At 43.9% G+C, this 111,960-nt stretch overlaps 8 protein-coding genes across 11 annotated transcripts; 3 read left to right on the top strand and 5 right to left on the bottom strand.

Moving 5' to 3' along the window:
• Positions 1–7,656: 7,656 nt before the first annotated feature.
• trim69 (tripartite motif containing 69) lies at positions 7,657–12,644 on the top strand. The gene is made up of 6 exons (XM_084486916.1): positions 7,657–8,663; positions 9,086–9,181; positions 9,546–9,779; positions 10,515–10,537; positions 10,652–10,767; positions 11,362–12,644. Exons 1-6 carry the CDS (start codon positions 7,917–7,919, stop codon positions 11,904–11,906), a joined length of 1,761 nt encoding a protein of 586 aa, XP_084343042.1. The 5' UTR covers positions 7,657–7,916; the 3' UTR covers positions 11,907–12,644.
• Positions 12,645–13,036: 392 nt separating this feature from the next.
• On the bottom strand, positions 13,037–26,303 carry LOC311367562 (bone morphogenetic protein 1-like; the record flags this gene model as incomplete). Its single annotated transcript, XM_084486389.1, has 20 exons — positions 13,037–13,298; positions 13,870–14,117; positions 14,710–14,923; positions 15,153–15,280; positions 15,491–15,616; positions 16,113–16,296; positions 16,793–16,953; positions 17,275–17,400; positions 17,621–17,816; positions 18,034–18,179; positions 18,818–18,934; positions 19,094–19,196; positions 19,284–19,399; positions 19,786–19,910; positions 20,313–20,418; positions 20,904–21,082; positions 22,014–22,131; positions 22,573–22,713; positions 23,349–23,456; positions 26,171–26,303. 20 exons carry the CDS (start codon positions 26,301–26,303, stop codon positions 13,164–13,166), a joined length of 2,910 nt encoding a protein of 969 aa, XP_084342515.1. The 3' UTR covers positions 13,037–13,163.
• Positions 26,304–28,649: 2,346 nt separating this feature from the next.
• Positions 28,650–43,366, top strand: antxr1b (ANTXR cell adhesion molecule 1b; the record flags this gene model as incomplete). The annotated part of the gene is made up of 19 exons (XM_084486282.1): positions 28,650–28,810; positions 30,953–31,024; positions 31,194–31,265; positions 31,370–31,451; positions 31,705–31,738; positions 32,264–32,343; positions 32,530–32,598; positions 32,693–32,773; positions 32,878–32,938; positions 33,433–33,531; positions 34,749–34,818; positions 35,848–35,926; positions 36,817–36,912; positions 37,229–37,270; positions 37,623–37,718; positions 38,486–38,653; positions 40,560–40,640; positions 41,893–42,350; positions 43,001–43,366. The coding sequence occupies 18 exons, from the start codon at positions 28,650–28,652 to the stop codon at positions 42,340–42,342; spliced, it is 1,893 nt and encodes a 630-aa protein (XP_084342408.1). The 3' UTR covers positions 42,343–42,350; positions 43,001–43,366.
• A 3,014-nt stretch (positions 43,367–46,380) lies between these two features.
• Positions 46,381–69,730, bottom strand: aak1b (AP2 associated kinase 1b). 3 transcript variants are annotated; one of them, XM_084486786.1, is made up of 19 exons: positions 68,782–69,730; positions 65,255–65,373; positions 63,380–63,488; positions 62,066–62,208; positions 61,537–61,658; positions 61,248–61,329; positions 60,917–61,049; positions 59,702–59,805; positions 59,216–59,304; positions 58,779–58,942; positions 58,338–58,447; positions 56,852–56,988; positions 56,479–56,696; positions 56,303–56,377; positions 54,519–54,617; positions 53,978–54,088; positions 53,637–53,843; positions 53,111–53,218; positions 46,381–47,063 (listed from the first exon to the last, which is right to left on the bottom strand). In XM_084486786.1, the coding sequence occupies exons 1-19, from the start codon at positions 68,942–68,944 to the stop codon at positions 46,471–46,473; spliced, it is 2,886 nt and encodes a 961-aa protein (XP_084342912.1). In that variant the 5' UTR covers positions 68,945–69,730; the 3' UTR covers positions 46,381–46,470. The 3 variants fall into 3 exon arrangements, with proteins under 3 accessions (XP_084342912.1, XP_084342913.1, XP_084342914.1); XM_084486787.1 differs by having other exon boundaries at positions 53,637–53,840; XM_084486788.1 differs by lacking the exon at positions 46,381–47,063 and adding an exon at positions 52,396–52,504.
• Positions 69,731–69,946: 216 nt separating this feature from the next.
• On the top strand, positions 69,947–77,944 carry anxa4 (annexin A4). The gene is made up of 13 exons (XM_084486979.1): positions 69,947–70,052; positions 71,255–71,305; positions 71,708–71,795; positions 73,043–73,137; positions 73,893–74,006; positions 74,418–74,508; positions 74,962–75,041; positions 75,476–75,532; positions 75,624–75,717; positions 76,007–76,102; positions 76,527–76,585; positions 77,343–77,465; positions 77,734–77,944. The coding sequence occupies exons 2-13, from the start codon at positions 71,297–71,299 to the stop codon at positions 77,791–77,793; spliced, it is 966 nt and encodes a 321-aa protein (XP_084343105.1). The 5' UTR covers positions 69,947–70,052; positions 71,255–71,296; the 3' UTR covers positions 77,794–77,944.
• Positions 77,945–80,980: 3,036 nt separating this feature from the next.
• Positions 80,981–83,397, bottom strand: brf2 (BRF2 general transcription factor IIIB subunit). Its single transcript, XM_084486510.1, is given in 5 exon segments — positions 80,981–81,226; positions 81,228–81,729; positions 82,280–82,601; positions 82,802–82,861; positions 83,148–83,397. Coding segments are annotated over 5 exon segments (1,143 nt in total). The 5' UTR covers positions 83,299–83,397; the 3' UTR covers positions 80,981–81,118.
• Positions 83,398–84,070: 673 nt separating this feature from the next.
• LOC311368084 (uncharacterized protein) lies at positions 84,071–96,460 on the bottom strand. Of its 2 annotated transcripts, XM_084486970.1 has the most exons (6): positions 95,978–96,460; positions 92,332–92,807; positions 89,829–92,004; positions 86,186–87,133; positions 85,328–85,448; positions 84,071–85,014 (listed from the first exon to the last, which is right to left on the bottom strand). In XM_084486970.1, the coding sequence occupies exons 1-6, from the start codon at positions 96,325–96,327 to the stop codon at positions 84,814–84,816; spliced, it is 4,272 nt and encodes a 1,423-aa protein (XP_084343096.1). In that variant the 5' UTR covers positions 96,328–96,460; the 3' UTR covers positions 84,071–84,813. The 2 variants fall into 2 exon arrangements, with proteins under 2 accessions (XP_084343096.1, XP_084343097.1); XM_084486971.1 differs by lacking the exon at positions 86,186–87,133.
• Positions 96,461–100,483: 4,023 nt separating this feature from the next.
• Positions 100,484–103,261, bottom strand: LOC311367839 (E3 ubiquitin-protein ligase NEURL3-like). Its single transcript, XM_084486675.1, has 4 exons — positions 103,130–103,261; positions 101,880–102,392; positions 101,443–101,604; positions 100,484–101,136 (listed from the first exon to the last, which is right to left on the bottom strand). The coding sequence occupies exons 1-4, from the start codon at positions 103,158–103,160 to the stop codon at positions 100,985–100,987; spliced, it is 858 nt and encodes a 285-aa protein (XP_084342801.1). The 5' UTR covers positions 103,161–103,261; the 3' UTR covers positions 100,484–100,984.
• Between the last annotated feature and the right edge of the window lie 8,699 nt (positions 103,262–111,960).

The following is a 111,960-nucleotide window of genomic DNA, read 5'->3' as shown; positions in this document are numbered from 1 at the left end:
AAACGTTGTGTATTTGAAGATTTGTCTATATATTTTCCATTCTGCTGTACCTTCTGAGCTACTGCTGCTGTCCATAATTTTCAGCACTCTTTTAGTTGTGAAAAGTAAACGATAAATGGTCAGAACGAGGGCTGCTTGAACTCACTAGTGCGCTAACCATGTGCGCAATAGGCCTTGTGGAGACCCAGATTCGAGAGGTGTCATTCCCTCTCTTCTTCAACACGTAGACCTGTCTCTCTTTACTGTCTCTCTTCACTGTCCATGATGGCACAGAAATACTTCTGTTTCACCACCAGGCCTGAAGTTTGCCTGAAGGCATTTTACAAGTCACCTAAAATCCCTCCCCTTGTGACATCACGAGTGGGAGTGTCCACATATTTAGTTCAAGGGCAAGGTTTACAGTGGCCTTGCTGCTGGGCTGTACAAACTGGTTAGAGACATACAGTATCTCTCTGCAAACCACAAGTGGGCGAGGCATCAGTGGTGGGCGGGACTAACCTGTTACTAACTGGTTAGGCTGGAGTTGATCTATGCACCGGGCTGGACACCAAGGCTTGTGATGTCATAAGGGGATGGATTTGAAAAATGTATAGAAATGAATAATTAATCTCACACCTGGTGGTGACATTGTAAACACGTGATTGGATAATACACTGGGCAGGATAATGTAATGTGGTCTGTGATGGCGGAGAAGAGAGAGTGCATGGAAGTGGATACTTACACTTCTGCTGATACATCAACTAAAACGTTTTCTTAATGCTTTTATAGGGAACGTTATAGGCCATTCAAGCATGATAGCTATTACATTGTTTCATCTACACCTACTGTCTGGGACTTGTGCAGGTTGTAGTTTAAACGACAACCTTTCTGGACAAATTATTACTATTCTGTCCTCTAGTTATAGCCCTCTTCCTTTCGAGAGGTAATACATTCCAAATGGGCATTTAAAAACCAAATTGGCCTTCAACCAAGTCTTTGAACTAAAATTTAATTATGATGTACATCCTATGATATATTTTTATTTTGTTTTTGTGAAGCCAGTTTACTCAAAGTAACCCAAGTTTCAAAGTAAATTCTACCGCACAAGAAGCTCAATCTAAGTGCATTAAAAGATAGTGACCACTAGGTGGCGATACGAACCAGTCACTCATCCAATTATATAATATATTCATAGGAACACTGCTTCCCCTTCACCTTTGTGAGTTTTATAGATTAACAAAATGTTTACAACAAATGTAACATTTGAAACTCTAAATATGAACAATTTGAATCATGACATATTGATGTAATAATATAATAATCCTACAACCACAGTGGTAAGACTTATATGGGAACATCACTTTCTTGGTTGAAGATATTACATAAAGATCATATAACATGTATACAAGTGTATTATACTGACTGAATGAGCATTAGAAACACATTAGAAATGGAATGTCTTTTTAATGGTGGTGTATATTATTCATTACGAACATTTGTCACAAGACAGATGACTGCTTGTTCAAAAATTAGCTGTGAGGGACCTGCCCTCCGCAGGAGCTGGATTGCATGCAGATTAAGTAACTGTGCAAGGATCCCTGGCTCCCTATAACCAATCCTCAAACATGTTGGAACGGAGCCACAAAACCCGCTGGACATCAAATAAAGGTCATTTTTATAATTAGGTTATTATTAATATTAACATAATCTCCCTCTTACAGCCATCGGGCAGTTTGAGCATGGTTTAGTCTGACCGTATTATGAAATGCTATATTGGACGTCACAGGAATATATATATATATATATATATATATATATACAGGACTTGTTTCTATGAATATCTTTACTGTACCGACAGCGTTATATTGTTTCTCTTTCTTCTGACAAATGTACTTATTGTAAATCGCTTTGGATTAAAGCATCTGCTAAATGCCCTAAATGTAAATGTAAATGTAAGGGGAAATTGGACGACGATAGACCTGACATTTTGACCCTAACATCACTTGGACGTCAGACATTTTGTGGGCAGGGTTGGGTTCTGCGTTGGGTTCTGCGTTGGGTTCTGTGTTGGGTTCTGTGTTGGGTTCTGCGTTGGGTTCTGCGTTGGGTTCTGCGTTGGGTTCAGTGTTGGGTTCTGTGTTGGGTTCTGCATTGGGTTCTGCGCTACTGTGTTGAGGGAGGGAGCTGTATGTCTCTAGCTGTGATGTCTTCCAGAACAGCCTCAATAATTTAGATCAAGCAGGAAAATGAGGCCACGATTTTAGAACGGTGCGCTTCTTTCGTTAATGATGTGGAAGATATGTCTGCAAGATGTATGATTATGTCTGCTTGTCCAGCTTGGTAGAAGCTCTAGGTGTTTTAAATGGGCTGCCAGAACTAGATTTAACTTGTTTTGTTTGTGTGTGTGTGTGTGTGTGTGTGTGTCTGTCCGTGTGAGCCTGTATGCAGGCAGGCTTGTGTGTGTGTGTGTGTGTGTGTGTGTGTGTGTGTGTGTGTGTGTGTGTGTGTGTATGTGTGCGTGCGTTTGCGGTAGCCTGCAGGTATGCAGGCTGCCGCATGTTTGTGTTTGTGTGCATGTATGAATGTGTGTGCATGTGTGTGTGTGTGTGTGTGTGTGAATGTGTGTTTGTGTGTGCATGAGGATAGAGCAAACTGTGTCCCACATGACCAATAAAATGGATTCTGTCGGCTGTAATAGGAAGTGGATCATGTCGATAGATGGACCAGACTGCTGAACTAATGTGGCATCCGATGAAGACAGAGGTTTCCCCTTTTAACCGTCCATCGGGAAAGAGAGACGACAGAGCTTAAAATAAACTTCCAGAGCCCGGACACAGGCATTAAAATTCATGCCTTTTGAAGTACTCTCTGCTCTCTGCACCTCTTCTCTTCTCTCCTCTCTCCTGTCATGTAATCTCCTCCTCTCTTCTCCTCTCTCCTATCTCCTCTCCACTCCTCTCTTCTCTGCTTTCCTCTCCTCTCCTCTCTTCTCTGCTTTCCTCTGCTCTCCTCTCCTCTCCTTTCTCCTACAGTATATCCTCTCCACTCCTCTCTTCTCTGCTTTGCTCTCCTCCTCTCCACTCCTTCTCTCCTCTCCTCTCCTCTTCTCTCCAGGCATGTTATGTCCTCCTCCCCTCTCCTCTCGCCTCTCCTCTCCTCTCTCCTATCTCCTCTCCACTCCTCTCTTTTTTGCTTTCCTCTCCTCCTCTCCTCTCCTTCTCCTTCCTCCGTCCCTCTACTTTTCTTTCCTCTCCTCTCTTGTTATCTCAGAACTGTTTAGGCTGTTTATACTTTGAATGCATTTCCACTATGTGTGTTTGTGTGTGTGTGTGTGTGTGTGTGTGTGTGTGTGTGTGTGTGTGTGTGTGTGTGTGCGTGCGTGCGTGCGTGCGTGCGTGCGTGCGTGCGTGCGTGTGTGTGTGTGTGTGCTGTGACGTCGTTGTGTGTGTTCTGTGTGTACTGATTGGTGGATGTATACCTGGGCCCTGAGCAGTGGTGCTGTCTATGATCCACTTGACGAGACAGCACTTCATAAAGGAGCTGCGTGTGATCCTGGGCCTCTGCCACTTGGGCCCCTCAGTCAGGCCGGAGGGCCCCGGAGACGACTCCGTCCCATTGGCCTCAGGCACCAGGCCGCCCCCCCCTCCCTTCCCATCCTCCTGAAGAGAGAACGAAACAACATGAAATTGTGTGAGTTAACAAGCTTGCAGGATACTCAACTGAACTTTATTGACAGCTCTGTGGTGGATACAGGACAGGAACCCCCACGCTCCAAGTGCTATATATCAGTAAAAACACAATAAATGTAAAATAAACATAAAATATACACAAAGCAAACCCTTAGTTATCTGATCATTTAATTTCCTTAATTTTATTAAGCCATTATGTGATTAACGTGGTTCTCTCTGCTAGCTCATGCTAGCTGGTTGTGCTATCCGCTAGCTCCGGCTAGCTGTCAACTCCATGCAATACTATGAAAACTTTTTCAAACTTGGGTCAGAAGGCAGTATTAAAATTTGTATTTATGGAAGCTGGTATTCAAAGAGTCTCTTTAAAGCTCCTACTGTGATGGAGTCTTGTTCTTGTTGAGAACCATGTTCATTGCAAAGTTATTTTGTTATGGCAACACTTACACGTGTTCCAGAATGTTCCACCATTATGTGTTTTGAGTCTGATACTAATACTACTTATATTACAATATATTACATAATAATATTAATATAATAATAATAATTAGAATATAATAATGTATTAACAATCTAACATAATAATACAATAATGTATCACTATGTAGCTACTGTACTCCAATCGTTTTTTTTTTTACAATTTCTTTCAATTTCATTTCAATGACAGCTGTGATGTGAGTGTGTGTTGTTAGTGTGTGTGTGTGTGTGTGTGTGTGTGTGTGTGTGTGTGTGTGTGTGTGTGTGTGTGTGTGTGTGTGTGTGTGTGTGTGTGTGTGTGTGTGTGCGTGTGTGTGCGTGTGCGTGCCACGGGTGATGGCTGGCAGGGTTTGTGTATGTGTTTATTGAATGTCTGTTTAACTGTGTTGGTAAAAGCAAATAAACTGTTTGTTGAGAGAGAGAGAGAGAGAGAGAGAGAGAGAGAGAGAGAGAGAGAGAGAGAGAGAGAGAGAGAGAGAGAGCAAGCGAGAGAGAGAGGGCAGCTTGGGAGTTCCCCCTCATATTGGAATATGAAATTGTGAGTAAGTCGTTCAATAATTCACCCTCCATAAAACACCATCAATAAAAGATCACAGCGGGTGGCCAAGGAGGGTGGTCAGGAGTAGAGGAGTACAACACACACACACACAAACACACCCACACTCATACATTGACACGTGTTTGTGTACCCAGACAAAAATAATAAGAAAATATATATTTTTTAAAACACTAACAAGACAACATCATCAACAAGGCAACATGTCGGGAGCAGAGCATCGATGCATGAGTTATGTCCTACATGTACATTCACCACCAGACCAGACCAGACTCTGTGTATCTCCCAGGGCAATGGGACTCTGGGACCTTGGGATCCTGGGTCCATCCCGGGACCCTGGGACCAACCCGGAACCCTGGGACAACCCGGGACCAACCTGGGACCCTGGGACCATCCCAGGACCAACCCGGGACCCTGGGACAACCTGGGACCGTTGGGAAATTCTGGTGGCGACTGCTGTCACAAGATCACTCACCAGAATATACTTGGTAGTTGTACATCATCAACTGTAGTGACGGCAGCAGTTGCCAGTCTCCTATCTGCCAATGTCTTCGATTTCCTCCAGCTCAGTTCTTAATTGCGCTGTTTTAACACCATAATAAGCTTGCTTATTGTCGTCATACCTCTCTTCAATAGAAAACATTTAGAATTAGATGTAGACTGTATAAGGCATCATTCTTCACACAAAAATAAACCAACGGTTGTAATTATTTCCCCATTGTGAGTTGGACGCATTAATACAATAATACCAATTCGAAAAAATGAGCATGGATCAAAAGTGATGCCGGTCATTATCGTTATCCCTTAATGGCTTGATCAGAGGCAGAACGCAGGCGCACCAGGAGACAAGCTGTTTGACAGAGGAATGATACAACGACAAGTAGCCTCGTTTCATGTTCAAAGACAGTTGCTTTACAGTTGTTTACGCTAAAATCAATTAACTCCATTCATCAACAAGATTTGTTTTTTGATGTTTAAATCCACGCTTGCCAACTCAGAAAACGGACACTGACTCTAATACAAAAAAAAAACTAAATATATGAAATACCTGGATTTTGTTTGATTTGTGTTGTCCCGAAATCTTTTCAGACATCTCCATGCTTTAACGATCCAGGCGAGCCGCCAGAGATGTGTGAGCAGCGAGAGGTAGGCGATAGGAAAGGATGCGAGAGAAAATGAGGGGATAGGAAAGAAGGGGATAGGAAAGGGGCGGATAGAAAGGAAAGAAGGTGGGGCCAGAAGCGAACGAGGAGCGGGAGATGGTGTGTGAGTTTATCCGAAGAAGGAGAAGAAGAAGAAGAAGAAGAAGAAGAAGAAGAAGAAGAAGGAGAAGAGGGAGAAGAGGGAGAAGAGGGAAATTGAGAGAGAGTTATAAAAATAGTTTATTTTTATCAAATGTATTCATTTTTTGCTTAGTGACACATTCAGTCGGGTGTAGACATTATTCTGGGCTTAGTCTTTCTCTTCAATATCACATCCATAGCCTGCTCCATCCATAGCCTGCTCCATCCATAGCCTGCTCCATCCATAGCCTACTACTCCATCCGCCTGCTCCATCCATAGCCTGCTCCATCCATAACCTGCTCCATCCATAGCCTGCTCCAACCATAGCCTGCTCCATCCATAGCCTGCTCCAACCATAGCCTACTCCATCCATAACCTGCTCCATCCATAGCCTGCTCCAACCATAGCCTGCTCCATCCATAGCCTACTCCACCGACATAGGGGATCTATAAGACTCCATCCAAAACTGATTAGCTAATGAAGATTTGTGTTCTTTCATCTGATCGAGCGCACTGTCGCTCACTGTGTTTCCTTTCTAAATGAAATTAGATTGCACTTTGCTATCTGAACTGTCCACCTGAAATGTAATATATATATAAAATGCAATATCTAAGTATATAAGTGCAGTCTAATGCAGACGATGAGAAGTACTGAAGGACAACACACATATCATGACAGCTTAAATCACATATCCTGACACATCAATTCATGACTAGTAAAATCACAAATCGTGACACATCCAGACAATACACAACGCAAATATTTTCTGTATTAGTGTGTAAACCCACAGGCCCAGTTTCCCGGACAGTGATGAGGTTATGCATGCAGTAGCTTGTGTTTAGCCTCTAGAGGGAGTCCTCTCCATCCAACCAATCTAAAAGTTTTGGGGGGTTTGGTTCCTCTATATAACAATGTGTATTTCCAAATTTTTTCTTTCCTGAATTTTCATCCAGGATTAAAAAAATACAATTTAGATCATTGTAGATTCCGTTTGGCGGCAGATAATGCCTTGAGAGCGGTTAAGAGCTCATATTGGATATTACTGGACAGAACTCAAATCCCACGAGAGGGGAGTAAACATACAAGTGTGGTGTTGAATAAAATGCTTTGCATGGAATTGGATACTTTGTTTAACATCAGCAGAATAAATGTGTGATAAAACAGTTCCAAAATATAGTCTTTTCTGGTGTTTATCCTCCAACAACAATAATTATTTTGCGGCTGCAGAGTAGTTAAAAGACGAAACAGGAAATGTGCAATTACCCATGCTACCACACACAACTTTCTCTCTCTTTCTCTCCCTCTCTCTCTGTCTTTTACTCTGTTCTTGTGACACACACACACACACACACACACGCACAGAAAAACACCCAAGTCCCATGTATCGGATTAACATATTTGCCAAGGAACGGCACAGTAGATGAACAATCCAAAAGAGAAGTCCAGTCCATCTTGCCCTTTTAACCCTGGCATTTCCAAACATACACGCCCACCAATGGGACCTCCAGGGTCCACGGTCACTTCCTGACGCCCCCAGACGATCACAGAGGGAAGGAGGACCTACAGGCTGAGCAGCCCTCCCCTTTCCTTTCCCAGTCAACAGGAAGACTGGAGCCTGCAAGGAGACAGGGAGAGGGAGAAGGAGAGAGAGAGAGAGAGAGAGAGAGAGAGAGAGAGAGAGAGAGATACAGAAAAACTCCCTTTTTGAGCTTTTCCATTCTGCTTCTGATTCTGATTCTGGGAAAAAGAGAAAGACACACGAGAGAGACGGAGAGAAATAATTCCCATTCTGCAGGGAGAGAGAGCAAGGGAGAGAAAGAGAGACAGAGACTGATAAGTCCCATTCTGCAGGGAGAGAGAGAGAGAGCGGAAAGAGGACACGGTGGCCTAGCAGCCCACAGAACAACAAGAGGAAACCGGACCAAGGTGGAGGGATGAGCAACACTCAGAAAGACGTGAAGAAAATCCAGCTGCATTACCTCCAGAACGTGGAGAAGATGAAGCAGGGCCTAAAACCCGAGAAGAAAAGCTGGAAGCCCAAAGACGCGGAGCTCTTGAGGAAGTCTGCCATGGAGAAACAGCGCAAGCCCACCAAGACGTCCCAGCAACTACCACCACCAGCACCCCCACAACAACAACAACAAGCATCCAAGACCTCCAGGCAGAGACTCAGCAGGGACCTCACCTGCTCCATATGTCTGGATCTGTTCAAGCAGCCCGTCTCCCTGCCCTGCGACCACACCTTCTGCAAGGGCTGCATCGCCGGCTACTGGGCCGGCCCCAGGTCCACCGGGCCGGGCGGGACGGGCTGCTGCCCCCAGTGCAGGAAGGTGAGCCCCGGCCTGAGCTACAGGCCCAACCGCATCGTGGCCAACATCGTGGAGAGCTACTGCCAGGGCCTGGAGGAGGAGAACGGGACGGGGTTACAGCTGCAGCAGGTGGAGGTGAAGGAAGAGGAGGAGGCGGTGGAGGAGGAGGAGGAGGAGGAGGAGCAGGAGGAGGAGAAGGATGTCATGGTGGCCCCTCCGCCGCCGCCGGTCCCACGCTGCCTCAGGCACCGCGAGGAGCTGAAGCTGTACTGCGAGGAGGACCAGGAGTTGGTGTGTCTGGTGTGTGGGATCTCCCAGGAGCACCGGAGCCACAACCTGCTGTGTGTCCAGGAGGCCGAGCAGCGGTACAAGGTGAGCGGTCCGCCCGCACCCCCCACGAGCCTAGAGGAGCGCGGTCCTAGTGACACACACTGCAGGGACATCATCATATTCACGTGGTGTCGATCAACACCTTTTAATGGGAAGCGTTTGACAACAATACCGTGAGTGTCAATCCCATGACTCAATGCATTGCTAACGCCTTGTGCTGTCACTTTAAACCGGTGTTAAGGTTTGTTCAGAAAGTGTACCAACCGTTCTGCTTGGTTCACACATTAAACCTGACTTAACTGGTTTATATTCATTCATAACTCATTAATAAGTAATGTGTGTGTGTGTGTGTGTGTGCGTGTGTGTACGTGCGGGTGGGTTGGTGGGTGTGGGTGTGTGTGCATGCGTGCGTGTGTGTGTGCTTGTGTGTGTGTTTGGTGTTATGTGGTATGTGTGTGTGTAAGGCTTCTCTGAACAGCTCCATAGACTCTCTGAAGATGGAGCTGAACACCGCCATGCGTTGTGACGAGGAGGCTGAGGAGGAGGTGCAGAAGCTCAAGGTGAGCAGGAACCTCTGGAGAACAAGGATCCTAAAACCATATTTATATCAATTGTATTCAAATGATTAAGATTTATCATTGAAACAATCTCTTTGAGTCAATGCTTAGCAGGGGACTGGGGGGGGGGTGGGAGTTCACATTTTCTGTAATCTTAGCTTTATTTATGTCAGTATGTTAATCCTATACTAATTTATCATTCATGTCTGCATGTCAATTCTATACTCATTGTACTAATCAGTCCGTTTAATAGATTTTGCCTCCACTTTTTGCAAATACATACACAAAACCGAGAACAAAAAACGATTTCCACTCCACTTTCCACGCCACTGGATTGCAAGTCTCTGACCTCTGACCTGTGACCCAGGAGCACACGGCCGACCTGAAGCAGCGCATCGAGGCCCAGTTCAGCGACCTGCACCAGTTCTTGTACCAGGAGGAGAAGCTGCTGCAGGTGAAGCTGAAGACGGAGGAGCGGCGCGAGCTGATCCGCCTGGACGAGCACAAGGCGCTGCTCTGCGTGGAGATCTCCCGCCTGCAGGGGGCGCTGCACGAGGTGGAGGACCAGCTGCAGGAGCAGGACCCCTTTGCTCTGCTGCGGGTAGGACAACACTGCCGTGTCTATTGTGACGGGTCTGTTGTGTTTAGTTAATTAGTTAGTTACAGCCTCAAAGGGCTTCAACTAACACATCCGTTGTCATTTAGTCTAAAGGGCGCGGTGGCTTGTGTTGCTATAGCTACACAACACTATAATCAGTGTCATCTGGAAGCTTGTTTAGATAAAATAACCATTTGGGTGAATCATCCTCAGTTGCATCTCTCTTGATAAGAAGGCACTTATGTGTGGTGAGGGGAAGCCGTAAATGCTTTTTTTAGCGACGCTGTAGACAACGGTGGCGTGACTTCCCAGGTCAGGGAACAAAAGAGGGAAGGGGAGTCCCAGGGCGGAGCAGTGTGGAGCAGACAGGATGTGGGCCGCAGCAATGACCTCACCTCATCCAGAGAGCGATAAGTAGCTGTTGGGAGTTAGCGGTCGTCGGTTAGAGAGGGGCTGGGTTGTGCTGAGGATTCCAGAGAGAGGCCCTGCTTGGCTGAGGACGGAGTCTGGGTTAGACGGGGCCCGGTGGGCTGAGCAGTCTGGGACTTTCCCCGTTCCATCCCCCTCCCGCTCTCAGGGGGATCCAAGAGGGTCGGGATAGAGTGAGCTGCCAGGCTCTGATGTCATGTGAAAACAACAGCTTTGCCTCCGTGTAAGACGTTGCACTGCTAATCAAACAATCTCTGTCTGTTTGTCTGTCTGTCTGTTCTTCCCGTGTGTCCATGTATCCTCCCACAGGGTATTAAGACCCTGCTCCAGAGGTGAGTGAGACGGCATCCTGTGGAGGGCCGGGGTAGGGATTTGGGGTGTTCATTTCTCCTCCAGCCGAGAATTTCCTTTCGTCTAAAGATCTGTGTGTTTGCTGTTCTTGGCAGGCCGTCTGTGAAGTTTGAGAGGCCCATGCTGACACCTCCCAGCCTGTGTGAGGGCCGCTTTGCCGGGCCCCTGCAGTATCGAGTGTGGAAGTCTCTCAAAGGAAGTCTGTACCCAGGTACCGCTGCACACTTGCGAAGACACTATCCCCCCATCTGAGACATTAGCCCCACATCTGAGACGCCAGCCCCCTGTCTGAGACACTAGCCCACCTGAGACACTAGCCCATATGAGACACTAGCCCATATGAGACACTAGCCGCCTGTCTCAGACACTAGCCCATCTGAGGGAGCACTCACACTAGGCCATCTGTACCGTGCCCGAGTACGTTTGCCCCCTCAAGTCTAGATCGTTCATCATCATCCGTACTCAAGTACAGTTCAATTCCGTGGCCTCCGTGGTACACTTCGGAGAAGTGTACTCAGGTGTGCTCAGGCCACAGTACAGATGCTAATGAGCCGACACACGCACGGATACGCAACCTATATGTCCAAGAGGCAACCGTACTCAGGCCCAGTTGAGATAGCCTAGTGTGAGCACAGGCCAGTGGCACAGTGGGGGGGAGGGCAATCGTACTTGAGTACGATACAGGGACACTTTGCCTAGTGTGAGTGCGCCCTTAGTCACCATCCCGTCTAACTTCATCTGTTTTAATAAAGATTTCTTCCTCCACTGTTCATCCTTGTGTGTTTCCGTCCGTCCATCCATCCAGTCCCCGCCGCCATCACCTTCAACGCCAGCACGGCCAACCCGTGGCTCAGCCTGACGTCCTCGCTGACATGCGTCCGCTACCAGACGTTCAACCGTGCCGTGCAAGACAACCCGCACCGCTTCAACGCCGCGCTCTCGCTGCTGGGCAGCCAGGGCTTCACGCACGGACGCCACTACTGGGAGGTGGAGGTGCACAGCAGCGCTGTGTGGACGGTGGGCGTGGCCCGGGAGTCCGTGGACCGCAAGGGCGTGATCAAGGCGCTGCCCGCCAACGGCTTCTGGACGCTGTCGCTGTCGTACGGCGTGCAGTACATGGCGGGCACGTCGCCGCCCAGCGTGCTGGCGCTGGAGGAGCCGCTGGCGCGCGTGGCCGTCTACCTGGACTACAAGCGCGGCCTGGTGTCCTTCTACAACGCCGAGAGCATGACGCACCTGTACACCTTCCGGGAGCGCTTCGCCGAGACGCTGTACCCCTACTTCAACCTGGGCTTCCTGGACAAGGTGCACGAGAACGAACCGCTTAAGGTGTTCGTGCCGAAGATCTGAGGTCGGTGATGGGGGAAGGGGGAAGGGGGGGGGGAAGAAGGTGCCTGATGTTGGGTGGTGGAAATGTGACCATCAGCATGTGTGCAGCATGTGTGTGTATTTGACAATGTACATCTACAGCAATGTGAATAAACGTTTAACAGAACGTTAAACATGTGTTGACGGTATCTACGGACCCAATACTAGTGAATAACTTAACGAGTACTATTCTTCTGATAAAGAGAAAGTCTATAGCAATATTTGTGATTTTTTACTTGATTTTACTTTTTATTTGATTTTAGGTAATGTTTCAAACATCACTGAAACACAGACGTGTTTACTGGGTCGCTCATAAACACAAGTTATATTACATATGAATGCCATTATAATAAAAAAGATTAACCACCAATTTACTAAAATAGATAGTCAGAGCTTGAGTGGCATGAGAGTGAGAGAATGAGCAATAAAATACATATTTGGAATAGTTGGTTAATCAGCTCCAAGCTGTTGGACCTTGAATGAAGACTTTCTCTGAGGCCGACTGAACATGAGGACATTCATTAACCTAGAGGTTCAAATGTGTTTCGAAGACATGGAGGTCTCATTGCACCACTTGTTTAAAGATGGACAAGGACTTGAACGACATTTATTCTCCAATTAGCAAGCTGTTTGGATGGATCAGCATAAAAAAATCCAATTGAACCCAAGGCTGCATGACGTCTTACCTTCCAAAAGCTAATAAATGTTGTTTTCAATGAATGCTAATCATGTATATTTCAGTTTCAGTAAAAAATGTCAAATAAAAACAAATAAAGTCAAAATATCTATTGCTATGTGCGGACCTCCAGTGTCAATGAAACAAGATAATAATCACTGGAAGAAGTTCAAATCAAATACAAATCGCATTGCAAGACAATGGACGCCTACAGAACAAAGGCTTTCCTCAGTCCGAAACAAACTACAAGCAATAAATACACTCTACAACATCACAACCATAAATACCACGCTGCCGCACATAAATACACTCTACAACATCCTGACCACACACACACACACACACACGCACACACACACACACACACACACACACACACACACACACACACAATGCTGCCACGCTGTAACCAATTCATAAGGAGTTGGAGTTCATTCTCAAATCCAGTCTCCCATGGCCAAACGATGGTGTAAAACTCTAGACACGCGTGGCGATGCTCTCACACATTCACTTGGCATCCCCGTTGGCTGGGAGGCGTGTCGCCGTCCCCTTTGGTTCTGCGGTCACTGGCTCTCGTGTAACATGTCCTGGAACTTGGTGCTGCTGTAGCGCAGGTGGAAGCCCTTCTTGTTGACGCTGTCGTCGGAGTGGAAGAGCAGGACGAGGGTGTCGCCCGCCGAGTACACGTCTTCTGGGGGCTGGGGGAAGGGGGAGGCAGGGAGTTCAAGTTCAAGACAACGCGGTTAGGCTGCACCTTTATGTATAGTCGTACATTAGAGCCCTAAGGACCACTGTTACGACACGGCTTCTTTAAAGAGCATTACAGTTCCTTGTTTAAGCTAGCCTGCAGTATTTCCATTGTCAGAGTTCACTTCTTTCTTTTGTTTTCTCTGCTTTGAACTCTGAGACCACTTTTCCCTGATGTCAGTGAGGCTTTTTGGATGACGTAGTTTGTATACTTTCTTTGATACAAACAGGGTGAAGGGGTTAATTTCTACTTCCCATCAGTATCTTGAGTAGATAGCAAGAGAGGGAAGACAGGGAAGGTTATTCCCCCATTGGAACAATGGTGTGTTTTCTATGGGTTGGGCCTACATGGGAGTGACTCATCGATTGTTAAAGAATTCATACAGCAGGCCGAGGCCAGTGTTGAGGGTCATTACAGTTTCATGAGAAAAATACATGTATAGGTCCGAAAACAACAACAACAACAACAACCACAACAACAACAACAACAACAACAAGAGCTTCTCAAGATGGCCGCCTCACCCTGTTGCCGCAGTAGCGGCCTAGCCTCGGGGAGTTGAGGTCGGCGCCGTCGTAGAGCTCCACGTAGTCGTAGCCGCAGTCCGCCTCCTCCTCCGTCTCGAAGAGGAGGAACTCCACCTCCACCCCGTAGCCCTTCTCCGCCCACACCACCCAGTGGCAGTCGGCGCCGGGCGGGTAGTTGTCGCCGAACTGTGCGTGCGAGTACAGGTCTCTGGCCTGGCCCTCGGCTCTGAGGGCGCCGCCGCACTCTGGGGACGGGAGACCACGCAATGAAAGACGGGTCGGGACTGCGGCGGTCGTAAAAAAAAGTAAAATAACACAAGGAATGCGGCCCCGGGCAGAAAAACACACATAATTTGTATTTTGCTCGTCTGTTGTGTCTACTGTTGGTTTGAAGTGTGGAGAAACACGCACAGAGTATAGCAATAGCTTTAGAGACGTATATTTTGCACGCGCACTGTAGCACGCAGTGTTGCACACAGCGTAGCATTAAGCGTGGAGACATGTATTTTGCATTGAGCACACCGTATATCATCGAGGAACACATCATTCCTGTCCATCTGTCTTTGCTTTCACAGGGGGTTTGACAGTGAGTTCAGATGAACTCTGTTTCCTTCCCTTGAGGCCTACATGTTGATTTCTCCTTCCCTTGATGCCTACTTGTTGATGGCTCCTCCCCTTGAAGCCTACCTGTTGATGTCTCCTTCCCTTGAGACCTACCTGTGGATGTATCCTTCCCTTGAGGCCTACCTGTGGACATCTCCTTCCCTTGAGGCCTACCTGTTGATGTCTCCTTCCCTTGAGGCCTACCTGTGGATGTCTCCTTCACTTGAGGCCTACCTGTGCTATGGGAGAGCTCAAAGCCCCGCTTCTGGACTGAGTTGTCAGAGTAGAAGCGCAGGAACATCTGGTTGCCGCTGGAGATGACAGGGGGGGGCTTCTTGGCACCGCAGAAACGTCCTAAACTGGGCGCGTGGGTGTCTTCTCCGTCGTGGATTTGGAGATGATCATAGACGCACTCCAGGTGAGCCTCCATGTCAAGCTCATTAAAAGCCTGAAAATGATGATAGAGGATTTTAAACTAAAGGTAACTTTAAGGAGCTAAAAAAGCTAGAGTAATGTGAGGTAACCTCCCTTTTTGAGGTTGGATAGAGAGAGGGATATGCTGAGCTTTCATTTTTTTCAAACTTTAGACTGCAGCTGGCCTGAAATCGCAAACGTTGCATATTGTACATTTCGTATTGATTTACATAAGAACCAGCGCCCTCTGGCGGCCAACATACGATTTTAATCCTGTGGCCCGGGAGGGTGGCCAGAGTCCAGGTGCAAGCCTTCTGGCTGGGGTAGGTGTCCGGCCAGTTGGGGCTGCTGAGGATGCCCGTCAAGGCGGTCACCATCTGGTCGCACCCCGCTGGAAACGATCAAGAATGAATTTGAATCACCATCAGACAGAGACAAAACAGATTGTGTGGAACTTCTGGTTCTTATTCAAAAATTCCCCAGACTGACTTTGTTCTCCTTGTCCCTTTAAGGATCCTGATATGACACATTATTCACATATCACATTATTAAATGTAGATTCTAAGGACAAAACTCATTCAATTTCACCGCAGAACGGTACCTGCCTTGCAGTCGTGTTTATTCCCGTGCAACACAAATCCCCGGCGGCAGCGGCAGGTGTAGCTCCCAAAGGTGTTGACGCACTCCTGCTGGCAGCCCCCGTTCTCATGGGAGCACTCGTCCTTATCTGGTGGGGGAAACAGAAGGCCTGTCTGTTCTGCCTGCGCGTTATACACCATTGTGCGTCATGTAAACATCATGGTCCTAAGTAAAACTTTACAGCATAAATTAGGATTTGACTCAAAGAACAGCACATTTGTCTGACATTTGTTTCTGAATTGAATTCTGAACTGAGACTGCCGATCAGGGACGTCCCTAGGAATTCTGGGCCTCCTGACAGAATGCAATTATGGACCCCCCCACACCCCAAAACAATATAAAAAATATCTATAAATTTCAAATATTATATATTTAGCATCCCATACTGTATGGGATGCTAAACATTTCACTATCTCCATATGTAACATTACACGTGACATTTACTTGCACATAGTTTTAATAATGCCAGTGTCCTCTGGGGGCCCCAGTCAGTGCTGGGCCGTTAGAATCATCCTAATTGACCCCCCCAAGACGTCCCTGCTGCCGATACACATATGGTTCTGTAAACGGTGCCGTCTGCTCACCAGAGAAGAAGCGGGCCTGGAAGCCCTTCTTGGCCACGGTGTTGTCCGACCTGAACTCCACCCTCAGGTTGTTGAGCGTGGAGGTGATTCTCTCCGGCGTGTCGGACCCACAGAACCTCCCGTGGAGCCTGGAGTCGGCCGGGCTCCGCCCACTGCTCACCTCCACGTAGTCGTACTTACAGACCTGCAGGGAGCCGACACACCGGGTCAGATCCCTGCTCACCTCGCCGGGTCAGATCCCGGCTCACCTCACCGGGTCAGAACCCGGCTCACCTCACCGGGTCAGAACTCTGCTCACGTCCACCGGCTCAGAACCCTGCTCACGTCCACCGGCTCAGAACCCGGCTCACCTCCAACCAGTAGTGCTTAGAGAGCTTCAGGGATCCCCCGCACCGGGGCAGCACCCTGGCTGACGTCCTCTATCTCAAGGATGCTTACAGATAAACTGCTGACGTTGGGGAACTTTATGTACTTTCTGGGAGTTAAATACCCTGAGAATATCCAGAATACCCCCCCACCCCCCCGCCCCCATCATCCAGCCATCACCCATCCATTATTCATCAATCGATCATCCATCCATCATTCTTCAGTCAATCACCCATCCATCCATCAATCGATCATGCATCCATCCTCCCCTATCCATCTTTCATCGTGTAGGTGGTTGAGGTGCTACCACCCACATGGTTGCCTTCGGTCTCGAATGCATCGAAGACGAGCGTGATGCAGTACTGGGCCGGGGCCACCAGCTGCCACACACAGTTCTTGTTGGGCGGGTACTCTCTGGGCCACCCAGGGGTGCTCAGGGAACCGTTCAGCTCTGTGATGAACCCACCGCAGGCCGCTGCTGGTAGGGAGAGAGAGCTCTGTTTAGCAGGACGGGGTCAGACTTAGAGGACAGAGTTCACATAAAACGTGAACATTAACTCAGAGTCAGATCAAAAGCTGCACCACACACGTCATTACAAAGTAGATTTTGGACCAATTTTAAGTAGGCCTAATATAACATAGCATTGTACCTGATAGGTCCTGAAGATAAATAAATTGTCCTCTTCCTCCCTCTACCGGTAAAAGATAAACATCCAAGATGACTGACTATGTACACAGTACACTACAGCAAGAGCACCGTGCAGAAAGGAGAGCGAGATCTGCTCCGTGAACTCACTCTCACAGCGGCGGCCGTCGGACAGCAGCTCGTATCCGGGGTCACACGCACACGTGTAGCTGCCCAGCGTGTTCACACAGCGCTGCTCACAGCCGCCCCTGTCCGGCGAGGAACACTCGTCTGTCTCTGGGGGCCGACAGAGAGCAGGCGAGTGAGCGATATTCAGTATCCAAGTCAAATCACTTTCATTAGGTTTTAATTTAATGAATACATGTGCTTTATTAATCTTAATGTACAAACAAATCTTTTATTGCTTTTTTTTTTTTTTTTTTACCTCGTGGGATAAAAAAAACAACTGCGTTGATTCATTCACGACAAAAAGTGCTGGTTACCGAAATATTCAAACCTTTGAAAAAGTTGGCTGAGAAGCCGGCCTTGTTGACGGAGCCGTCGGACACAAAGGTGATCCAGAGCTGGTTGGAGCTGCTCTGGAGGTCGGCCGGCTTGTCGCGGCCGCAGAAGCGGCCCAGCAGGGGGCTGCTGGCGGACCCTCCATCCCTCACATCCAGGTAGTCGTAGGAACAGCTGTCGTGGTTCTCAATCTGGCGGGGGGGGGCGGGGTGGTATATCATATCATATCATATCATATCTTATCATATCTTGTCTTAAATAGGCCTACAATGGGGGAGGGCAGGAGTGTCTAGTGGGGAAAGTAGCCATCCAATGTATAGCCCAGAAATAGATAACCATCAGAATATGAACTCTATCGTAACGTCAATTCATTCTCATCTTTCCACTTTTTTTTTTCTTTTTTTTTACCTCAAATGACCGGAAGGAGAGGCCCACACGGAAGTCTTGGGCTACGGTGATGATCCACACACATTCTTTGTTGGACAAATAGTCATCTGGATAGTTTGGTGACTGGATCTTTCCAGTGTCTTTCCTCACATCTCCTCCACATATGGCTGCATGAACGCACACCGAAAGAGAAGGAGAGGATTGGTGGGCCAATAGGTTGAGTTAAGTTGTGGTTGAGTTATGTTCTAATACCCCCTTTTTTCAGGTATCATCATAGGAGAAACACAGGTGTCACTCCTAACACTAATTTCAGGTCTGTCTACTTTTATGTACCAGGCATGGTCAGTAGACTAAATTAGTGGAGATAAGTCCACTCGCCATGCCTGGTTTACAAAATGAGCGGACCCATAATTAGTATTATGAGCGACACCTGTGTTGGTCCTATGATGACCCCTCTGTGGAGAGACCCTATTGAACACCCAACCATAGCAGTAGTCAATCTAGCCAGTGCCAGGTGGTTTTGTCCTGCAATACAACGATATGTTGTATGATATGTTTAAATTCAATCTAATCAGGGAGTCTTGGGTTTTCTTGGTGGAACCAGGTGTGTCAGCACCTCAAAGTTTAAGATAAAGGTAGATAAATAGAGTTAGAGGATAACGGTACAGATCAGTGGGGGTCCCAAGTGAATACATTCAGAACAAACACACTGTTGGACACAGCGTTGGATGAATCCCATGGCAATGACTCCGGACTCAGGGTGTGGAGGTCAGGGGATACGAGGGAGTGACCAGTGACCACATACCCTTGTAGTCTGCTGAGAAGCCTTTTCCCAGCCAGTCGCTGCTGCTCCTGAACGCGATCCACAGACGACTGTCTGTAGACACGATGGTTTCTGGAAGCGTGTCTCCACAGAAACGACCTTTCAAAAAAACACAGAGTAAATCCCCCAGGAACCTGTTGATTATTAGGTAACTTTCAAATGTATCTATTGACTAGTGATTATCTGGAGAAGATCCACTTCTGGTAATGTCTTGTGGTGAGAGAGGTCCTACTCCTAAGACGTCCCCCGTGTAGAGACCTTTGAGAGGGGCTTTCTTCCCGAAGCCGTCCCTGACCTCCACATGGTCGTACCGGCACAGGGGGCTCCTGAAGAGGTCCATGGCCGTGAAGTTCAGAACTATCTGCAAGGAACCGAGCGTCACGGGTCAGGGTAAGGTCAGGGGGTTTGCTGGGTAAGAGAGCAGGCATGTAGATCTACTGGTGTCTACCTTCTCCCCGGGCGTGACGGAGATCCTCCACGCACAGTTGGCGTAGGCCCCGTAGCCACTGGGGAACCCAGGAGAGGAGAGGTTCCCACAGCTGTCCTGCAGACTGTCTCCACAGGCTGTGAAGCGTGAGGCACACCAGGTTCAATTATTATTTTCAACTATATCATTGATTATTCTTATCATAGACTGTTATTACGAGGTGGTATCTTTATGAAGTACACGTTGTACCTGGTCATGTTATGAGGTGTAGCATTTCAATAGAGAAGCGTGTGTGTGTGTGTGTGTGTGTGTGTCTGCGCATGAACACTTTTGCATGCAACATAGTTGCTAGTATAGCATTTATATAGCAGCAGAATGCTATGTAAATTCAGTCAACCTACCGTCATAAAATCAGCGGGGAACAGTGAGTCGTTATTTGACAGTAGAAAGTCATTGTGATGAACAAACATGCTGTCAAAACAGTGGCTGGAGACCCCAGTTCACATGTGAAGACGTGACTTACAGGTGCATTTATAAAGCTTGCGAGCTTGAGCGATGTCCCCCTGGCTGAGTCGGATCCGCTGGCCAATGGGAGGCCTCACTCCGCTGACATCATCACGCGGAACAATGGTGTCCAAGAACACGCCCCTTTTGAAGACAATGACACATGGCAGGACCTCATGAGAACCACACAGCAGAACCTCTTAACCTCCTAGCATAATAGGACCCTAACCCTTTACAACCTATCTCCCATCCTTGGCCTCCCCCCACCTTACATCACTCCTCGCCACTAGGACGACGAAGGGTGAGGTAAGAGGCAAACCAATGAAAGAGAGAATAAAACGTTGTAAAAGTATGAAATAAAAAAGAAATAAATACAAGGGTTAGCAAAGCTAGGTTCCCCACCGTGTCTGGAGATGCACCATAAAAGCCCTGCATAGTGGAGGTCAATGGTGGCTCCCTGACAGCGATCAAACGTAGTTCTTGGACGTAGTTCTTAAAAGGGTTTTAAGTACTGTCTGCATGAGGCCCATAAGCAGGCGTTCCAACCTGGAGAACGTGTTCCTGGCGTAGTGCATGATGCTGTCAAAGTCGTACTCCTCCCCCAGTGAGTCCACCTCGGCCGGCTCCATCTTCAGGAAGTTGTACTCCTGTCCTATGGATGAAGGCGGAGTCAGAGACCCAATGATGCGTGAGACATGAGCCGATACAAAAGAAGGGAAAGTGATTAGCAATGGTGGAATCGGTTGCTAAACTGTTGGAGGAGAACCAAAAGGAGCGATGCTGAGCATAGGCCTATAAGGTTTTCTAGGTTGCTGTCTATTAGGTTGCTCTCTATTAGGAGAGATAAGCCATAGGAGAAGTAGTACATAGTGCCGGAACATAGCTCTGGCACAGCTTAACCTTGCAAACAGAAATATTTCACTACCTTTATTTGGCTATCGTGTCAATTAAGCCACCGTTTATCTGATTTAGCAAGGACTTTACAAAGTGAAACAAAGAATACAAGACATGCCAGACCAACACACACTTATCGACACATTCATAAGAACTACATACCAGATTATAACCTATAACACTATAGAAACGTATAAAAAGGCTTTGTTTCTGTAACAACACGTGCTATGAGACACGGCTTACCCGATTGGATGTTGTCTCTGACGATGCTGACGTGGTTGTCGCGGTCGGGCCGGGTGTGCTCGTGCCAGAAGCCGATCACGTGACCCAGCTCGTGGACCACGATGCCCAGCTTGTCGCAGTTCTTCCCTATGGAGACGCCCTGAGGGCCTCCTCCTCTCTTCCCCACGTAGGAGCAACACCTGGGGAGAGGAGAGGACCGTCATGACCAAAGCAACTATCCTAGCTGTTGTACAGACACAGATACAGACAGACACAGACAGAGACACAGATACAGACAGAGACACAGACACAGACACACACAGATACAGACACAGACTCAGATACAGACACAGACACATACAGACACAGAGACAGATACAGAGACAGATACAGATACAGACACAGATACAGACACAGACACACTGTCAACTAAGTTTGTTGATCCCAGAGTTTTGTTTACCCCAGAGGCAAAGGTTTAAAGTTCAGTATTAGCTGTTTTGATGCTTGCTTGGGCCTATCGGGATATTTTTGACTTTCTTTTTCTATTCAGAAAAAGAAAGGAATAGGTCCATTGCATTAAGTGTACAACATGATGACATTATGCCACCAGTGGGATTAGCTATTACAAGCTGTTTGAAAATCTGCCTTTTCTTGTGTTTTAGTGACATCCCAAGTGGGTAGTCTGGTAGACTGATCTATCCAGCATACATCTAGGTGGACACTCCCACTTGTGATGTCACTAAAACTCGAAAAATCTGTAGGACAAAAATCAGAGGAAAAGGCACTAAAACACCTGGAGGCAGAATATCACCCCTTTCAGGTGAACACACATCTATCAATGTATCTTTGGATGAAACCTGCACATTGTCACTTTGCTGTATGGTTGATTGAAATGTAATAATCCCAGGAGTGAAGTGTGGGAATACAGTGTGAGAGGACCAATAGCACATAAAAAATACATTCATGAACATTTAACATCTCTTCCGATCATGAATCATTTCAACCAGAAAGAAAGTATATCTCTCGCAATTTAAAGGATTTATTTTATGCATTCACCCTATCTGCAGTACAAAATGATATTCTCTGTGCATAGTGCACGTGTGACACCTGATGAGCGTGCACATGACTCACCCACAGGGTCTGTAGGTGAACACGATGTAGCTCTCCTCGCCAGACCTCTCGATGAACGTCACGCACGTGTGCTTCTCCCAGTGCCGCATGGCCTGCCGGAATATGGCTCGTTGGGTGCCTATAGGGTAGAGGCAGTCAGGCTATATGTGGTAGTAGTAAGGTGTAGGAGTAGGATGAGGAGTAGTAGTTGCTTGATGTTACTTTCCCCAAACACAGAATGAGCTACAGATTGTTGTTAAAAAAATTGTTTCTGGCAAAAAAAACACAGCTCCTCTTTAAATCCTCTTCCTCCCATCCTCCTCATCAAATCCTTCTCCTCCTCACATCCTCTTCCTCACATCTTCCTCCTCACATCCTCATTACTACCACTTTCTCACATCCTCTTCGGCACATCCCCCTCCTCACATCTTCCTCCTCACTACGTATTTCTCACATCCTCCTCCTCACAACCTCTTCTTCACATCCCACTCCTCACATTCTCCCCACTGCCTCTTCCTCCTATCCCTCTCCTCCCACTCCTCCCTCTCCTCCTCTTCACCTCCAGGTGACCAGCCCTCACCGCTGAAGTTCCCGCTTATGACGTAGGGGATGATGGCGTCGGGCCAGATCCTCTCGGGTCTGGAGGTGCTGGCTCTCCTCCGCCGGGCCGGCCCCTCCCCGCCTGCAGCTCTCCTACTCCGGGCAGGCACCGCTCGGCCCCCTGCGGATGTCAAACGACACACGGATCAAGTCAGTGCTCCCACACTCACAACCAGAAGAAGTACCTGCTTTCCTCAGCTATCTGCTGCGTTGGTAGTAGCCTCCACTAGTGAGGGTGAGTTGACTCAATTAGTGAGGGTGAGTCTACTCAACTGGTGAAGATGAGTCTACTACCCGTGCCCCGGTACATGAAAGTAGCAAGCACATAATTAGTGTTATGAGCAACCGCTGTGTTTATCCTACGATGACACCTCTGTGAAAATAGTCTATTGACAATCAACATATTGGCCCTGTTTCAATAGTATTATGGTATTATTATTTCTGACTCAAATATCAGACCTGATACTGATACAGAATATTGTGTAGCTGCAATATCAAAACAGATATGTCATAATCCATAACAACAAGTCTCACAACAAAGTCATGGTGAAGCACAAGTGATGTAATGATCATAAAGCCTTATGTTTAATGTTATTGACAATAAAATGATTTTATTATCATAAGGCCTTACATTGAATGTTATTGAGAGGTAAGCGATGTTAGAACAAAAGGCCTTTACATTTAATGTTATTGATAAGTAAGTGATGCAATGATCATGAAGCCTTTATATTCAATGTTATTGACAGGTAGGCCTACCTGTGTGTGTCGGGCTGCGAGTGAGGATCTGTGCAGGCTGCAGGACGTCAGACACCTGGAACATCAGCAGGTCATCCTCCTCAAGGGCCATGTCCCCCAGAAAGGCAACTATGGCGTCCAAAGAAAGGCACATGTACCGGAAGGACAAACACAAAAGTATGTTTATATTTATCTTTACTAAACTTGTTGTTGGGTTGTATTAGAATAACCAAAAGCATACTCTGGTAACAAAGTAGAAGTGTGAATGAGAACATGCTGCACACAGATCTAAACTAGGCATACAATACTAGTAAATTGAACTAAATACACACACACACACACACACACACACACACACACACACACACACACACACACAAACTGTCCCTGTCTAAACAGGGACAGTACGTTCAACAACTCAAACAAGCTACTTCTATACCGTACACATCATTATTCTAACATTACCTTTGTAATCACAACAAAAGTTTTTCCCCCACACATAACTTTGGGGTGTGTGTGCGTAGCCCTGGATTAGGGTGAATCTGGCGGTGTGTGACTGTGATCCAGTGTTTTTCCAGCACATACCATACAGTGTACAGAGTACAGTCTGCACTACTACACCGTACACAGCACATACCTCAGAGTATAGTATATACTACTTCCCACAGTGACTACCGTAGTCTATAGTACTACACCACACACAGCACACACCATAGAGTACAGTCTGTAGTACTACACCATACACAGCACACACCATGAAGTACACTCTACACTGTTACACCGAGCAGTAAGCCCCGAAACATGCACGGTTTGGTACAAAGGGATTTGGTAGCATTTGAAAGGGTTGTTGTTAGAGGGTATAGTGGAGACATTGTGTTGAGAAGCCTGATGCTTTTGGATATAAAGTGACAGCACACAAATAACCTTTGGCACGCCACCATCATTTTATCACTGTCTTGTATTCATATAAACTCCATATTAGAATGTAATTGTGAAACTGTACATATGCATTTGAACTGCGATACATAGTTGTTGTGTATCGCTGAGCGCTGACGTTCTGTCCGGTAACACCAAACGCGCTGGTCGAGACTTTGAAGTGTAACTCACTCATGCAGGGGTGACTGTAAGTGACCACCACCCCCCCCCCCCCCCCCCCCTCAGAGGTTCCGGAGGGATTTCACCTCCAGCGGAACGTTGGCCTCAGTGACCCCGCTCGTCACCATGGCAACCAGCCTCAGGAAAAGGAGCAGTGAGCTTTCCTTTTTTTTTCTCTCTCTCTCTTCTGAAAGTTTGGACGAGTCTCAAATGAAACCAATTAGCCGGGACTGCTGAGGCGCCACACAATAGACTGTTAGTGGGATGAGGCCGTTCATTAAGCAGGCAACAAACACACACTTTACTACTACTACTGCTACTGCTACTGCTACTGCTACTGCTACTACTACTACTACTACTACTACTGCTACTATTACTACTACTACTACTACTACTGCTACTATTACTGCTACTGCTACTGCTACTGCTACTGCTACTGCTACTACTACTACTACTACTACTACTGCTACTATTACTACTACTACTACTACTGCTACTATTACTACTACTACTACTACTACTGCTACTATTACTGCTACTGCTACTGCTACTGCTACTGCTACTGCTACTACTACTACTACTGCTACTGCTACTGCTACTGCTACTACTACTACTACTGCTACTGCTACTGCTACTGCTACTGCTACTACTGCTACTGCTACTGCTACTGCTACTGCTACTGCTACTGCTACTACTACTGCTACTACTACTACTGCTACCGCTACCGCTACTACTACTACTACTACTACTACTACTACTACTTCTACTACTACTGCAACTGCTACTACTACTATTACTTCTACTCCTACTCCTCCTACTCCTACTATTACTACTACTTCTACGACAACTACTATATAACTGTCTGATACACCGTAGGTATTGAAAATAGGCTGCATCTTTTGAAAATTTATTTGAACACTTCTTTGAAGTCGAGGCCACTGAATAAACGATTTATTCTCAATTTGGTTAAATTTGTGAAAAACGCATATTGCTTGATGTTCATTTAACATTGACCTAATTATTGTCACATGATGGCATTCATGTCGCATACGGTTAAGTTGTCCGTAGTTGACAGGGACCTCATTTATCAATAATAATTGTAATGTATGGATTGTAATTGAATGAATAAGAAACTGGTCTATCTAGAAATGTTGCAATCAGAATAATGGTGTTAAATTCAAAAAACCATTATAGCAGATTTGTATGTGAAGGCTATTCACACAGTAGGCCTATAGAGGATAAGTTATCAGTCATATGTTTCTATCTATATTCAATAACCATATTAATTAATGGGGTAATAAGTGAGGTAATTTGTGCATGTGACAGCATGCTTTCACTTGTGCATGAGACAATAGTTCCTGAATAATTATTTATTTGTAATAGGTAGTGAAGAGAAAGCAATTCAATCTTGTTTTGTATATAAATATACAAAATATAAATATGTATATATATGTATATTTGTATATAAATATGTATATAAATATACAAAACAATATGCATCCAACTTCCGTATTCCATTATTATATTATACAACTTAAAAAATACTGACTTTTTAAAGATATGCGAGTTTGGATTGATATAATAATAACTGATCAGTGGTCACATTTGTACAATTCGTCAGATAGGCTAGCAATGTAAACGTATGTAGAACACCATAGGAATAAAATGGTTAAATTAATACATACAAATAAATTTCTATATATATATATATATAAAATATGTATTAAAAAAAAACAGCAGTATGGTACCGGCTTCACAGGGGTCCTTGTAGTGGATCTCCTCCGGGGAACTGTCCTTCTGCTCCATCAGCTGTTGCTCAGCCACCGGAGAAACGACGAGTAGACCACAGAGCAGGAGCAACAAGTGTGGAACGACAGCCATAACCTTGGATCACCTCTGTGGCCCAATGAAACATGCAGACACTTGTGAACGAAAACGGAGATGTAATTGAAAATAGTCGAAAAGTCGGTTGAGAGCAACGCTTGGCTTTTATAAACACAGAGCTGATTCTCCACATGTCTGCATTCTGCAGCGGTGATTCGCTGACAATACTGTAGGACCGGGCGCACAGCCAGCGTGTGTGTGTGTGTGTGTGTGTGTGTGTGTGTGTTCACGCGTGAGTGTTTGTGTGTGTGTGTGTGTGTGTGTGAGTGTATGTGTGTGTGTTCATGCGTGAGTGTGTTTGAGTGTGTGTGTCGGTGTGCGTGCGTGCGTGCCTTGAACATAATGCAGCAAAAAAGGGATTGAGAACAGAGGTCCAAAGGCCTGCATGAGATACAATGCAGGTATTAAATACAGACAAACATTCAACGGTTGATTTGCGGCTCATCCATTTCTGCCTGATGAGTAGCCTAGGCCTGGCCTCAGAGGTTCAGACCTATTCAACTGTTCTAGTTTGTTTATGATTTGAATTTTTTGCCTGTAATGTGACAGCAACTCAGAGAGGCGGGGACATTCTTTAGTTTCAGTATCCCGCTGTCTTCCGCTCTTTTCATCCCTCACTTTCCTAACTGTCGGATCATACCTACAACATCTTTAAGATCAATCCCCAAAGCCTTTCTTTCACTAATCAGATTACCATGAAGTGAATCTGATTAGTGAACAACTACATTTTTTCTAAATGTAGTTGTAACAATACATTGTGGATGAAGTCCATTGCTACACACCAACTAGGTGGCTGCCACACTCCACCTGGGTGACTTTTACTGGACTCCTCCAGAGAAGAACGAAGGGGGGTTGTGTTAAAAGCCTGTTTATTGTACAGTTTGCAGATAATGACACATGACCTGGTGCTCCATGCTGCAACGTAGAAGATCTCCCTGAGTGTGATGGCTGGTTTAACCTGTTGCACATCGACTGCTCTATGTGCAACAGGTGTGCAGCCTCACCGAGCTCCAGAGTCCAATAAGTCCTTAAAACAGCCATCATCCACACACATACCCCACAGTAGTGTACTTAAAAATAAAGTGCACCTGAATTTGAAGTGTCTTTTGGTTAAGGACCTCTCCGGAAAAAGTGAGAAACCATGTGCCCAGATAACATGACCTCATAAAGATGTATACCCTGCTCAATAGTGCAAAGGTCCTGTGAGCCCTCAAGCCCTTAAACTATCCCCTGATGTTCTCTGACTTCCTCACAGATGTTAGAGAACATGAGTGAAGTCTGAAGACTGAAGTGATTTTTCTTTGAGGAGATCACATTGTCTTCTCATGACCAAGTCACTGACATGTACAGTAGTTACCCAGCATGCAACAGTCACACGTTATGGTTCGGCATGGTTGAATTTCGTCCTTCAAGTCCTCGTTGATTAGATGACCCCATTTCCTTGAATGTCCAAGTCACTCTCCACAAATTAAAAATATCCACCCATATAATAATAATAATAATAATACTACTCTGAAACAAACACATACAACAAATGGATGGATACTCCTCAACAATCCTGTGAGTCAAATGTAGACAGTAAAGTATTGCAATGCAGTTTAGAAGTGAAGAAAATAGTTTAATAACATATTTGTCATTCAAAAGTATTGTGACGTGATGACAGTTTTGTGTCCTTAAGTTTGGTATGGTATATGTATGTATTAGTGATATTTACATTATAGTTTTATAGCAATAAAAATAAAAGAAAGCTATAGGAACGCTATTGCAATGAGCAGATCTACCATTTTCTTTTATCCATAACATTCTTTTAAAGTAAAACGTTAGTCATCCTACTCCCTATTTCAAGTTCCATTGTGTACCACTGAGTGGCAATAGTGCATAGGATGTGATACAAATAAACACAAATACATTCGAATGGAAAACAAAAAAACCCAAAGAACCAAAGAAAATAACTCACAAGAATACCTTCATAGGTTTACAGAAAATAGGGTTAGGGTTTCAGCTTTAATGCAAACCACGGAAATTAAGAGTAGAGCTCAGACAGAAGCGTCGCTAAAAAGATTTGAGTAGATTTGAGTGTGGGGAGAGGAGAAACATAAACATTGCCGGTCTGAAGACCCTTCACTCCTCCTCCTCCTCCTCCTCCTCCTCCTCCTCCTTCTCCCCCGCTCACATCTGCTGCTGTGGAGATGGGGAACCGATGCAGAAGTCAGAAGTCATTTGTCGAGGGACGACTTTAAGGGGAACCAAGAAATAACTTTTTGACTTTTTTCATTGAGTTGCTGCTGTTCTCTCTCTGTATCTCCAGAGGAGGTGCAGTGTGGGAGGCGGTCTGAGGGGATAATGCCCTGGGGCTGGTGCAGGCAGGTACTGCTCGGTGTGGAACTGGGAATACTGGCGTCTTTCCTGGTGGCGGGCTGTGCAATACAGAGCATATATGCACAGGAGCGGGCGGTGGGATCCTCCTGCTACGGGGGATTTGACCTCTACTTTGTCCTGGACAAGTAAGCGCGATGCCGCCTTTCTTCTCCTTCTTGTCCCGCAGAGTGGTTGCTTTAGAGTCTAGAATGTGGTTTTGGTGTAAACATCACAGACACGTGGCTGCAAGCGGCTTCCAAGTTGAGGTTGGGAAAGCCAACAGTGTTTGTTTTGCACACATGTTGGTGAGTGTGTGTTGGTGCTCGGGGCCAAGAGAGAGTAGATATATACATAAAAAAAGTGTTTGTATATGTGTGTGTGTGTGTGTGTGTGTGTGTGTGGTGTGTATGTATATATATATATATATATATATATATATATATATATATATATATATATATATAAAAGTATATTCAATGTTAATTTGAATAACTATTTATTTGCATATTATAACTCAGATCACAAGAAGCAGCTTACAGAGGGTCATGGGGTGACTTGACGTCAGGATGCTTATAAATTATAGCTTGATGGATATTAGTGATAGCCTCATGCTTATAAATGTGGGTTCATGCAATAAATGATAGCTTCATGCAAATAAATTATAGTTTGATGCTTAAGAATGATATAGCTTCATGCTTATCAATTATATATTCATGCTTATGAATGATAGTTTGATGCTTATTAATAATAGCTTCATGCTTTGAAATTATAGCTGGCTAGGGTGAGGGTTGTTGGTAATCTAAAAGGGAATGTCCCTAAGTATGTTAATAGATGTGAATTATGATGCCACGTAGAGCCGGCTGTGGGCTCTGTGGAAGGTTGGAAACCATACTTGCTGGTCCGCTGCTGAACAAGAACTGAATTACAGTTTTGTTTTGTTCAATAATGAAGCTACTGCTTGAGCAATCGACGTATGTCATCAAAAGAGAAACACATGTTGTTTGTTTTTGACTTTCAGTCATGCAGTATCTCAATTCAGATCTCAATTTCACTACATTTTTAAAAACCTTCAATAAACCTGACTTTAACTCACAAAATGTTGATCATAATTGTGTAAATAAAATGGAAACAAGAGCTTAAGATAAAAGCTTTCTCTGGCTTTGACCGCAATTGATGCTGGGATTTTATTTCGTAAATGAAAAAAAAGATTATTTGGCACAGCTCGAGTACCAACTGACAGTCACAATCAGTGCCCTTTGTGATGTTGGAACTCGCCCCGAATATCATATAATTTTTGGCACATCTTGTGTAGCAAAAGTTTGGCACAGCTTGTGCATCAACAACGTCAGAATCAGGGCTATTTGTGACATCACCCCATCTTATTGTTGATGGATTCTCCAGGCAGAAACCTGCTGTCTGAATCACCTTTTTATTATCTGAGCTCAAAGCAAGAGGCGGCTGTAAACTTTGTTGACAGAAAACGTCTGGTCATGCTTTGTAAGATTCCATTCTATAATACACCAGGTCATTGTCTGAATAAAACAACAAACTAAATATAACCAGATCTCCCCCCCCCCCCCCCCCCCAAACCCAGCTTACTTGGTTATCGTGGCCTAACCTTCCCTGGCAGCTTGTTTTACTTGCTTTGCTGAAGTGCTCCTTGGGGCTTTGCTCTTTGTGGAATCCTAACTATTAGAGTTAACTATTACTCTAAATCTAAACTGTGACTCTCAATCTTAACCATTACTCTCAATCCTAACCATTACTCTCAATCTTAACCATTACTCTTAATCTTAGATATCACTCTTAATCCTATTAATTTTTCTTGAACGCAAAATAGAAGAGTCTCTGAAACCGTTTCTCCATTGGAGCCAGACGCTCCAGAGAGAGGAGCTCTTGGCTCTCTGCGTCTCTGGGAAGTCGTGTGGTAGTAGGAATGGAGACACAAGGAGAGAGCTGGAACAAAAAACCCAGAACAATGTGCAGATGTTTACCTGGAGAGACTGAGGATTTGTTCAGTCTACATATCTGGCTGCATGAACAGTGATTGCTCAAAGCAAAATCACAACAATACTTATTCATTCCTTCTGTGATGTCATCCTATATAGTTTGCTTTTTATGACATATCTTCTTTGTAACCATTTTGATTTTGTTGACGTTGAGAACAATGAATGCTGTATTAAATCTAGCATTGTTCTGTCAAAACTGAGTGGTGCACTAAACTTCATGAGCATTTTCTCCAAGGTTTAAAGAGGTCGTCAATGAATAAATGAGACTTGTCCTCCCAGGTCTGGCAGTGTGCAGCACCACTGGAATGAGATCTATTACTTTGTGGACCATTTGGCTCACAAGTTCATCAGGTCGGTTTGATTAACTACTACTACTAACTAAAGATAAAAAACAAATAAAGATGAAAAAAAAAAGATTGAATACCACTTGTACCTAATGGCCTATTAACATGAGGGTACCGTTCTCTACTGTGTATACCGTGATTTATAGATTCATATGTTTGATGTGTTTTCTCGTTAGTCCTCAGCTTCGAATGTCCTTCATCGTTTTCTCAAAAGAAGGAAGGACTGTGATGGAACTAACTGAAGACAGGCAAGAAAATAAATAAACACAAATTAAAATGAAACCGTTTTCTCTGTCCAACTGCTCTCTAAACGTGTTGCTGCTGCCTGTGGTCTTGTGTGCGTGAGCTGCAGGGAGCGGATAGGCCACGGCTTGGAGCAGCTGCGCATGGTCCAGCCAGGAGGAGACACCGCCATGCACAAAGGTTTTCAACGGGTAAACTTTTAGGCAGAATTTATATTTTGTATTTTTTTTTTCATGTCTTTTTTTTTTAATCCTTACTTCTAGTACTTCTCTGTCCTGTACGTGTGCTGGCGGTTACACCCATTTAATTCAACATCTGGGGTGAATGAAGTATATCTTGTTCTATGTAATAAGTCATTAGGATAATGGTGTGTCTCATGCCAATATCAGGGTGTATTTAACTTTGTAGGTGTTGAAGGAAACCTTTGTGTGTTTTTACCTTCAGGCCAGTGAACAAATCTACTATGCAACAGGGGATGGTGAGAATATTAAAGCTGCCAGTTTCTTAATGTCTGTGACACGCATGCATCAGCTGTTTCCAGTTTGATACACGCGAGTGGCTCTGTTTTTACGATCACTTTAATGCTGTTCATGGCATTCATCCACTCAGCCGACATGTCTCCACGTTTCCTCCTGGCCATTAACATGTGTTTCTTCCAGGATATAAACATGTTACTAACATGACTGCTGCACTTTCTCCAGATTACTTACATGTGACTAACATGTGCTGGGCATCCCCCTGGTTACTAGCATTAGCTCTTTCCAGGTGACTAACATGTGACTGCCATGTCTGCTGCGCTTCCCCCAGGTTACAAACATGTGACTTGCATTTCAGTTGCTCTTAGCTCTTTCCAGGTCACTAACATGTGACTACCATGTCTGCTTCACTTCCTCCAGGCTACTAACATGTGACTAACATGTGACCAACATGTCTGCCGCGCTTCCTCCGGGTCACTACCATGTCCTTAACATGAGACTAACATGTCTGCTGCGCTTCCCCCAAGTTTACCGGACCGCCAGCGTCATCATCGCGCTGACCGACGGCGAACTCCGAGAGGATCAGTTTGACCTGGCAGAGAGGGAGGTAGGAATGTTGTTTACTCACTTTGGAGATCACAAGAAGCAGCCATAATACATAATACAGTATTACAGTGTAGATAATATAACCATGCCAACGTAACAGCTTTTAACTTTTGATTCCAACGTGTGTTATAAAGTAACCATTTATCATCGTTGTGTGATCGCCTCTGACGTCCTTGTGTTCTGTCAGGCCAGCAGAGCACGCCAGCTGGGTGCAACGGTCTACTGTGTTGGCGTGAAGGACTTTAATGAAACACAGGTAAACCCGATCAACCCAATCACCTCACAACCCATCAAAGGGGACCAATCGCTCGCAGTCTGTTCACGTTCCTTTACAAACGTTCCCTCTCCAGCTGTGGACGATAGCCGACGGGAAGGATCACGTCTTCCCGGTCAACGACGGCTTCCAGGCACTCCCAGGGATCATCGACTCGGTACGACTCGGCTGAACTCTTCATGAACTGTACTGTACGGACGCATGTTCTGTTGTTTTAAGCATTAACGCTCGCACGGGCTCTTATTCCATTCTTTCCTCTAGATCCTGAAGAGATCCTGCATCGAGATCCTGGCCGTAGAGCCGTCCAGCGTCTGTCAAGGAGGTAGTGGGAGGTGTTCCCTCCAAATTCATTTTGAACTTGTGTGTGTGTGTGTGTGTGTGTATATATATATATATATATATATATATAAATATAATTTTTTTTTATTGTTATTATTTTTTTTTACAATATTTTATATTCATATATATTAATATATATATACTTGATCACTGGGCCACATTCTCTTTGTTTACATTGCATTTCTGGTACTTAGCCACTAATTTATAATTTATATTGTTTATACCGTCTGTTTGTTCTTTTTGTATCGTCTTGTCCTTACTTTAGCATTTAGTTTAGTATTTACCATAGCATCTATTTTTGTACTTTTTATTTTTACTGTATTTTCCTGTGTTTTTCCACTGCTGCTCTGCTGTTGCAACCAACAAATGTCTCCTACGGGGGATTAATAAAGTTAGATCTAATCTAATTTAACTGTGGTACAACGTTCACCACCACGCATGGCTTGACACCCCTCGTTTGTCTCACTGCACCAATAGAGTCCTTCCAGGTGGTCGTCAAGGGCAACGGTTTCCTGCACGCACGGGACGTACAGAAGGTCCTCTGCAGCTTCCGCATCAACGACACGCTGACACTGAGTGAGTGGAACCACAGGGAGTCAAGGGATCCGCTATTTAGAACCGGCCTTGCGAAACAGAATCATGGCTTCTGCTCTCGCTCATTGATTACAGTTCAGCCAATAGAGCATCTCCCAAAAGGAGTATAATATGTACGTTTGATGTTATTTGTGTTTAAAGAAGATCAAAATAAGTTTGAACAACGATGACCTGCCAAAATTCACAATAACCACCAGAACAAATCAGAATAAATACATTTAATATTCTTCTTACATCAACAAACCAGGATTTTAATTTCTCTTTGATCTAGTTTTAATCACATCCTGTTGTCCGTTCAAGGCTGCCCGGCCTTTTGTTTTTGGAACAACCAAATAAGTGGAACCACGGAGCGGTTCTGATGACTGAGCAGAAAAACAGCCTCACAACACAAGAAGACGGCCAGGAGCTTTGTTTGGAGTCTGCTTCGTATTTGCTCTGTTTTGAAGAACTCCAGTGGGCGTGGCCCGGCGGCACCACCATATTTGAACAGTTGGCAGTGAAGCGTAGACGTTCTGCTGAGAGGGCAGTTTAATAGCCAGGGAATAGAAGCCCCCTTTTGCAATTGTATCCTTCTTCTTATGCCAGTGGATGGAATAGGCATTAGTCTGGAGTGTTCCCACTGGAACTTTAGAAACGACACTCTGATATACTGACCGAGGCAACAGTCGAAGAATTGCCCGTGGGTTTGCGTCAACAAAACACTGGCTCACAAACACTGGCATGACAGCCAATGGAGTGAAGCCAACGGAGTCCATCGGCGGTTACGTAACATTTCACTCTGAAATCATTTGATTTGGTTTGTTTTGGTTGAGAAGAATGTTGAGGAGAGGAGGGAGGGCTGAGGTCCTCCGGAGGCTCGTAAGGTTATAAATCCAGCGTACGTCCATCTGTCCCCCCACCCCCCCCAGCCCCTTAAAGCATCGTCCCAGCTCCCCCCAGCTGCTACATCACTCAGAGCTCCTCACTCCTCACACAGCAGAATGTGATAGCATGCTGTGTATCCATCATACATCTTGATGGTTTGATGCTGCCACTAATGGGTATATTTCTAAAAGGCTTGAAGTGGCTAATCGACATCACACCTGGTGGTAAAATAGACGCCCTTCCAATGATATTTGATGATAATATTATGTGATATATATGAACATATACACGGGTAACAGAGTTGTTTCTTGTTGCCGTTTGCTTCCATTCCACAGTGAAGAGACCGTTGGTGGTCAAAGACACGTACCTCCTGTGTCCAGCTCCTGTTTTAGACCAAGAGGGGACGTAAGTCACTGAGTTAATTCTATTTACACATCAAGTCAATGTGATGGATTCAGCATTCAGCATTGCGTTAACACTCCAGATGTTGTGTTAACACTCCAGATGTAGTGTTTACACTCCAGATGTTGTGATTGCACTCCACATATGTTGTGTTTACACTCAAGATGGTGTGTTTAGAGTGTTGATGTTTTCTTTTGAACATTATTACATTTTTTCTTCTATTTATAATTGCTGTTTGGTATGTATGAATGCTGCGTCAGGAAAGCCACTCAATTTCACTGTACCGTGTTCTATTCTATTTGCACTCAATAGGTTGTGTTTATAATCCAGATGTTTGTGTCACTTCCCTGTGTTAAATTTAATGAGAACAGTTTCACTAAAGGTTGACAAGGAACTGAATGTTGGATATCAGGGCCTAAAATAAGGACCAGCTAAATTTTCACTCAATGCAACTGCATGTGCTATATATTTAAAGGTTGTATGACATGCCACCAGGTGTGAGTGTGATTAGCCGTTACAAGCCGTTTTGAAAATCACAATGACAATGACATCACAGGTGGGTGTGTCCACCTAGATGTGTGCTGGATAGATCAGTCTACCAGCCTACCCAGTGGACTGTAGCAAACGTTGCTCATCTATCCATCACACATCTAGTTGGACACGCCCACCTGTGATGTCATAACAGACAGATTTTCAAAACGGCTTGTAACGGCTAATCACACCACACCTGGTGGCATGTCATGGGACCTTTAATGATAGTGGTTCCACTAAAAGCTGACAAGGAACTGAATGTTGGATCTCGGGGCATAAATTAAGGACCAGGTACTTTTAGCCTTATAACAAATAATCACATGTAACGAAAACCATAACCTTCAGACAATCAAAGGGGTCATAGTAGCTAGAATGACAATAAATGAGGTCATAGTAGCTGGCAAATCCGAATCAGTGATTTTCATTATTCAGCATCAAGCCCCGGTGCCAATTCTTATAGCCAACGTAATACATCAATGTGTGACCTTTGACCTTTTGCAGAACTGCTACTCTACATGTTAGCATGAACAACGGCCTGAGCTTCATCTCCAGCGCTGTGACAACCACTGCAGTCAGCTGCGTAAGTAGGTTATCTTACACACTAGTTACACTGGCTTTGTAATAAAGAACTACAACAACAACAACACAATAGAAGTTAAACATACAAGCTGTGTAAGTAGTCATGTCAACTATCTATATAGCACATTTTGTACAAGGCGGACTCGATGTTCTTCACATAAAAACATGTCATACAATAAAATAAAACAGGACTTCAAAGAGTCCATAAAATACGTTTAACAACTGGATTTAAAAGAATCAATAAAATACACATGAAAACAGGATTTTAAAGAATACATGGAAGATATTTGAAAAAATAAAAAGGAAGAAGTAGAATTAGAAAGAAGAAGTAAAATTGCATTATAGTACTAAGAAGTAGGCCTACTATGTGAAACTACAACAACACACACTAGTGACACATACTAGCTGTGTAAGTAGACCTACTCCCTGGAGATACAACATACATAGAGTAACACATACTAGCTGTGTAAGCAGGCCTACTCTGTGAAAGTACAACATTGGATCAACTTCACAGCATGATTCCCAATGGGGCAGATTATGGTTTTAAAAACAAATCCAATCTGTCCTCAAGTGATTCTTTCCAACAGATGGAATTCATTCACATATTTTGGAGGCAGTCCAGAGAAAGGCTAAGGCTGAGTTTGATCTTAACGCTGAAATCAATTCTAAGTGTATCTTTGGGTATTCATATCCTAGGCCTGGTAAATCCATTATTTTGGTCATCATAATCAAACTTCTATATTGCCATGATACTCTCATGATAATGTTTAGGGTTGATCGTTGTTCTGCTAAAATTGAGATTCCATTAAAAATGTAAAAAGGAACCCGATTACAAAAAGCTTCTCAGGTCAGTGAAATGAGTTCAGAGTGTATCTTCTGCCTCCTGTCTAGTCTGATGGGACCTTCATAGCCATCGCTCTGCTGATCCTGATGCTGCTGCTCATCCTGGCTCTACTCTGGTGGTTCTGGCCTCTGTGCTGCATGGTGGTGGGTCGGCCATCTTGTGTTTTCGCCGCTGGCGAATCAGGGGACTAGAACACAAAAGCAGTCCTTTGAATTGCCAGCAAAAACATTATTTATTATTAGTTCATAAGATGTTAGATATTTATGATTGACTTGACCTGAGGTGAAGTGAAAATTCAAAGCATTCTTCAGAGCTTCCTCAATGATTTTGAGGTTACATAAACAATATACAGTATATATATATATTAGGGTAAGTTCATGAAACATGTAGCTCCAGGAAGAGGACCAGAAAGAGGACCTAACCCTAACCGTGTGTTGACTCTGATGTTGCTGTCCACAGGTCCTCCACGACCCGCCGCCTCCGGTGATGGAGTACAGCTCTGTGAGTCTCTCCTCTTAGAGGTTCCTCTCAGGAGGCTCGAGATGCTAGGGTGGACACGTTTTTAACAATATCATGGACATTTTCTGAATTTGTGATTGAATGCACACAATTTGTTTTGTAATAATTGTATCTTAATCGTTTTTCAGAAAGAAATTGTCCAAAAAGATGATCATGATATCATAATGAGAAAAATACTATAAAATAATTGCTTTAACTACATGTAACTATCATAGTTGAACATTTTCCATAACAAAAGTTATGGAATACTCTAATCTAAATCCATAGGAGTATGCCAGCTGTGTAGCCTTAGCAAGTGTTTCTTCAATACTATACGTTGTTTTCTCTCATTAAGGATGAAGAGGATGAAGGATACCCCAAGAAGCGATGGCCCACTGTGGACGCCTCATACTACGGGGGCCGAGGAGTGGGAGGCATCAAAAGAATGGAAGTAGGTCATACTTCCATGATATTAAATACTCGTTACATTTACATTACATTTGGTCCATTTTTGCTACAGCACTGTGGTTTAGATGAACTGCGAGGAGCAGAGATAGAGGTTGTCTTCATCAGAGACCTTTCCAACCTATTGCAGGATTTATCAGCAGATAAGGAGTGAGTCGTCCGTGGGAGTTAAGAGAGTGAAGTTAATCCAACATGGAGGGACATGCAGGAATTTAAGGAGGTCAGGCTCAAAGCTAGGAATAACTACCAGTGGAAAAAAGTTTCAGCAATAACTTAAGGAGAATTAAATCATCAGAAGCAAAGGATGAAATGTCCCCACTCTGAATGTCTAAGTGAAGATCCTGACCATGACAGTCACGGTAGATTAGGTTACCGAGAAGCCTCTTGTGTTCAGCTCCAACTGAAATCAACAGAGTTTTAAAAGATTTCCTATTCTTTTCCTTTTTTTTTAACCAGATGGCTTGGTGTGTTAGGAAGAGTTTGTGGTGATGTGGTGGACTTGGCTTTTCACTTAAACAGGCCTATTAAAAAGCCTGCAACTTGTCTCTGAACTAAGGCCTGTTAAATAAGAAATAATATTAGTTTTTCAGTTAACAGTCAATGTTGTGAAATAATACTCTCTTTAACATCGTTCATTCAAGTTTTTGACAAAAATAGTATGAATGAAACAAAAACCCAGTGTGCCTATGTGAACATGAATAACGTCAATGTCTGCCAGATGTTAAATAAACCAACTTCGGTTCCCATGTCCAGGTGTACTGGGGGGACAAGGGGTCCACAGAGGAGGGGGCTAAACTAGAGAAGGCCAAGAACGCCCGCGTGACGATGCCTGAACAAGACTTTGACTTTCCGCCGCCACGGACCTTCAACAACGGCGTGCGCCGACCCGTCCGTCCTCAGAAATGGTATTCACCCATCAAGGTAAACATGTTGTATTTATGTAACCTACGGCAGGATGATCTCACAGGACTGAGTCATCATTTTTGGTCAGGCTATTTTTGGTCAGTTAATGAGACGTAAAAGGGTCCTTATTGTATAACCAGGTGTGCGGTTGGTCATTGCAAGCAATTTAAAAACTATTTCCACTTGTGACAGCAGAAATGAGAGTTCCCCCCGAGAATGAACCAGGTTTCACAGTGCACCAAGTAGGTGACTGTGGACTGGTCTGTATAAACATATCACACGCCAACTTGTGATGTCACAAACATGTGAAACGGCTTAACGTTTAAGCGTCACTTTATTAGGCACACCCAAAATAGCCAGGCTGCAACTCAGCACATAAAACACAAACGGCCGAACTCTGATTTCATCTGTCGTTCGATCAAACAAGATCCAAGAGCCTGATGTTCGGTGCCAGACATGAGGCCTGCAGCCTCAGAAACTGCTGACCCGCGGAGCTTTTCACATACCACAGTCCTTCTCCTGGAGTTACCAGATAATAATCTGAGAATACCAAACAAAAGTCAAGGCAAAAGCAGTTCTGTGGATTTTCTGTCCGACAGGAAAGAACACAGCCACCTACGCGACCACTCTCTGCTTTGGTTGTCTGACCTTAGCGATAGAGGCGCACACCCCGTTGGACTCCTGTCAGCCAAGAACAGGAAAATTTGTCTAGCATAAGTCTTGATTAAACTACGCGATGAAGCTTCCTGCTTCCACATGCAGAGTCAGCTCTTAAACTGGATTTAAGAAAAACTGGATCTGTAGCAGACATGAGGTCTGATCATACCAGTGGAGCACATTGGAATGACATGACCTAATGTGCATGCAACGAGTGTGCACCAGGGTGTTGTAGCAGAATATGGTGGATTATTCCACCATATATAGATGACTTCATAGTACTCGTGCCCAGACATACATAGACATACTTGTACATAGACCTGCACAACTCCTGCAAAATATCTTAATCCAATAGAGGAACTTTCAAATTGGTTGGTCTGTTGTACACAGTGTATTTTATACAGTCTGTATATAAGTGTGGTGAAAACATTCATACCATACTTATATAAACCATAAATGCCAAACATAACATATAAACCACACAAACCATACTTATATAAACCAAACACAATAGGTCAACGTCTCACATGTTTTTTTTTTAGTGTCTCTGTTTCTCGTGTTCCTGTGTTCAAGGACACACTAAATAGAATCGGATCCATAACATGCTAGTCAGCTGTATTAGGTTCAAAACACAAGTCAGCTGTAGAGACGAATGAAAACCAGACGTGAATCAAATGGAGCTGACCTCTGATGCATTAAATCTCCGGAGCTGGCGTGATAACTAACCAAATATTTGCCTCTTGGAATACATGCTTCTCTCTTATGTAATCCGTTTCTATGGGACACGTCTCTCTCCTAGCAATACCGACCAGATACAGCCCCGCGGCATTGTGTGACACTAACAAGGAGTAACACAACATTCACAGTAACATTCAGTAACATTCACAAGGACTGAATGCTGTAGTGTTTGTTTTGTTTCAAACCCATTACATTAACATTTAGGGCATTTAGCAGACCTTTTTATCCAAAACGACTTACAATAAGTACATTTGTCAGAAGAAAGACAAACAATATATCGCTGTCTGTACAGTAAGGATGTTCATAGAACCAAGTGCAAAGGAGTTACAATTGTTAGGTTAACCCATTCCCCGTACACAAGAAAGATAGCTAGGATAAGATGCTTCACAATGACTAGTACTATTTTTAAGTGCAAGGACATACAACATACAATATGTGCGTAAGAGGGGGGGTGGGGTACCCATACATAGAATGGAAAGGTTTTTGGAAGCGGACGATAATTTGTGGCTGTTTTTTGTTCCCTGGCCAGGGTAAACTGGACGCTCTGGGCCTTCTGCTGAGGAAGAGCTATGCCCGGGTCTCTGTGATGCGACCGCACCCAGGGGACAAGGTGAGGAATGCACTCATTTAACAGCTAATGTGAAACCTCACCCGACAACAGCTGACCAACAGCTGACCACCTCCAACAGGGCTGACACACCGGCCTCATGTTGGTGTGTGTTGGTGTGTGTTTGTCATCCATACAGGGTGACAAGCATGTAAGAAATAACTGATAACCTTTCAAATTTTGGGGGGGGGGGGGGGGGGGGGGGCAGAATACCTTTAATTCACAACTTTGGAAGCAATAGCAATATCCGCCATGGGGAAGCTCCACAGTACCTTCATAGGAATAATAATCATCAGAAAAAGTTGACAAAGAGCTGCAATGCAAAAGCCATCAAAGAAACGAAGATTTGGGATCCCTGATAAGTATTATCTGGGCTTATTAGGACTATTGCAGGAAATTTACGATTATTGTGATAAAGATAAAACATCTTTGAAATGCAACACAGAAGCAAAATAATACTTCATCAAACTCTCACTGGCTGCAGAATTAGCTTCCTTGGAAAAATAAGGCGATAAATCTGTAAACTTAGCCTTGGACTCAACAAAAAATAGTAAACTTAATAAATGTACTAACTAAGCACAGAGCCCTGGTCCTCAACCAATCAGAGAAGGAGAAGAGTGAGGAGGAGAGAGGGAGTCAAAGAATGATGCAGCTTCTCATTATTTAGCATGGATTAATCCCATTCCAGGGTTTTAAAAAAGGGCTTTTTGTCTGTAAAAGCCATCAAGAGTAGCTGTCTACCCCCCAGCTCCATCCAGCTTCACCAGGGCCAGCTTGGCAGGCACCCTGCTTTCCTTCCCGACACCCACTAATAAGACTAGCCCCGGCATTTCCTCTTTCCATCTCTGGAGAACTCGGTGCTCCTACTGCCAAACAAAGACTGCGCCACACACTACCTTCATAGGGAGAATATTCAGCAGCCATGTTGAAGCTCCACACACTACCTCCATAGGAAGGATATTCAACCGCCATGTTGTAGCGCCACACAGAACCTTAATGGGATAATATTCAACACCCGTGTCAACTGGAGAAATAGTTGACACACAAAGAGCTGCATTGCAAAAGCCATCACAAAATGACGATTTTGAATCACTGATAAGGATTGTCTGGGCATATTAGAGGACTATTGCAGGAAATTTAGGATTATTGTGTATAAGTAAGACTTGCTGAACTTTAACTGACCTGACTGTCTCTGAACTTGGCAAGAGATGATCACATGACCCCTGACATTTCATTTCTTGGATCCAATCCACAGGGCAGGTGTATCAACTTCACCCGCGGGTCCAAACCCAACGTGGGCCCCCGCTACCCCATCTACAACCACCCGTCTACGCCCATCTACACCCTGCCCCACAGCTACGGTCACACCGCCGTCTCCAAGGGCAACGACGTCTTCTACTCCGACATGCCTCCGTCCCCCACCTCCATGCTGCCCCCGCTGCCCTCCACGCCCCCTCCTTCCTCCATCACCTCCCCCGCCTGCACTCTGGAGGACCCTCATTCTCCTCCGCCCAACAGAGCCCTGCCTTCACCTACGTTCTCCACAGCCATCACCCCGCCACCGTCCCCTCCCGCACAGCAGGAGCAGTTCTTGGGCCTGGCCACGCCCCCATCACCAACATCAGGCTTTCTGCCTCCTGCACCTCAAGGACCTCCCCCCTGCAGAGCCCCGCCCCCCTCCCGCCCTCCACCCAGACCGTCCTAGTGGTCCAGGTCAGTAGTGGACTTCATAGTGGTCCAGGTCAGTAGTGGACGTCCTAGTGGTCCAGGTCAGTAGTGAACCTCTTAGTGGTCCAGGTCAGTAGTGAACCTCTTAGTGGTCCAGGCCAGTAGTGAACCTCTTAGTGGTCCAGGTCAGTAGTGAACCTCTTAGTGGTCCAGGCCAGTAGTGAACCTCTTAGTGGTCCAGGCCAGTAGTGAACCTCTTAGTGGTCCAGGTCAGTAGTGAACCTCTTAGTGGTCCAGGCCAGTAGTGAACCTCTTAGTGGTCCAGGTCAGTAGTGAACCTCTTAGTGTTCCAGGTCAGTAGTTAATGTACTTGTGACCAAGGTCAGTAGTGAATGTACTAGTGATCGAGGTCAGTAGTGAATGTACTAGCGATCGAGGTCAGTAGTGAATGTACTAGCGATCGAGGTCAGTAGTGAACGTCCTCGTGGTCCAGGCCAGTAGTGAACTACTTCAATAGGAAAAGTTGTGCTAAAAGATTTGGATTATGAGACTTGAAATCTGGCTGATATTCTTTCTTTCCAGAAGCCTGGAAATAAAATACTTTTGGAAGGAAAAAATGGAAATAAAAATTGGGGGGAAAACATTGCAATGCCAGAGGCTAATAGTGTGGTATTTTCTTTCTTTCTTCTTTTCAGAATATGAAAGGCTTGAGACGCGTGTCTGTCTGGTCCTACAGATGAAGAGCAGCTTGCTTCGGGTCCTTAGAGTGAGCACAGTTTCTTTATGAACCCAAAGTAGTCAAGAGATTTTGAATCTAAGGACTTTATTTTAAGAATAGTTGCAAAATTTGTCCCTGGAGTTAAAACCAGGTTTGCAATTCACTTTTCTGCCAATTTTTCTTTTTTCTCTTATTAACTGTTTTTAATCTGTTAATAATCCATAAACTCAAATCGAAAGGCCTCAGCAACTGACTTTGAATGTTTAATGAAAGCCATTCCTGGTGTGCCCATATGTTTTTATAAGTATATTATTTTGTACATGCCTGGCCGGTCCAAATGTTTTTATATGACTTAGAAAATTTAGTATTTTTGGGCTGACACACACACACGCACACACATAGACAAAATACTGCAATCCAACTGCAGTGTGCCCAGTGAACGTAAGAATGAAATGAAAAAGTGAACACATGAATGAACTGTTAAAGTGAATGTATGAATGAACTGTAAAAGTGAACTTATGAATGAACTGTGAATGTATGAATGAAATGTAAAAGAATAAAACTCTCGTCTGCATATTTGTGTTAATGTTGAGCCTTTATCCTTGAGTTGTGTATTTTAAGTTGTGCATCATGTGCACGACTTAAGGGTACTACGGTACTACTTAAAGGTACTACGTGTAAGAATCAGAATTTGTTTTCATTACTGACTCCATTGGCCAGTAAGTGAACTGCAGCCTGCTGGAACTCACGCATTGAGTACAAACTTTGTGGGTTGAAACAATAAGAATCATAAACCGACATTGGTTATCAACATTAATGAAGGTACAAAAGAAAATGCTTGGAAAGAACAGACATTTTGGCCACCATCTATGCTTAGACATCACTTAGATCCTTTTCCTGGCGAAACCGCTAACCGTGGTTCAGTTATAACAGAAATCACCTAAAAGACTGCTCTATGCAACGCAGAGAGTGGGGGAAGGTCTTTACGTTTTCATATTGGCCATTTAAAGTGTTTTATGCATGTGAAAATCCTACACAAAGTCAATTTAAAATCTTTCTGCTCCTTCTTTGGCAATGGTTGAGTCATCATAAAATAATATTGCCTTGTTATAAATGATTGAATCCTAAGATTCACAGACACTTGATATTCCCCCCATTTTCTTTTCTTAGCTTCTGTTTTAGCTGTTGAAAGGAGACCCATCCAGACAGACAATCCTGTGGGAAGTGAGCTCATCCGTTGTGCACGTGAAGTGTGCACATGAAGCATGCACACTTCACGTGCACAGGACTAGAAGGCAGAATGCAGGGAGTAGGACCAGCCGTCACCTGGAAGCACAATATAACCTGACAGCCTAATGACATTACCCCAAATCCTTTGTTTTATACACGCTTTATACATTGCCAAGTAGCTTAGGACAAGAATATAGGGTCTTGTTTTGTTCCTTTATTGGAAACTAAACCAGCTGAAATGTCAACCCTTAAAAGGGGACTTTAAACTTAATCTAATAATAAATCTAAGCTATTGAAAGGTTAAAACAAGAAGAAAGACTTTTAAACTGCTTTTCAATTATATTTTATAAGCTGTGCAAACAATGGCATTCCTTACCTTCATAAAGAGTGACTCCTTTTAAACCACTCTAAACCACAACCCACAGTTCTTGGATGTGCTCATATCTATTACACATATGCAAAAATAGTGGTCAGGCAAACCCAAAGACACCTTAGTGTTCAAACCTTCATTCTTCAAGCCAGCTGGTGATAGTTCTGCAGGAGAGAGTTGTGTCCAAGTCATTTTCATTTCTTTAACCTTCTTCAATGCCTTAAAAGGCAGGCTTCTGCATGTCATCGCCAATTCTCCACTGAATGAGTCAAATGTAAAATCGTAAACTAATTTGGATATAAATTTGTTTAATGACATATGCATATACCAACAAAAAAATGTAAACGTGACACATTATAGAAAGTGTAAGAAATTCATATTTTGACCTTTGAATTAAAGCTAGGTTCCAAATTTCCCTTATCCAGTTTGTGGAATTCTGATTTCATCACATCTATATCTATATATATATGGTGTAAATGGTATAACAGAGTTCTGCAACTTCACATCTATATCTACATCGACATAGATATAGTTATATATCATTGATCGATAAATAGATTGATTAGGCCACATTATGAGGTACATGTTAAGGATTATAAAATGTAATAATTTTAAATGAGAATGGGTCACATTGTAGCTTAATAATATATGTATAATAACAATAATTACAAAGAGAGATAGAGAGATAGTACCATTAGTCTAGTCTTAAAATAGATAATTTCATAATAATTAATGAAGATATACTGTCAATTTACTTTTGGCTATATGTGGTAAGTGGCTCTTAGTAATTTAGAGAAACATGATTCTACGGACAGAATCAACTTAATAATATAATTAAAATTTTACATCACACAGAAACATGTCTTGCGTGTCTGCTTGTGTTTGTTCTAGATCAACCAGTAAGGGCCAGGGAGGAAGTGTACTGGCTAGGGTTCTTGAACAACACGGCTAACCTCTCACAGGTACCTGAAGACAGCATTAGTCAATAAACCAAAATCATCTCTTTTTTTTTGCTTCTTATTTTTGCAGGGATAAAAGTACTTCCTCAATGGTGCTAACACACAATTCAAATTGTATAAAAGTCCTTCCTGTATAATGCTAACACTCTTCATCTTGTATAAAAGTCCTTCCTGTATAACGCTTACTCTTCATCTTGTATAAAAGTCCTTCCTGTATAGTGCTAACACACTCTTCATCTTGTATAAAAGTCCTTCCTGTATAGTGCTAATACACTCATCTTGTATAAAAGTCCTTCCTGTATAACGCCAACACTCCTCATCTTGTATAAAAGTCCTTCCTGTATAGTGCTAACACACTCTTCATCTTGTATAAAAGTCATTCCTGTATAGTGCTAACACACTCTTCATCTTGTATAAAAGTCATTCCTGTATAGTGCTAACACACTCTTCATCTTGTATAAAAGTCATTCCTGTATAGTGCTAACACACTCTTCATCTTGTATAAAAGTCCTTCCTGTATAGTGCTAACACACTCTTCATCTTGTATAAAAGTCATTCCTGTATAGTGCTAACACACTCTTCATCTTGTATAAAAGTCCTTCCTGTATAGTGCTAACACACTCTTCATCTTGTATAAAAGTCCTTCCTGTATAGTGCTAACACACTCTTCATCTTCATCTGAGAGGTCAGGGTCCTGGGAGGATCTGGTCTGAGAGGAGGGGGCCAGAAGGATCTGGTCTGAGAGGGGGGGGGGGGGGGGGGTCCTGGTTAGAACTGGTCTAAGATGGGGGTCCAGGAGGAACAGGTCTGAGAGGGGGGGTCCAGAAGGAGCTGTTCTGAGACGGTGGTCCTGAGAGGATCTGGTCTGAGAGAGGAAGGGGGGGGGGGTCATGGGCCTATCAGCCAGGCGTACAGCGGCCCAACCGCCACTGAACCGACGGCAGCCTGCTGACCCACACTGGACACCACGCGGTGCGCCGCTATTGGCTGCTGGAACACGGGCGGGGCCATGTAGCGCAGGTAAAGGGGCGGAGCCTCGGTAAGACACCGGGGGGCACTGACGAGGGATTGGGTGTCGTCGGGGACACACCGCGGGGAGGTGGGCGGCACGGGGCCGGGGGTTTGGCGCTGCAGTTGTTTAACAGCGGGACCCCCCTCTGCATGGTCCCGCTTTGGACCCCAGGGGGCCAGTAGGAACCTGTCAGGAAGGGGGTCCGGGGACCCGCTGCTGAGTGGGATGCGTCGAACGTCAGAGATGTCGGGTTGGCGTGGACCGTTTGGTCGCCATGGTGATTGTCGGCAGGGAGATTGAAACAGAAGAGGAGTGGCGTTATCTGGTACGGGATGGGAGTGTTTCTCTTCTTCTCCACGTGATGTGGCGTGTGGCAGGCTGCGCTCAGGCTCAGAGGTCAGACCGCGCTCCACTACAGCCTGCATGGAGCCGCTGGGGGCTGGCAGAGGAGCCGGCACCCTCTGCTGGTCTGCAGGAGACAAGACACACGTTTTTCATTTCAGTTTTTTTTTATTATTTGTAGTCCGCATGGATTAACTTCGATTAGTTATGATTCAATTCCATTTATTGTGCATGCTACATGTCATTAAAACCTAATTGTAACCTTTCATCTGAGGATTTTGTATAACGTTTGGGAATTCAATTCATTCAGAATCATATGTAGTATTTAAATATTTAAAATAGGGATTTATATATAACTGAATAAATTAATATTATGTGAAAGCACAGTTATTCCCTTTTCATTTTGAAGAGATCAGACTAAAAAAATAATGCTGAATCAGGACTCAACACGGCCACGTTCACATGTGGATTTTATTTGCCATCCTTTTATTACTCTTTTAGTTAGTCTCACAAAAATAGAATTAGGAGCACACGGTTACAAACACTTAATTTACAACAACTCAGAAGAAGTCTTCATCAACAGCTTCCAGACAGAACAATTCGCAAACAAAATTACCTTATCTCACAATCTGATGAGGGGGGGCATGACCTAATGTGATGAGAGGGCATCATGACCTAATGTGATGAGAGGACATCATGACCTCATGTGATGAGGGCATCATGACCTCATGTGATGAGGGCATCATGACCTCATGTGATGAGAGGGCATCATGACCTCATGTGATGATGAGAGGGCATCATGACCTAATGTGATGAGAGGGCATCATGACCTAATGTGATGAGAGGGCATCATGACCTCATGTGATGATGAGAGGGCATCATGACCTAATGTGATGAGAGGGCATCATGACCTAATGTGATGATGAGAGGGCATCATGACCTAATGTGATGAGAGGGCATCATGACCTCATGTGATGTGATTTGGGGGGGGGGGGGGTCATACTAGTTAATCAATGACAAATCATTAATAATTAGGTCATAAGAATTATTACAGAAGCTTGGTTTCCTTTGGGAAAATGTTTACGGCAACTTTAACCTGAATTGTGTGAATTTAGAAAATTCAGATTCAGAATCAAATTCATTCATTTGTTTGATCTAATTGTTTGGAATTTGATTAATAAAAATAGTTCCACTAGAGGTAAAAATAAGTTAAGATGGACATTACATTTTTATTTTATAAACCTTTGAGTAAATAAACTTGTCTCTAGCCATTAATTTATATTTTCAGAACCATTTCATTCAATTGAGGACGGATATTAACAGGAAATGTTAGATGAACTTGATGAATACTAGATGAATAGTCTTGGTATTTTGAAGGTGGTCACTAGCCAAATGGAAGATGTGCTCTGCATTAATTTATTTCATCACTACAGAAAATATTGCTGAGGAACCACAAGCTTCTTATGACACACTGTCTGGCCAGAGTGCAACGCTGTCTTCGATCACAGCACAACGTCTAAATAACATTGCAGAGACATAAACAGGCCACTTGTTTAAAGCGGTATATTCATTCATTCAAGCAAAAAAAACGAATAACTGGTCTGATAGAAAGTAATCACATGAAAACCCAATCCAATTTTTTAAATGAACATTTAATATACCTCACAGAAAAAGAATGACGCATAAAGTAGGAAAACATCCATGAGGGTCTCTGGGTACAGGTTGTGACGGGAGGAGCAACATTTCAGTTTGAAGTTTGGTGGTAAAACACAAATATTGATCAATCACTCCATTCATCGATCTATCGTTTCATTCATGGCTTCACTTATTGCAGATGGAACCAATGCAAAAAAAAGAAAGAAAAATAAAAGAAAAACTATTCTATACTCTCATTGGATGTTAATTGGTTGCCATTGTAGGGCTGGGTCCTTTGAGCACGTGTTTAGCTTGATACTATACGTGACACATAGAGCTTCAATACATACTGCCAAAAAATTTGAGAGTAGAGTAAAGATTATTGTCTCTATGTGACATCACATATACAACAATACGTACTGCCAGAGACTTCATACAGTATAGTCTGTATGAGACATCATATATAGCGCCTTGATACATACTCTATACCGAGTACAGTCTGTATATGACATTGCATATAGAGCTTCAATACGTACCACCATGGACGTTATACAGAGTATAGTCTCTATATGACATCACATATAGAGCTTCAATACGTACTGCCATAGACGTCCTACAAAGTATAGTCTGCAACAGAACGTATAGACAGAGCCACTGGTGGTGCAACCCTCAGATTAAAGAGTTATTACTACCTGAGAAAGAATTTAGGGTGTGTGTCTCTGTGTGTGTTGTGGGGGGTTGGGGTGGGGGGGACGGGATGTGCTTTCAAGAAATTAATTATAATTACAGCTGCAGCCAAAATACACAGCAAGGTCTCAGAACATATGGAGTGGCTACCATACACGTTAAATATCTGTCAACAACTCAATCATACAAAAGCACGCACACGCACACGCACACACACACACACACACACACAATAACAATATTACACCAACACACGTTAACGGGACATCCCACACCAATACCAGGCTTTGTGAACTCTTGTGTGGACACTAAAAACACAAAATATTCAGCTAGTATTCGAAGGTCTCAGGGAATGGCTTTTCAAATGGAATAGATGGAATAGATGGAATAGACGGAAGATGGAAGTTCAAATTAAAAGAGCGAACAGGCAGGCCTTTTTCCATCGTTTTGATCAGAAATATAATCCCTCATCAGTTAACATGAACACAACATGAAGTGAGCTTTATATACAGAATGAAAGGACGGGTTATAGTGTCTGCTTTGCGTTGGTTGACACAACATGAAGTGAACTTGATAGACAGAATGGATTGAGGGGTAACTTTAGCTATAACAGGTTAAGCCATGTGTTGGTTAACCCATCATGAAGTGAGCTTGATATACAGAATGGAAGGATGTGTAACTTTAAGAATAACAGGGTCAGCTTTGTGTTGGTTAACCCAAAATAAATTGAACTTGATATACAGAATGGAAGGAAGTGTAACTTAAAGACTAGCAGGGTAAGCTTTGTCCGTTTGTGTGTGGATTTAGACCAGGGCTCAGGAAATTGTTTTCACTACACAGTTCCACAAAGAGGAATGACATATATATTTATATATAGTGATCTGTTTTTCAATATTATTGAATTATAATTATGTAAGAAATCATATTTTCTTTCATTATAGACTAATATTTATTTCATACATTCATTCTCTAACACTCTAATCGTATTGACATTTATTAACAGTAAACTATGAATATATATATATATATATTTTACCCCACAAGTAAAGTTTTATGACACCCAGTGTGGACGATGACTTGATATATAAACATAGGAATGGACCAATCACATGGCCCCGTACCGATTGCAAATACATATTTACATAATGCAGACGTAAACCAATGACAGGAATGTTGCACAACGATGAATGGTTTTGGAGTAGATAAAAACTAAGTCAGAAAAATACTTGTAACAATAAAAATAAACAACTACACTCTTCCATCAGTGTTGAGGATTAAGGACCAGATTCTCTCTTTACGCACAACAGAGACACTTTGAAATCCTTCTATTAGAATGTTACTTGTTAGTATTTTTTTTTTTCATCTGCGTTTCATGCATTTCCTACCAATACAGCACATTGCTATACAAACAATGAACAGTGTTTGTAATTTTTGTTCAAACTTACAGGTCACCGCGCAAAAATAAATCGTATGAGGCAACACGAACAAAGATCATATTGTAAACTGTAAGCTGCAGAATGAATTCTATTGATCTATGAGATACAGGATACAGATGTAAAGTTAGATATTCTATTGATCTATGAGATACAGGATAGAGATGTGAAGTTAAATATTCTATTGAAATCTTAAGCCTCAAGCGAATACAAAGGCATGTCCAGGGCAGTCTCACATCACCTAGCCCGGAGCCTCGTAACTGTGTCCAACTGTGTTGGTGTAAACGGATAGGAACATGATCTGTTTTGAAAAGCTACGGTCGCCATTTCGCAATGTTGAAATAGTAGACATGAAATGTCTTTCAATGACTTTCAAAATAAAAGCACTGTTCCCCTCAGAAGCGTTCGGCGGATATCAACAAACTACATTTTTTGATATAGACTTTTCCTCATCTAATTAAGATATTTACAATCTCAACTTTGGCCGCAAGTTTTGGATAATCCACATATGGTATGAGTCAGCCAATGGCGATGTGGTCCGACTTCAACTGCCTCTCAAGAGACATCAAGGCTGTGGTAAAATCAGCCCATGTAAACAAATAGTTAGCAAATGGTAGTTGTCCCTCTGGGAAATAATTAACTTTAGTTTTTTGTTGTTGCTGCGTTCAATGTTAAAGTAATGTAACGTACCTTTCCCTTCAGATGTGCAAATCACTCAAGGATAGACAAACCAAACAAGGACAATCATAAACATGATATCTAACTATACCTAATATCCTATAATAGATAGATACATTTATATAATAGGTAAATAGATTCATCGTCTATCGCTCCACGCGGAGGAACAATGCAATGCCACAGAAAAACAAAAAACAAGATTGCATCGTTTCGGTTCACTTAAAAGATTTCCGTTCATCTTCGCGTTCCGTTTATCGTCACGCTGTTTGGTGAAGTTAGTGCGCAGGCCACTCTTTTTTTCCTTGTTTTCTTTTTTTTTGCATTTCACAAGACGTTACTAACTAGAGACGGAAGCCAACAAGGAGCTCAAAATGGCCGCCGGGGGCGACCGGAGACGGACGATCTCGGATCACACACGACAGGGTGCAAGACGATGGTGCAATGGTGACCGATGTCATAGTAGTAGAAGAAGAAGAAGACGAAGAAGAAGAAGAAGAAGCAAGGAGGAGGAGGAGTTAGAAGCACTAAAGAAGAAAGATCACTTTGACTACGAGGGGTATCATTATTATTCATATTGTTATTATTATTAATGATGGGATAGACAGCCAGGGGGGTGGAGATGTTATTTCTGTAGTTGGTATTAGAGCTACGGAGCGGATGGAGGGAGGAGGAGGGGGGGTGGTGGGGGGAGAACTTGGTCCACAGGTAGTCTACAGCTGGGGGGGGATGGTCTACATGCATGTTGGGGGGGTGGTCTACAGGTTGGGGGGTCTTGGTCTACAGGTTGGGCGGGGCGTAGTGTACAGGTTGGGTGGTCTTGGTCTATGGGTGGGGGTGTGGTCTACATGTTTGGGCAGGTCTTGGTCTACGGGTGGGGGGGGTCAGTCTACATGTTGGGGGGGTCTTGGTCTACATGCTTGGGGGGGGGGGTGGTCTACAGGTTGGGGGGGTCGTGGTCTATGGGTGGTCTACAGGTTGGGGGGGTCGTGGTCTACAGGTGGGAGGGTGGTCTATTTGTTTGGGGGGGTCGTGGTCTACAGGTCGATCAGCTGGTCCACCAGCATCATGGGGCGGGTCATGCCGGCCAGGCTGGTCTCCGAGCCGCCGCTGTTACTACGGGAATGTCCTTCTGAAACTGTCCCGCAGCACGGGAGGACAGACACGGATGGACGGGGGGGGGGGGGGGGGGAGAGAGAGGGAGAGAGAGAGAGGGAGAGAGGGAAAGAGAGGAAGAGAAAGAGCGAGTGAGCGAGCGAGAGAGAGCGAGAGAGAGGAAGTGGAGAGAGAGTAAGAGGCGGGAGGAGGGGGAGAGAAAGGAGGAGGGGAGCCAAAAAAGCACAAGTCAAGGCCAAGAGAATAGTTAAGTCAAAGACAAAGAGTACATTTAGTCTGAAGAAGTGTCTACTCTACTCCATTTGCGTTATATATATAAATTGATTAAATATGTTATATATAACACCGTTCTCTATATACGTTACATAGTAACAGCATTCATGAGGTATCCATGCATTCAAGTATACTTAATATATATAATAATACCCATCTGGTCACTGGAAATCATAATTACTTACATAGCTGGTACAAGTCATTGATGATTAAACAATGTGCTTGGATTGACCTTGACTGACCTGTGATTCCTCAGGGTCAGAGTTAGCGTCAGTGTCAAGGTCAGGGTTAGGGTCAGAGTCTTCCACACAGCGTTTGTCTGAGTATGAAGAGGAGGGGGGGGGTTCTTCCTTACCTTGTGAGTTCTTCCTTCCGGTGACGGGGATGGGGTCAAACTCATCCTCCATGACCCCCACCTCTGCAGGGGTCCCCTGGGTGTCAAAGTCTGACAGCAGTAGACAGTCTAAAGGAGACACGTTTAAAACGGTTTCATTAGGGCTGGTGTTTAATCTCTCCAATTCACCTTCAATACACACTATCATTTTGAAACATATATCCAACAAGTTTTCCATACAATGAAGAGCAAAATATTTTTGACCATAGGCAGCATAGCACAGGGCGATCCAGTGCTCAGCCATGTGGAATGTCCAGTCATGTTTTCACAGTTCCAGTCTCAAAGACTGGAGACTGGGACACCTTACATACAAGATGTACACCATCGGGGACTCTACCACCTTAGAGGAGGTGGGTGCCACACCAAGGACTAATAAAAATTAGCATTAGGTTAGCATTAGCATAAGGTTAGCATTATCATTAGCTTAGCATTAGTATTAGGTTAGCATTAGGAAAGCATTAGCATTAGGCGTCTCTCCAACAGCTACCTGCATGGGGCTGCATGGTCACCCCCGTCAGGAGGCTGAATTCGTCGAGCACGGAGGCGGCGGCGGAGGTGGGAGCGGAGGAGAGGGAGGAGTAGCCACTGGTCCTTCCTCCTGCTGCTCCCCCTGCAGGATCAGAGGAGGTGGAGGAGGTGGCGACGGAGGTCAGGGAACAGCCCAGGAGGGAGTCGTCGGCTGCCGAGGCTTCTGCTGGAAGAACAGGTTTGGGTGGGGGTCAGGGTTGGGTGGGGGTCAGGGTTGGGTGGGGTGGGGGTCAGGTCGTTACGGTCTGGGACAAATCTGATCGATGAAACACAATCTGTTTTTAGCAAATGGGGGTTTACCTTTGGCAGAGTTCTCCGAAGAGCCACCGAAGGGATCGGCCAATGAGAGCAGATCAGGGAGTAGGAGTGAGGATGTGTCTGGAGACTTCAGTCCTTCGATCAGTTTCTCTGCTGGAGGGCAAATGGGACAACATGAAGGACACAACATGGACACAAAATAGAGGAAGTCACAACATGGAGGAGGGCACTTAAAGGTGACATATTATACCACCAGCTTTGATGTCAGCAGAGGCAGATTTTCAAAACGGCTTGTAACGGCTAACTCACACCTGGTGGTATAATATGTCACCTTTAAGAGTTAGAAAACCACCCTTGTGTTGCTTTGCTTTGCCATATCCATTCGTTCCATAACTGGAGTTGAAGCTTTGGACCAATATCACTCGTATGAGTAAAGCCATCTGATACTATTACCAAGTAATAATATGCTACATGAGGACTAATCAATAATAATTCCCAAAGGAGCCGAGGATACATAGAATACCCTTATTTCCTTAAATCGACCCCAGGAGAGCATATTGCTCCACCTTGTAGATATTCTTACCTGGTGTGTCTGACAGTTGTAGCCCGTTGAAGGGGTCAGGGAGGGACAACAGCGAGGCCACAGAATCCCCACAGAGAAGACTGGCAGACGCTTTCTCACCTAGAAGGTGAAACAACGCGTTAATGTTTACTGTGCAAATTAGTTTACTAAACAATTGACAATACAAGACAATGTATCAAACATATCTGCAATCCATATCCACACGTTGTGTTCATCTATAAAACAGATATGATCAGATACAGATAACATACTGAATTAAGTAACTGCTGTATAGCTAATCATAGCCCACAATAACAATCTCAAGACAGGAGATGGAGAGAGTAGGATAGAGCCACTAAGGGCCTCCAGACAGGAGACACAGAGAGTAGGATAGAGCCACTAAGGGCCTCCAGACAGTAGACAGAGAGTAGGATAGAGCCACTAAGGGCCTCCAGACAGGAGACACAGAGAGTAGGATAGAGCCACTAAGGGCCTCCAGACAGGAGACACAGAGAGTAGGATAGAGCCACTAAGGGCCTCCAGACAGGAGACACAGAGAGTAGGATAGAGCCACTAAGGGCCTCCAGACAGGAGACACAGAGAGTAGGATTGAGCCACTAAGGGGACAGGAGGAGCAATCTGAACCAGGCCACCAATTAAAATTGTTGTCTTGCATCGAGGATCTGTTCATTTCTAGGTTCTAGGTTTCAATCTAGAGCGTGAAGCAAGACACGCCGTCTATTCCAATAGAATCTGTGTTTAAAAGTATGTGACGTTAACATAACATGACTCTTTTTTTTACTCTGAAAAGAGGAAAAGGAAACTGACATTGATTTACAATGGGTTGAGGACAGAAATGTGTAGAAATGTGTCCTGTGTCCAATTCAATTCATGAGCAGAGATGAAAATATGCAGTGCTGACAAGGCGCCGCTGATACTGACTGATAATGAACGAGGCAGGCTGGCTCTCTCCAGGCATCTGGTTCTAATCTGGAGGAAACCCTGAGATGGAAAATGGCTCGGCATAGAAAACTATTTAATGTAATGCTATACTCAACAGCCAACTAAAGCTTCAACTTAAGAGCAACACTTTTTTTGTAGCTATGAATAAATCAACATCCAAATAAGATGCAGTTTAAAGGGCCCCTATTATTTGTAATTATTGATGAGCCATTCAATAACACGCAAGTTTAAGCACTCCGATTGGTCAATTCCCATTCTTGAGCGTGTTTAAATGCCTGGTGAAAGAACGGACAAAAAGATCGTGCCTAATTACAGAAAGTATCGCTACGCTAACTAGCCGAAACTACTTTCATGAGCCTAGTTTCCATAACAACATTCAACTGACCAAGAGTCGGCTATCGTTACTATAGGAACTATTTTCTGATGAAGATGAACTCGGGCAGAAAGCTTGAATTTGAGGGCAAATTAACCCACAATATGAAAATATTTTACAATATTGTTGATAATGAAGATGGTTTGTATTATTGAATCGCAATCTTACATTCAATGGCGTTCTTGAATGTCATTATTGGTACTTGAAGCACAGGACTTCGGAACTCGGCGCAAGCACCTTGTTCCAACGACTGTGCTTCGCGTACCAATGACATTCAAGAACGCCATTGAATGTAAGATTGCTTAATTAAAACAGTTGATATGTGTACTATCCCCTGGTATGCCGGCATTGATCCGTCCATTAAACATCTGTGTTAACACTCACTCCACTTGTGATCATTGTTAGATATGTTATATATATTTATACCTCTCGGCAGTGTAAAGTTGAATTGAGCAGTGTAGTAGCTCACCTTCCCCAGTAGGCGAAGACTGCAGACCAGGAATCAGTTCATCAAGGGTCACCAAGTTACTTTCCGAAGGTACATCTGAACCCCAAACAAATACACATTTCACCCACCATTAGTCACAGAGTAAAATAACTCAAGGAACCTAAATCATACAAGCAAGTGTGAGGCTGCCTACTGACCTGTGGGCATCACGTCATCCGTGCTGATCAGGAGACCCACGGCCAGCCCGGAGAAGCTGTCGTGGTCGTCAAAGGGGTTCCATTGGGGCTGCGAGGGGGTGGAGCTGGCTGAGCCCAGGGAGGGTGGAGAGCGTCTGTCCCCCGTGCCGGGCTGGACTCTGTCCTGCACCACACTGGGCTGGGCCGTGTCCTCCACCAGGCCAGCTGGACCCGGTGGTCTAAAAGGGACACAGATTCACATCATGTATTTCAAGGCCCACTCGATCCAAGGGTCTAGCTGATTGTTAACTGTTAGCCGATGACGTGATTATATAGTTGATATGGTTGCTATGGTTATGGTTAGAGGTGAGGGTGCTGAGGATGTAGTGTTTACTGGCTCGGCACAGCTTCTCCCAGAGTATCCTGTGGTTGTTGTTGTTGTTGTTGTTGTGGTGAGGCGTCATTCACTGGAACCGCAGCCAAAGCTGCTTCCTCCAGGACCAAATTTAAGGAAGAAGGCGGAGTCACAACCTGTTGTGAAAAAAACAGACAGGTAACGTTCCACTTTCAAAAAGAGGCATGCTGGGAAAATAATACATCTACATAATACATCTACATTGCTAAATGAATGAACAATGAATAAATACATCGAAACAGAAATTAAATGGATACAAAAAATAATATGCAGACAAAAAAGGTGATTGAAATGAACTTTTATTGTTTGTTTTGGTGATGACATGACAAAACCACAGGCAGGAACGATGGACAATGAGGTCTTCACGAGAGGGACGGATGGAGAAATAACCAAGGGATGGATGCAAAAAAACCAACAGAAAGATACGTATAGCTGTGGGATGTGGACATGGTTCGGTATGCAGTGGGTTTGGTACTAGGGACAGGGAACAGACGGTTACCCTCTTCTCCGTATCAGCCTTTTGGGAGCTGGGCTCTGGGGCTCCAGCTGCGACAGAGCTCGGAACCGGAACCGGAACCGAGACCGGAGCCAGGACAGGGGCCAGTACAGGACCCAAGACTGGGGCCGAGACGGGAGCCTGGACGGGAGCCTGGACTGGGGCCGAGACAGCAGCCAGGACTGGGGCCGAGACAGGAGCCAGAACGGGACAGGGGACAGGAGCTGTGGCAGGAGCCGGGGCAGGAGCTGGGGCAGGAGCCGGGACGGGGGCCAGAACGGGAGCCAGGACAGGAGCCAGGACGGGGGCCAGGACGGGGGCCAGGACGGGAGCCAAGACGGGACAGGGGACAGGAGCTGTGGCAGGAGTTGGGGCAGGAGCCGTGGCGGGCCCCGGGACAGGGGAGGGCTGAGCCGGCTGTTGAGGGGCCACTGGTTTGCTGGGGGAAGGCTGAGCGGCGGCCTGCTTGCGGCGGGCCGGTCGCTGGGGCGGAGCCGGGCTGGCCGGAGCCAGGCTGGCCGGAGGCTGGGACGCTTGTTGCTGTGGTTGCTGGGGAACGGGGACCGAAGTGGCGGCGGGCGGACATGTGACCTGAGCTCGGTTCTGGACCGGCTGAGCCTCTAGCTTGGCGGCAGCAGGAGACGCGGAGAGCTCGGTAATGGCGGCAACGGGCGCTGGGGGTGCCAGCTGTCGCAGACAAATATGATGACAGCAAAACGGGTTCGGTTTTCAGTACTTAACTAAAATACTGGGGACATTTTGAAGTCATAAAGTACTGCCATAAAGTGTCATCCATTTTTTTTTTCTGCTCACAAACTAAAAACATTTAGCAGCCGTTTGTATTTCCACACCTACGTCCAACAAGATACCAAGCACTGAATTGGGAAGAACATGGAGATATGGTGTCCAATTGACACTTTCCACAAATCAGCTTCTTTAGCATATCGACAGATATGAAAGGAGGCGTACCTGTTTTTGAGGAGCCCCTGCTGGCTGGGTGGCGTTGTTGAGCATCAGGCTGGTGGGGGCCTTCTGTGATAGTAGAGCGGCAGCCGGCTGCGACAGGTCCAGGCTGACTCCTGGTGGAGGATAACACAACAGAAATACCCTTAACCCTCAACCCATTGATGACAGGGAACATGGCAAAGATGTTCTGTTGGCAAAACTGATCTGAGTTGGTATAAACCCTTTTTTAATGCATAATTAAAACTATTTTACGAAAAACACTTAAGAGTAGAGCTCAAAAAGACCGGTTGCTCTGGAGGGTGGGATATGTAGTGAGACATGCAGTCACCAGCAGCAACTACTCTGCAATAATTACCACGTATTGTTTCCCCTCAGGGCATGATAACAAGTCATTGGATGTTAGACCCAGCGGGGGAGGAGGAGAAGGAGGTGGTGGGTACGTACCTACGGGCTGGGTCGGCCCGGCAGGGATGTTGGCCCTCTTGCGGGGCGTGAGTGCGGCGGGCTGGATGGGGAGGATGCCGGCGACGGGGGTCTGTGCGTGGCCCGCCTTGGGCCGCTGGCGAGGGGTGATGGAGGTCTCGGTGGTGGGGACGCGGTCCGTCAGTCTGCGCCAAGACGCCCAGTGTGTTAGCATTACAGATCACTCCATAGTGTGCCAAGGGGATGCTAGTATTGAATGATATCATTGAATGCTATCATTGAATGCCATTATAGAATGTTAACATTGGATGCTAACATGGAATGATATTGAATGTTATATGGAATGCTAATGTGGCATTAAAAGTATAATGCTTGCATTGAATCCCAACATGTAATGCTAACATGAAATGCCAATATGTAAGGCCAATGTTGAATGTCAAATATAGCTTCATTCTCACCTGGCCTTGATCTGAGTCTGGCTCTTCTTTGCTGCTGCCGCAGCACTAGCTTTGATTGGTTCAGGAAGGTTGGAGGGTAACGGAGAATTCTAGAAATATGAAAAGTTGTTTGTTGTTGTTTTTCTTGGTTGTTATGCATCTTTTTCATGTTAGATGTTGCAGGTGGTAACTGAAAACGAATGTCCTTCCAAGAACAAAACATAATTATTTTAATAAAAAAGAAAAGAAAATGGTAGTTAAAAAAAAGTAGTTAAATTAAATGTTTTTGGGAGGTGTTTTTCCTGAGGTTTCACAGATGGTAATAAAACATACAATATCAACACTGTTGTGTACATAGTGTTTCAGTGCTAAAGTGTACCAACTGCAGACCACCCCTTTGTGTGTGTAGTAGATCATGCAGTAAAGCCCATTAGAAAACTACGCCCATTAGAAAACCAGTCCCAAAGGAACCCAGACGTGTGTGCACCACTTCCCCCAGACACCGACCTTCACATTCTGAACAGGGCAGGTCCGCTGAGACAGTTTGAAACCCAAGTGGGACACTTGGAAGATATCAGGCCTTTTGTCAGGGTCTGGCTCCAGCATGTACCCTGACAGACGCCAGTTAGAGAGAAGAAGAAGAAGAAGAGAAGGCAGAAGAACCAAATGGGAGGAAGGAAGGGGGATTTAGAGAGGGGGGCTGGAAAGAGTGTAGGCCTGTTGCACACCCCACCGCCAGCGGAGCACATGAACGGCGGGTCTGTTTTCAATCAGCTCACCAACAATCCAGACCTAGTTTGGACAGTGGGTGTAGCTTTCCTAATCATGTTAGCCTGCTGTTGCAGCGAAGGCTGTGACGTAATGGTGACCCTGCCTGAAACAGGGTGTTGTAGTGTGTTGCGGTGACTGCGACTGGATACCTGGACTTTCCTGATGGTTAACCGGCCAGCACCCCACCATCAATTTCAATGTTTTGCCTGTATGTATGTATGTATGTCAGTTGTGGCACCCTCTGCACTCCTGACCATCCCTGGAAGGAGGGATCCCCCACTCTGCGTTTCTTCCCAAGATTTCTTCCTTGCTGATTGCCAGTGTGGGGGCTTGGGTCAGTGGGGTGTCATAAATACTTGGCCTGTTAAGCCCTTTGAGACTGTAATGGTGATTAAGTGCTATACAATTCAAATTGAATTGAATTGAATTATGACGAATGAAATGCTCTGCTGGCAGTGTGTGAGAGAGGCAGGGAGACAAGTCACACCAAGCAACAGCTGATATCGAGGCCCACCACCAGGAGAATGCAGAGCTGAAACAACACGGCCGCTTCTGACGCACAGCCAAGAAATACGGAATGAGGGGTGTGATTAAAACGTTGGTGGGAATCAGAGGAGAGGAATGTGTATTGATGGTATCACTATCAAGTCAGCAAGAACCGACGGTGCCACGGTAACCAAGTTGAATGATAAGCATAACTAATGGTTATGCTCACTAAATATGCAAATTATTATGTCATTTATAAAAATGCTAAAATAATTGCAAAAAAATATGCTAATGAATTTATATGCTAATTTATCATTACACTAATGCTGAAATATGCTACAGAATCATTATGCTAATGAACCGATATGCTAACTAATCATTGCGCTAATGATTCAATATGCTACCGAACCATGATGCTAATGAATGGATATGCTACCGAAGCGACATGCTAACTGTAACACTAACGTATGAGGCAGTGCAGGTCGTAGGAGTAGCGGGAGTTGTCTGGGATGGTGAAGCTGCCGTCACATATGGCCACCTGGCTCTCGCCGAAGGGCAGAGTGAAGAAACACAACTTATACAGCAAGCAGCCCAGCGCCTAGACAGACAGACAGACACACAGAAAATGTAGGTCAACTACAATAGACACAAGTGAAGGAGTATTGCATGTAGTTCACCATCAAGGGAAAAAGTATGACACCAAAGTTAACCTTTGTAGTTAAGAAGTGATTCTCAAAACGAAGCCTAAATGAGTATCGTTATTGTACTAATTGTTAGTGTTTGGAAGCATACATACCCAGATATCTGCTTTAGTCGTGATGAGTTTGTTGTTGTACAGATTCACCATTTCAGGGGCACGGTATGATAGTGTTGTGTACCTAAAATGCACAAATAAATAACAGACTGACTAAATACAGGAATGATAAATGTTAAGGTGTCCTCTTTGGAAGCCAAAGATAATCATTAAAAAGTGTGTGGATTATCATGTTTCTATCATATTTTTTTATATCATATTTCACCATATTACATCACTCAGTTGACCAGAGATTTAGATGTATTTTTTTATATAATCATCATGAACAAACTTTTTGATTTCTTCCTCCACTGTGGCCACTCCCTCAGTCTGTGGGCTCTGGAACTTATCGGTGGCGCTGCCAAAGTCACAGAGCACGTAGTGGCCTTTGTCATGCAACAAGATATTCTCCACCTGGAGCACCAGCAGAGGACACGGCCATTCATAACAACGCCAAAGATAACGCCAAAGATAACAATGGTTAGACACAGAGACAGTTCACAATCATCCGATTGTGGGTATGTTTGACTGTTTAATGGAGTTCACACGCTCTGGTCCGTTTTGGTCTGTTTTTTTACATGAGAGAAATATATAATTATATTGATCTAAATCATCATGTGTACAAGAACTACAGGGGTGTATATTAAGAACTACAGAGATGTATAAGAACTACAGAGGGGTCTATTAAGAACTACAGAAGTGTATATAAGAACTACAGACGTGTACAAGAACTACAGATTTATAAAATAACTACAGATGTGTATACAAACTACAGATGTATACAAGTTCTCCAGATGTGTCCATTAAAAGAGGTCGCCGACCTTGAGGTCTCTGTGAACGATGGGGACCTTGCGCTGGTGCAGACGCGACAGGCCCTCACACGTGTCGCAAAAGACCTGTAGGACCTCTGTCTCAGAGAAGCCCGTCTGCAGCCTCTGGTTCATCAGGTTCACCACCTGGCCCCCTGAGAAGACACCCTCAGATTACACAGGACACACAGCTGTCGCGTTCAACGATAACAGGGTCTTGTGTGGTACAGTGAGCTGGTGAACATGGGCCAATACACACTTCATAGAAGTAAAATTTCCCATTGTGGTCATGTGAAAGTGTTTGACCCAATGGGGTGAGGCGTGAAAGTTGTTCATCCTGAGGAATTGTGCATGCATACAAAGTTTTGTGCATATTGCGCAAAAAGCGGCTGGTTCTAATATTGGCTTTGTGAAAGATGCTTTTAACGAGGTAACAGATTCAAGACTGGGAACATCTTGAAAATGTCTGCATCTACTGGTCACAGGTGAGATTACAAAACAGGATTTTTACACTGATGAAACTGCTAATTGAAGCTAGATTCCCTTCATACATTCAGCTTAAATACCAGCAAGGAAAATAAAGGGTATTTCAGTGGACACTGACCCTGACACGAAGACCCTAGCTCAAAGGTATAATTTAATTTCTCTCCATCAAACAACACCAAAAGACGTAGTTGATGAGGTCTTGAAGTAGCGTGGGAACATGGGATTTGTTGTTTTCACCGCCGTGCCGGTGACAATCCTCCCACGCATGGTCAAGTTTTGTTTCAGCGCGTGCAGGGAGAGGAGGCTATTCACAGACGGTCCCTTGTCAATGTGTTGGTGAGCGACAGAGAGCGCGAGAACGAGAGAGAAAGAGCAAATCCATGTGCTGTATGCAGCTCTATGTTGAGATATTTTACCCATTTTAAATGGTATCACTATAGTCAATGCAAGGGTAAAAAAGTAAATATCCCACCCAAGTAAAGTCTTCGAGTGGGAAACATGGCATTAGATGGTGGCTGTTATGATATTGAAATATCGTATCAATAAATGAGGACTCTACTAGATAACTGTTTTACCGTGTTTCCCCGGAAGTTACCGTGTTCCCCCAATTGTTGGAAACAATTGGGACAATGCAAGAACACAACTCAACAAAATAAATAACAAAGGTCATATATATATAGAGTTAACAGCTTGAGAAATCTACAATAATAACACATTTGAAAACACATAAATACGCATATAATAACCCATTACATAACCATAGTTTCAAAGTAAGAAGTATGTCTCAGTCTCAACAAGGAATGTGCTTTGTGGATTGAACAGGTGAGACGGACAGCCTACCTTTGCAGTAGTCCATCAGAATGAGCACCTCCCAGACCTCTCTTCCTCCCATGGCTGTGATATTGGAGTCCAAATAAGCAACAATGTTCTTGTGGCCCACGAGGTCTTTCTGCAAGAAGGGCACGCAGAGACAAGAAACAATAAATGATGATGTGAGTATGATCTGTAGCGATATAGAGCTCCAGCAAGATTGGAAACTGCAGGCACAGGCTTTAGTGAGTATTATAACCATAAAAAACGTTGATACTATAGTATGTTGTATGGAAATATTCTATGTTGGTTTGTTTTAATACTTTAAGCTTAGTTTTCTTCAGGTTGTGTTATCTAGCCAACCCATCTGTTAACTGGTGTTATTTAGTTCCCATTTGACAACCTTTTGTCAAATGGTTGTCAAATATTAATAAATACATTGTGGGGAGGTGGTTTAAACTGCAACTACATTCAAATAGGTTACTTGTCGACCACTATCGTGTGCTTTTTTGCATTTAGAAGTCAACGATCCTAGATGCAATATCTCACGACAATGTATGCCCTAGTCAGGAAAATATAATTGACAATAGTGTGTGTGTGTGTGTGTGTGTGTGTGTGTGTGTGTGTGTGTGTGTGTGTGTGTGTGTGTGTGTGTGTGTGTGTGTGTGTGTGTGTGTGTGTGTGTGTGTGTGTGTGTGTGTCTCTATGTGTGTGTGTAACCCTGTCTGGCCAGCAGTTGATGGTGATGTGGATGTGCTAGAGGGTTAAGCTTCTATACACTTATGTATAACGCCACGGTGTGTTTTGATGTGTGGAGCTCCGTCTGGCCAGCAGTTGATGTTGATGTCCCCATCAGAGAGAGGGTTGAGATTCTTGGAGACTTCTAGTATAACGCCATGGTGTGTGGTGCATTTCATATACAATGGGGATAAACATGCCACCCACTCAGGTTGCAATGATACCAAGACTCTGGATGACACCTATCGGGAACTTGATATATAATGTAAAAAGTGAACATAGTAAAAGATACAACAGATAATGTAACATGTTTGTTGACACTGAGGATGTCCAAACACCAAATGAATCACCTCAGCTGACAACAGCAACAATCGTGTTTTGTCACTAACAGACACATGCTAACTGTGGTTCCATTAGTGATGACGACAAAATGGAAATAACAGGGCAGCTATGTTCTCAAAGGAGGCACCTGAGAAAACCAAAAAACATTCAGAAATGTGCAATGTAGCAGAGGAGAAAATACTTCACAGACACATAGTGGGTTCATGCAGTCAGTGTTTGTTCATCCATTTACACTGATGGTCAGGGGAGATCGAGACAGAACATAAAATCATCTTCACTTGGGTTTTCTGGTTTTGAAAACCAACTAGGAAAGATATATTTTTTTGTTAGGAATAAGCCTGTGGTGTTCGTCCAGGATAAATCATCTGAAGACCTCAAGAACTCTTCTGGAATAACTCATCTGAAGAAAAATCTCTTCGACAAACATCTCAGGAAATGACTTGTTTAAATTTAGAATTAGTATCCATTTTTTCCTATAGCATGTCGTTGACATGACTTTTGAGTAAACGTGTGAATATGTGAAAAATGTCAATATTGTAAAACTATTTATGATATTATAGCATGTCAAGACCATATTTTAAAAGGAAAGGTTATGATCTATATCTGTAGATTACACAATCCATTTTGTTTATATAGCTCTTTGGAAGGTTTAGGCCTTAGTCTTGTAAAGTAAACAGTGCACCTCAGCAAATGTTGTTTTTAAAACTAATGGGGGTTTGTGATTATTCAAAATACAAAACTGTTTCAGCAGGAAGTCAACGTGATCTAGATCTCTGTTTAATCCAAAACTCACCATGATCTAGATCTGTTTAACCAGGAACTCACCATGATTTGGACCTCTCTCTTGCAAACCTGCAGGTCGTGCTCGTTGTTTACGTACATCCTCTTCAAGGCACAGCGCACTCCCTGATTGGTGCGTACCAGGAACACTATGGCGAACCCCCCTGCAGGCAACAGACAATTCACCCATTTGGTTTGTTATACTTCATATTATATACTGTATGATAGGGGGAGGAGAAGGCCAGTACTGTAATCAAGTCATCCCAATGGCTGCAATATAACTGTAGGCATCGTTGAGGAGGATCCTTTAACCCTACCTGCTCAATTTTGGGCACGGGTCTAAAGTTCACGGTTAGTTACTTTGGTAAAAATCATGCGAGAGGCCCACCACCAGCCTCAGCACAGCATCCCCACTTGGAGGGTTGAATGACAAAATAGTACACCATAGCAACACAAAGAAAGCAACCTAATCTAAATAAATTGAAGATCTCAAATAAAACAATTGGTGAACATTACCAAAGGCCATTACATGTGTTGTGAATTTGCATATAGTAATAAAAATAAAAAACAACAACTGCCCTAGCCTTACTCCCACTAGAATTGGCTGTAATCATTTCCGAATGGTGTCGCCAGATAACATAATGTATAAGTTATGTCATTGCTGCTAGGCTTATTGTGAGGCCTACATTCATATCTATCCATCTGGTAGGGATTAGGCCAGAAATTATCTTCATTCAACAGGGTAACATATTTAACCAGACAATATATCACTTATATTATCTCGACATGAGGGAAACATTAATGCAGGAAATTGTGGTACTAGTGGCAATGTATTGAGATAATAAAAGAAGCCCTGTACATCATCCAAGCTGCCAGTCCACCATCCAAACATAATAAACACAGAGGCATCCCAAATAAATGTAGGTAAATTAAATTGTAAATTTAAAATGTCAAATATCTCTTTAGAATCATTAAGATAAGGACAGGGTAAGTTGCTGATAGTTGTTCCTTATCTTTCACACCACAATATCCTTCCTAATCTGTGAGGGGTGGAGGAATATGATATGGTCTGCATGAAACCATAATACTAGTGAGCGAAAAAACAACAACTTCAAAGCCAATGCGTTAAATAGCATATATAAATGTTTGATGACATTGGAAAAAACCAGGCAGGCACCAAAATGAGGCATTTCAAATTTCCAAAAACGCTGGTGTGAGACAACAGAACATTATTTCTACTAATTATTTATACTATAAAGCGAATAACTAGCCTAACAAGCAAAATAAAACTCTTGAGGATTTTAAACAGTAGAGGAATGGACGGGGTGCTGTACTGTGTATTGAAAGTACAAATCACTATGTTCAAGCTTTGCTTTATGTTAGTGAGTTTTGTTGAGCACTGGTCTGCAGACTTCTGGCTAATCCTCTTTAAAATATTATATTTATCTTGCATAACATGAAAATCTAAAACAAATCATTATGAAATATGTTTTAATTAACAGCAGACAAAAGTAGTTTGATACCTTTTTTTCAGCAAATAAAGAATAACAATGAAATGAAATGGTCCGAAATAAATACACGTTATTGCATTTCATTTTAGTTCTAATCTCATCAATGTGGCCATCAAGTGACCTTTAACCTGGTCCATTGAAGAGCAATTGAATGGCTCTTTCAGGGTGAAAATGGACTGGCAACAAGGCTGCCCAGCTGCTACAACACCTGATGTTTCCATTAGGGCAACATGCATTTAGTGTTGGTATGATGATACAGAACAAGGACTGCTTTACACACACGTGTGTGTCTAGCATCTTTGTGGTTTACCCTGTCTTGCCATTTTGATAACAGATTTTCAAAATGGCTCTACAATTTACTCTACAACTTTCTATGTAACGCACTGAGCAAACATTTTTCAAAAAGAGGATATCTCTTTAGGAGATTAATATTGACTTGATTATTGACTTTGCTTTCTATCCCAATCTCTAGCCTCTTAACTCTTTAAATGATGTGGCCAAATCCCTTACTCAGAGAATTTAAAGAAGTGTGTACGCGACAAATGACAGAACATGTGGAGAACGTGGATTACCTGAACAGACTATAGATGGATGACATGTTCAGAATACATTGAATGGTCTGAGAATGAGAAGCATCTGCCTAAATATGTGTGGCATGCGTGTGCAATGTGTGGAGTATCTGTGTGTGAAGCAAGTGGATAATGAGTAGGCTTGGAGATTCTGAATGGTGAATGTTTGCATCATCTAGCCAATTTGTGATAGTCCAACACGGTTATAAAATCAGGTTGCTGGTGTGTTGAGTGTGGTGGTGAGTCATTTCCATTAAGCCTTTGGGCTACACTCGACCGGACCAGGTACAGGAAACCACATTCATAGACCTATAATTATCTGTTATACATATATTTATTGATCAATCATCTCGATAGCAGTTGGCTCTACAAGCCAATGTTACCTTACACTGCGGTATCTGGATATAGTTGGCCTTTGATAAGATGACGTTCTGCAGTTGTATTGCACCAGTTTCATTTTGGATACAAACCTTCTCCGAAAGAGTGATACCCCTCACCTGCCAAATTCCCTTCACTAAACAATCTTACACTTGGGATTTTGGTGGAAGGACCGAGCATGCTCATCTTTACTGGCTATACGAGGAGCCTGACATAAGGTTAAACTTCTAGGACTCTAATTGTGTGTGTGTGTGTGTGTGTGTGTGTGTGTGTGTGTGTGTGTGTGTGTGTGTGTGTGTGTGTGTGTGTGTGTGTGTGTGTGTGTGTAACCCTGTCTGGCCAGCAGTTGATGGTGATGTGGATGTGCTAGATGGTTAAGCTTCTATACACTTATGTATAACGCCACGGTGTGTTTTGATGTGTGGAGCTCTGTCTGGCCAGCAGTTTATGTTGATGTCCCCATCAGAGAGAGGGTTGAGCTTCTTGGGAGACTTCTAGTATAACACCATGGTGTGTGGTGCATTTCATATACAACATCGCTCATTATAGCACTGATACACAGCGAAGACACTGAAACAGTATCACAAATGGGTTGAGCCATGGGGATAAACATGCCACCCTCCTTCCTACAACTCTTAATACCAAATGCTAAACATGTCCTCTCTCAAACCTTCTGTTAGTTTTGTGCTACTGATGAAACATGGTAGTACAACATGGCAGCCTATCTGAAAGAGGACCCGCTCCAGATATAAAGGGTTATATTTAAGGTGAAGAAAACACAACAATTCTTAATTTCATGAGATGACACAAATTTTTAAAATAGCTATGAAAACTATATTCAATTTCTGCCATGTCAGTTCAGGTAGATGCCACTAAATTCTACACACAGCACCTTTAAATAATCTCTTGTGAAATATTGGATGTTGTTGACTTGATTATGATCCTTAGCATATACAATTATAATTAGCACAAAGGATGAAAGAAAACAACAGCCCTTTAATTGTAAAGGAGTAGTCAATGTTCAGAGTAGTCAATCTTCTCTTTGCCTGAGGAATGCACTTAATAGGCAACCAATCTTAATAACAAACATGATCCAATTCACCATCCCTCTTACCTTCTGCAATGATCTCCTCAACGGTAACTTGGTGCCGTCCGATTGTAAAGGCTCGTCCAATGAAATTCCCACCTGCATGGCTGGAACTACTGCCCCCACCAGCACCTCCAGAACCAGGTCCAGAACTGACCAACTCTCGACGAGAATCGAAGAACTTCCTCATGATGTCGATTGGTAGAAGATATTATGGTATGAAAATTGCACAGATGCAGTCCTTGCTTCCAGCTTTTGGATATTGCCCCCCTACCACCAATAGTTAGTCCCAAATCCCGATGGACGGATAATTTAACAAACCCGAAGCTTCACGTCTCCAGTTCGATTCAAAACGTGTAGCGTTTGTGTTGTCGTATCTTCACATATGTTGTTCAGGCAGCCCAAACATGTATCAGGAGCAATGTCCATCTGCCTGACCAGTGTTGGGGTAAACAAGCGACAGACCGTGGATGGTTATATAACTGAAGCACACCTTTAGTCCAGCGGTGATCCCTGGGAGACTTGATTCTTTATCAACGTTGGCTCCTTCTCCATCTCTCATGAGCATCAGCAGGCTAGCTCCGCGCTAGCTACTGACGGCTAGCTCCGCGCTAGCTACTGACGGCTAGGACATTTCGTGTAGGTTATCCAGGTTATCCTCGGAGCATCACTTCTTCGAGTACCTTGTGTCCGTGGTGCAATTTGTAAGACGTCGCAAATGATTTCCCATCGTCAGTTAAGTTATTTCAAGAAGATATTTGGGTAGCCTTACAACTACCCAGGGGTTTAATTCATTGTATCTATTTACCACCAAAACTGTATTTTTTTTTCGTAAGGCAACGTATTTGCGTAAACTGGATGGTCGTTTGGTTAAATAATTCCGGACGAAGTCGACCTTAAACTGCAGTCTAGTTTTATTTCAATAGGAGCCACTGACATCTTCTAAATAGCAGAAAGGGATTTCTAGTCAGCTCTGCAACCCCAGCAGTCTTTTGCTACCAGCAGTATCGCAGCATCCTAGCTGTTGCTGCTAATGTTAGAAAGGAATTATGGGTGATGTAGTTGAATGAGAAGCTGCAGCAGCCCCTTCTGCCATTCGTTGTAAAAGCCAGAGCGATGTGCGTGCACGAGTGTGTTGGTGCGTGCACGAGTGTGTTGGTGCGTGTGATTTGAGATGGCAGATCCCTGAGCAAGGGGCGGGACCTGAGAATGAAAGGTTATATAATTGGTTTCCTGGATCTTACTCGTCCAGTCCTCAACCCTCTGACGTTTCGGCCGACTGTCTGTCTTCTGAAGAGGTAATCTATTATCATTTGGGAATTATCATCTTTCTATAAGTTTTCTCAAAACAGTTACATCGATGTATAAATAGAGTTATTGCAACATATTTTAAGGGCGTGTCTATGCGTTGAAGTTCCGTACTAACAACTAGTCATTGACTGATACTTTTCTTCTGCTTTCAATCGTTCTTTATAAAGTTTAAAAAACTATAGACTTTTTTGGGGGAAGATATGTGATTTATGTTATCTAATGTGGTTGTTGGGTGTGGTTACGGTTAGGGCTAGACTTGTGTTTCTATCGAACTCTAACCCTAACCTGAGCAGACTCTACGATCAGCACAATGGGACAAACAAATGACAACCAAGTTGATTATCCTTTCGATACATGGTTGATCCTTTGCTAATTCATTCTTGTATTGAAATCAAAAATCTTCATTGCCGAATGAATTTTCCGTATTGAATAGAAGGTGTTGTATATTACAAATATTTAGATGTATAAAGCCAATGAGAATGCCATGACATGTAACCTATGTCATTTTTTAATTCAGAAGAATAATTTTACATTTGGTTTTCCGCCACTATTTCTTTAAACATCAGAAAAAAACCCTGTGTAGAATCCCTCTAACATCTATTAACATAGCAAAGATTGAGGAACTATAGCCCAACCTGCTTGCTAGGTTGAAAATACACCTTTTGCTGTTCATTAAACCTAAAATAGTTATTATATGCATTCAGAAATGGTCATGTGACCAAATGTGATTTGCAGAACTCGTTGATACAATGCTTGTACTTGCTTGTCTGCACATTGCAATCTATAAATATGTCTTCATAATTATTCTCAAGTGAATCTGCTAAGATAAACCAATAAGCAGTTCTCTTCGCTCCAATGGGTACAGCTGTTGCTCTACAAACCCTTGACAGTTGTCTTTCCACTTAAATAACTTCAAGTCTGTCTAACAAAGGACTCCTCACTGAGGAAAGCCCTTCCCGAAGAGGATGGCATTAATTATTGCTTGGGGTTAACAATAGCAAAACGTGAGACCTAAGATATTAGCCAGGCTCCATAACCCGATCCTGTGTTTATGGCTTCCTGTTTTGGAGGCATATTATCCTCTGTCTAATGAGAGAGCACCCTGCTTTAACTAGGCCAGCAGCCAGGCCAGAGGGTTGTTACACTGGAACGCACACATTTGATTAAGTTGCCTTCTGCATTCTTGCAGAATCCCTCTCGAGTTTGGAACGCTACATCAGCTTTCATCACAATGGCAGCGGTAAGTAGGAAGCACAGACAACTGGGAGAGAGCATGAGGAAGTGAGGAAGTAGCATGTAGTAAATGGCGTTTGGACTTTGGAATTTTAAATAAGCTTTGCATATGGCTTCATGCATTCATCGTAAAACTGCCCAATCACAACAGTCAAAACCTTATGACAAATTGTAGTGAAGCTCATTTCTAAGAATAGAACCAGATTCAAAAGTAAAAGTCACTACTTTTACTTTACTCCAATGTAGTACGTACACACATCAAAGTCCACGAAGGTTAACATGAGTACAGAACGTAAATATGGCAAACCTGCGTGAGATGAAGGTGAGTCATGTCATCACAATAAAAGTACCAACTAGGTACTATCCCACTCCGTAGCCTGAGGACTGAGCAGTGTTGTGTTGGTAACAGATTGGTCAACGAGGGGCAGTGACCGAGGCCGCTGGCTTTAAAGCGGAGGATGATATCAAGAGACTCAGAGAAGCCATGAAGGGTGCCGGTAAGAGACACTCAGGAACCAGTCTCAGCTATTTGTTGTTGTTGTTATTGTTGTTGTTGTTGTTGTTGTTTCCTGAGGAGAAATAATTATTGATTTGTCCTTTTGGCTCAATTTAGGCATTTTCTCATCAAGCCTTTCTCTTCTAATCGCTACTACCTCATCTTTTCAGGAGGATTATAATCTGAGGCTAAATGACAGCTTAAATTTGAGAATAGAATGATGGGAAACAATTTAAGAACTCACCTTAACCCTTAATATGAAAATGGAATACACATGATGGGGAACGATTTAAGAACTCACCTTAACCTTTAAATATGGGAATGGAATAAACAGATGGGAAACTACATGAGAATGAACCTTAACCCTTAAATATGGGAATGGAATGGAACACATGATGAGGAAATGATAGAGGACTAACCCTACCTTCTGGTATTCTTTTTTCGTAGGATTCAATGTTCTTTATTTATTTATTTAACATTGACTTATTCAGAGTTAGCTAGTTGCCTACATTTCATCAGCAGTCCATATTTTAAAGGTCCCTTTTCAAAGTAAGAGCCTCGTCCCACCAGCCTTTACAAGGCTGGATATGATTGATGGTCCTGCTGAAATCACTGAGCGTATGGACGACCGAAGGTAGGCAGCTGGATGAGTCACAACCGTTCCAGACAGCAGGTTAGCTTGATGTAGCTACAGTAACCAGCTACAAGAACAAGAACCTTCCCACTAGGTCAGTAAATGGGAAAACCACAGAAACAGTGCTGCTTATGGCTGTGGTAAACACATAACCAGGTTTAGTCGCTAGGATACGGGCATATACAGTTCTTAACGCAATCTGTGTGCATGTAGGCTAGAAAACGGGCCAGTCCAATGGAACTTTTGACCAGTGGTAGGATTGTTCCAGAATGCAGCCGACCCTGCAGACATTGGGTTTCTGTTTTTTGTTGACACGGCAGTCGGCATAGGAACTGAAATTGTGTCTTCAAAAGTTTTGGTTTGAGTTTTACACATTTTTTTTGCTGAATGGTTTCATTGTTGCTGCAGTTTGAGAGTGGGAGGGAAATGTTGTCCGGACCTCCCATTTGAACGTGTGTGTGTGTGTGTGTGTGTGTGTGTGTGTGTGTGTGTGTGTGTGTGTGTGTGTGTGTGTGTGTGTGTGTGTGTGTGTGTGTGTGTGTGTGTGTGTGTGTGTGTGTGTGTGTGTGTGTGTGTGTGTGTGTGTGTGTGTGATGTCTTCATATGTTGTACAGGCACTGATGAGGCAGCTCTCATCGAGGTCTTTGCCCGCCGTACAATCGCCCAGAGGCAACAAATCAAACAGCAATACAAACAGGAAGTGGGGAAGGTGAGTGGTTGAACCGTTGAAGAGTAAAGAGTTAATACTCCTTTAAGAAAGGCAGACAATGGGTGTGGCTCTGTGCTGTGTTGTAGATACGAATGTGGGAAGTTAACCATTTATGTGAATGAAAACACATGTCTACTATGAGAGACAGAGTACTATGAGAGTACTATGCAGCGTTGGAGACAGAGACAAGGACAAAGGTTGTCTTTCTAAAGGACACCTTTGGATCGAGTAAAGGGAGAAAATGATGGTTCCTAGAGTCATCTGGTTCGATACACTAACAGAACAGTGTTTACCTCAAATGTTCAGGGAGGGAATGAGGAAGCAACCGAGAGGGAAAAGATTTGAAGTGAGAATCCTCGTGGGTAGAAAGAGTGAGTCACAGTGAACAGTCTCCAAGCTGAGGTCATAACGCCGTTCTACCGCTTCTCCTTTCAGGACACGCCCTGTGGGAAACACGGCACCAATGATCATTTTCTATATGTACACACCAAATAGACATGGTTCCCACCTTGAGGAAGGTTGCATGTGTAGAATAATTCAGAATTTTGTACTATTGTAGTGTTGAGTAGTACTTCATTCATGCAAGTTGTTTACTCCCTCTAACAAAGTTTAAGTTAAGTTAATAGTTTTTTTTATAATTAACTTTGAGTCTTAGACCTATGTTACCTATGTTACAGTCTTCTTTGTTTACCATGAAAACGAGTATTCTGACCAAGAATTATTGACCAGTCGCTGGTTCACTGCTCCCCTGTTAGAACCTAGCCGATGACCTGGACTCTGAGCTGAGCGGGAACTTCCAGAAGGTGGTCCTGGGTCTTATAATGCTGGCGCCCGTCTACGATGCCTATGAGCTGAGGACCGCAATAAAGGTCTCAATGATATTCTACTGTCCCAACCCTTAGACCCATCTCAAAGACGTGCAGATGGTCCATGGTCAATTTGTGACCTGTGTTTGTCCTACAATGATTATTCTGTGAAAGGGTTTATCTGAAAAAACTATGGGAAAGTTTAATTTATAGGTGGAAAACAAGTGATTTCCACCAATGTAAAACTAACTTTGTTCTGTAATAGCTTGTAATGATTTTTTTCCCTTTTTAGGTTGTCCATTTGACTTCTATCATCAATCTTATTTTGTTTATTGTTTTTGCAAAGGCATTTTATTGTATTTCCATCTTACTCATCCAGCATTGTAAATGGTTTGTTCAGCATTGGTTTTATCCAGGTGTATTATAGGTTGATGTATCCAATAACAATCTATAATACCATATCCTTGATCCTAGGGTGCCGGGACTGAAGAGGCCGCTCTCATTGATATTCTAGCATCGAGGACAACCGAGGAAGTCAAAACTATCAATCTGGTCTACAAGAAAGGTGAATGTCTTGTTAACTTGTAATAATTGTTTAACTTGAACAACCACTATGTGTCAAATGCTTATTTGTGCACATGGCTTGTGTAGGATGATGATGGTGATGATTAATCATCTTAATTGATATTGTACTTCTACAGTCAAAGTGCTATACGATACATCACAGCAAGTTGTAATGAAATACATTTCCATCATGAAAATATAATTTCATGATGTAAAAGACCCAACAAGGCATTGTCGGATATGTGTGTGTAAATATATCTGACATCTGACATCGGATATTATGCATCAGTCTCCTTGCCTTTGTTTAGTGTGAGACAGAGAAATACAGTTTGAAAGCAAACTGCAACATCAATTATTCATTATACTAATAGGTCTCTAACCCTTTGCAGGCTATTGCAATGTCATTTGTAAAGGACAAACATTTGAATTTTTTTTGTGTTTAACTTGCTTCTAGAATATGGCAATAGCCTGGAAGATGATGTTTGTGGAGACACTTCTGGAATGTTCCAGAGAGTTCTGGTGTCCTTGCTAACGGTAAGTGAACATAACGTGATGTTAAATGTTATCATCATTTTGTATAAATGTAGTCTACATTCAATTTAACTCCATGTTGTTCAATTCCTTAAAAAAAACATCTCATTCAAATATAATACAATATTCACCCCACAAAATAAAAGGCATATTTTTTATAAACTAATGTTTTAGGTGAGTAAAGTTTCACAGCACGCCACACTTATTTTGAATTCACTTTGTTGGCCAATGCAAGTCAAACACCTTGTGGGATTTATTTGAGGATTAACATGTGGCGAGGGCCCATTGAATTGTTGTAGAGATTATCCGTGCTCCAAAACCATTTTTGGAGGAAAAGGTTTTTCGGGCTAAAAAAAGGGTTTAGCAGGATTTAATTGATGTGAAGTTAATGTATTGGATGCTAGTGATAATATTGCTGCTGTGATCCGATTGGGCAGGCTGGGCGGGACGAGGGCAGTGCTGTGGACCCGGTGCTGGCGGTTCAGGACGCTAAGGTAGATTATCCACCGCCACTCTGAGTATCTGAATATCCCTTTGTTGTGCATGGTTGTGGTTGACGCTCGTCCCTGGTGTCCTGTTATATAGGATATATTCGAGGCAGGAGAGGCTCGCTGGGGGACCGATGAAGTGAAGTTCCTCACTGTGCTCTGTGTCAGGAACCGGAACCACCTGCTCAAAGGTATTACATAAAATAACCCTGATATTATATAACTTCTTATAGTAATAACACTTGTATAAAATAACACCTAATATATGTAACTACAGTATATATAACCCATGTATAAAATAACCATTATATAAATTATCCCATGTTTAAAATAACCTTTATAAAAAATAACCCATGTATAAAATAACCATTAAAAAAAATAACCCTAGTTTAAAATGACCTCATGTAAAAAAAAACTTTTACAAACAAACCCTAAACCATGATGACTATGAACACTGAACCGTTCCCCTGGGTGTTGCAGTGTTTGAGGAGTACAAGAAGGTCTCTGGACGGGACATTGAGGACAGCATCAAGCGAGAGATGTCTGGCAGTCTGGAGGAGGTCTTCCTGGCCATAGGTCTGTTATGCTGCTTTAAGTGAAACGTTTTTTGGTATGTTGTCTGCGATCTAGAACAAAGTCACCCATGCCATTTGGTCACAGTCTCTAAAATAACATTGTAATTTAGAAAATACATATTTTTGGCCAGTTTCTGCCGAACCAGAGGGTATGCCACCGCCACGGTGTGTGTGTGGACGTGTGGAGCTCCGTCCGGGCAGCTTCTGCTGATGTTGTCTGCTGTGTGCGAGAGGGTGGACCTTCTCAGACAGTGTAGGATAGTGATGTGGTGTATGGGGAATTTCCTGTAACATCGCAGGGCTTGACTTGGCTGGCTATTGAAATGGACACGGTGGGTTTCAGCAAAAAGATTGCAATGTTAATAGAATGTGAAGTTTGATAGTTGTCTTGTTATGTATTGAGTTTTTTGTGTTTTTTGCTGCAGTGAAATGTCTGAGGAACAAGCCAGCGTTCTTCGCTGAGCGATTGTACAAATCAATGAAGGTAGGACTTTGACCTTTGAATTTACTATGTAATAGTGTGTGTGTGTGTGTGTGTGTGTGTGTGTGTGTGTGTGTCAATATGTCTGTCTGTATATATGTGTATATATTTATATATATATAATTTCCTCTGAACTCACCTAACCCCAACCCATCTGAATTCACTGAGATGTAGTCCAGGCTGGATTCGTACCCTGCCCCCACCGCCCAAAGAAATGCATCCCCCACACCCACCCAACGCCATTCACCCCAGCCATTAAACCCCTGCTTCTATATTCAGAGCTCCAATAAAAATGGCCTGTCAAATCCACCAGCCGCATTTCACTCACAAGTCAAACAAAGACAAGGACATAATGGATGAAATTACCCAATGCAGTGTATACCTTTTAGACCATGGCAATATTTGGGTTTACTTAAAAACCACCCAAGCAAAGACAGCACAGCAGACACATAATAGCGTGACTGACTAGCGATAGGTTTACATCAATTGAATCACACAGCATTGCTGAATTCAGCTCTGAAAATAAGGCTCATTAAGTGAGCTAGGTAACTTCACACAGAATTGCTAACATATAATGAACTTGACCCACCAAGTCCAACACAGCCTCTATAGCAGCCTCTCCACTTGCCCAGCCATCTCACCAATAAATCCATCAGAGAGAGCGAGAGAGAGCAAGTGAGAGAGCGCGAGCGTGAGAGAAAGAGGTGTTCTTCTTGGTAGTAAGTTGAAGTACCAGTTTTTAACGCCCTCTTCATCCCAGGGCCTGGGAACCACAGACAGCGTCCTCATCAGGACCATGGTGGCACGAGCTGAGATCGACATGTTGGACATCAAGGTGGAGTTCTTCAAGATGTATGGGAAGACCCTCTACTCCTTTATTAAGGTGACTATTAAAACTGTCGATCATTCTTATTTATATATGTCTGTAATGAAGTGCCAGTTAACCTCTTCTTGGTGATTGGTCAACACAGTGTGCGTGTGAAAGGGATAATTTTCACTTTATTTTCTCAACACACATTTGTCCAGGGTCCGGAATGTTAACAAAGAGAACGCCATTTGCCTAACAAACGACAATGTTATTGGTACTATATGCTTCTGGTGCTTCGCTTTTTTTTAAAAGCTTTGCTTGGGATGTGTTTTGATTTTTGCAGGGCGACACATCTGGGGACTACCGCAAGATCCTGCTGGAGTTATGTGGAGAAGACAAGTAGAAGCCGGAGTCAGCCATATTGTTTGGTTGCTCTCAAATTCAATTATTTTACACCCACGGCTGTGTTTACCCACGGCCCCTGGCATTTCACCTATACACAAGATACCTTTTCGCTGTAATATCCACTAATAAAAAAAACATGACAAACGTGACATTTGACACCTTTTATGTTTATCTATTGACCTTGTTCCAAAGGATGTTCACCACTGCCTCGTGATGAAATCCATTTGTATAATTGGGAGACTTTTTTTTTTGTTGCTCACATAGACTCATCTGATCCAATTACCTTAATAAAGTACTACCTTGATTAGGAGCCCAGCAAAGTACGGTCTAATCCAGCGGTGGTACGTGATGCGCTATTAAGTGGTACGCAAAAGAGTTTCAAAAAAATCATTCATTACTACATACATACATACATACATACATCAGTGTTTCCCATACATAGACCAATGTGTGGCGCAGCGCCACAGATTCAACAACGAGCACCACAAATAAATATCTCACGCTCTCACGCACACGCAACAAATGTCACGCCAAAAAAAGAAAAATACCCGTTAGATCTCTCGCCCGTGATCCCGTACTAACCCTCCCCCCCCCCCCCCGTCAACAATTCCACCCACGGTTATAATCAGGGGTGCACATAACTGGTACGGCGCTTTTGCGTAACTCACCGTCAGGTCATCAAAACAAAACTGCGTTTCCCCACCTGCGCAAAAAAAGGCAAACGGAGCCGGAGCGCTGTAGGCCTACGCGCTGTGCACCACGCACCGCGCGCACACTGGAGAACTGCGCAAAATCAGCTGATCGCAACGTCTGTGAGACATCCTATCGCTCCGTGGCAGCGACGGACTGCACCCCCGTCAACAACTCCACCCGCGGTGGAATTGCCTTTATCATTATCAAAACGACGCTACGTGTGGAGTGCGTACCGAACACCATCTCCTGATACTCAAATGAGTAACTCACTTAAAAAGTTATGTGCACCCCTGGTTATAATGTAAGCATTATAAGATTCTACAGAGTCTCACTCCGGCCAAAAACCAAAAGTTGCTAACCCTGCAGGGGGGCACACATTGCTACCTGGTCTGTGGAAAACATTGTACATACAACAACAACAAAAAAAAAAAAAACATAATATCAAAATACTAGGACGAATGGAAATACGTTAACCGATCATTAAAAATGGGGTTTAAAATAAGTTTGGCCTTTCCTGTAATATTTTTGTTTCAATATCAGCTGACCACATCACATCAGTGCGAGAAAGTCTTGTCTTCACTTTCCATCATAAAACAAAATACAGAAGCAGGATTGATGCTGAGCCACACCTGAGACTGAAGCTGACCTCAATGTATCCAGACATCGCAGGACTGTGTTTGCAGAGGCAGGCGCGCCCGTCTCATGAGGCTTATGGAAGTTCAGTTATCAGCGAGCTGGCCAACTTTCAATATTATTTGTATTTAGCCTTACATTTTCAAACAGGTTGTTGGTACACAGTTGTTATTCTTAATGTTCTCACTTGTTGTGTGCGTGTGTGTCTCTGTGTCTGTTCTAGTGCTACCACTTTGTACAGCTGACCACAGTTGACAATAAATAATATATTTTTTAAGACTAAATGTGTCTCCGGCGTGAACTGTGTGTAGCAGAATAGGGCCGCAGGCCTACGCTACTGTAGTTTGTTATATTTTATAACATTGTTCCTAATGATGGTACTTGGGGAGACAAATATTTTCTGAGGTGGTACGCGGTATAAAAAGTTTGATAACCACTGGTCTAATCTAAGAGCAAGACTCTTGCACACCATCAGCCCATATGTGTTTTCCACGTTTCTCCACTGGGGGGGGGGCTATCGCTGCTTTCTAGTCTGTGACTCTTGTCTAAAATCTCGTGAGACTTGTGAAGCGGAATGATCGTACATAAGGGATGACGTTTTCAGTTCAATATCTAGCAACGCAGTGCCACTGCCTGGTACTGTACTCTGAATGACTATATAACATTAGTATTGCGCCACTGCCAGACTAAATCTGAACACGAAACAGATTGGCAGTACTCGTTAACGTCCAAAAAAGTATTATCATTTCAGAATATGTAAAAAATACAATATGCGTATCATAAAGTTTGGAATATTCAAACTTGATTAGGTGCTACTATATCAATCAAGCATATGCCCTTCAGTGAATCATTATTGCCTATTATTCATTTCTAAATCCCTGAAATGTTGTTCATTTAGAAAGTACTTGAAGACATGAAAGTTATTCTGGTGTAAAAATATTCATGTTAAAAATGTATTTACTACAAAACAAATGAAATTGTACAATATTTCAGAATATCTTATTAAAGCGTTCCACTCCAGAATGTTTATTTATTATAGAAATTGCATCATACATGAAGTAATTGTTACTCCTGTGTCATCCCACAAGGTCATATTGCCAGTTGCTTAGCTGCTTTCTAGTGTATAATGGATGTTGTCGAACTGTTCTCAGTACAGCAAGGCTACCAGCACCCCTCTGGTCACCTGTTTGTAACCCCCCTGGTTCTACAAAATATAAATGTCACAGCACTTTTACATTCAACATGCTACTCAAACTGCTACTCAAACCACTGCTCAAACATTGGAAACACATTGAAATCTTTGTGGTACCATCAATGAAAAAATTATGCATTATTATGCGTAATGTTATTTATTTTGAGGTAATTGTAAAAATACAGAAAAAATTGCTTTAGTGGCAATTGAGCACAATTCAAACAAAAGCAACAAATGTTTAAACTGAAAAACATTAATACATATAACGTACTTCAGTGTAGGTATACAAAATAATGAAATTAAAGTGCACTAAACCACATTCCCAGAAACATCCTTCACTTTTTTCCGGACTGTCCGCCCTCGGCGGCGGCGAGGAGCAGCTGCTGCGTCTGCAGGTAGTCCCTCACCTCCTGAGGGCTGCGTATGTACGAATCGATCTCGCTGTCCGAGATCTCCTCGTCTCCATTCACTTCGGCCCACGCCGCCGCGTCCGTCCTCCGGATCTTGGCGTGCCGCGCGCAGGGCGGGGCGAACAGCATCCTCTTGCCCCAGTGGACCGCCGGCCGTCGCTCCTGGACACCGTGCGTGTCACCGCCTCCCTCCTCTGGATCTCCATTCAACACCTTCGGCGCGCATGACTCTGGCTTGTGATCCGTCCTCGCTGGTGCCTCACTGGGGGCTCGCAGTGAGGGATCTTCAGTGCTGGGCTGGACCCCGGTCCCCAGGGCCTCTGCGTGGGTCCTCTGTCTCTCCCCTTGGGCCCCCCGTCTCACCCCTTCAGTCCCCTGTCTCTCCTCCTCGGTCCCTAGTCTCTCCTCTTCAGCCCCCTCGCTCTCCTCCTCGTTCCCTGGTCTCTCCTCTTCAGCCCCCTCGCTCTCCTCTTCAGCCCCCTCGCTCTCCTCTTCAGCCCCCTCGCTCTCCTCCTTGGTCCCTAGTCGCTCCTCTTCAGCCCCCTCGCTCTCCTCCTCGTTCCCCGGGCTCTCCTCTTCGGCCCTCATGCTCTCCTCGTGGCTGCGCAGGGCCCCCCTCAGCAGGGCGTGGCGGTGCTGCAGGATGTCCCCCACGTGCCGCACCACGTCGTCCGGCGCCCCTCCGTCCCCCACGCTCAGCCAGGGGATCTCCCGGCCAAGCCGGCACAGCACCTCCTTCATCTCCGCCACGCGCTGCACCGCCGTCTTGTTCAGGGGCATGCGCGACAGCCGGCAGAACTTGTTCAGGGAGTAGCGCAGGCGGGTCTTGGTGGGCCTCAGCGACTGCCAGCTGATGTAGATGGCCGCCATCATGATGGGGACCGGGTGGCGGCCCGTGACGATCCAGCTGTCCGTCGCCAGCTCCACCAGCGCCACTGAGCGCTTGGCCAGGTCGGCGGCGCTCTCGGCCAGCTCCTCCGAGACGTGAGCGCTGCTCAGTTTGTATCTGGAGGAGTTGAGTTAATGGGCGAGCGCCGGAAAAAGAGACGGCTTTTAGATTTATAAACCAGAACCGTTTTTTTAGACAACAATGTGGATCGCTTTTTGGTCTATGAAGCTGTTCATGTATGGAAATTGCAATAACATGAGCTAGGTTTGCCACGACTGTTGAATTCCAAAATAATAGAATCGTAAAACGGTCACACATGGAAATATTTGCCTAGTACTTGCAGTACTATGGACAACTTGGTCTGTATGGTCTGGGTCATCGGTTAATCAAATAGACGCATGAATGAAATAATGTTTCATCCAATTTGCATTTCTTAAGCTGTGATTGACGAGAACAAGATAAGTCATGATCATCATACAACTTAACATCTGCATCATCACTAAAACATAACCCCACTGTTTATTAGTTATGTTCAACTATAGATCACATCTACGACATGACCCATCCTATCTATGATAGTATCCATCCTATCAATGCTATGATCCATCCCATCAATGCTATGATCCCTCCCATCTACGCTACAAGCGGTCGCACGCAGCGTACTCACTCCCGAGAGTGGGCCTCCAGCACAAGTACGATGCTGCTCTTGGGGATCTCCACGTCCAGGATCTTCTCCAGCTCCTGGTAGACCCCTCCCACCAGCGCGGGGTCCGTCTCCAGCAGGCCGCTGATGGTGCCCAGGGCGATGGGCCAGTTGCGTAGCCTGGCGCTCACCAGCACGCAGCAGCCCACCAGGGCCTCCTTCTTGGCGAGGGGGACGCGGATGAAGCGGGCGTGGGTGTAGGCCTTCCTGAAGTACACCTCCGCCAGTTCCTCCACCTCATAGCTGAGCCGTAGGATGCGGCACAATGCACGCACACGCTGCAGTCCTGAAGGAACGACGGCAACGTTTGATCATCTGTTGCATTATCATTGAATATAAAAGACAATGCTTATTTAGAACAAAAGAAAACACACACACACACACCTACCAAACATGTGTTTATCCAGGAATAATATAATAACCATGTAGGCCTACTTCACATGACATAAAACAAGGCTTGTATTAGGCCAACTTTAATACTCTTACCCTTTATCTGATTCCTGCAGGGCACCCTGGACACAGCTGTGCTGTGACTATACCGGACATCTGAAAGGAAAGTTATGCACAAAGCCTTTTTAACTATAAGCTTGGTTGAAACAAAAAAAAGATATTAAAAATAACGTTCATTATGATGTTCCACATCACTATAACAGGACGTTTTAATTGGTTTTAATTTATATTTACTGGTGTTAATTTATATTTTACTTTCGATTTATGATAAGCGCCAACAAGTTCATGGTATCCGTCTTCATTTTATGGTGAAATACTCCTAGTACTAAATAGCATGTATGTTGGCCGTCCATGCGTTGTTCATGAACAGACTGTAGGGTACCTGCTGTGCCCTCGCGCGTGTCCGTGACGAGAAGTCCTCCGGACACCACGGAGCCGCAGTCCTGACAGACGAGCTGGGACTCCGAGTAGAGATCATCCTGCACGACACTGGACGAGCCGCACTGTGGACACTTGCGAGCCACGCGGGGCATGTCTCACTTCCTACCAACTTCTGACTACTAACTTTCAAATTTCAACTTCAAAGTTGTCCATGCAAAGTACTGATGAAAACGCCGCATGGAAGCGGGGCGGTAAACATCTCCTCTGACGTCCAATTAACGTCGGTGAAACAAGCTGGTCTTCTTTTTCTTCTTCTTGTATTTTCAGCAGATGCATCGAGGCGGATACTGCCATCCGCAGGTCTATTTAGGATTTACATCAACCACATGTAATGCAAGAGAATACAGCCAAGTGGGGCACAGCCAGGAAACTGCCTTGACAAACAGTTTGCGGTTATTTTGTAGGCCAAACAAAAAAAGAAAGGGGAAGAAATCTGTCCATACCTTGAATAAAGACCCACATACTGTGCTTTACAGGCAGCAGTATAAACTCACAGAACCAGTGGAGGGTTTCCCTACAACCCTCAGTGATTTTAAACCACATTAGTCCTCTCCGCCCGTCCCCTAGTCGATGGGTCCACTTGAAGGTCAAAATAATCATGAAAAATAAGATCACCCCCCCCCCCCCCATCTCTTCCCGCCACATCCCCCCTGGTCTTCATCCATTCATTCAACCTCTATCTCCAAGGTCTCAGCAATCATGCAGAACCAGACAAACCAGTAAATGTTCGAGTCCCCCCCATCGCAGTCCACTGCATTGAGTTCAGTGTTCATAAGTTCTGATATTAAATAGATTGTGATGCAATAATGCACGTCATTATTAACCAGAGGAACACTTATTTAATGCATTTCTTTATTTGCGTATATACATTTTTACACCAAAATACAGAAAACGGATTCTTAGGTTCTTTGGAAATATGGTATATGGGTCAATTCCAGAGCATATACAAAAATAATCAAGGGTCAATCAACAGCATATTTATGAAGGCTTATTCATTAGATCATTTTTAAAAATCGCTTATAATACACAGCATACATTATTTTTATATTAAGGGTCAATGGTATTTCTAGACATTTGCTTGATTTCAAGTGATTTTCTCCTTCATATCGGTGGAAATAGTTTACCCTGTAAGACAATGCAGGCCGCAAATCAACCTTGTATGGTTTGATCATCAAGGTGGTGTAATCTGAGGACGTTTGGAGTGCTGCTGTCATGATGTCATGATTACACATAAACTATCAGATGGTATGACGTCATGATTACACAACAATTGTAACGGATGGTATCATGTACGGCGATTAGACATCAACTGTAACGGATCGTTTCACAACCTCATGATTTGACATCAACCATATGAAATGGTATCACAACATCATGATTGGACATCAACTGTAACGGATCATTTCATGACGTTGTGATTACACATCCACTGTATGAAATGGTATCATGACGTCATGATTAGACATCAACTGTAACGGATCATTTCATGACGTTGTGATTAGACATCCACTGTATGAAATGGTATCATGACGTCATGATTAGACATCCACTGTTTCAAATGGTATCATGTACGGTGTTGAGACACCAACGGTCAGACATGTGTTGAGTCAGTGCTTCAGAGCGTTCAGGGACATCAGGATGCTGGGCTCCTCCTCCATGATGCGCACCAGCAGGTTGTCGATGTACTGCTCCAGCTCAGAGATCTTGTGGTCCCTCTGGGTCAGCTGGCCCTGGAGCTTCTGCAGCAGCAGGAGGAGCTCTCCCCGGGTGAGCTGAGAGAAGGGACCCCTGGCCTCATCCTCCTTCACCTAGACACCAGACGGTAACAATGAGCACCACACACCCCAGGTTACCTACAACCACGCAGAATGTATGAATAACCTAGAAACCGTACGTTGACAATAAGCACAACCCACTTCAAATGACCTACACCTACACTGAAAATAATAACATTAACAGCTGCTTATGGGATTTACCAGGCTATTTATAATCTAATCCCGCACTCGCCTCAGTAACCCTTACAGGGGTATACCATGGGATGCATGTAAGACAGTGTCAGCTTCCTAATTTCACCTGCATTATCATTAACCACCACATGGTCAACGCGCTCCCTGGGCTCACCTCAACAGTGTCCCGACCGGCCCGGCTGGTCTCTGACGGTGGGTTAGAGGCTGGAGCGGCTGAGACAGACGAGACGGCAGACTGCTGCTCCCACACCCTGAGAGGCTTCACTGGAAGGCTTCTGGAATGACATGGACACATCTGAGCTCTGTGGTACATGAGCCCTTCACCCGCGCACTCACACTGTGTGTGTGTGTGTGTGTGTGTGTGTGTGTGTGTGTGTGTGTGTGTGTGTGTGTGTGTGTGTGTGTGTGTGTGTGTGTGTGTGTGTGTGTGTGTGTGTGTGTGTGTGTGTGTGTGTGTGTGGTCGAAAAACCCAACCCAGGGTTCTTCCTCCACTTAAATATAATGTTGCATCAAATAACATCAAATATTTTGAGTGTTATTTGATTACAAGATCAAGGAAGAAAATAGGTGAAATGTGCTCATGAAGTAGTTTCTTTTTTACATGAATGTGTTCTTGTAATACCAAAACCAACAACACCATTGTAGTGTGCGATCAGTAGCAGCACCAATCTAACCCACTGCCACTTATCTCTCTTCAGGGAAAACTAAGGCAGGTACGCTTCATTAGAATAGTGTAGTACGTGGGGAACCCACTGTGGTGGTTCATCGACCTTCAACACCGTGACACTAACCATATCAAATGGTCTAAAAACACCAGGCACCTTAAAACACACACACCCATCCACGAGTTAAATACTAGTTCACAAAACGAGTCATTTTCCACCGTCTATCGTGCATCGATTACATTGGGAACTACTGGTAGGCTTCTAGTGTGGACTCAGATCTACACCCGTGCGGTGGCGGGGGGGGGGAGGGAGAGGCTGCTGCTACCGGGAGGTGTCGAGATCTCACCTTTGTGAGGGTGAAGCAGGCCCGGTGCCCGTCTCCGACCCGACTGAAGCAGGCCGGACGGCCGTCTCCACCCTACCTTCCTGCTCCGCGGTAGCTTCTGTCCTCCGAGGCTGCAGTGCGGGTTGGGTCTCGCCGGCGTCTCCGTTTGGAGGCGGGCCCACGGGTCTCACGCTAGGAGAGACCGCGACGTGGGCTTCTGAACACGTGCCCCTGCTCGGTTTCACCGGGCTGCTCTCTTTGTCCTCCGGGGGCGGTGGCGCTCGGACCGTCTTCAGCGATCTCACTTTGGATGACGAGCTTCCATCGGCGTCGACAGGAGCCTGGGCCTCGTCAGGAGCCTGGGCCTCGTCGTCTTCATCGTCTTCCTCCTCGTCGAAGGGGTTTGCTCCGTACGTGCTGGGTCTTTGTTCCGTCACTGTGCGAGGACCAGACGTGTTGGGGTTCTTCCAGGTATCTTTGACGGACAAGGCAGGTCTCGGAGCATGCGCCGGCCTCCCGTCGTGGACTTGCGCCGACACCCTGGTTCTGTTTGGGTTCGGTTTAGCCGGAGCTGGACCTTTGGTGTTTTTGGATGGCTGTGGTGCCTCACAGGTTCTAGCCGCATGGACCGTTTGAACCGTTTTCTCTTTGGATGCAATCGGTTCAATTCGGGGTCCGCGCCGTTTAGGAGGTTGAGGAGCTGGGCGAGCAGCATGTGGGCCGTCCTTCTGGCTGTCAGAGCCCTCATCCAGATGAAGGCTGGTCTGGAGCCCCCCCAGAGGGGAAACAGAAGGGACGGCGGAGACAGACGGTATGTTTGGTTTGTCATGAGGAAGTTCTGGGTTGCTAGGCGGCCGAGGGGCGCGGCGTTTCTTCCCCGATAAATGCTCTTCCGATTCCAATTCCGAGGCCTCAAAGAACGGGTTGGACGGCTCGAAAAGTGGTGAGGGGGTGCGACGCGATGCAGGACTAGGAGTAGAGAGGGATGTCCCAGTAAAGCACATTACTTGCATTATAATTATCAATTTTAATAGTAGGTCATCAATATATATTTATTAGCGACTGACACACATATCTAACCAAGAATATCTAACCATCAATCTGTGTGAAAGTATTTTTTGGTTTGCTATTTGGTCAAATGCAGGTGTTACAGGCGTTAGAAAATATGTGAGTCTGACACGCAACACAACAGTTTATTTGTTTAGTACATCATTAAGTACATTAGTTTGAGTAAGTTGAGTTAATGTAGAATTCATTAATAGCGGAAGCCGTAAGCATTTCTAGTAATACATAAAACCCTTCACTCGGGTGGCAGAATGCTATGAACAAGAACTTGAGAGGAAACGCACTAGTAATGAACCAAAGGAAAGGCCACACACATCAACCACGTTTCTCTTTCACTGTACTTCTGCAGGCATGATTCAGCCTTCCCTTTCAGCTCACCTCTCCAAGCAAGGCAACCACATCCCCTCACACAGCGCTAGTGACACCATGTGCTATCACATGATTGTAACGACACCAAGTTCACACACACACACACACACACACACACACACACACACACACACACACACACACACACACACACACACACACACACACACACACACACACACACACACACACACACACACACACACACCTCAGCAGTATCGAGTTTACTGACCCGTTGCTATGCTAACGTGTACACGAGATGGCAGAATGAATGCCAACAAGCCCATGGTTGAAATCAAATCTCTATCTAGGTATTTCAGGTCTATTGACTCTACTGTAGGTCAAATTTATTCATTTATACAGTTATTATATTGTATGTCTACGGACTATAAAGTCAAAAGTCTATTAGTTATTACACTGCATTTTATGTGACTTACTCTTTTCTCTGATTAAGTGTAGTAACACACACCTTTGTCCTGCACGATCTCAGTCATACCTAGGAGGACTGGACAGGCTGTTATGAGGTTATTATCATGGACTGCCCTTAGTGGAGATGAACAGAGATCTCAGGACCTCCTCATAGGAAATATGACACTTTGCCCTAGATGCTAGACGCCAGGATGCATAAACAAGCAGTTGAAGATCATTTACTGTCAGGCTTCATGGTGTCAAGTGACAAGCCATGGACAACTTGTAGAGAAACTTGTGAGGAATTTAAATCTGATTTATTGCCCATGTTTTTCTTCTTTTGTACGCAATTGTGATGAAGAATCAAAAGGATTATCTCACTGATGAGAATGCGTTAATTTATAAGGTTTTCTGTGTTTCAGTTTGTTTTAATTTAGGTTTGTTGTCACATTGGGCAAAAATGGGAACTGTGATTGGAACGCTGAAGACACAATGATGCATGTATATTCCTGTAGGATTCCTGTCCAGCCATTCCTTATTGTATACTTATAACACATTTTGCAAAATGTCTAAATTGATCAAGAAAATGATCAGTATAGGTCAGAAAAGTAAAGGGTATATTGATATTACGGTAATTACTTCATATATCCATTAAAATATCAGCATAATTTTTTGTATATACATAATGAGCTTAATATAACTCCACGCACAAAGACTTAAATGGCGTGCACACGCAAACACTCGCACAAACAATCCAAAATGCATCGTTTGTCAGCATTTGAAGATGAACATTCCGTAATAATTGTAAAGGGGAACCGTTGCGATCAGTAGTCCTATGCCAGACATTGCTTCACCCAGCAGGGAGAAAGAGACCGGAAAGTGTATTCCCTGACTAGGCAGCAACTAGGACAGTTTGAGGAAGCATAGGATTAGGAAACGACCAAAAAAAACGACCAACATGCAGCAATCACAAGAACCTGACCATGACATTTGTCATTACTACCCTATTTGACCCTACTGTTTTATTTTTTATTCCACATTTAAATGTGTGGATTTCAAAGACACCTCGCAGAATAAACAGGCAGCGCATGGCATCAGTAAGCAGAAAAACACAACACATGAGTAGTTATGTAGCCGACAGTTAGCTACGACTAGCAACAGGCAACGTTGTTTGTGCATGCGTTGGGGCATCTCATGGCAGAATCAAGAGCTTGATTTCAAAATGTTATTGCTTAACCATGTAGTCGTTGTGGTAAATGTTACATTGTTAGAATTGTTTTTTAGAATTTGATTTTGAAGCTATGCTATACTGGTTAGATAAGTTAGTGAGCAGTGGAATTTTGCTTTGGCAGCATAACCTCAATTGTACTCTTTCTAAATAAATGAGAATATATCTAAGTTTATCAACTCAATACTATAATAATATACAATTCTACATATATTTTAACATGTCTCACCTAATATGGCTCTATATTTGTATATTGAGCATTATGTGTGTGTGTGTGTGTGTTTGCTTCCCTGTCCAATGCAAAAACACACTAAATAAATGTGTGTAAATATGTAAGATAACTTATTCCTCAATAATTCCTGCCATCTGTTGCAGTTGCCAGCCATGCGACTGTCAAGTGCACTAACCCCTCTTCAAATGGTCGATACTAGTTTTACTAGGTAGATTGGCCTCCTAACGACTAACGTTTTACTGCTAGTTTCACTCGGCAGATACTAAATGGGTCGTTATGAATGAAAGTCCATAGTGTAACGTATAGGCATGGTGTGTTTGTGAAGAATGTGAAGCCGCCCCCCCATGTAGAGACACACTCACCTTTGCCTGGCGGTCGGAACGGCGGCCGTCCGGGAGGCGAGGGGTCCCTCAGGTGTCGGGGGGCCGTCGTCTGCGGAGGGGGGGGTGGAGCGCACGGGAACCCTGCAACGCGCCGACTCTACTCCTCCGGGGCTCTTGTTAGTCAACGCAAAGTTTGGACCCAAATAAGGTTCGTGGGACGTGAGGTCAAATGGTGCGTTTTTCACCGGCGCTCTGGTCATGAACTCTTCCTCTAAGTTGTCTCCCTCTTCTTCTTCACTGCCTCTCCCCTCGTCCTCCCGTCTCTGCTGCTCCTTCACGCACTCTCTCTCTTCTTCCTCCCGTCTGACCTGTGCTTGTCTCTTGATCCTTTCTTCCTCAACAAGACTCTCCTCCCTCCTCAGTCTTGCCCTTTCTTCTTGCCTTTTGTCCTCCAGCTCCTCCTCCTCTGCCACTTCTCTCCTTCTTCTCTCCTCCGCTTCCATCAAGATCCTTTCCTCTTCCTGACGTTTCCTCGCTTTCTCTATTCTAGTCGTTTCTTCCTCTACTCTTCTCTCCTCCTCCTCCTCCCTCTCCTTCTCCATCCTAAATCTTTCTTCCTCTAGTTCCCTTTCTCTCACTCTTCTTTCTTCTCTCTCCTGCATCTCACTCATCCTCGCCGCCTCCTCCTCCCTAACCCTTCTCTCCTCCTCCTCCCTAACCCTTCTCTCCTCCTCCTCCCTAACCCTTCTCTCCTCCTCCTCCCTAACCCTTCTCTCCTCCTCCCTAACCCTTCTCTCCTCCTCCTCCCTCTCCTTCATCCTAAATCTTTCTTCCTCTAGTTCCCTTTCTCTCACTCTTCTTTCTTCTCTCGCCTGCATCTCACTCATCCTCGCCTCCTCCCTAACCCTTCTCTCCTCCTCCTCCTCCTCCCTAACCCTTCTCTCCTCCTCCTCCTCTTCCCTAACCCTTCTCTCCTCCTCCTCCCTAACCCTTCTCTCCTCCTCCTCCCTAACCCTTCTCTCCTCCTCCTCCCTCTCCTTCATCCTAAATCTTTCTTCCTCTAGCTCCCCTTCTCTCAGTCTTCCCTCTTCTCTCGCCTGCATCTCACTCATCCTCGCCTCTTCCCTAACCCTTCTCTCCTCCTCCTCCTCCCTAACCCTTCTCTCCTCCTCCTCCCTAACCCTTCTCTCCTCCGCCTCCTCTCTCTCCTTCTCCATCCTCAATCTTTCGTCTTCCAATTCCCTTTCTCTCAGTCGTCTCTCTTCTCTGTCCTGTATCATTCTCCTCCTCTCCTCCTCTTTCACCTTCTCCAGCCTCACTCTTTCCCTCTCGTATTCCTCTTCTAACCTTTCCTTCTCTTTCTTGATTCTAATCCGTTCTTGCGTTTCCTCCCATTCTCTCTTCATTTTCTCCTCTTCCTCCATCCTGGTCCGTTCCTCTTCCCACCGTTCCTTCTCTTCTCTCTCTGCTCTTTCTCTCTCCATTCTTACCATTTCCTCTTTCATCCTAAACCTTTCCTCCTCCTCCTCTTGTACTTTCCTCTCTTCCTCCATCCTCCTTATTCTTTCCCTCTCCTCTTCCACCTTTCTTCTTTTCCCCTCTTCCTCTTCTCTCCTAAACCTCTCCTCTTCCTCCCTCTCCATCCTAATCCTATCCTCCTCGTGTCTTTGATATTCCCGCCGTTGTTCCTCAATCTCCCTCTTTTCCATTTCCTCTCGTCTCATCCTCTCTTCGTCCAGACGTTTACTCTGCTCCTCCTCTTCTCTCCTCCTCTCTATCCTCGTCTGTTCCTCCTGTCTGGCCTTCTCCTCTTCCTCCTTCCTTCTCCTCAGCTCGTATTCACTCACATTCACATCCTCCTCCTCCTCCTCCTCCTCCACCTCCACCTCTACCTCCTCCGTGGCCTTGGTGCTCAGCCAGGGAGAGGACTGTGGCCTGGGGACTCTGAGGGAATCGTAGGAGCTGAACGACCCCTCCATGGAGCCCCGGTGGAGGTCCTCCATGGAGCCCCGGCCGGAGCTGGACAGGCTGAAGGTGGAGCTGGCCCGGGAGCCCGTCCGGGCCGTGGGCTCCTCCGTGTACGCATGGCCACCGGGCCTGGGGGCATCGGGACCGCCGCGCTGGGCCGGGTCCGGCACGGAGGCGGAGGCCTGGGAGGATTTACTGTCGTTGCTTCCGGAACGCTTGTGGAGTCCAAACTTGAACTTCTTCTTACCTGAAGGGATAGAAAAACACATGAACACAAGAGTTCAAGAAAAAAAACATTACTGACTATCCAGGTCTCTTGTCAAGAGAGACTCGAGTACAAAGTGTATAAATAAAACAAATAATCTAAACTCACAATAATAAATACATTAAAACAAGTTGAAAACAGTCCTGGCACAAGCAGCACTACAAAGTTTAACCTGGAGCTGAACTCCCCTAATGCAAACAAGGACGAGTCTGACTCCTGTAAGGGTTGGATGTGCATGGTTGTTAGACATAACATAACATAACTTTGACATAACAAGTTAAGAGCTTTGGATCACTTGGATCATCTGACCTTCTGAGGGCTCCACGTTGAGTCCAGAGGACCGGCTTCCGGAGAGCGTCTGGTTCCTCTCGGGCAGAGGGCCCAGGAACGACATGGACTGGGACATGTTCTTCTGCAGGCTGGACTTGTGCGAGAACAACGACTTCAGCTTGAGTTTCTTCTTGCCACTCTTCTCCCTGGTGTCCCCTACAGCACCCTCAACACCAGCCGCGCCCCCCTCCTCCTCCTCCACCTCGTCCTCGCTGTCCGTCAGCACCTGGCTGAACGACGGCGGCACGACGGCCGACACCGAGTCCAGGCCGCCCCCTTCCTTCTTCTTGCCCCGCAGCTTGTCCTTGAACTTCCCCAGGCGGGACCTGGACTTGTCCATGCCGGAGAGGTCGAACATGCTGGCCGTCATGTTGTTCCTCATGAACTGGATGTCCAGCAGCACTTCCCCTCGCTCCTTGTCCGCCTTGCCGGCTTTGTCCACAAGCTTGAACCACCTGGAGGAGGAGCAGGAGAGCAGGTCTGTGAGGACGAGTCAGGGCGCTCGTGGTTTAACACATGCTAGTGTCGCTAGGCTTCTCGTTGGCTTCCATAGTCTGGATCAATTTCAATGAATTACATTATCATTATTTATTTTTTATTCAATTGAATAAGTTACACTTATTACTGCAGTTATCAATATGTCTTGCCATTTTCACCAGATACTAAATTGATTAACAATCCGTGGGTGGATTTGTTTAGTCAAATCTCAGATCACTTCCAACAAAAGCGATGGCTGTGATGAAAAGAAATGACGTCAGAACCCAGCGAACCAGATGGAGAAACCGAATGGAAGAAAACCAATTTGACTCTACATTTATACTACGTGTACATTACTAGCATCCAATCAGTCCCTCAGCTTTCTCATTTAGGTGAACAGACGTACACTCCTCCTCCTAGCATATCGAATGCCTTCAGATTGGCCAAAATAATTTCACCACCTTGCGAGACAGAAATATAAACGGTCAGCATAAAAATACACAGTCAGCTCAAAAGGGGCCTGTTGGGTTAAGAGCTGAGGCCAGCAGTTCATCCCCCACAGAGCTGAACAAACAAGCAACTGAAGCCTGGAAGGAAATGGGGGGGGGGATACGTGTGTGTGCACGTGCATTGGTGCACGTTAGTCATAAATCACATGAATGTTTGGTCTTTTTGGACTAAAACTAAAAGAAGGTCCAGTTTCTAATCTTTCTAGTTTCTAGCAAGAGAGGTAGATACAAGCAAAGAGTTGGCTGCCCTTAAATGTGATTATAGGCTCAAGCAACAAAATATCAATACTCCTACTTCCCCAGCTATTGTAGAGAAACGTCGTAAATGTTATATTGTAGGGAACGATCTGTTCTCTCGACCAGAAGGTCATTACAGTAACTGTCTGTCATTATAAACATGTAGGTATGCAGAGCAAACCATTTAGTACCAACACAACAACACATTAGTCATTGTCTGCACTGCACCGTCGCCCACTGAGTCAGGGAAGATTTTCCTCCTCACCCTACCTCTCTCTCTCCTGCCCTCTCCGCCTCACCCTAGGTCTCTCCGTCTCTCTCTCTCTCTCTCCTCTATGTCTCTCCTCCTCATCCCACTTGTCTCCTCCTCATTCATTTTGACATCTACACATTAATTAATTCATTCAGATTCAATGATTCAATTTGGGAGACGCCTTCCACAGGAATCTGATGAGTTACTGGCTGGTACGCGAGTAGAGTAGAGTTCCTCTGATAGCTTGTCCAAGGGAAGGCCAATTATGAAAGGTTGTTTCCCAGGCCCTCAGCCAATAGATATGAATGAGCCATGAGTAAGCTGCTCTCTTCTGCAGAGATGTTTGCACAGAAATAGGCACAGAGTGAGGATTCGTCACACACCTTTCTAACCCATTGTTATTCAGTGATGCTTGCCATTTGCCATTGAATAGGAGGATAAAAAAAAGGAACCTTAATGACACGAGAGGGGGAAGCAACAAAAGAACCAGGCGTAGCCAGGTAGTCACGTAACGCCCTAAAGGACTCCGGTGACAGCGCTGTGTTGCCTGTCAAGACAAGAGACACATTGTCCTGTTCTAATGTTCAGCTGGATGAGCACACACAGACACTCTTTACTTCTGGTTTCTAATGAGTTTCCTTCGCCATTTCCTGCTGAGACCCTGACAACCAGATATAAGCATTATCTGGTTGCAACACAATGCATTAAAGCACGCCGTGTGTTCATGTTTAAGAAGTTAACTCAATCGTTCCTTTCCTATGGTTGGGTCATAGGTCACCAGGATTGCTATTCACCAAGAACCAGACAAATGAAAACTCCTGTCTCCACTGGAACGACTGATGCACTCGGTGCAGCAGGGACAATGTCTGACATTACAGAACAGAACCTCATCTTGACATTAAACATGAAGGCCCAACCCATCTTCCATAGCGACACACAACTAAGTGCCGAGTCATAAGGGAGATAGTACTTCCTGAGGTTCTTCCGCTGTGGTCGTGAGTTGCATTCTGTGTTTACATCACTCACTAATGTTCCTTAATGTGTGTGTGGAAAGCACACATTAACACAAGTGATTGTATCTTTTGTGAGTGGATTTAAATTGTTAGCCTTGCGATTGTAATTGAATCAAGTTGCTTAGTTTTCTTAACAATCTTATTTGAGCCATGGCTTGGAAAGTTTGTATTGCCATTAATTGAATTAGAAGATATAGAACAAATAAATTATCTCTGGCTGCTTATCTTTTTATTTAGCCTTTAACAGGTTTCTTGAAACTCATATCCTTAAAATATTACTGTACCTAAAACATATTCATTGAACCAATTCATTTATAATGAAGTTGAAGTAAGTTTAAAATGTTATTAGAAACACCATCAGCAGCATAAATAACATTGACTGGATGAATGTTAGAAGCCTTAAATTAATTTAACTACTGGATGACCTTACTGACTAGAAGGAATGTAAACACGATTAACCATTACTATGGAAACATAGAAACACCTGTGGTAGCTGGTACAAGAACGAAGGTCGGGCGCTGCCCACACAACACATTTCACGGCACACTTCAAGTCCGGCCCACATCGTTTGTTTTTCACCACGAAGCAGACAGGAATGCAAGGCTGGCCTTGAGCTGGATTTAAACCAAAGAACTGAAGGAAAGTTGTTTTGCAGCCTTAACACAACACAACTCAACTTGAATGGTCAATGTTTTGGAGACATTACACAACACAACTTAAATTAGGAAGCCATACAAACAAGAAGCCATACATAAAGTATGTGTACGACTTTACAAGCTGTAATAAGTTTCACAATTTTGGAAATTAAACATAGGCCAAGAGAGCAAATCAACGGTGTGTGTGTGTGTGTGTGTGTGTGTGTGTGTGTCACACACACACACACACACACACACACACACACACACACACACACACACACACACACACACACACACACACACACACACACACACACACACGGGTCATTGTCATGTGTAAACAGGAAAAAATAGAACAGAACCTGTAAGGTCAACACCTCCATCCCAAATAACCTTTACTTTCAAAATGTTCGACTAATATTCGACACAAAAATTCCACCATTATGATATATATAGCATAATGTGCATTCAATCTTTTGTGTGTACTGGAACGCTTACTCTGTCTTGTTTCTGGATTTCACTTCATGGAGATCCAACAGATTGACGACAGCTTGTCCCAGCGGCTTGTCTGGCCCAACAAGCGCCCGGTGCATCACGTGAACGCGTAACGTGCCGCGCTCGGCGTTCCCTTGGTGGGCTGGAGGCAGGTCGAAGCTGGCCTGCTCCTTCCACATAGGCTCCACACTCTTCTCCGCCACCTCGGTGGAAAACTTGTCTTTAGCGACTTGCATGATGGCATACGCGTCGTTGGTGCCATTTTTCCCCTTTATCCTGAGTCCTCTGGCCTGGAGCACCGTTACCTGGGCGCTCGTTGGGAACCATTGTTGACTTTGATCAGCCAAAGACATGGCTGATCCGTGCTACCCTCGCCAGGACTGAGCGAGAAGATAAAGAAAAACAACCGCAAGTCAACTGTCGCTGACCAGTAGCCTACCTCGATTTGTCTTGGGAGGCAAATGCGCCTCCCAAGTTTTGCCTGTTAACTGCACTGGACGAACTTGAGGAAACAGCTGATTGGGCGTGTAAGGTTACGTTGAGAAGTTAAAGACACGCCCAGCAGGTTAAAAGTAGTCACGTGACGCACTGAACGAACGACACACCTGCGTTTAAGAAATACATTGTTATTATTAACCTACAGTGCCTGCATGTATACGACCTAATGAAATACTTTCAATACAATCACCTAGAACTTGGTTCACAAACAAAATGCAAGCATAGTGTCAAGAATAGTGCTAATATATTATTCTAATAGCCAAGTTAAGTAGCCTACGTGTTGGGATGACTAGTATAACCTGTGTTAAAATGTGTTGGTTGAATGTTTAGTTAGGTGCCAAGCACAAAGTGCGAGGAACCTATTGTAATTGTTAGTTTTATTATTATTATTATTATTATTATTATTATTATTCCGCCGCGTTTGCATTACAGAGCCTAAACCGCTCGCACACTTTTTATGAAACTTACCAGACCTGTAGAGGTTGACCAAAGATTAACACACAGCAAATATTACACTGATTGGCCCAAAGGTGGCGCTATAACAACTGCCCAAAAATGCAAACTTTGGAAAAGCATATCTCGTAACTGGTTTGACCTAGACTCATGAAACTTTGTTCACACATGCATATCCTCATGCTGAACAAATATGCCTCAAGAACCTATGACTTCCGGTTCCCAGATTTGCCGCCATTTTGAATTTAGTTTAAAAAAGTAAATTCCCTAACGATCCCAGGTTTTTTGACTTTGACAAAAATCCTTTAGCCCATATCATCTAGGGAGTATTATCTTCAATCTGACATAAAGATGAGTCTGTACAATAAAGTTTAAAGCACCCATGAGCCATTGACTTCTAAAAGAGGCGTGGTTTAAAACGCAAAAATAGTTAAATGCTCATATCAACATCAAGTTGGACTCCTATGATCTTGACCCCAATACAAAAGTTGTTCAGAATCAAATTCTGAACAAGATCAACTCAATAAATTTTCAAATGGGGCGTGGCATCAAAATGGGCGTGGCCTGTCACTAAAATCGCCACAGTTCATAGACGCAATATTTAATTTGAGCGGGACCAACACAGTGGCTGTTGGGGCCCAAAGTTCTAACTGCTCAAGTAAAATTAAGGTGATTGACAAAACAACATGGCTGCCAGAGGCTAAAAACCGTCAGAAAAACGCAAAATATAGTTAATTGCTCATATCAACATCAAGTTGGACTCCTATGATCTTGACCCCAATACAAAAGTTGTTCAGAATCAAATTCTGAACAAGATAAACCCAACATATTTTAAAATAGGGCGTGGCATCGAAATGGGCGTGGCCTGTCACAAAAATCGCCACAGTTCATAGACGCAATGTTTGATTTGAGCGGGACTGACGTGACCACATGCATATCCTCATGCTGAACAAATATGCCTCAAGAACCTATGACTTCCGGTTTCCAGATTTGCCGCCATTTTGAATTTTGTTAAAAACACTCAATTCCCTAAGGATCCTAGGTTTTTTTACTTAGACAAAAATCCTTCAGCAGATATCATCTTTTGACCAAGGTCTTTCATCTGACATAAAATAAAGTCTGTAAAGTAAAGAATAAAGCACCCAGGAGCCAATGACTTTTAAAAGGGGTGTGGTTTAAAACGCGAAAAGAGTTAAATGCTCATATCAACATCAAGTTGGACTCCTATGATCTTGACCCCAATACAAAAGTTGTTTGGAATCAAATTCTGAACAAAATAAAGTCAACATATTTTCAAATAGGGCGTGGCATCGAAATGGGCGTGGCCTGTCACAAAAAACGCCACAGTTCATAGACGCAATGTTTGATTTGAGCGGGACCAACACAGTGGCTGTTGGGGCCCAAAGTTCCAACTGCTCAAGTAAAATCATGTCGATTGGCAAAACAACATGGCCGCCAGAGGCTCAAAATCGTCAAAAATCGTCAAAATTTAACTTAACGTCAAAAGTCAGGGTTAACTTAACCCAATCACCATCAAACTTGGGATAGTCAAAGGTACATGAGTCAAAATGAAACTGTCAAAATTGTATCTAAATCAGCCTAAAGTTGGCGCTATTGCAACAGTCCAAAAATGCAAAAAATGGTTTATTGGTCGGTAGGGTTAGGGTTAGGTTTGATGGTTTATTAGTCGGTAGGGTTAGGATTAGGTTTAATGTTTTATTGGTCGGAAGCGTTGTATTGGTCGAATCAGGCTTGGCACCTTTAAATGCTGCATGCAGCTTTAATTATATATATATTTTTTAGAAGTAATCAACAGCGGCAAACTCTGTAGTCCTATCCTTCTTTAAATACTGGGTCCAAGTCTGTATGTAGAGTTCTGTATGAAAGATAAGCTAACTCAAAGAAATACAGTTAATGTAGTAAATGTGAAATCTGAAGTAAATGATATGCAAGTAGGCCTAATGCAAAAGAGATGCACATCATGCAAAATCTTGTTTTATATAAATTTGTTTTGAATTAGTAAATTGAAATAAATGTAAGATTTGAATAATAACATCAACAACAATTATAACAATTCAATATTTTGAGAAAAAAATATATTAAACACCATCATCATCATATTGTATTTTTGTGCATTTACATCCAAAACATTATTCATTAACTAACTATAGGGGGTCGTTGCTCTTGAAAGGCTTGCCACAAGATGGTGCTAGGGTTCTTCCAACCTTCCAATAAAATGGCGCTCTCAAAGTTCTTTGTGTGGAAACTTTGTTTGGTATTGGACATTGTATTCAGCATGAATAATAAATAAATAATACCATATTATTTGCAATGAATGAGTGGTATCCCTTGATTCTTTATAAAATTCCAAATTTGAAGCAACACAAGTCATAACATTTAAATTTTTGTTAATGTAAAATCACAAGTAGGCTAATGCAAAAAATATATTATCCAACGACATACCAACATTAAATCTTTCATTTTAGATGTTGTTTATAATGCGCTATTCAAATTTTGAACTGCATTTCTTAAATGCTTAAACCATGTTATCACTGGGTTGTTATTCATAATATTCTTAACTTCAAACACTTAAAATAAAATAAAAGTGATAGCTGCAGTAAGAAAAACAAAGAAACTAAATTGGAAAGCTAATAAGTGAAAATTCTAATTGATATTTCTGCACAAAAAGGAAATCTCAGAGCATTTTCTATACAACCATGCTTGATCAAGATGGTAGGAATACAATGTTGTTTTCCCCCAGTAGGCCTATTATTATTAAATAAATAATATGAAATTGGCTTAATGATAAATTGATAAACAAAAATACATTTTAAAATACCTTTCTAAAGTCAGCACTTTTTGTGAGTTTGAGATTTGTCTTTGTTGAGAATAACTTGTTTTAATTTTCGAATACCCAAATGAAACCTGGTTGGACAAAACAATATACAGTAGGTTTATGGACAATAACTCTACTGGACAGCTGAACTTATCAGCTCTCACTGCTGATAGCACTCATAATGAAAGTAAAGGTATGGCACGCACTTTTTATATTCATGCTAATGACCCAATAACGTCTGACCAAAAGTGCAGATGATTTTTTGACAACTCATAACATCATTTGACCGGGGCTGCAGAAGATTGCCACGTGATTTCCTAGAATACCTGCTTTTGCTTCCATAGAGAAGAGAAACTATCCAATCTGGCTCATGACCGAACAACAAGAACAAAATACATTAAATATAATCACATAGAACTTCCATTACAAACAAACAATAATAGGCCTAGTGCAAAGGTATAGACACATATAGTAGCTTAAATGAGCTACTTGGCTCATTTAAGTGAGCCAAGTAGTTTGTGTGTTTGGATGACACAACCTGTGTTAAAATGTTTTGGTTACATTTTTTCTTTTAGATACATTTTTAGAAGTAATCAACAGCGGCAAACTCTGTAGGCATATCCTTCTTTAAATACTGAGTCCACGTCTGTATGAAGAGTTCTGTATGTAAGGTATGCTAATTCAACGAAATTACAGTTAATGAAAGTTATGCAAAAGAGATGTAACACATGATTTTTTTAATATACATTTTTATGAATTAGTACATTTCAACATTTCAATAATATTAACATCAACAACAATAACAACAATATATTTTGAGAAACATATATATACATAGGCCTATATATAAAACATCATCATCATAATGTTTTTTTGTGCATTTATAACCAAAACAAGTCATTTTCCTGATAACTAGCAAACAGGGGGTTGTTGCTCTTGAAAGGCTTGCCACAAGATGGTGCTAGGGACCAACCTTCCAATAACATAGGAGCTCCCAAAGTTCTTGCAGCATATCAAACCCTACTTTTACCCTTCCTGCAAAACTAATTTAATTTTTGACCCAAATGTCTTACACAATGATTAATTTTGTAGGCCTAGAGATATTTACAAGATGATGACAAGAACCTCAGATCCGACTGCAACAACTGAGTCTGTAACAAGATTGTGTTCTACATTATCTTCTTTGGGGGCTAAAGCCATGCAGTATCTTGCTGACATGTAGTTCATATGGACTGGCGGCAGAGTGGGCACTTCCCGTGCTCTGCTATAACCCGATTGGCACAGATGGAACAGAGGCACCGGTGACCGCACACAAGAGTCACGCTTGCTGCACCATCCTCGAAACACGCCACACACATCTCAGGTGAAGTTGAGTCTGGAAAAGAGCAATATATTGATTGTCTTACTCATTCCATATCTGTACGATGCATTTGATCGAATTGTCATAATCTCCATCAGGCCCTCATCATACATTGGCTGGATTTGCATGAAACAAGCCCAATATGCTTTGAAGGTAGCCTACTGTAGGTCAGATTTAGAAGCTAATATATGTCAACTGTTATTCAAGACGCTAGGAACTATTATACCTATATATTAGTATTATAATACAGGAGGTGCACGTAGGAGCTATTATTTAAGTGGAATTTAGAGAGTTGTGTAGAGAGCACATAGAGGAACTCACGGGGGCTGTTTGGTGGCTGTGTGTACTTTGAGGGGCGAGGCCTTGGACACGGATGCCCTCGGTCCACACACAGGCAGCTGTCTCCGTCCGAGGGGGGCGGGGGAGGGGTTACCGGCGGGCAGGATTTCTTTGTTATTCCTCCTATACATTTCTTTTTGGACCCTGAGGAATAGGAACAAAAATAATCATTAGGAAATAGACGAGTTAGCTTAACGGATAGAGTTCAACGTGCACCGTGGCAATTGACCAAGAGAGCAAAAACAACGGTGTGTGTGTGCGTGTGCGTGTGCGTGTGTGTGAGAGACACACACACACACACACACACACACACACACACACACACACACACACACGAGAACTCAACTCCATTACCATAGTGCAGATTAAAATAGGTCTGCTCTTGACCTTCCACGACACCGTGCTGAAAGACAACTCACCCAACAGACGCACCGCCCTCGTCTGGCCGTACACGTCGACTGTGGCCCAGAGAGATCGTCCCACGTCTACGCCGTCGAAAAGCATTGTTTTGACGTGGTCGGGTCCCTCGTACATGACCACGCCCCGGGAGTTGACCCAGAAGCACAGCTCGGCCCCCGGCCACGAGTGTTCGGTAGGCAGCTGACGCGCCCAGTAACCGAGGCCGGTGTGAGGGCCGTCCGGATCGGCTATGATGAGTTTGGCGTCCCCAGCAAACAACGACGGAGGTCTGGCGGTGAAGCCCAACCGCAGGGCGCCTTGCCAGTGCTGGTCACACCTCTCGACGCGGACGCGGATTCTCTCCTCTATGGCGATTGGTCGGTTGCTGAAGGCCAGAGCACTCTGGAAGGTATCCTTGTGCCTCTCTGCGTACTGGCAGCCCGCCGTGAGCGACAGCTTAGAGCCATGACGGCTCTGGAAATGAAGCGGGCCGAGGCATCTAAATGCTTTACATTTAGGGGTCTGTAGCAGGCCTGTTGGGGTGACAAGAAAGGTGAAAAGTTTGGTCAAATGTTATAAACGGAAACACGAAACAATTGTATTACCCTACTTGGTCACACAGTGACGTCTATTTATATTGAAATGTCTCATTGGGAGAACTAATATGCTTCTCTAGTGTAGGACAGGAGTTAACTAAAAGTGCACCAATTCAGATATTTTCTGTGAACATAGCAGGGCTGCCAACTGGGGGGGGATCGGGATTGTTGACGGTGGGGGGGGGGGTCAATTTTATAGATCAAATCTTGATTATGGTCAGTGTAATTATATAAAATATGACTACATAATTAAATACTAATTAGTAGCTTAGTAGCTCCATTTTATTTTTAAGTAAAATCATACGTTTTTACATTAACAAGGCTAATGCAAAAAAAGATCTAATCCAACAACATAGCCTACAACCATTAAATCTATTATTTTTTTCTTATGTTATTTATGTGTTTATAATAATCTATTCCGCATTTTAACTGCATTTCTTAAATGCTTAAACCAAGTTATCACTGGGTTGTTATTCAAAATATTCTGAACTTCAAACACTTCTGAATAAAAGTGATAGTAATGGCCCTAACCCTATAGCTGCAGTAAGAAAAACAAAGAAACTAAAAGTATTGGAAAGTTAATAAGTGAGTCGAATTGGTATTTCTTTAAATATATATTTTTTAATTACAACCATGCTTCATATAATCACTTGAAGTGGCATAGAAACACTTACCCACACTGTCTCTCATTGTCGGTTCCTCCATGGATGCTTCTCTCTGCAACTAAAAGTTCAGTGGATAGGGTGCTGTGTAGATGCATTGGTTTATAGATCCAACTGCCACGCCTCTCTAAAAAAAAATCATAGAATGCCGTATTGTATGTAGAAGAGGAATGCCTTGAAGTCCACCAACGGTTTTAACCTCTTCAGCTAGTTAATGATCAACTGAAAGGCACCCCCCTTCTAGCAAAGACCTCATTGTAGTAGCATTGTATTCCTACAGCCGCCCGTCCTGACTGAGGTCACCTGATCAAGGTGGTAGGAATACAATGTTGTTTTCCCCCATTAGGCCTATTATTATTAAATACATAATATGAAATGGGAATAATGATCAACTGATGAAGAACAAAATATATTTTAAAAGACCTTTCTAAAGCCAGCACGTTTTGTGAGTTTGAGATTTGTGTTTGTTGAGAATTACTTGTTCTTAGGATAACCAAATGAAATCTTGGTTGGAGAAAGTAATGTAGGTTTCTGGTCCATAACTTAAATAGATAGTTAAATAGACGTAGTGAAAAGGGTTCTTGTCATTCATCTTGTACATGTCGCCCTTACCAATGTGTTTCTCAGAAAGCTGCTCACTTCCTAATGCTTATGACATACAGTGAATTTAAGATTCACTCTCTTTCTCTATACTGGATAGCTAACATTATGAGTGCTCCCTGCTGATTGCTCATTGCTCATAATGAAACTAAAAGTAAGTAACACCCATCTGCAGGGCTCCATAAGATTGTCATGTGATTTCCCGTAATACTTGTTGACAAAGAGAAACTATCCAATCTGGCCCACAACAGTTGTAAACAGATGGACACGATGGACTTTAACTGATCGTTTTGTTTTGAATTACTGATCGCTGCACTAATATTTGATATTGTGCTGTAAAGTCGGCCTATGCAGGGCATTCTCATTACCATTTCCACAAAGACAGTTCTCCATTAAGCATTCCCCTTTTTCATTCTTCAAAAATTCCTAATGGAATAAAAAGAAAAAACATTGAGCCTTGCATGTTTATTTCTGTTTATCAAAAATCTTACACCTAGCAATCCACTGAATTTAAAGTGGTGATATCATGCTTTTTCGACTTTTCCCTTTGCTTTAGATTAAGGCCCTGTCCCAATTCTCCCCCTTCCCCTATATTTGAGCCCTAACCCTAGATTTGTGCAGAAGTCGCGCCTCCCGAATACCCGCAATGTTAACAACTTCTCTGGGGTGTGAATTTGCCGACACATGCGCAAAGCTTACAACCAATCGCAAAGCGCGCTGACCAATCACAGCAGACGGCTACTCAGGAGAGGGGCTGTAATGTCTGTAGCTAACTACTAACAGGCATTTATATATTTGGACACGACTACACGTCAGTTCTCAGTGTTTATTCCGGAACTGCCACTGCCAGTACAATGCAATGCATTATGTGTATCACTTCTTCAACTACTTGGCACAGAACAATGCTAGGCTATGACACTGACCTCCTCAGGTCACTACCTGTCATTACATCTCCCCCCTTAAAGATGTTGCCCTTATCATTTCACATGAACTCTTAGTGTCTAGTAAACATTTAACACTTCTCTATGTTAACAATATTTCTTATTGAAATGTGACTGTATACAACTGTAAGACCTTAATGTTGTCTAATAAAATTGACCATCTCTATTCATACTGTTACAAAACATAACATTCCTACTGTCTTGTCTTTCCTGAGCATTTCCTGTTAATGTAAACAAGAAATAATGAAAGTGCATTTTCTGCAACCAAAATCATTCATTAATCAAAAAAAGCATTCAGTACTCAAACATTTCCCCCTCTTTTTTTTTTTTCCTCTCCCCCAAAGTCCATACTGCAAAGTCTCTTGACCTTGAGTTTTCCCCAAAAACAGCCTCACAGTCCCTGTTCACCAGTTCAGTTTGACTGGAGGCTTGCTCACTCTGCCAGAGTGAGTGACGATCTCAGTCCCTTGTGGTCGTGTGGGAGTGTATTGTGTCCCTGCACCCTGTGTGTCCCCAGTGTCAGTGTCAGTGACCTCTGGAGTCACCTGGTCAGAACTTTCACTGACAGGTGTAGACTGCAGGTGGTGTCTGTTCCTCCTGTAGCACTCACCTTGTGCTGTCTCCACAATATAGGACCTTGGAGTGGAGCTAGAGCTATGAACAACAGCAGGCGTTGTCCACTGTTTCTGTCCATCCAGTTTCATTAGTGTGGAGTCCCCTGGGCTCAGGGGTGGTAGGATCTTGACTCCATTTCTGCAGTTGTAGAAATAGGCCTGCCTGATCTCATCCTCGTTGGGCCAGTTAGGTCTCAGATTGTCCTGCAAGATGGGCAAAGTGGTCCTAATTTTCCTGCCCATCAACAGTTCTGCTGGACTGATTCCTGTCGATGAGGTGGGTGTGGCTCTGTATGTCATTAGGGCCAGGAGGGGGTCTTTCTGTCTCAATATAGATTTAGCTATCTGAACTGCCCTCTCTGCCTGCTTGTTACTCTGGGGGCTGGATGTGATATGTACAAAATCACGCCCCCAGCCCGTAGCTGCTGGCGTCTGCTGACACGATGGTGGGCTTGTTGGCATCATAGAAGTTAAGTACCAGGGCTGTGGCTAATGCAGTCTTTAGATTTCTGCACACTGTGCAGGACCCCACGTCCACTCTGTATCTCCCCTCAGTAGCTCATACAGTGGATGGGCCACTGTTGATAGCTCTGGGATGAACTTGGCTAAATAATTCACCATGCCTAGGAATCGCTTGAGTTCTGTCACAATTTGTGGTTGTGGGAAGTTCTCTATTCCCGTCACCTTACTTGGGTCGGCCCTGACCCCTGTCTCGTCGATTACGTGACCCAGGAAACTAACCTGTCGCTGTTTGAATTAGCATTTTGCTTTGTTGAGCTTGAGCCCCGCCGCCTTGATGACCTTCAACACTTCAGCTAAGCATCGGTCGTGCTGCTCCTCAGTCTCAGCATGGACCAAGATGTTGTCCATGAAGATCTCTGTTCCTTCCAGGCCGGCCAAAGTCTCCGCCATTTTCGGGCACTGATGTTATTCCAAATGGGAGACGGCGGAAGGCATATCTCCCAAACAGAGTGATAAACGTAGTGAGCATCCTGCTCTCTTCATGCAGAGGAATTTGATAAAATCCACTTGCTGCATCCAATGACGTGAACACTTTTGAACCAGCAAGCCTGGGCATTATCTCCTCCACTGTAGGTAGGATGTACTTCTCTCGCCTCACTGCTTTATTCAATTTCTTGAGGTCTGCGCATAGCCGGACCTCTCTCTTGTTTGGCTTAAGCACCGGCACCATAGTGGCGCCCCATTCGGTCGGCTGCGTCACCTTTTCAATAATGTCCTCATCCTCCATGCACTGTAGTTCCCGCTTCACCAGCAGTACCAGTGGCAGGGGTATTCGTCTGGCTGTTGGTACTGCATACGGCTGGGCATCATCATGCAAGGCTATTCTGACTGGCTCAGTTTTCAATAGCCCACTCGACCCAAACACACCGCTGACCTCATCCATCCTCTTAACTAGGCCCATTTTCACTGCTTCCTCACGGCCTAATAAGCAGCTTGTTCCCTCCATCACATACTTTGAAAGAAAACATTTCCTCCCTGTAGCTGGGAGGACATTTGAGGTCACCTCAAAGCGTGTGTCTGGAGGCCCTAACGGTATTTTAGGACTCATCTTTTTGAATGTCCCTTGATCGATAATGGTAGTGTCCTCCTGTTTTGAAGGCTACTACCACATTGTTTATGGTTAAGCTCACAGTCTATTTATTTTCTCCATTCTTACGATCAACAGCGCCAAGGAAATTCACTTGTGACTTCCCTGACTGCTTTAGACTGACATTTACGTTCCCAGTGTCCATTCTCGTGAAATTTATTGCACTTACTTTTTAATGCAGGGCAACGTTTTTCATCAGAATGTTGTGGCTTACCACATCTCCCACACTCCCCCTTTGTGTAGGCTCCCTGGCTGCTGTTACCTCGTCTCATGTTGTCATGGCTTTTCTTTCCATACTGTCCACTTTTCCATTTCATCGCGTTAATGTTGGCTAGCTGAGGTTCCGGTCTGTTGGCTTGAAGACTGACGTGTTTCGTTACCACCTCTGCGTAGCGCACACGGTCAATAACCTGCGCAAGAGTCAGGTCTGCTTTGAGATGGAATTGGCGCGAAAGTTCTTTGTCTGCAATTCCTACTACAAGACGATCCCTTATGTGTTCATCTCTCGTAGCTCAGAACTGACAGTGTTCCGCCATTTCATACAATGTCCTAATGTACATCTCCGCCGATTCTCCAGAATGCTAGCAACGTTGGTAGAAGCATGCACGTTCATGTATGACATTGCGTCTTGGAATAAAGTACTCGTCAAACTTTTCCATGACCACCTCAAAGTCGTCTTTACCGTCTTCCTCCTTGAACTCAAACAAATGGAATATCTTTTCAGCTTCACTTCCCATCGCGTAGATAAGTGCACTCACTTGAATCTCGCCATCTTCTTGGTTGAGTTTTGTGGCTAGCCGATAGCGGCAAAATCTCTGTTTCCACTCTGGCCATGCAGTTGGACTCTCAAACTTAAATTCGCTCGGCGCTCTAAACTTTGCCATAACGTCCGTACCGACACACTGTGACTATTCTGACACCATGTAATGTCTGTAGCTAACTACTAACAGGCATATATATATTTGGACACGACTACACATGAGTTCTCAGTGTTTGGTTTACTCTTGAACTGCCACTGCCAGTACAATGCAATGCATTATGTGTATCACTTTTTCGACTACTTGGCACAGAACAATGCTAGGCTATGACACTGACCTCCTCAGGTCACTACCTGTCATTACAGGGGCCTTAAATTGGTTTTGCAGAAGAGTGTGAGAATAAAAAGGGGTATTTATAACATAGACATTTAACCCTATTCTAGTAGTACTGCAAATAGTTATTAACCCTAAAAAAACATATGGGATCTTTAAACGTACATACTGTGAAGGGCTGATTATGGTCCCATGTTCACGCAACGCAAGGGGGTTACGGACCCCTTACGTCCTTGCAGACCCTCCTTGCGTCCACCGCAAGGGCCTCACGCCTCGTGCACACTATCTCTTCTAACTCTATCTTTGTGGACTCAGCCTGCAACAGGGGCAACACTCTCCTTGCGCTCTCCTTGCACCAGTCAATGAGATGCCTCCGTTGACGGAGGTAGTGTGCAAGAGGCGATAGGCTAATGTTTGGGTGCAGGTGTATATCGGTGAGAAACTTGTTAGATCTTTTTAACCCCAGTGCAATAAATATTACTTCACAGCACAATATCAAATATTATCAGTGCAGCGATTGGTAATTCAAAACGAAACAATCCAATAAGCAATTAGATAGCATATTAAAATCCATCGTCCAGTAGGTTATCTGTTTACAACCGTCGTGGGCCAGATTGGATAGTTTCTCTTTCTTAACAGGTATTACGGGAAATCACGTGACAATCTTATGCAGCCCTGCAGATGTGTGTTGGGATGGACGTTTTGGTAAAATTCGTTTTTAAAAATTACTGAAAAAATACAAAATACCAAAAAAATCTCAATACATTTGAGTAAATTTAATTTGTTACTTTCCACCTCGGCCCACTGGGCGCCTCCCTTGGGAGGTGTTCCAGGCCTGACCAGTGGGGAGGAGACCCCGGGGAAGACCCAGGACTAGGTGGAGAGATTATATCTCAACACTGGCCTGGGAATGTCTCGGGACCCCTCCCCGTCAGAGCTGGTCAATGTGGCCCGGGAAAGGGAATTCTGGGGCCCCCTGCTTGAGCTCCCGACCCCGAATAAGCAGATAAGGATGAGGATGATGAGGACCTAAAACAGGTCAGTGTTTATTAAGTAATACAGTAGATATAGGCTAGTGTTTGGGTGCAGGTGTATATCGGTGAGAAACCTGTTAACTCAATAACATTACGCAATAAATGTTTCTAATGCAGTTATTAAGGCTGGCCTTTGAAAGCCAGGCGCGCCAGGTATATTGATAATAAATTGATTGATAAAACACCCTCAGTCCAAAGATATCCATAGTCCAATATAATCTTCCTCCCACTGTTAGTTTGGCGACATCTTGTGGAGAGAAAGGGTAAAGCAACTCCATCTGTCAAGGGCTCTTTATGGACCCACGCAACGCAAGGACCACGCAGACGCTTCGGCGTAGTCGTGAATGTTTACGGTCCTGCGTCGGGTTTTAGTGAGTGGCCCAATCATATTCCTTGCGGCTGCATCGCCTCGACGGAAGGTTACAATTTTTGGGAGGCGCACGTGATGCCTCTTGCACACTACCTCCGTCAACAGGGGCGCCCTCAAAATGCATTGTGGGTCCGTCCGTTCGTTGGGCTCCGTGGCCTGCGTCAAAAGTTGAGAAATGTTCAACTTTTCGGGAAGCGACGGGTCCGTCGGCCAATCAGATCGGTTATGCAAATACACTAGTGTGCCGCTACTTGGACTCTGTCCAATGAAATGGTCTTTGTGATGCAACTCGCCATGGAAATGTCAAAAAGTTGGCCGGCAGCGGGGGATTTAAGAATGGATTTAAGAATTGGGTGATTGCTGTGGTACACGTACAGGGGCAACACTGTCCTTGCGACTACGGGATCCATTTAGCAATAACAACAAGCAGGAAGACGCAGGAAAAAGCTGGCTTTATAATGCCTGGTGCAAGGAGAGCGCAAGGAGAGTGTTGCCCCTGTTGCAGGTCCACAAAGACTACTCCCCCATACGCCAGACACGCCCTCGCCCATCCGTCAACTGACGGAGGTAGTGTGCAAGAGGCGTATATCTGCTGAATTACTTACTTTGGCACTGTTTTAGGTCCTCATCCTTATCTGCTTATCCAAGGTCAGGCCATGGGGGCAGCAGCTCAAGCAGGGGGCCCCAGAATTCCATTTCTCGGGCCACATTGACCAGCTCTGACGGGGGAGGGGGTTCCCGAGGCGTTCCCAGGCCAGTGTTGAGATATAATCTCTCCACCTAGTCCTGGGTCTTCCCCGAGGTCTCCTCCCCACTGGTCAGGCCTGGAACACCTCCCAAGGGAGGCGCCCAGTGGGCCGAGGTGGAAAGTAACTAATTCAATTTACTCAAGTAAATGTATTGAGTAGATTTTATTGGTATTTTGTATTTTTTCAGTAGTTTAAAAACTGTAATTTTACTTGAGTACGTTTTGGAAGTAATGCACTTAGTTACATATTAAACCACACACAAGTTACTGAATAAAAAATTGCAGGCAAATATGTCGAGAACGACAAGATGCATGCTGCATTGGCCTGAGAATTTCTGAGTTCACCTAGCAACAAGCCTACCTTTCAGCCGCCAGTGCAATCAGACTAGGTTGTAGTCAGTACTCAGTAGGCTGAATGGATAATGGCTGACTGTCTTGTTAAGTCAAGCTTCAGTATTAAACTTCAGTTATAGACTTGAAATAGTTTGTCGTTTTGTGTGTTAAATATCACAGATGTCAAGCATATAGTGTCATGACACTCCTTCAAATCAAAGTAGGCTATAGACTAAAATAGAAGGCCTTAATGTATGTTTTGTTGGGTTTTAAAAAAGCTAATTAAGTCACAACCTATCAGGGTTTGCGGAATCCAGGAACTGAGGGTGGCTCAAATGCGAAGCAAAAAACAGGATTTTAAGTTTAAAGACCGGGTAAACCAAGAATAATTATGGGTTTTGAGTTTATAATACCACAGGAAAATATATTATTAACCACCCTGCCAAATTTGAAGGACTAAAAAAATCGCGAAGTATATAAAATTATGCTTCAAAGTTGATGAAAAATGAGCAGTAACCTGCAGGCCAGGAAACCACGCCCATCACCGGAGAGGTCCAGCCCCTCCCAATCTCAAAGCTGAAAATGGACAGCAGGGGGCGGGTTTATGTGAGTATGACCGCTTTACGTAAAGCGGTCATCGATGTAGACCCGCCCATTTTAAACCTGCACACAGAACATTCTCTGAGGCCTAGCTCCTCAAGGAAATGATGAATGGGAAAAATATTTTTTACATGTTTTGAGGGACACATTTAAGGCCTAATTAATATGATAAGAAGAAAAATAGTGAATTTGGTTTACCCGGTCTTTAAGGTTTTTTATTCCACAGAGGGAAAAAATGATAAAGTTCCAGAAAGCTCAGAAGATAGAAAACAAAAACTCAGTCCATAAATAAAAAAGGCCAAAAAAAACAACACCGACCGTTTGTCCAAAGGGTTGTCCAAAATCGGAGTCAGGTCACAGGAAAAGGTTGGCAACAAGATCAAACAGGTAGAGTGAACAAAGATAGCGATCCAGACATAGTTGCTCACAGTATTCAGTGAAGACACAACAGAGACAGGGTGGAAAGACCAGGCTTAAGTACTGTGAGGCAAACAACTCAGATGATTAGTTAACAGGGGGCAGGTGAGTGATGAGCAGAGACAATTAGGCAGGAAAAGCACAGGGAGCAGACAGTAGGAATTGGCGACATCTAGTGGTTAAAAGTCCAACATTGTGACAATAACCAATATATTCAAGATATGTTTTCAAGAGTTATCTTATGATATTATATATATTACATATTTTGGATCCCCCCTTGCAGTTGAAAACGTATGATTGGTGAGGCATTAAATATGACCAGTAAAAAAGTAACTAGTAACTATATTCTATGAGTAGGTTTTGAAAAGACTACTTTGTACATGTATTTGAGTACATTTTAACTACAATACTTGTACTTGGAATTGAGTACAATTTCAGTGATGTAACTGTACTTTTACTTGAGTAGATTTCTTCAGTACTTGTTCC

This window comes from Micromesistius poutassou (assembly GCF_964030765.1).
Source record: "Micromesistius poutassou genome assembly, chromosome: 22".
Taxonomy (NCBI): Eukaryota; Metazoa; Chordata; class Actinopteri; order Gadiformes; family Gadidae; genus Micromesistius; species Micromesistius poutassou.
Note: the sequence above shows the minus strand (reverse complement) of the source record. Positions and strands in the feature narration are given on the sequence as shown.

Excerpts from the sequence above, each read along its gene's own strand:
- trim69 (XM_084486916.1), top strand. The coding sequence starts at position 7,917 with ATGAGCAACACTCAGAAAGACGTGAAGAAAATCCAGCTGCATTACCTC. Across the intron at positions 9,182-9,545 it reads AGGAGGTGCAGAAGCTCAAG|GAGCACACGGCCGACCTGAA; the intron begins GTGAGCAGGAAC and ends CCTGTGACCCAG. Across the intron at positions 10,768-11,361 it reads CAAAGGAAGTCTGTACCCAG|TCCCCGCCGCCATCACCTTC; the intron begins GTACCGCTGCAC and ends CCATCCATCCAG.
- aak1b (XM_084486786.1), bottom strand. The coding sequence starts at position 68,944 with ATGAGGAAGTTCTTCGATTCTCGTCGAGAGTTGGTCAGTTCTGGACCT. Across the intron at positions 65,374-68,781 it reads TGAGGAGATCATTGCAGAAG|GGGGGTTCGCCATAGTGTTC; the intron begins GTAAGAGGGATG and ends TGTTGCCTGCAG. Across the intron at positions 58,448-58,778 it reads CGGGCCGACCCAGCCCGTAG|GAGTCAGCCTGGACCTGTCG; the intron begins GTACGTACCCAC and ends ATCCTCCACCAG.
- anxa4 (XM_084486979.1), top strand. Across the intron at positions 75,042-75,475 it reads TTCTGGTGTCCTTGCTAACG|GCTGGGCGGGACGAGGGCAG; the intron begins GTAAGTGAACAT and ends CCGATTGGGCAG. Across the intron at positions 75,718-76,006 it reads CCGGAACCACCTGCTCAAAG|TGTTTGAGGAGTACAAGAAG; the intron begins GTATTACATAAA and ends TGGGTGTTGCAG.
- LOC311368084 (XM_084486970.1), bottom strand. The coding sequence starts at position 96,327 with ATGTCTTTGGCTGATCAAAGTCAACAATGGTTCCCAACGAGCGCCCAG. Across the intron at positions 92,808-95,977 it reads AAATCCAGAAACAAGACAGA|GTGGTTCAAGCTTGTGGACA; the intron begins GTAAGCGTTCCA and ends CTCCTCCTCCAG. Across the intron at positions 85,449-86,185 it reads CCTGCTTCACCCTCACAAAG|AAGCCTTCCAGTGAAGCCTC; the intron begins GTGAGATCTCGA and ends ATGTCATTCCAG.
- LOC311367839 (XM_084486675.1), bottom strand. The coding sequence starts at position 103,160 with ATGGAGGAACCGACAATGAGAGACAGTGTGG. Across the intron at positions 102,393-103,129 it reads GACAATGAGAGACAGTGTGG|GCCTGCTACAGACCCCTAAA; the intron begins GTAAGTGTTTCT and ends TCACCCCAACAG. Across the intron at positions 101,605-101,879 it reads GAGGGCGGTGCGTCTGTTGG|GGTCCAAAAAGAAATGTATA; the intron begins GTGAGTTGTCTT and ends CCTATTCCTCAG.